This window comes from Peromyscus californicus, unplaced genomic scaffold, assembly GCF_007827085.1.
Source record: "Peromyscus californicus insignis strain IS unplaced genomic scaffold, ASM782708v3 Scaffold_5__1_contigs__length_169319896, whole genome shotgun sequence".
Classification (NCBI taxonomy): domain Eukaryota; kingdom Metazoa; phylum Chordata; class Mammalia; order Rodentia; family Cricetidae; genus Peromyscus; species Peromyscus californicus.
The window spans coordinates 60,859,458-61,003,636 of NW_026294573.1; the positions used below are offsets into that span (position 1 = coordinate 60,859,458).

General features: G+C 36.7%; 2 protein-coding genes across 2 annotated transcripts; one reads left to right on the top strand and one right to left on the bottom strand.

Annotated features, from left to right (window-relative positions):
- Positions 1-19,327: 19,327 nt before the first annotated feature.
- LOC128096997 (protein SET-like) lies at positions 19,328-20,604 on the top strand. The gene is given in 3 exon segments (XM_052717205.1): positions 19,328-19,549; positions 19,632-19,764; positions 19,767-20,604. Coding segments are annotated over 3 exon segments (1,140 nt in total). The 3' UTR covers positions 20,552-20,604.
- Positions 20,605-33,309: 12,705 nt separating this feature from the next.
- On the bottom strand, positions 33,310-109,133 carry LOC128096998 (phospholipase A2-like). Its single transcript, XM_052717206.1, has 2 exons — positions 108,935-109,133; positions 33,310-33,716 (listed from the first exon to the last, which is right to left on the bottom strand). The coding sequence occupies exons 1-2, from the start codon at positions 109,131-109,133 to the stop codon at positions 33,310-33,312; spliced, it is 606 nt and encodes a 201-aa protein (XP_052573166.1).
- Between the last annotated feature and the right edge of the window lie 35,046 nt (positions 109,134-144,179).

Below are 144,179 nucleotides of genomic sequence, written 5' to 3' on the forward strand. Positions count from 1 at the left end.
CTGGTAAACTAGATTGTTTAATAAATTAATAAACTCAGTTTATGGGGCCATAATGACTCATGCTTTATTATTCATCACCCCATTGATTTACCAACTTAGGACAAAATAATAGTTAAATATATTTACATGTAAGTAGGATACCTGAAATATAGGAGGCTAGCCTCAAATTTTAAGGTATATTCTAAGGAAAATTAAGCATCTCTATACTAGGAAAGCTCTTTCTAATACTTTTTAGATCATAATAATTATTAATTATGATGTCAATAGTAGTTATAAAATTCAACAATTTCAGCACTCTCTCTGAAGATCTTAAGAAATATAATTTAGTTATTTTTAATATTATAAATACTATAGTTCTATGACTTAGTTATTGTTCCAGACAGTAAAAAGTAATTACTTTTGTCAAACTGCATAAACGTAATATTCAGTGTTTCCCTAAATTATACATATTTACAGATTTTTGAAATGAATGATTTCGTGTATTTTATTCTGTAAACATAAATGTATGTAAATGAAATGAGTACCATTATAAAGTTATAATAAATTATAATAGGCCAAATTTCATAAATACCATAAGAAAATGACTTTTATTGATGAATATAATACAACTAACATCTACAATTCAAAAGATAGTTACAATTAATAATTTGTGCAGAGGCTGAACAGTCTTCCCAATCAACATAAACAAGCAGACTGAACAGCAACTCCCACAAAATCAGCCCTTCGTTTCCATAGGCCTTTCCTGACCCCTGACCCCTGACCCCTGACTCCTGACCCCTGGCTATGGGTTCTTTTAAGGGAAGTGCAAGGGAAGCAGTGGCATGGTCACCTGGTTTTCTGATCTGTGTTGCTACCGCAAACCGTTGACTATATTGAACAAATAGATTAAAAACCACATTTGTACTCAGGGTAAGCCACGATGGAGTCCATTACCTGAGGAGCAATATGAATAGAATCAGGAATTTTTAACCACTGATCAGCTTTCATTTGATTCCTGTAAACAGGAGCACTGCCAACTTGATAGAAATGAAGATTTAAAACAAACAAACAAACAAACAGATGAATCTTTCCCAAAGAAAAACAGAAAATATCAAGATTAAAAGTATCAGGGAGGGCAAGAGAAACAGAGACCACACAAAGGCATCTATTAGTAGTTTAAAAGGTCACACATTTGAAATCAGCTCACTGTATTTGGAGTTTCATGTGAATGTGAACAGCATTATTTTTAAATACAAGAGGGAATCACAGCATAGGTAAGTTCCCAAGTGCATGTGAGGACCGAGGAATGTTCAGAGCTGAGTAAATGATGGCCATTACCAAAGGCTGATCACTTTCACATCTTCTTTCAACAGAACAATTAATCCAAGATCCAAAGACAATTTGCTGTGGCTATATCTGGTGTACTTGACCTCCAACCTTGAAATCACAAAAAAAGGTACAAGGATTTCTGTAACGGATGGTAGTGTCCACTGAGATTAAATCAGTGAAATCCACAAGGGTGTAGGGAAAGATCCTCAATTTACCAACATTGATATTTACAGATGTTAACTTTTAGCATGGTGTTTTCATTTCTTTTCTCGTTTCTGTGATTAAGACAAATAAACATACAGAATCTCTGACTTAAGTGACTCACAAGAGAAAGTGTTGATTTTGGCTTTCAGCGGAGATTACAATCTCTTAGAGTAGGGGAATAACAAGCAGCAGGAACTGGAGGGAGCTTGTTCCACCACATTCACAAAGAAAAAGTGAGAAACAAATGCTACTGCTGAGCTTCTCTACATTTTTTTAATTTTTTTTTATTTTACATACCAACCACATTTGCCCCTCCCTCCCCTCCTCCCGCTTTACTCCCACCCCCTCACTCCACCTCCCATCCACTCCTCAGAGAGGGCAAGGGCTCTCATGGGGAGTCAACAAAGTCAGGCACATCAGGTTGAAGCAGGATCAAGGCCGTCCCCTCTGCATCAAGGCTGAGCAAGGTATCCCACCATAGGGAATGGGCTACATCTTACATTACCCAGGATCCCTGCCCTTGAAGCAGTACTGTCCACAAGGCAAAAGTCTTCTTACATCAGTCAACAACATCAGGATCATCCTTACTGCCATATCCAGAGTCCAGACTCCCATAGGACTTTAGATTCTGTCATATTAACAGTTAAATTCATTATCACATGTGGAAGTACAACAATTTATTGCCAAGTCTTCCTGGAAATCAGCACCATGAAAGGAAGTGTGCACTAATAATTAAAAAAAAAGAGAGAGAGAGAGAGAAAGAAAAAGTAAAAAGAATGAGAGTGTAGGTCCAAGAAATAAATAAACAACAACAACAACAAAAAACCAAATATGACTAAGGTGCTGTTATATTCATAAAATAATTAGTAATAAAACAATTAAACAATGAGATTATTGGAAAATAAAATATGGAGGGCAAAAATAGTAGTCAACACTAAGACTTTCATAGGCCGAAAATTATGGTCTAAAGATAGAATTGAAGATTGAATCTTAGTCATGTGGAATCAATATAATACCACAGTTCAGGACAAAAGAAAAGAGTGTGATCTGGGGGTAATGGTTCACACCTTTAATCCCAGTACTCAGGAAGCACAGACAGGTGACTTTTTGTAAGTTTGAGGCTAGTCTGGACTACACAGAATGTTATAGGCCAGCCAGAACTACACAGGAGATCCTGACTCAAAAAATACTAACCACAGAATTTGAACAACATGTCTATCTAGCAAGAATTATGGCAAAGAAAATAAAGGAAATGGAGAAAAAGAAAAAATAGATAATTTTTCTTAGCTAAACAATGACATAAACTCGGATAAGAAAGATACACTAAATTCTTGGGGGATGGGGATATTGCTGAAGTCTTTAACCCATAAAATACAAAGAACAACAGTGAGTAAAGGAATCTGCAAAATTTATACTTAAATAGATATAAAAGCTTAGCAGCATGGTGGTTAGCCAAAAGATAATCAATAAAATTTATATTGATATGAATAGAAGCATATTGAGAATATAATAAAAAACAGAATTTGAAACTGCAGAAAATTTCAACAAAATATGGAATATTGGAAGAAAGAGAAAGTGACAGCTTGTAAAAAGTATTTTTATTTGGAAGGGGATATTATAGTTGCAGATTAATTCTCCATGTTGATAGAAAAATATGGTTAAATATTAAATAAATGTTTGACATTGTGTTACATAAATCATTGTGGAGTCATCATATTATCACTGCATCACCTACTTAGAGACTTTTTCCCTTTCTCATGAGGAAGAAGTAGCTCTGCCTTTTGGAGTTACTTATTGCTCTCTTCAGCTGAACTTGGTCCTGACTGGCATATTTTATCTTCTCTTTAGTGGAAAAGTAGGTCCTTCAGTGTTTTCCATATTACTTGAGATTTTAGATTGATTACCTAGTACCAAGCGGTCAGCCCTGAGATCATGTACAAACAGTTAATGGATTCTTTAATAACATATAAATGTTTTTCTCCTGCGGTCCTCTAATTATTCTATATATTGTCTTCACAGAACAATAACTGTAGCTAAACATTTTATCTATAAATACTTAAAGGTTTTCATTCACATCAGTTTATTGCATATGGCATTCCACTCTTTTTGTATTTAGTGTCAATTAAGGAGGGCTTACTTTCTCTTTTACTAAAGTTACCTAATTTTTTTTTTTGCTATAATTTGTCTATAAGTGGGTTTTAGGCATCGATCCTACTTTGAACCCAGGAGTCATTTTACATCCAAGTTTTATGCCTTTTAAAATATAGTATTTCTTTTCTTTGTAGAAATTATGTGTGTGTTTGGGGTAATCAATCTGCTTTAAATTTTTTGAACTTTAAGTTTCAATAAGTGAATATGTATGGTCAAACCTCTAGCACACGGTTACAACTGACTTTGGCATTCAAATAACCTAAGGTGATTTGGCAATGACTGACTCTTTGAGAGTTAAGGAAAACAATGGAAATATGTGGAGATTCTTTTAGTTCCAGGCTGGCATCTTTTGTATTAAGAGAAATGCAAAGCTGAACTAAGAGGAATAACACTTTTATGATTGTTAGTTCTGTTATCATTCACGCAAAATATTATTCCATTCCATTTGAAAGCATAACCATATGTTGCTAGAGTTTTTCTGGTCCTGCCTGGCCCACGGTCAGGACAAATCTTTCTCACCCACCAGACCCAAAGCTGCTCAGACCCAACCGAGTAAACACACAAAGACTTACATTGCTTACAAACTGTATGACTACAGCAGGCTTCTTGTTATCTAGTTTTTCTATCTTAAATTAACACATTTCTATTAATCTATAAGTTGCCACATGGCTCGTGGCTTACCAGTACCTTATATCTCACTTGTCACGGCAGGCAGCTGGCAGCGTCTCTCTGACCCAGCCTTCCACTTCCCAGAATTCTTCTCCTGCTTGTACTTCCTCCTGCCTGGCTACTGGCCAAGCAGTGTTTTATTTATTAACCAATCAGAGCAACACATCTGGCATACAGAACATCCCACAGCAACCATAATTAGAATATATTAATTCAACCTGATGACTATGTAGAAACCTTCCATTTTAAGTTTCTTAAATATAAAGGACTAACTTCTTGATGATGAATAGCACAATATTACATTTTGTGTGAAAAGTTTAAGTCCTTTGCATTTTGAATTCCAGGAGGCAACTTAGGAAGAGGGTTATATTTATTGACAGTGATACACAGGGAGTCTACAAAATCAGAGAAGCTCAAAGTATTTGGTTTCTAACACTTTAATATTGTGTGATTTTGACTTATTTCTCCCACTGAGGTATCACAAGCCTAAGCTAAGTAAAATAAGAGGCTTTTAAAGCTATCAAACCTTTGAAGATTCAGAACCTTCTGAAAATACAAGTTTCTCAAGACTTGTTCTCAAAGAGAAACAAGCAGCAGACATTGGTGGGAGAGGGGGAAAACTGTCTGAATGAGCTGCCTACAAGTTGAGCAAAGAGCTGCAGAGATGCAACCTCCAGGAGCAGACGCTGTGATGGTGGTACCTTTGAGCCATCCGTGTTCTATAAGGAAGACCTTATTCATGCTTCTGTGTTTAACGCCAATAAACTCATTTGTCCACCAAACTAGACTTGGATGAAATTTTATTTCTTTGACTGGTATTGGTGTTCTTTGTAGGGTAAGTATCTGTTTGTATATATCTCCCCAGGAAAAGCTACAGAATACGTACAAAAGGGTGTGTTGGTCATTTTTTTTTGAATTTTTATTATGGGTCACTCACTGTTGTCAAGTTCTATGTAAAAGTAGTGATGGAACCATAGATCCTATCCTACAACATTTCACCAATGTGGGGAGATGTCTTGAATGTTTTCTTTCAGGTTGCCTGTGAAAGTGTTTCTCAAATCCAGTTCCCTCTACATGTTTCATTTATATGTTGACTCTTCAGGCATTTCATGACTTGTTCTTAATAAATTATTATCCAGGATTTAGAAAGTGAAGAAACATGAGTTGGGTATTAAAGTTACACATTTTTTGCTAAAGAGATTGAACATTTGTGTGTAAAATTACCATTACAATGACTCAGTGTATTGCAGTAGAGATAGGACAATGGAGGTGGTTTTGATGGCTGCATTTACTGGCTTACTCATCACAATTCATCTAAAATAAGATGATTCATTTTGAGGACATTAGAAATTAACAGTAGGAGTTCGGAAAAGCCTGTACAGGTATAACTATAAAAAATGTATTCAGCATCTTAAGTATATGAACAACTTCTTCCAATATTTCTTCCCCAAATGGCTTATCACATCATAATAAGAAAAAAAGGATGACAAAATAATATTTTAAGTAGATAAATTTAGAAAAGGAAATATTATTGAACTAATCACAGAAAATAATTTCAGTATACATACAATTAAAATAGTATAGCTCTAAAAGATAATTTAGATTGAAAAAGAAAACCAAATAATCTGATGAAAAGAAATTGACAGTTATCTGAAGCAGAGACGAGATGAAAAATAAGTGAACAAAAGTGTAAAGTAGCAGGAGAAGTTGTTCAAAAAGAGGCTGGCAGTAACAGTCAAATGAGTAAAACTAACAATGGACAAATACAAATGTGGGAAGGAGCCCTTGGTGTTTATTAAATTGTTTATAAATAGCAATGTGTAATTCTTTTCTCAAACCTAATTACCCATGACAGGTTTTATTTAGGAAAAATATAACAAAGGACAACAACTCATTTACTCTTTTGTTTTTTATTTTAAAATCATCAAACATTTATAAATCAGCTTAGTTTTCCACACAAATATGAAATGTTCCAAATATTTTGAAAGTTGCATAACATTACACACACTTTTTGTCTTTTAACCTTGTGTGTATGTCTGTATATATATATATAAAATGTGTATATATATAATATATATATATATATATATTATATATATATTTGCCTCAGAGAGACTTTTGAGAACATTTGAAACAGAATGAAGAGGACGGCCTGCCTTAGGACTCTGCTCAGCACCCCCCCACCTCAGAAATCTAAGATCGAAGGGTGAAATAGCTTTACAAAGCACACTTCTACTTTTGCTACAATGTTACTACTATTTAATATAAGTAACTTTGGCTTTTATTGTGGATTATGCAATTGTGCATAACTGCTATAACAGGCTATGTGTTATTCTGTAAGTTGCAACACTAAATTTTAAAGTTGTTTTGCTTTATCATTAATTGCTTATATATTTAAAATAGTTGATTTAACTGACAGTTTCCATTTTGATGTATGAACACATTGTTTACCATCTCCCTAATGGTGAGTATTTAAATTATTTAGACAAGTCACAAAATAAGTAATATACATATGTACATTCATATATAGATGTATAAATGCATACACATATATTGAAGAATATATTTTATACTTTTGTGTGTATCCTGCTGGTCATATCCTGACAGTGAAGTTATTAGAAGGTACTTGCAAATGTAGACTTACTAGATTATGTTGATTTTTTTCCCTTTAACTCATCATCAGACTTTTACAGAACATTGTTGCCAACTCAAACTCCCTGCTAATAGTGCAAATGCTTCCAGTTCTCAATATCTCCACTTGCATTTGGTATTACTAGTATTTTATATCAATCAGGTAGATAGGAGAATGTAAAATATTATTTACAATCATCTTTCCCGAAATTATAAAGAGGTTGAATATTTTTTCATATGTCTGTGATCCTTTAAATTTCATTCTCTGAGATGTGGTCAAAACTTTTCCCAATTTTTAAACTGGGTTTCTTGCAATACTAATGTAAAAGTACTTTTAATGCTATATAAATATTAATATTTTATTAGTTCATATTACTACATGTGCATTCAACCTAGTATGTTTGTCAGTTTTTTCGTACTTTGTCAATATTTATATATAATGACTCTCAATATTATTTATAGTATAGATTTAAAATGTAGAAAAATTTTAACTCAATGTTATTGTTATAAAAATTCTTTCATACCTTTAAAATTTCAGTTTTAATATTTATATATCAATTGCAATTGTTTTGTGCCTATTCACATTGGAATTTTTTTCCATTTGGAAAGGGAAACTCTTAATTCATTCTCACTGCAGTATATTTACTCAGAAGTATATTTTTCTGAAAATAACTTAGCTTCCTAGCTCAGGTTAGAGTAGCTTTTACATAGTATGCTTTATCCAAACTTCTAAGGGTTTATTTACTTAGATTACTTACATCTAATGTGATACTCAATATGCTTGAATTTAAAGCTCTAGTTTTGATATTTGTTTTCTATTGGGTCCATCTGTTTGGTTCTTTACCCTGACATTTTTTTCTATTCATTGTTTCAGACAACTTTTCACTCTTCAACAGATGCCACCCTCAAACTTGTGACATTCTCCCTTCCTCAGCTTTGGAGTGCCTTGATTTCAGACATGAACCACCATGTCTGCCTTAAGTTTGGTATTTTTTTTTTTCTTTATGGTACGATGGTGAAATATTTCACTGCAGCTAGGTGGAAATGAACTATTTTCCACCTCAATTACTCTTTGGCTAAAAAAGGCTACATTTTAATCTATTTTACTCCTGGATTATAACACCCTCCCCCAATAAATCTGAAAACAAATCCTTGGGCAAAGGCACAGAATTTCTCAATTTCTCTGTAGATATCACATGCAGGCTCCCTCTATGCAGAATTTCCTTATTTGTATATTTTCTCCTAAATTCTTACTAGCAACAACCTGATCTAGAAATGACTTATCACTTCAGTGAAACTGATGTTTTCATACTTCTTCTCCCTTGAACTATATCCTAGAAGTTGTCTTTAGGCATGAGCCAGTACCATGAACAATTTTCCTTTCCTTTGGTTCCACAGTTCTTTTCTGTTTAATTACCAAATGACTGAAAATATTATTTGGATTATTATATAGTTGTTCCATATATTTTATTTGTATAGTTGTTTCACATAGTTAGATATTTCATACTTTATACAATATATTATTGCTCAGGCAAGAGAGTCAATAGTGTCCTGTTTCAAGTTTGTGGAAAACAGAAGTTAAACCTCCCTCACTATAATGTATATAATTTTCTCAATGATTTGAAGGGTGTCTTTCTGTGCCTGTCAGCATCTGTGTGTGTTACAAGTGTCTGATTTAATTTGTTTATTTTTTTATTCAATAACTTTAGGGGGTTTTGTAGATATTTTTGGTTGTTTCTTTTTTGAAAATCTTCTCATAACCAATAAATATGCAGATCTTCTGGTTTCTTTTATTTGCCTTCCTGTTTTGTATTTTATCTATGTGTATGATTAATTACAAAAAAATCTTTGTGAATTGCTTGAGAGGTTTTTTTCAATATATATCCATCAAATCTAACATAATTTGTTGAAAACTTTCTCTTGGCATTGCAGTACACCATAAAAAATGTAATTGAATGCATTTTGCCTTCTTTTCTTATGTCTATTTTTTGTATCTAAAATACACTATTTTAAGTTTAATAGATACTTAACTTGGTAATACGTTCCCCCAAAGTTGAGAATTCACTTGCTATCTGACATGTATAAACCTACATTGAAATTATAGATAATTCTTCAAAAGTTGACTTCTCAATATTGTTGAATAGTATTAACAGTGTATAAATGACACATATATTCTTTTATTTATGGCTGTTTAAAGTTAGTGTAGCATTATTTTTAGACTAGTTGTTCTGTTCCTTAAAAAAAACACAATCATATTTTAAAGCTTGGTTATAATCAAGTTAAATTTAATATTACAGTTTTGAAATTATATTTTCTACTTCTTTTTTAAATGTTGAAAAAGTATACAGTGTTCTGTTTGCATGTATCCCTGCAGGCCAGAAGAGGGAGTCAGATCTCATTACAGATGGTTGTGAGCCACCACATGGGTGCTGGGAATTGAACTCAGGACCTCTGGAAGAACAGTCAGTGTTCTTAACCTCTGAGCCATCTCTCCAGCCTATGCTGAGATACTTTGCTCAGCCTTGGTGCAGGGAGGAGGGGACTGGACCTACCTCAACTGAATCTACCAGGCGGGGCTGACTCCCCAGGAGAGACCTTGCCTTGGAGGAGGGGGGAATGGGGTGTGGATTGGGGGGAAGACTGGGGGGTGGGAGGAGGGAGGACGGGAATTCGTGGCTGATATGTAAAATTAAATTAATTATAAAATAAAAATATTTATTAAAAATGTTGAAAAGGTAATGTATACTTGCCATGGTTGTAAACAGCAGCATTCTGGAAAATCCCATACCTCTGCTAGAGATTGTCAACAGTGATTCTTCATGGGCAAATAAATTCTTTGAATATAGACTTGGATACAAGTCCTGTGGTTTGTTTACAAATTAATTACATGTTAAGCATATTGCTTCTTTAAAAAATGCAAAACAATTTTGGCATCTTGATATTAGAATTCCTGTATTGTCTTTATTTCTACATAATTTCTCTTCATTATGAAGTTTAACTGTATTATCACGTGTTTTCTTACAGAAGGACATTACATAATTTTCATTTCACATCGGAATTTATTCTTACATCACTGCGGATGCAGTAGGACATTTTCACAGCTGTTATGGCATCAGAGGTCACAGTTTCGTGATGTTTCGGAAGAGTGGCTTCTCATAATTCTTCAACTGCTTACTTCTAATTAATCCACAGATAAATAGATAGAATAAACTTAAATCTCTCAACAGATTTGTTTACAGTGGTTATTTAAATCTTTGTTTTGAGTAAATTGTCTCCTCTACTCCCACTAAAATCTAACTGTTTTATTTAACTGCTTACTTCCATTTTTGTTTCTTTAATTCTCCACCCATTTTGATATGTTTCAGTTTGGTTTTGAGAGCTCTTACTTCTTCCATTCAGATTATTGAATACTTCTCTGTAATTTGGATAAACAGGGGTCATCATTGTACTGCATAGACCACTAAGGTGGTCCTTGGGTTTTCATCAGTCTCCGTGTGGCCTGACTGAATCCTGGGTTTTCTATATTTTCTCCAACTGAATATTTTTTTTTTTGGAATTTAAAGTCAGATAAACAATTTAAGCTGGAGCCTATAAAGTAAAATTTTCCAGCTTTCTGTTTGTACTGAGAGGGAAGTATAACTTGATGGATTGTCTTTATTATTCTGAAATTAGTAAATCCAGAATATACTTATTGCACTCAAGGTAAATCACTTATGAATAATTTAAGTAATAGCTATAAAAGTAGAGGAAGAAATGCATTTTAGTAAAATATTACTTAATAAAACATATTGATCTAATTTGGTCAGTTTTATCAAAAAATAAAAAAAATCCTTCATTTAAAAAATTTAGGTTTTTCATTGACATTAAATAAACATTTTCATTAAGACAACTATTGTTTCAATACATACATCGAGCCATTAGATAGTTTGTTATAACTCTTTCTATTGTATGAACAGAAGTTGTTGAATTATATACTTTGCATTTGATACAGAGGACTCAAACAGGAAATTCTTTTTTTAAATAAATACTTTATTAGAAGATTTTCTATTCATTTTATATATCAACCACAGATTCCCCTGTCCTCCCTCCCCCCCAACCCACCCCCTATTCCCACCTCCTCCAAGGCAAGGTCTCCCATGGGGATTCAGGAGAGCCTGGTACATTTAGTTGAGGCAGGTCCAAGCCCCTCCTTCCTGCACCAAGGCTGCCCAAAGTGTCCCACCATAGGCACTAGGTTCCCAAATGCCAGCTCATGCACTGGGGACAGGTTCTGATCCCACTGCCTGGGGGCCCCCAATACAGTTCAAGCCAAACAACTCTCTTGACTATCCAGAGGGCCCAGTACAGTACCGTGGGGGCTCCTCAGCTATTGGCCACAGTTCATACATTTCCACTAGTTTGGCTAGTTGTCTCTGTACTTTTTCCAGTCATGGTCTCAATAACCCTTATTCACAGAATCCCTGGCAATGGTGGAGAGGGTACCTGAGCTGGTATACTCTGTGATAGGATGACTGAATACCCTGACTGTCATCATGGAGCCCTCATCCAGTGACTGATGGAGACAGATGCAGAGATCCATGGCCGGGTCCCAGGCAAACAGGAAATTCTTAAGATAACTATGGTCCACAACTTTTATTTTAAATAGGTAATTTTCAGTTTTTGCTCATCTTCATTAGGGATACTTGAAGTTCTCAAAGTTAAAATTCTAGAATATTAAGCTTTGAGCTCCTTGTTAGCTTAGAAAATACATGCACTCACCTGCTAGACTTCTGTATTGATGGAAAATCTAAACCGAGACTTTACCAAGAATCCTCAGGAACAGTGTTGTAGAGAAAACGACTTTCCACAGAAAGTCAGGCAAAGAATCCAAATGCAAGGTCAGAATAGGTTCAGCTCACACTCAGGTCATGATCAGATATCAAAAGGCAATAGCAAGCACACCTTACATTTCCTCTTTCTCACATTTTATCTTCCACCAAACAACTGCTTAAGGTACATTGTGAAGTCTTCTCTTTGAGATTGGGAGGCATGATTAAGGGAAAAAAATATGTATGTGCTGAATCATTATTACACACACACACACACACACACACACACACACACACACACACACACAAACAAGAAAACACAAACACACACAATTGTAGAGTAGTGTTTGTTATGTTATTTAATAAGCTTGGTCATTATAACAAGCAGATTTAGAGTCAAAACATCTGCATCAAGTTTGAGATCCTGTTTTTCTCACCAGCTTTCAGGACATACAGATTTTTATAGTCCAAAAATATTTTAAAGCAAATATAATATATAAATATTTTTGAACTTATTAAGTTTCAAAGCTGTAAAGGATTAGACAGTATAGCCTGAAATTCCTAAATTAAACTTTCCTTTCAGTCAATACTAATTGCATAACAGAATAGAATAAATAGAAAGTAGGACACTAACAACAAGACATGAAAGTCTTCTGTAATGAGATTATGAGTCCACATAACAACAGTGACTCAGAACAGAATCTTGCCCTTAACATGCTCTTGCTAATTACTGTATTAATCAAACAACTGACTAAGTTCCCATCAGAAAATATTACTTCTTTATGAAATCTCTTAAAGTAATTATCTTGCAATGCAGTAAATTCAGTCTTTCAGTAGGGGACTGAACATTAATGTTCAAAAAGGGAATGACTCCAAACTTAATTATGATTCAGACTTCTATGACTATTGATACTGGTTATGGTTTGCAAAACAGATGAAAAATATTATCAAACAAATTGTCTATGAACCAAAAAAGTTAGAGAATGGATTCAACAAAAGCTTATGAAATTAACTATATCATTGACTTGTTAAGCATTACCTTTTGTTGCTTTGTAGATACCTTTGATCCCTATAGTTGCCTATTATGTTAGCTATTCAACATTTACTATAATTTGAGTCCAGAAGACCAGGTGAACCCACTTGTAAGGAAAGCAATAGACTAAAAAATTTTCCACTTAGATTTCTAACCATAGACACATGCTTTGTTTAAATAATAGGTTGAGTGTGCATAGGCCATTAATAGTCATTAATATGCAAAGCAGTTCTTGAATTTCACTAGTAGGCTTGAATTTCACAAATTGCATTTTATGTCAGTGAGTCAAGATTATTCTCCACTTATATGGTAACGCCTGTGATTAAGACACAAAGACTGATAAAGTAGCATTTTGTTCTTGGTATGAAGACACAATGGAAAAGAGAAGGTATAGATTTGCCAACTGCCCTCTCTTGATGGGGATGTTAGCATATTTTCATAACTTACACACACTAAACTCTGGAAATGATTTTCAGAGTAAGTCTTAGACTACTAAAATGTTACTATGCAGGTTCAATTCTGAAAGAAGTTGGTGTGATGATTAATATGAATGTCAACTTGACTGCATCTGGATTCAACTAAAGCACAAACTACTGAAGCATTCCTATGAGGATTTTTCTTGACCAGGTTATTTGAAGAAGGAAGACCCATCCTAAATGTGGTAGTACCTTATGGTCCCAGGCCAGATTAAAGACATGGAAGAAGAAACCTGCCTTTTTCCTGATAGCCCTTCATCTTGCTGGCAAGTTCAACTTCATCCATCTTGTTGCTGAGGAATTCCTTCACTGATGGTAGAGCAACTTCTTCAGATTTTCAGTGCAGACTGAAAAACAGCTCTTCAGGAATCATTCAGGCCACTAGGGCCAGATTGGGACTGCTGAGACATCCAGCCTGGGGACTGAACAAACGACCTGGCTCTGACACTCCAGTGTGAGACATCCATTGTTGGGCCACCTGGATTGCATCCTGTAAACCAATGAAACAGATTCCCTTTAAATAAATTTATTCTACAAGTTCTGTTCCTTTAGAGATCCCTGACTAACAGTTGGACACCTAAGATAACACTGTTTTCATCATTTCTCCTTACTATAACAAAGTGAAAGCGCTCAGGAAATATAAACATTCAAGCTGACAAATGGATGCTAGGTTGTTCTAAATCAAGAGTCAACCATATTGTAACTGTGTGGTCACGACACAGGTGTGTGGGTTGACGTGGATCCGTGGAATGAAGATTCAGAGGCATCTTAAGAATGAATCTAGCCTTTCATGGCTGCAGGGGGGGGGGGTCCAGCCTTGAAGGACTGAAGCACTATCCCTTTGCGTAGGGCAGTTTTATTTCTCTCCAATACAATTTAGTCAGTTATGATCAAAACAACCTGAAAAGGGCTCCCAACAATACAATGTCAAGTGCAAATTCCTTGATTTGTCAGGTACCATGGTTTTCCAGTTTTCCTGAATCAAGTTTTGCATAGGCCATTGTATCCTTGGGAAACTCCAAGACAAGATTCACATGGAGGGCAACAAGGGAAACAAAAGGTGTCTGCGAAACAAAAGACTGATTAAGGCTAGGTGCTACTCTCTGGAGCCAGGCCAGGTGCAGCTCAGCAGGAATGCCACCACAGATGCCCCTTTTATTTAAAAAAAAATCAACTATCTTGTAGGTTATGCAGCCTTACAGCAAATATAGCCTTTTTCCCCATCTATTTGTCTTACAATCTGACGCAAGTATACCAAAAACATTTTAAAGCCAATAAAGTTACTATTGCTAAAACAAGGACAACAACCTGCTAGGATAAGAAATCTGTTAAAGTGATTCGTAGGGCTGAATGAGGCTATAGTATCTGCTAGATTTTCCATAATATCCATTCCTGTCATATCAGGTAACTTTTTGGTAAAAGTTTCTTTGATTTCTTTCTGTTCAAAAACGATTTGAGAAGAATTAGGGTGACCCAGCAAATGCATTCTAACCTTTTTCCAATCATACTTGATTTCATTAAATCTTAAGGGTGTGATACAATAACAAGAAACATTCCGATCACATTTTAATTTTATCTGCTCCTTCAAAATCTCTAACTGATCACCTAACAATACAACAACTTGCCTTAGTTTGGCTAGTTCATTTACTATTTCACTATCAATTTTATTTGTTCAGTCCAAAGTTCTTCTGAATGTCTATACTGGTCTCTAATGAATTTATCGGTTTGGATTTCTTTACGAAGTGCCACTCCAGCTGTTGCTGCCGTAGCTGTCAATGCAATGATTCCCATAATAACTGTAACCACCGGTCCAGCCATACAACGTGTTCTTTTTAATATTCTTTCAGCGAGCTTCTGTACCAGGATCACCACAGGAGAGTCTTGCCATGGCCTCGACAACTTCACTGGTATCCAGATTACTGGCCTTGCTGTAAGAATATATAAACTTTCAAAGGTTAAATTTAAAAAATAATAGAATTAACACAGGTATGAAGGGTACACTGTTCACAAGTGTTGCTGTAATTATTTGGGTGCCATTGTACCGACCCCTTTAATAGCAAGTAAGGTAATGGTTCACATGCCATAATAGGATGGCTTTGATTTTGTCTAAAAGACAGAGTATACTTATCATCTTTAATGTTTAATTTTCCTTTCCATGCCTTAAGAGGGTGGAAGGCACTTGCCAGTTTCCACAAGTTAGTCTGAATTGAATTGTCAAATTGTAGGAGAGGACTTGCCATTCCAACTCAATGCCACTGAGTAGGTTCATTAATAGAAGCACTGATTTCCATAGTTCTATTTATATTATACCATTTTCATCTTAACTCTGAGTGAGAATATTTTCCAGAGGGGAGCCATAAGGGCTCTAATCAATGTCATCTCCATTGGAGATATTAATTAGCACTTGGGTTTCTCACTCTTATACTGTTACCAATGTACCCAGTCAGATTCCTTGTTGGTAACCCTCATCTCACAGAACGGTAGATTTATAGAACGAATAGCATTAATCTCTTGTCCTTTAAAACCAGATGCATGAAGCATATAAAACCTATTATGATAATCTTGGGTTGTATTGACTATACTTGAGAGGTAATTTTTAGGCATTGAATTCCATTTCCCAATCAAATAGGAATTCCTTGTACTCCAACAGTGTAACTGTCAATCACTTTACCCTCCTCCATGGGCTGAGCAGGACCTCTGCTGTCATAAGGATTAGGTAGCCAAGAAGATTCATTAACTACTGTAGGAATATTTCTATCTCCCCAACTGACTACTATGTTAATTGGAGGATTGGGAATATAAACCCAATAATTATGATCCATCCCTTTTACCTGCACCATTACCAGGGAAAGCATGGCAAGAAAAAAGTTTGTAGCATTCAGAGGCTTGTGAGTCATGCGAAGTATCATCTCTCCTTTGTCACACAAACTCTTAAGCTGTCCCCAGGTTGGAAGGATTAGTTGTTGCAAAGGTCTCCTGTGGAAACATAAGCATAACCTCAGCCCTAACTTAACACTTTCCCTGGGCTATTTAGATGCTAAAATATTTATAATGCATGGCTGACTCAATTCAGCAACTTTTTCCATAACAATTTTGTTTCTGTTTCATTAGCGTTTAAAAATTTTTTAAATTGGTAGGGCATTATTCGGTCTATCTCTAGGGGGTCCTCATATCCCCCTTCTGTTTAACAAGCATCTCTTTATAAGGTCTAATCTATCCATATAAGCATTTTGCAATTTACGTTCTACCAAAGCTAATTGTTTTTCAGCCTCAGCTGTAAACTGTCTTGGGCTGTTTAAATCTGAGTCACCTTGCAAAATTTGAAACAAATTAGTTAATTTTTGAGTAGACAATTCAGTTGTAGGCCGCAACCAGTTAATACCATCCAATAATTTTTGAAAATCATTAAGAGCATATAGTCGATTTCTCTTAATCCATATCTTTTGCAGCTGAATTTTCAGTTTACTTAATTTATAGCCTAAATAGCTAAGAGAATCTCCCCCTTTGTATTTTTTTTTTTTAGGAGAAATTTGTAATCCGCAACAGGGTAAATTTTTTTTGTACTACATTAAACATTTTTTCTAAGGTATATTTATCAGAAACAGCCCATAAAATATCATCCACATAATGATAAATAATAGACTGAAGAAATTGTTTGTGTATCATTTTTAGTGGCTGATTTACAAAATATTGACATAAAGTTGGGCTACTGGCAGTGGCCCCTACTCTAAATTTGGATAGCCAATTTCTATTCTACCTTGTCTTTGTACAACCTGTATAGTCTGTAACCTATCCTTTTAATTTTCCAATGCTCTTTTCTATTAAACATTAATTTAAACACCCCAATTTAATCATCAATTTACAAGCTGTTTCTGAAATTGTAGGAATATTAATTTGAGCTCATCATTGTTGTAACAAATCCCTGTCCCATAAATTTATGACTGTATCAGCCATATATATTTAATCTACTCTATACTCTGTTTTACTTGAGATAAGGTTCAAATTCCTACAAATTGAGTGGAGACTTCTTGTAGAGGCCAGTTGGGATCTCAGGATTCTTGTGAAATCAAACATATATCCAGCATCAGAATCCAATAATACTTTAATCTCAATCCCATTTAATTTTATTTTTAATTTAGGCTGTTTATCATTGATAAGTTTGTCAAAACACCTTTTTTTCCTGTACTTTCAAAGCCTCCAGTTCTACATATAGGCACTATTTTGCCTTTTAAAAAAGGAAGCAATAATAACTGAGTAATTTTACTACCAGTTTCTATTTCCATGGTCCTTTTTACGTATGTCATCTATAAACGCATTAAATACAATCTCTATAGGATTTTAAGAGGTAACGTAACTTTAGGTAATACTCTGGATTATATTTATAAAAATCTTTTTAAAAAGGATCCTTTTTTATAGATCCCAAGTAAAACATTAATGTAAATCGCAATTATTAACAATGTGGATCAAACAATTTATCTGTTTTTTTTTTACTGGAAAAATAATTTTGTAACCTCTATATCAGTAAGAGATTATTTTTTATGGGTTTTTATCTTAGCAACAACATTATTTAATAAGCTGACCACCCAATCCACTTCAGGTGTTATATTTCTATAGAATTAAACTAAGAATTTCTAGAAAGCAACTTAAAGGGCAGAGCCAAATTTTCAGTAATGATCAACAGACAACAGTATACCCAATATATAGTTCAAAATTATGAACCCTATTTCTTTAGTTTATCTACCATGAAAATCAAACATTCATCCAAACATTATTAGACAATCAAAAAGAGAACATCCTTTATACATTGAATGATTAATATCTCTAGAAATTTAAACAGCATTGCCTCAGCATTCCATGTCTTGACTGTAACCCTTCTTTACCAGAAGTTGGGTGTAGCAAGAATCTTAAAGGTACTTATTAATAAAATCACACCTGAGGCCAGTTATTGGGGTGAATGCTGGAAGATCAGAGAAGCAGAACAAGCCACAGCTACCTCACCTCGCCAGTTCCTCAGTTGATCCTGTTTCCTCAGAATGGAAGCCTCTGAGTTCTTATCCAAATGAATCTCAGCTGAACTGTTGTTCAAAAGCCTAAAAGCTTACCAGCCAAAAGCTTCTAGTTTCTGGTCTTCAAGCCTTATATACCTTTCTACTTTCTGCCATCACTCCCTGGGATTAAGGGCTCACTTCCTGGGATTAAAGGCTCTTGTTACCATGCCTGGCTGTTTCCATTATGGCTTTGAACTCACAGAGATCCAGATGGATCTCTGCCTTCATAATGCTAGGATTAAAGGTGTGAGTGCCACCATTTTCTGGCCTCTGTATCTAGTGGATGTTCTGTTCTCTGACCCCAGATAAGTTTATTAGGGTGCACAATATTTTGGGGAACACAATATCACCACAGTTGGGCCTTTTAAAACTTCCTCTTTCTCCCATGAAGGGACTACTAATGAGTTATTTCCACCATAAGGGAAAAACAGAAAACATTTCTCACGATGGGATCTTTAATATTGAGTTATTCCTGCTCTGAGGAAAAAATAAAAAACATTTAAGCCAAAATTAAGCAAACAGACAACAGAATTTTAAGCTCTGGGCGGCTGTCAGCTAGCAACAGTGAGCCCACCTGTTGGTTCTTTATAATTCAGATACTGACACTCTGTGCTTGCAGGCAGAAAGAGTTTTAGCTATCTTGAAATTTTTATATTGGAAAGAGCCTTTTCTTCCTCTATTACTAATGGGAAGAGGCTTTCTTATTTTTCTTTTTTCTTTTATGGGGCCTTATAATCTTTAGGTCTAGTTTTAATATTTTTCTCCTTTTTACCGGGAAAATCCTTTTTTTCTTGATAAAAATTTCTTCCTTTTCTATCAGGAAATTTCCTTTCCGTCCCTCTTCTCTATTGGGAAAGGTCTTTTTCCTTGATTTATTTCCTGTATCAGGAGCCATTGTATTTCTATCTTTAAAAATTGTGTAGTTACCGCTTTTTATTTTGACAAGGATTTAGCAACTGTACATTTTGTTGCTCCTGAGATGGGGAGTTTAAATTCCCCATGGCCCTGCTGATCCTGGAGTCCTCTTACCCTGAGAGCGCTCCCTCCAGTTCTAAAGATGACCTGCTCCTCTGTCCTTCTTCAGTAGATCCTTTTCCTTCTTCAAGCCACATGTTGGGTGCCAAACGTAACTGTGTGGTCACGACACGACACGGGTATGTGGGATCACGGATCCGTGGAATGAAGATTCAGAGGCATCTTAAGAATGAATCGAGAGTTCCTGCGAGTTCCTTCCTGCTGTGAGCATTGGGCCTCTGGCCTCTGACTCCTGGCCTCTTCCATTGTGCCATGGCCCCGAAAACAGCAATCTGCGCTCCTGCCTCAGTCCAAGAAACCCAAATCGGCTCCTGCCTGGAAGCTGGAGGACAAGTCGGCCTCTCCCGGCCTGTGGAAGGGAGAAAAAGAACAGCAAGAAGCAATTGAACACATTGACGAAGTACAAATGAAATAGACAGACTTTGTGAACAAGTCAGTGAGGAAATTTTGAAAGTAGAACAAAAATATAACAAACTCTGCCAACCATTTTTTCAGAAGAGGTCAGAATTGATCGCCCAAATCCCAAATTTTTGGGTAACCACATTTGTTAACCATCCACAAGTGTCTGCACTGCTTGGGGAGGAAGATGAAGAGGCTCTGCATTACTTGGCCAGAGTTGAAGTGATAGAATTTGAAGACATTAAATCCGGTTACAGAATAGATTCTTATTTCGATGGAAATCCTTACTTTGAAAATAAAGTTCTCTCCAAAGAATTTCATCTGAATGAGAGTGGCGACCCATCTTCAAAGTCCACTGAAATCAAATGGAAATCTGGAAAGGATTTGACAAAACCCTCAAGTCAAACAAAGAATAAAGCCAGCAGGAAGAGGCAGCATGAAGAGCCAGAGAGCTTCTTCACCTGGTTCACTGACCATTCTGATGCAGGTACAGATGAGTTAGGAGAGGTCATCAAAGACGATATTTGGTCAAACCCCTTGCAGTCCTATTTGGTTCCTGATATAGATGACGAAGAAGGAGAGGCAGAGGATGATGAAGAAGAAGAAGAAGAAGAAGAAGAAGAAGAAGAAGAAGAAGAAGAAGAAGAAGAAGAAGAAGAAGAAGAAGAAGAAGAAGAAGAAGAAGAAGGCTTGGAAGATATTGATGAGGAAGGGGATGAAGATGAAGGTGAAGAAGATGAAGATAATGAAGGGGAGGAAGGAGAGGAAGATGAAGGTGAGGATGACTAGCACAGAAGACTGATGGATTCCAACCCTCTTTTTTATTTTCTTTTTATATTTTAATTTTCTCCAGTCCCTGGTGTAAGGATTATGTCCTTAATTACGCCACTAGCCTGCGACGGCGTCCCAGCTCTCTTCTTTTCCGCATTCTCTCCTTCCATACTCTCCCCCCTCCGTGCAGTCTCTCTCTCTCTCTCTCTCTCTCTCTCTCTCTCTCTCTCTCTCTCTCTCTCTCTCTCACCCTCTCTCTCCCAATAAAGCTCTAGAAAGGTAACCATGGCTCATGACTCTTCTTGTCACCAATACACCCAGCACTCTCCTCCAGCACTCTCCTCGGTCAGCATGGCGGCCGTGGCGCCAGCCAGCTGCTTAATCAACACCTGGGAGCAAGTTGCAGTCATTTCCCTCCCCCTTCCAAACCCTCCTGTGCTCAGTAGCCCTGGTTTTGAGGTCTCTTCTCAACACCATAGTTCTCAACCTATTTGGGGGGAAATATCTTGAACAAAATACAACAGGAAAAGAATCTCCACTATTCTGTTCTAATTTCATTTTTTATCCTTTGTTGTCTCAAACTGTGGACTCAACACCACTACTGTGCTCTGTGGGAAAAAAGAAAAACCCTTCAGCCCCCTTGGCTCTGCTGGAGGCTGGGGGGTGCTAGGCCCCTGTGTAGTAGTACATAGACTTCTAGCTTTTTTCCTTTCTCTGTATATTGGGCTCAGAGATTACACTGTGTCTCTATGTGAATATAGACAGTTAGCATTTACCAACGTGTATCTATATACTTTCTCTTGTTTAATAAAAAGAAAAAAAAGAGAGGTATAGAAGGTCAGCAAGGGTGGGTTGAGGTGTCTGGTGAGAGGGTAAGTGGGCATCGTGACAACATGGCTTCTCCTTTGGCATGTTTGATTGTGATGTTTAACGGACATCCTTGCAGTTTAAGATGACACTTTTAAATAAAATTCTCTCCTAACGATGACTTGAGCCCTGCCACTCAATGGGAGAATCAGCAGAACCTGTAGGGTTTTATTTGGAGTTGACATTCTCTGTTGTCACTTTATTTTTAATTTTTAAACTTTTATTTTTTTGGTTTTCACTGGAAGGAAAAATGCTCATTTTTAATGTTGAAGTGTACAAGTTGCTTTGTTACAATAAAACCAATGTGTACACAAAAAAATAAATAAATAAAAATAAAAAGAGTGAATCTAGCCTTTAATGACTGCAGGAGGGTTCAGCCTTGAAGGACTGAAGCACTATCCCTTAGCCTAGGGCAGTTTTATTTCTCTCCAATACAGTTTAGCCAGTTAATTCCCTATGCTCAAAACAACCTGAAAGGGGCTCCCAACAATACAATGCCAAGTGCAAATTCCTTGGTTTGTCAGGTACCTCGATTTTCCAGGTTTCCTAAATCAAGTTTTGCATAGGCCATTGTATCCTTGGGAAACTCCAAGACAAGATTCACATGGAGGGCAACAAAGGAAACCAAAGGTGTCTGCTACACAAAAGACTGATTAGGGCTAGGTGCTACTCTCTGGAGCCAGGCCAGGTGCAGCTCAGCAGGAATGCCACCATGCCATATAATTTGCTTTTCTTTTTTTTTTTTTTTTTTAAAGATTTATTTATTTATTATGTATACAGTGTTCTGTTTGTATGTATGTCTGCACACCAGAAGAGGGCACCAGATTTCATTATAGATGGTTGTGAGCCACCACGTGGTTGCTGGGAGTTGAACTCGGGACCTCTGGAAGAGCAGCAGTCAGTGCTCTTAACCTCTGCGCCACCTCTCCAGCCCTTGCTTTTCTTAAAATTTGACAATAACATAATTTTGGTATGCACGAATATTGGGAAGACAATACTATCATTTATTTATTTTTAGATTGCAGGAATTAAACAATGGTATTTTTTAAATTTTGAGGCAGTATCCATGTGCTCCCATGAGCTCAGGTCAGCTGTCTCTGTGGGTTCCCAGGTCATGATTGCACAATTAGGGTGAAATTGAAATATTTTTAAGTTTTAAGAGAATTGTGTATATTATTCATTACATTCCTAAAATTAGCCAAAGGACTGGTTGCAATGATACATCAGCTTTTTCCCTGGTGAGTTTTGTTTTGTTGGAAATAGATGAGTGACCTAATGTACCTGCTCACTGTCTCCCAGATGGTGCCAGGACACTGACATGCATCTCATGAGAGTTCTAAACCATGGATGTGAAAAGCTAGCACCCTTCTTACACTGGCAGCATTCATTAATTTTAATAGGGTAGAGACTCATTTACATTACTTAAAACTCTAGTAATATTCAATTGATGGGCTTTTAATGTTCTGTTTAGTCAAAGCTGGAAAGATGTAAGACAGAAATTAAATGGTGAACTCTACATTTATATATCATGTGATAATGCTTTCTTTGTCACTGTTCTGTTTGTCAGAAAAGATTTTGGCTTTTCAGCAACTGGCCTTAGAAATAATAAGACAAATATCAATTTTTACTTTGGGATAACAAAATTAATATTCCTTTCAAATAAAAATATTTTAAAGATAATACACTTACTTTAAATGATTAATTAGTATTTTTGTCAAATGTCTTTGTTTTCAGTACAGTATAGATGTTTGTATACCTGATCATGTGCCTGTTGGATTAGTGTGTGAATGTGTGTGCAAGTATATACATAGTGTGTAGAGACCAGAAGCTGATGTCAGATAACCTGTTTTATCACGTTCCATTTTATACAGAGTGGTAGGGTCTCTCACTGAACTCAGAGTGGACCAATTCTGACAGTCTAGCTAACCAGCTTGCTCCAGCAATTCCATGTTTCATTTTCTTTAGTGCTGGATTACAAGCTGGTCACTTGTGTGTGCTAGGGATCTGAACTGTGCCCCTCAAACCTGCAGGACAGCTTCCCGCAGAGCCATTTGAGCAGCCACTATTTTGTCATGTTTCTATGTGCATTGAATTAAATGTATCTGGAAATGTAAAGCCCACTTGCTGAAATGCTTGCTTAGCAAGCACCAAGTCCTGGGTTAGAATTGAAATACCTCACAAGCCTAGCTTGTTGTACATGACTGTAATCGCAACACTTGGGAGATGGTAGGAGGAGGATAAGAAGTTCAAGGTCATCATTAATACAAAGCAAGTTTAAGACCAGTTTGGGATGCATGAATCATTGCTTTCAAAGCAGAAAACCAAGAATCTTGCACATTAAATTGATTATAATATAAAGTAATGGTGCAAGATATATGTTTTTCCCACATTCCTGGCAATAATTATAGCAAAGGCAGTCGTGAATTTTAGAAAGTGTATGGGGAAATATATAGGGGAGTTGTAAGGCAGAAAGAGAGGGCTGGAAATAATGCAATACAGTGTTCACTATAAAAATCTCAAACAATTTAAATTTAAAAATAAATAAGTATTAAGAAGTCTTAATTCTTGATACTCAGTATGTTGAGACACATATCCTCTATAGGGCTCTGTATCCTATAACAGACAAACTCACCTGTGCTTCATCGGTTCTGTATTTACAAAAACAAGTACCTTTATTCATTGAGACAGAGCCACTCAACAAATCTAGAGCTCACCATTTCTTCTAGACTGACTGGCTAGTGATCTACATGCTTCTACTCAAACACCAGTCCCAGAGTCAAAAGCACATCCTGACATATCTGACTTGAAACATGGATGATGTGGATCAAACTCAGGTCCTCATGCTTGCACAATGAGCCCTTTACCAATTGCCAAATCAGTCTAGTCCTGCTCACTGGTTTATAAACTGCCAAATGGCTTTCAAAGACACTGATTGGAAGTTGCTGTAAAATGCTTGCCTGATAATTTCAACACCTGTTTGATACTGGATTTGGCATCTACTGATTTCCTTTCCATCTTTTTTGATATCATTTTATGCTGATTTTGGATTTCATCACTATTTCATGTAATTTCTGAATTCTGTGACATTATTATAAACAATATTAATGTTTTTGAATTAGCATATAATTCAATGCACTGGACTTAAATGTAGACCTTCCTACCTAGCTTAGGATTCACTTCAATTCTATAATGCTTACCAGCAAGTTGTTTCAGTTTTATTTGCAATCATAAGAATAGAATAAGATTGCTCAAAACTGTAAAACAATTTTTGCAAGACTTGATAGGTTGGCTGAATGGCAACAACATTCTAGTCAAAGGGAAAGTTGCAAGAGATGTTCATTCTTATTCCTAGAATTAAATGTTTTCTGATATTTTAAAGTGTTTGTACTACAGATACATATTATCTTTTTTTTTCGAGAAAGGGGATACATATTATCTTGAGCATCTAAAAATTCATTTTATTTGGGAAATAATTTTATTAAACTTAAATTTTCTTTGTGTGTGCATAAGTGAGTGTGCATTTGTGCAGGTGAGATGACTACTTGTGGAAGTCAGTTCACTCCTACCACCATGTGGCAATGGGGATCAAACTCTTATCAGGCTTGACGACAAGCACTCATACCTGCGGAACCATAGTGCTCTATTCTCTCTAAGACAAAACTGCCTTTGTTGCTCTTTGTCCCTTATCAGAAGCAAGAGAAACAGAGAAGTGGTTCCTCTTATTGTTGTGTTCCTGGGCTTTCCTTTACACCCTTTCCCTCCGCTGCAGTTTCTCTCAAAGGAATTAGAGCTCACACTTTAGGTTCACCTGGGACAAAGCAGCCAGCATTTGGGAAACTCCCAAATTTTGCATTAGATAAATATCAAAATAATGATACAATATTTCAAGAAAATTCAATTAAATTTATAGTAAATTTAGTAAGCCTAAGTATTAGATTTGACAAGACAACAAAGTAATAAGAAAGTGTCATCAGTTTAATTGCATTTATAAACATAAAACCTTTTATTATGTACAAAATGTATCAGATACAGTAAAACTTATGCAGGCAACTAAATTAATTAGATAACTTTACATTTAAAAATGCAAACTTTCTAGTCATGTAAATAGTTTTAATAGTTTGATCCTCTGGCATCATCATCATCATCTTTATTATTATTATCATCCCCATTATCACTAATACAGTTCTAGTATTATTTTTTTCATTCCCATTTATTATCAGTAATGCCCAAGTCTACACAGAATAGCTTTCATTGTGAACAATGACAGAGGATACATCTTAACACAGTCAGTCATAGGATGATTTGAGGACCTTTAGTCATGGTTCTTTAGTGCTAGCATGGCTCATGACTTTCTTTATATTTTTGTCAACAGATCTTAATGCCAACTTCTTGCCAGTGAGACTAGATTCTCCAGCTGTTATGTCTTGTGTGTGCAATTCTCTGTTCTTGTTTGTCTAAGAAACATTTCAACCTCTAACTTTAATAACATTGCCTGGATTCTCGCTTCTTTCCCTGCTTCTGGCTGATTCCAAGTGTTTTGCTTTTAGAAATTCAATACTTCCCAATTTAAGTATACCTCCATTGTTTCCCAAGAAACCAGTTGTACAGTCACTGCTGATGAAATAGACTGTAGTAAATGCCCACTGTGTGACCAACAGTGAGATAAATGATAAATACATAGGGAAAGTCCTCAGTTTTTGCCGCCAGCTGACAAGTAACAGATCCCTGCTTCCCACAAGTTTTGTCTGGAAATAGGTTTCATTTTACTAGTTGCCAAGTATTTAAGATTCTATCTACTAACAAACTGGTTTTTCTTTACTATATCCTAGCAGTAATTGTCTTCAGTGTCAATCACTCCACCCTGAATCACTAAATACAAGGTATTGTTATTACTATAATTATTGCTATTATTGCCATTGCATGTCATTTCTGAATGCAGAGGGGAATTCTGAAGAAGGAATATTTTGAAAAGAACGGTACTGACACTTTCACTAAAAGGAAATGAATTATGCTAAATGTGAGTCAGAAATTTGAGTCACACAAAAAGGAACAAATGTGTGTACCTTGTGAGAGTTTTTCTTGCTGGTAATTATAGTATCATTCCCTTTTCCTAGATGTTTCAGAATCAGAAGGCTTACAAGATGAGCTCATGCAGTCCTTTAGATATATCTTCCTTTCCTTTTTGGTAGACTTACACTTTCTGAGGCTAGGTAAATAGAAGAGATTGGGGTAAATGATAGGCAGTCATGCACAAACCTTACCCCAGACCTCTCACTGCCCAGTAACTGAAGAGAAAGTCCTCTGAGGTTCTAATGTTTTGTCATTGAACAAGGTGCACTCTCTCCAGGAATGCCATCTTCAACTATGACCCTCATCTTGATGCTAAGGATGCATAAGCACTGGAGTGAGGAAGTACATGTGTGAAAATAACATATTAACTTCTAGGTGTTTTTAGGAACATTTCGTGGTTCGCCCGATACTAATTATAATAAGATTTCAAATGTGTTAAGTTAACATTTCATGAAGTCCTTTTCATATGCCAGCCTCACCAGATCTTATTTTTGCTTCCTGCATATTTTCAGGCACTGAGATAAGTAGTTCATATTGCTTCTTTTCCTTTTATAACTTTTTAAAATATGTGTGCACTCAACATTATTTCTTAACTGGATCTGAATCTCTGCCCTTCACTCAGATATTTTAATTGTACCATTTCCAATACATTTAAAATACAAATAACATATGAAATGTGTCAGTCTTCACATTGAATTTATAAATAAGTCTGGTCACAGTCAAATAATTTCACACATTGCCCAGCATGAGCGTCAATTTAAAATATGAGGCTCATAAATAAAATGAAAACTGTTACCCAGCAGATCTGAAAACAGTTATTATGGTGGAGTTAATCTTTGCACCAGCTCATGGTCTTTCAGTGCAGTGCTCTGACTGAGAACCCCTGAATACCACAGGTCCTGTATAATAAATCTTGCTATGCTATCTCATTTGAAAATTTAAATCAGGAAAGCATCATCATCTACTTGAATTGAATTTAACCTTGTGGAAAAGAAGATAATTGTATATTTGCAAAGGATGTCAAAATAGCATGAGATGGTGTGTTTTCATTGAAAAATAAGCAAAGTCTTCTGAATACCCAATGAATATCAAGCACATAATCACAGTGTACTCAGAGGTCAAGAAGCAGTTCTAGCAGGTTATGGGTGTTGAACTAGACTATTGACACCTGGTCATTCACTGCACAGAGACTATGAAACATGAGTAGAAAGAGAATGTTCCAACAGATGTTTAGGTTACAAAGAGGTCTGCAGGTGAAGTACAAATTTTCAAGAATAAAACATTTCTAGATCCTGTTAAGGAAATGTGGAAAGTGGATTTAATTACCATAGTGAGGTTTGCATAGCTTGTGGGAGAATGATTTTTTATATGCTTGGAGTAGTGGCTTATGTGTCAACCCTTAGTCATACTAGCACAGTGACTTTATATATTAATATTATTTATCAAAATCTTACATTTTGTGGGTCTCATATTTATTTCTATAGTAAAAGCTAGATTTTATAACATATACCAATAACGAATTTCTCACTTGTGTTTTCTTCAATGATCTCTACAGACAGAATTTACATCTCTTTATATGCACACTATGTTTATATGTGTATGTGTTGGTTTTTAATTTAGCACACAATGTAAGGGATTTCACTGTGGCACTTTCAAACATATATTTCATTCTGATTCCTAATCTCCCATTATTTTATTTCCCCACTCTTGTGGGTTCTCTTTCTTCTCCCGAGTAGTCTCCCTACTTTTTCATGTCACTTATTCCACCCTCTCTGTCCCCCCATCTCTCTCCCTCAAGATTCTCCTCTTCTTTCACGGTCCCCTTTCTACTTTCATGCCCCCCCCCCTGCCGCCACCACATGTGCACACACACTCACATGTACTCACCCACACATGTGAGCAAACACACACAAATACACACACATGCACATGAGAGTGCACTCCACTTTTTGTTTGCTTGGTAATATATGATTGTTTCTATTTCAAATTTACAACCAAATCATAGCTTCTTTAGCAACACCAAAAGCTTCTCTGATGTTGACAACAATGGCAATATTTTGGCATTGGTATTTTCCATTGGTTTTGTTGATAGCTGCATTCTTATCTCCTAATTAGATATGTATATAGTTACTATTTTCCTAAATTATTGAAATTTATCCGATTTATTTCTTAAAATTCATAAATTGCTAATTTTGCCTAAATGTTATAATTGCTTTTTAATATATCCAATTGTCTCCCTTTTTCTGCATTCTGACTGCTTCCATGATTCATGTCCTTTTTAGTCTTGTTATAACAATTGAATGATTTAACTCTCATGAAGCACTTAGTATTACATTTAAATATTACTATTTTTTTATTATATTTTCCTTTTTTTTAACTTTTCTTTTCGTCATTTACTCTGTGTGCATTGAATTCAACATCCCACCCTGAGCTTATCACCATCTGTCACACATTGAAAATTCTCATGTGACAGATATGAGCCATTTTGCACCAGTTTTGTCAATTTCTCTCAATGACAATGTCAAATATCTTTATCATTGTCAATTTGGAGCTGTGGAAATACTAACTAGTTTGCCTGAGGTTGGTTGATCATGAAGTAACATAGTTACAATTCTGATCCAGGTCTATTGTCCTCATGAGCTCTGATCTTGACTGGAAACATGGTACCTCACATTCATTTTGCCTTTCCTCTGCAGGTGTGTGTGTGTGTGTGTGGGGGGGGGGGCATCTTGAATTTGTTTTATGCTTTAGTGACCTAGGTTTTATCAGAGATGTCTTTACTATCCAAATACATTCACATTTATTCTATAAATGTATTTTTTTTCATTTTATGGATGCAGTATTCCTTTTTTTCTTTACAAAGAATGGGTGGAAGCTATTCTGAAATATTCCTTTCCAACACTAGTTTTCTTTACTGTTGTCTCTACATTTTCATATTATTTAACTATTGGTGAAATTATTAAGGCCACTCCACATAGTTAAAAGGGAGAGTTATTTAGTGGCGTAACTTACAAATGAAGGGATAAGTAGGTTGCAGAGTCTGGGAAAGACGTAGTGCAGTCCAGCGGTGTTCTCTGGAGAACTCTGCTCGGTCTACCTCCAGCGTCCAGGATCCAGGAAACAAGAGAGATGGCGCATCCAGATCTCGGGTCTTCAGGGTCCTCTCTTGGGCCCGCCTTGTAGGCCTGACAGTTACCGAAGCCTCAATGGGGGTTGAAACTTCCAGATCAAAGCTGGAATGGCTACCCACTACATTTAACTTGTTCATTAGTGCTGTGTTTTGCTCCTCCTAGTTCTTTGGGAAACAGGTCGTGGACAACAAGGTCCTACACTAGAGAATCTACAGTCTTATTTGCAGTTGTACATCAGACAATAAAAATTCTTCATGATAATGGAGATACTTTTGAAAGTACATATGAAACTGGTGCTGTAATTAGTGGAGGAGGCTGAATGTAGGATCACAGAGTTATGATGACACAATCTCCAACCATTCACAGAATATCTCTCCCTTGGAAGGCAATGATCAACAGAAGCATTTTATCTGGACTCATTGCTGTGGCTGTGACTAAATCCAGGACTTTAGTCCTTTGTTTCTTCATACTTAATTTCAAATTTGTCTTTTCCCCATAGTTGAGATTAGAGAAAGATGCTCTCTAGAATCCCTGAGATTGAGGGATACGTGAATACTTACATGCTTAAACCTGTCCTGTCAAATCTGAGTATGACAGAGATCCTAAAAGCAATGATGCTCTCAGTATAGGGTTGAATTCCTGGCCTTAAAAATCACACAAATAATTCAATAATTGTGCAAACAAGACCTGCATAATAACCATAACAGTGGACATGCCAAAATAGATGGGGAAATTCCACAAGGTCCCACCCCTAGATGAAGAATCTAGACAGTCAATGACCTCTGAGAGAGGGAGACATACTTTTCTCCAAGAATGAGCCTAAGTGGTCAGTTCTAAACATATGCATATATGAGAAACACTAAATAGATTTAGTAAATTGTGTGTATGTATGTAGTAATAATAATTAAAAAAGAATAAGTCATGAATTAGAAAGGGAATCAGAAAAGATATGGGTGGAGAAGGAGCAGGGAGTAGGAGGAATGGAAATGTTGTAAATAATACTCATGTATGAAATTCTCAAAAATGTAGTTGAAAATAATCATGAGATTAAATAATTTTAAACAGAAAAAATAATTTGATAAAATCAAAGCTTTTTAGACAGGGTTTTACTATGTAACCCTGGCTGGCCTGAAGTTTGTTATGAGGAGGAGGCTGGTCTAGAACTCAGAGATCTGCTTTTCTCTGCCAAAAAAGTGCTAGGATTAACAGAATGAACTACCATACCAGGCAGAAAATTTTAAGTCCAAGTGAGTTCCCATACACTGAAACCTGAAAATAAAATCTTCAAAATCCTGGTATAAATTCAAATATTTTGTTTCTGGTAATATTTTTTCAAAAGTTTATGAAGTAAATGACAACTATGCAAATTCCTTTCCCTCTTCTACCTTCTAGTAAGTCTTAAATTTATTTTTGATCAAACATTGGGGGATATGAAAATACAGTGTTCCATATCTAAAGAGTAACCTGCCCATCTGTTAATGGCAACCACTTAGAAACACAGCAAAGGCTGACTTCATGCACAGGAATTCTTTTCACTTAGTGTGATTTTTCAGTAACCCAGAAGAGAAAAACCAGAGAGAGCTGGCTGAGAGAGTTGTTAACCTTCATGCCATATTCATTTATCACCTACACAATAGAAAGTAATTAAGACCTGCAGTCTAAAGGCAGGTGACCTATCAGAATATTAAGGGTGTCTTCAAGTAGGTACTTTGTTATGTGAACATGTAATTACATTGTGTCTTAAGACATTGTCTGAGTATCTTGCCTGATAAGTTGTGGGAATATATAACTCTATTTTAGTGTGATTCCCATGTTTTGAAAAGTAAGTATGCATTTCTGCTTTGTGCTCATTAATACCTTCACTATAAACCAAAAGGCTTCATTAAATCCTCTTGATTGTAGGAAATGTACCTGTGATATGTGTGTATATACCATTAACAGCGATTTTATTAAGAAAGTAACTTACAATGACCCAATGTAAAAGAATGGAAGCAAAATTCAATAGTATGTTTTAAATTTTATATTTTAATTAAAAGACAAAATAGTGATATACTCATTAATGATTAAGGGCCATATATAGAGTTGTGTATGGCTGTTAACACCTAAAATTTTAGGGTACTGAATAAGAAGAGAGCTATGCTGGGGTGCAGACATCTTGAGCTTTCATCCTACCATTGATGCTAATGACCTTTTGCAGTCCAAAACAACAACTTACAATTAATAAGTTTTCAGACTCAAGAGATTTGTTCATTTCCAATTGTGAAAGGCAAGATGACTCATCCAGCATCATAAAAAAGAATACATCCTATAACTATAAAAACATGTGCTCTATATGTTCAAGGAAACAAAAAAAATAGTCATCACAGTATCCCATTAAGTTCAATTAAAATGTCTGATACATTTTTGATGACTCTTTTAACTAAAGCATGGTAACAAATATATCTAATATTTTAAGTTGAAAAACAAAATAAAATCTCGCTGAGTTTATCTTAGGCTATGGCATTGGGCATTTATTCTTACATAATATTTGGCTGATTTCATTTGTATTTGTAATATCTTCATTGAGTGTATGCTTTGTAATTTCCAACATTCAAGTGAAAGAATTGTATGATAAATATTCAAATACTACTTATATTCTCCAAGTAATTTTTACCATGCTTATCATATTACATGGTTATTCACTTATTCATCTCCTAGTACTTCTCTGTCAGTGAGCCAAAGTAAGATTCAGACATCAATGTATACTGCCCTTACGTACTTCTGCATTTATGTTATTAAGTACATTTTAATATTTGCTTAAGGTTACTTGTAATTTCTCTTTCAGGTTAAATTCTTTTAGACAAAAGAATGAACAATTTTAGCATATAGTATTTGGTGATGTTCACTGACAAATGTGCACACACCTTTACCCCAGTACAGAATATTTTGCTGGGACTGGCCCAGTAACATCCTTCAAAGGCTGTCCTAGTTAATCCCTGTTTTTACTCTAAGTGCAAAAGCAAGTGCTGCTTCACATTTTCTAACTATAGATTGTTTCTCTGTTCTAGAATTTTATGAAAATGAAGTCACATGACATATACTTTTGTATAAAACACCGTTCACTATGCATAGTTTTTTAAATTTTCTCATTTGCTGTGTACATCAATATTTTATCATCTTTTATTATTGGATTATATCACATATGAATGAACTCAATGTATTTATCTAGCTATTCTGCTTTTCTTGGACAGCTGGACGATTCCCATATTGAACTATGATGAGTAAAGTCAGCATGACCATTTTTTACAAATCTTTCTGTGGCATATGCTTTCATTATTCTAATCTAAATCTTTGAAAGAATTTCTGGGTTATGCAATAATTTGCATGTTTCAATTTAAAATAAATTTCCAGACCTTTTCCACCAAAGAAATTGCTCAATTTTATACTTGCAGTGACAATATATAAAAATACAGTTAACCAATGTCCTTACCTATATTCATTCTTGTAAGGCTATAATTTTTGCCTTTCTAGGTGATGTGTCTTTTGTTGTGATAACTATTTATACTTCCTTCACAAACAATAAAGTTGACTGTATTATTTGGTTTCCAGTCTTACTTTGGGAAATGCTTCTCTATTTTTCTTTCAATCTTTGCTTTATTAGAAGGCACAGTGTGTAGTGAACACAACCAGGCAGGCAGAGATGGTGTACCAGCAACTGAGGTGACAAGTCTAACAGAGTTTCTTGGGGTTAAGGTCTTTGTACTGCTTTTTGTATGGAACCTTGGAGAAGCAGATGGTGGCCTGGCAGTCACAGTTGCAGATGAAGTCCTTACAGGCTTTGTTTTTGTCGCTGCAGGTGATCTCATTCCCAGAGCAGGAGCAGGAGTAGGAGCTGGTGTAGGGGTTGTCTAAGAGTAATGTACAGTTTTCCAGGTCATAGACCTGAGCATAGCAGTTGTCACTAGTCCGGCAGCACTTGTCTAAGTCTTTCACCCAGTTGTTCAAGCTGACAAAGGTACAGTAGCAGCCATAGATGTTATACTCCTGCAAGAAATGACTCCTTGGCATGGTGCCCTTGACTACAATGACAAGCTGCCACACAGCCTGAGGGCTGATGCTGTGTACAGTAGTGCCTGCTACAAAAATACACAGCACACTCCATCAATCCCATGTGGCTTTAACAAGGGTCTGATGCCTGCCTGCTAGCTTCTTCCTTGACTCCTACCAGCTTCAGGAGAGCAGTGTATAAAGCAGTGTGTGTGTGTGTGTGTGTGTGTGTGTGTGTGTGTGTGTGTATGTGTGTGTGTTTGCCCACACAAGGGTTCACACGCACGCACTTGGGAGCACTCATAAGTCATGTTACACATGAGGAGATCAGAGGACAGCTTTAGGGTGTTGGTTTTCTCCCTCTACTATGTAGGTCTTGGAGACCAAACTCAAGTCACCAGGCTGAGCAGGAAGGTGTCTACTTATTTGAGACAGGGAGTTGCCCTGCAACCCAGGATAGCCTCCAGCTCTGTAGCAACCCTCTGGCCTCAGCCTCTTGGGTGGTAGGATTATAAATGAACACCACTGCAGGGAGCTGGGCTGACTACCAGGATTAAGTTCTATAAAGATTGCCTTTTGTCTTGCTTGCCTTCTCATATCTCACTGTCAGGACAATAGCTGCCATACTGTGAGCTGAGCTGTGGTCCCTGTGTTGAGGAGCTGAGAACACTCTCCAGTCAGCAGCAAGGGACGAACTGACTTCTTAGTTCAATAACACAACAACCTAACCATCTCTTGAGTTTGAAAGCTGTCCCAACCCTACTCAAACCTAGGTGAAACCCTAGCCTTAGGCAGCAGTGGGATGCATCACAGTTCTATCTGAGGCCTTGAGCCAGAGAAGCAGCCAACACATACTTATTGTTTTACACTGGTACAATTGGACAGAATCTGTTGTATGTCCACACAAAGCTCATATACAAGGCTAACGGTCAGATCATCACTGTAATGTCAACATTTGAAATAACAAACTGTTCATCAGCTGAGGCATAGATAAATAACCCAGTCTGCAGTAGGATACTTGGTAGTCATGAAAATGAAAGAGAAGCAAGGAACAGTGGAACACACACTGTGTAATCCCAGAAATGTGGAGGCTGTTTCTCCTTTACCTGTTTTATTTTATTTTATATTCTCTCTAATTCATGGTCTCTTTTTTGATTAATTGTTGCTGCATATATATATATATATATATATATATATATATATATATATATATATATATATATATATATATATTCCTACTAAGATCTGCTCAGTCTGTAAATGTTACTTGTATATATGTTTTCAGGGTGATTATTTTGTATTGGATGACCAATTGGTGTGATATTCCTCGAGGAAGACTATTTCTCTCATTCCCATCATTTTTCATTTGCTTATAGTTGATTTGATATGGTTGAAACCTCATAGGCTTTTCCCTGTTCATTCTTGAATGCCTGATGGTATTATGCTTGTTCATCTCACTTTCGGGCAGTTATTTTGGTGAGAATTTATGGGTGTAGCTTCTGAAATTCCTATGAGACACAGTCTCAGAGCAAACTCTCCGATATTCTGGCTCTTACAATCTTTCCACCACCCTAATATGCAATGATCCTTGAGCCTTAGGTGCAAGAATGTTTTGTAGATACAGCCATTGGGACTCAGCTCCACAACTCTGCATTTTGATTGGTTGTATTTCTCTATAATGATCTCTTTCTGTTGCAAAGAGTATTATCCTTAAATAAGGGTGAAGATTACAGTTTTCTGTGAGTGTAAGGACAGCTATCCAAACTGTTTTTCGGATTATGCTGGCTTACTTAAGTAGTGATTGTAGGTTCTCTTCCAATATTCATGACTTCACTGGAACTCAACAGTTAGCTAGGGTGCAAGTGTTAGGTGTAGTTTTTTGTTGAGCAGATGTTACATCTGACTAGAGAGTTGTTGGTTACCACTAAGGTATACATGCCACTACTGCACTTTTATGGTTATTCTGCCATGCTGGTCAATGTCACGATTCATAGACTTCATAGCTTGGAAGGACTGTTGGTTGCCTCCTTCCTTTGGAAGCTTGCATAGTGTCTTTTGTCACCATAAAAGCTAGTCCTCATGGAGGAAGCACTAAGATTGGTTCCAGCTCCGGGATCTCTGGTTCTTGTGTCTGAATTCCATGGTGTCTTCATCTATAGCGACCTAACCTCCACTTCTGGGGGCAACCAAGGTCAACATAGGGTATACGTATGTTTTTGGAGTGTCTTAGATAATTCTGGCCAATAACTGAAAAGATGGCTTCTCATATATACTATTGAGTTTTTGTTAGGTGGCATTTGGCTCTTGGAGGAAGTATTGTTATCCCAGATAAGAAATGTTCATTAAAACTATATTGTACACTTATATACAGAATTAAATGTGTATATTTAGTTATTCATTTTTTAAAAAATTTATTTATTTATTTTAAAAAAGTTTTTTGTTTTCATTTTACATTCTGGTTCCCTTTCCCTCCTCTTTCCCACATCCCACCATCCCACCCCCTGTCCATTCATTAGAGAGGGTCAAGACTCCCTTGGGAAGCCAACATAGTCTGGCATACTAAGTTGAGGCAAGACCGAGCCCCTCCCTACTGTGTCATGGCTGAGAGCAAGTTATCCCCTGCTAGGGAATGTGTTCCAAAAATCCTTTTCATGCACCAGGATAAGTCTTGGTCCCACTGCCAGGGTCTCCCCAAACAGATCTAGTCACAGAACTGTCACCCACATTCAGAGGGCCTCATTTGTTCCCATTCATGTTCCCCAGCTGACAGGCCAGAGTCCATGAACTCCCATCAGCTTGGATCAGTTGTCTCTATGGTTTCACCCATCATGATCTTGACCTCACTTGCTCCAGTGATTTCTCCTCCCTCTTTTCAACTGAAGTTTAGGAGCTCAGCCCAGTGCTTGGTTGTGGATCACTGCATCTGCTTCCATCAATTATAGGATGTAGGTTCTATGATGACAACTAGGGTAGTCATTTATCTAACTATAGGGGAAAGTAAGTTCAGGCACTCTCTCCATTATTGCTAGGAGTCTTAGCTGGTGTAGTTCTTATGGATTCCTGGGGATTTTTCTAGTGCCAGGTTTCTCCCTAATACCCTAATGGTTGCTTCTACCAAGGTATCTCTTTCATTGTTCTCCCTTTCCATCCCTCCCTCCACTAGACCATCTCAGTCCTTCCTGTTCCCATCCTCCATCTTTTCCCTTCTACCCAGCCTCCCAGTTTACCCAGGAGATCTTAACTATTTTCCCTTCCTGGGGTCCTCCATATGTGTCCCTCTTAGGGTCTTCCCTTTTACCTAGCTTCTCAGAATTGTCTGTTATAATTAACTTTTTTGTTCAGCATTATTAGAATAGCAAAAAAGTTAATGCCTAACATATCTGATGTTATCAAGGCTGTAGAACAACTTGAGCTCTCATGGTTTACTAACAAGAGTATAAATTATTATTATCATTTTGGAAACTGCTTGAAAGTATCTGTTTAAACTGGGCATGCTTATAATCTCATGACCAAACACTTCTTGTTTTGGATTTATATATGTGTATTTAGATACAGAATTATACATATTATAATTTTTCTTTGTAAATAGTTAATTGCATGATGCCTTATGGCTTTTTCAGACATCCTTGGTGTTATTTTATCCTTCTCTCTCTTCTATATTTACCCCCTTCCCTTCTTAAAGAGGCTCCATTTCCTATGTCTCCTATCAGATCACTTGAATCTAGTTATTCCCCTTTATCCTCTTCCCACCTTATTCTGAATTTACCTCTGTCCCTGCTTAAAGAGTCCTCCCATCCCATTTATCCTATGAGATCACTTGTGTCCTGATATATATATATCCCTTTACCCTCCTCTCACTTTCATCTGTATTTACCTCCCTTTCAGTCCATAAAGGTCCCCTCCATTTTCTTGATCAAATCACTTGTATCTAGCTATTCTATCGTCTTTGGCTCCCCAGCTCTTCTGTTATTACAATGGTCCTGTTTCATTTTCCTGGTTTCTGCAGTTACTCTAAGCTTTATACTCACATCTAAAGATTTGGAGCTAAAAGCTTCTCATGAGAGAGAACATGTTACTGTCTTTCTATGTCTGGCTCACCTCACTCAATATGGTCTTTTCTAGTTCCATCTATTTTCCTGCAAAGTTTTGATTTCACTTTTTTTTGGAGCTGAATTGGGTTCCAGAATGTATATGCATTGTGTCTTAATTATCCATTTGTTGGCCATAGGACATTTAGGTCATTTCTGTTTCCTACCTATTGTTTATAGAGCAGCCATGACTATGGCTATGTCTTTGACCCATTGGAATTAGTTTCATGAAAATTGATAGATATGCATCTAATTTCATTTTCTCTAAGTTGACATACATTTTACCAAGCACCATTTGTTAAAGATGCCTTCTGTTTTCCAGCTTCTGTTTTTAGATCTTCTCAATGGCCGATTTTTTTCTTTTTGTCATTAAATAATATTTGATTACATAGATACGTCACAATTGTCTGCTGGCAGATACTTAGATTGTTTCTAAATCTTGGCTATTATGAATAATGCTACAAATAACATGAGAGTGCAAATATTTCTTTGAGATTCTTATTTCACTTCCATTGGAAGTATCAAACAGTGGGATTGCTAGATCACCCAGAAAGTCTATTTTTAAAATTTTTGGAGTCCATACTCTTTTTCTACAATAGTTGCACAATTTATACCATAAAAACAAACGTGGATTTTCTTTACTTTGTAACCTTGCCATTATGTATCAATTTTTATGACAGTTAACCAACCAGTATAGACAGTACAACATTGTGATTTTTGTTTGCATTTCTCTAAGTATATGTGTGTACATGCACATACACACACATACACACACGTGCACACACAAAATATGTAAGTCTTCTATACAGGCTTATCCAAGGCATTTGCTCATTTACTGGGTTTTCATTATTTTGACTATGAGATCTCTGAGTTCCTCTTATATTTTGAATATTAAGTCTATTTTAGATGTGTAATTAAAACTTTTCCTCTTATCTCTTTGGTTGCCATTTATCTCTATAATTATTTTTTCCATTCTGCAAAAGCTTTTTCATATTTCCTCACTTGTTTATTTTTCAGTTTTGCTTGTGTTTCCAGAGTAATATGTAAATCATTGTCAAAAACAATGTCAAGAAAGTATTTTCACTTTGCTTTATTTTAGAAAATTGTCAACCAGAAAATTTATGCCTGAAAATCTGTCCTTTAGCTCTGAAGAGAATATAAAGACATACTAAAACAAATAAGAGCTGAAAGAGTTCATTATCACTATATCTATCATGGAAGAACTGTAAGAAAGGTGTTTAAGTTGAATGAAAGGATACACGATAACAACCTGAAAATGTCAAAGTATAGAACGTTCCAGTAAGGACAGAGTCAAAAACAATATGCCTTCTTCTTAACCACACAAACAACATAGACTATGTAATAATTCCCAAATTAGTCTTAATGTTTAAAAAAAATGGGTATATTTTAAATATGTATAAGACCATGAATCAATAACAGGAGGATTTGTTTTAATTCCCCAAATAATGGGAAATAAATAATGTGCTTCTGAGGAAAGAAAGCAGTCAACACAAATTCAAAAACTATCTTCATGTTTTCATCCAGGCTCAGTTCATTAATGGAATTGGTTGCTACTGAAAACTATCTAAAGGTGAAGGAAAAATGAAAACAGTATGGAATACAGTAAAGGGTTCAAAGAGGAAAGCTGGTGCCTTAGACTCAAATACTTATGTTCTCTTTATTTTTCATATCTTTTCTAGTGTATCCTGAATAAAATGAATAGTAGTGAGAAAAACATGTTTCTTTTGTACATATTCTTAGAGGAAAATATTTAGTATTTAATTGTTAAGCATGGTACTAGCATTCAGTTACTTAAAAACCTTGTCCATTTTTGATTGTTTAGGTTTTTTTATATATGGATGAATGAGACATATTTTACTCACAGAATATTTGAAATATGGACATGATTTCATTGGGCTATAAATCGTGAGAACAATTTCTCAGCCTTGTTTTTTCTATGACCTTACATAGCTAGAAAGAAATAAATAGCCCAAAAGTACTCCTTACATGCTGTATGAGAACTCGCTTTGGGAGAATTTATTTGTCTTTCCAGCTCCAGCCTATAAGAGTATTGAAAAACCTCTGAGTAATTAATTATTTGTTGTTAGCAAAAGCTTTATTTGAATTCACTTGTTAGTCCTACATGAATTTTATATTTATTGAAGAGGTGAACAGGCTAGGAGCACGGACTGACCATGGTTTGTAACATGAGAATGGAACAATACTATGTGTCTAACTAAAGAAACAAGACCAACTAACTCCCCAAACCATAAAAGCAACAGCACTGCTTTCAAACATAAGCAGTTAATTAGTGATAAGTTTCCTTCAGTAATTATCTCTTTCAAAGCAGCCAAAGTCATCAGATATACATTTCTGCAAGGCTGAAGTATAGATAAGTCTTTACCATTCCTGTTTTGGAAAGCCTGCCAGCCCTTGCATTCCATGCTTCCTACAACTCTATAGACAAGTAGCTGTTTGCTTTGTTGATGGACTGTACTCAGCAAGAAATACATTTATTTGTTTGTTTATTTTTTCTCTAGGTGAGCAATTTATTCCATTTCTAAAGGAGTTTGGAATATAGTAGATACATGGATTAGTGTCTGATTAACTCATGAAATATTTAGATATGCAAGGCTTTTTGTATGACCTGTGGTTAACAATATAGAGAACTACGCAGTCACTTCATAACTACATTATCACTGGCTGAATGCCCATTGCATTTACACTTCAGAGAACACAAATGAAAGCTTCAGTCTGTACACCAGTCTCAGGTAGTTCAATAGACATGATTATTGGAAGAGTTCTGCTAGAAGGGTAAAGAAAGTTAGGTAAAAAGAACTGGGAATGCATATTAGTCAAGGTTATGTAGAGGAGAAGTGATAGATTTAATACAGATCATGAGATGGGATTTATTAGATTAGTTTATGTGATGTGGGCTGGGAAGTCCAACAATGGCAGTCTGCATGCTGGAGTGACTACAAACTGAAGCTTGGATGCTTCAGCAGTCTCAATCTGGTGCTGAAGACTTGAAAGTTTTCTGGTGAGTCATCGGTCTTCCATATACATAAGAAAGCTGAAGAAGCTATGTAGATGAATTTCTAAATGGTCTTATTAAATAAAAAAAACACAGATCCAAATATAGGGGTGAAAGTCTTGGAGATCAGGGAAATAGTGAGAGTCACCAACCTTACCTCTCCAGCTCTGCAGCTCCCAAAAGTGAGTTACTTCCTATCTACCACCGCCTTCATTGCCTTGCTGTTCTGCCTTCTCATTGGCTCTTAGCCCAGCTACCTTACTTCCTTGTCACTACCTGTCCGTACAGACCTCCAGGTCTCTATGGTTGGTACTGGGATTAAAGGCTTGTGTCACCATGCTTGGCTGTTCCCTAGTGTGTCTTTGAACACACAGAGATCCTGCCTGCCGAGTGATTGGATTGAGGGAGTGTGCTACCACTGCCTGACTTTTGTGTTTACTTAAAATGGCTTGCTATTTCTTCTGATCTCCAGGCAAAGAGATTTATTTATTAATACACAAATAAAATATCACCACATTTCAGCACAAATAAAATATCATCACAAAGCTGGGTTATAATACCAGCAAAGATGGCAAGAGCAGTGACAGCTGTTATAGTACAGAGGCACTTGTAAACAAAGTGTGAAGGGTGGTAGGCAAAAAAGCATAACCACTTTTCCTTGAGGGACCCACCCAACTTTGGGAAAGGGCCTGATCCTCTTAGTATTTCTTGAATTCTCCAAAGGTGTGTTTCATAGTTAATTCCAGATCCAATCAAATTGTCAATCAAAATTAACTGTCGAATTGACAAGTAGATACAATCAGACCCCCTTCATTCTGGAGCTCCAAATCCAGACAACATGTCAAACAAAGTGTAACTATTCCATATAACACCAAAAATGTACTATTTTTCCCCCACAATAAGAGGCAAAATCTCTTGAGGCATGTTTGGTTTTTTTAATATTTTGCAACTTAAATTTATCATTTAACTACACTTTACTACTCATGTCATTTCAATTGATGTTATCATTTGATTCAATTGATGGTAAAGAAAAGAAAAAAGCAAGGATAATTATTTGCAGTATATATGTATAATATACATAAATGTGTTACTAACAACTAAGAGGGAAACATCTGTTGGAAATTGAAATTCTCATTTCTATACCTAGTTTTGAGATCTTAGCTAGTATTATAACTACCTCCCCTATAGTATCCATATTTCCTCGATCCTTAACAAGAACCTCAAAAGGTCTGGGTTCTTTACCTGGAAAAATGACCCATATCTTCATCCCTGAAGGGTGTGAGTCATTTATTATCCATTCTGAGTTGAGATTTTATAATTTACCATCCTCTAATGTGCATATGTGTGGTGGTTTGAAAGAAAATGGCCCCCGAAAGGAGTGGTAAAATTAGGAGTCATGGCCTTGTTGAAGGAAGTGTGTCACTGTGCGGTGGGCTTTGAGGTCTCTTTTGCTCAAGCTTTCCTCAGTGTAACTGGCAGTCGACTTCCTGTTGCCTGCCTGTAAAGATGTAAAGACTCTAAGCTCCAGTACCAGCTCTGTCTGCCTGCCAATCACCATGCTCCCCACCGTGATGATAGCAGACTGAATCTCTAAAACTCTAAGTGAGCCCCCTCAATTAAACGTTTCCCTTTGTAAGAGTTGCCGTGGTCACAGTGTCTTTTCACAACAATAAAACCCCTAAGACAATACACTTTACCACCAGCTTCAGAGTTGTTATTTCATGATGCTCACTGAGAACAGTCAACATGGCATCATCAAAATAATGATTTTGATTTCTTGAGGAAGAGGCAGGAAATCAAGATCCCCATGAGCTAAGTTATTGCACAGAGCTGGAGATTCAATAGCACCTTGAAGTAGAGCAGTAAAGATTTACTGTTAGCCTTGCCATCTGAAAGCAAATTGCTTCTGGTGGTCCTGATGGAAAAGTATGGAGAAAAAGAATTTGCTATATAAATAACTGCATATCACGTACAAGAAAACGTGATTAGCAATATTCAACTTTAATTCATCATCCATCCTCCTCTGCACAGAATAATTAGAACTAAAGAGAGATATGATGAGAATCATCATCTCTCCATCTCTATAACTTTCAAGTTCTTGAAGGTGTCACTGAAGGATGGGTTGTGAAAGCAACCATGCCCTCTAACATCTGTGAGGACCAAATGTGCACATGGTGTACATACACACACAGAGCAAAATACTCATAAAATAGTCTAAAAATAAAAAATTCAAAAAAGAAATAAGCAAATTCTTTTACAAGGATAAAATAATCCTTACATGTGATTTTCAAATACTTAAGATTTACTTGAAATAAAACCTTTATTACTTTCAGATTTTATGTAGGTAAATTGACAAGAAAACAATACTTTAGATTTTAATGTGTTGTTTGTAGAAAAGAAAGAAAAAGAAGACAGAACAAAAACTGTATTTAATCTATTTTATATCACTACAACAAAATACAGAAGCAGGCTAAATTTGCAAGGACAGGACAAGAGGCATCTTTAATTCAGTTTTATAGGTTCAAAGGCATGACAGTATCATTATCATTTCTGTATAGTGAAGACCACATGTCAGATGGCAGGATGGCATGCAAGAGTGTAAGACTGCATTCTTTTACAAGAAGCTAGAAAGAAACCCTGGGATCAATTCTAAAGAGCAGAATTGAATGGTAGGGGCAACATCCTAATTAGTAAGCATCTTCCAATAGGCCCCACTGAATAGGTTCAGTTACCTTTCACATAACAATACTCAGAACCAAGATACAAGAACATGAATACCTGGGAAATAAATTGTGCCAAAACCATAGTAGTATGTGTCTCTTTTTTTGTTGTTATTGTTATTGCTGATATCAAATACCTGACAAGGAACAAGTAAGGGCAGAGAAGTTTATCTTAGTTCACAGTTTTAGGGATTTGACAACATGATGCCTGGTGTCATTTTAAGTGGTAGTGTAAGTCTGAGACATGAACAAACAAAATCTGCAGATCAAGAAGCAGAAATCTTATTCCAGAACTGGGGCATCTATAAAACTTTATCCCTGATCCTATGGCCCTACAACTGGCTGCTACTTCTGCTATATTAAAGGTTCCATTACTTCACCAAACAGTTCCACTACAGGGGGACCACAATTCAAACACACAAATCTTGAGGAGACATTTCACATTCAATTTACAGCATTCTACCTGTATCTCATATAGGCTTATGACCTTCTCACAAAACAAAATGAATTCATTCTAACCTCAAATAACTCCATAACTTTAGAGCTCTCAAACAATTCAAAGTCAAAAACCTAATACCTCTTCTAGGAGTTAAGGCACTCTCTTAACTGTGAACTCCTATATAATCAAATATGAGTTACACTTCCAAAATACAATGACATAGGCTAAATATTTCTATTCTAAAAGGGAAGAATGAGAGCAAAGAAAGGAATGTTCAGACAAGGACTAAAATACAGCAGGGCAAACATCAAGCCCTGAAGTTTTCAATATCATGATGCCATTATTTGGGCTAGAGCATGTTTGGGTAGCCCTACTAATAGTGCTCTGTTGCTAATGCCATATTAATCTTACTCTAGGACAGCTCTACTTGATGTCTGAGTTTTTTTCTCAGTTAACAACATTTCTATTATTGTTGATGTTTTGAAGTCTGCATTGTAGACAGCCCATTAAGGAGTTTCAAATATGAAACCTAGTCTATATGTTTTCTGACCTCAGTAGACTTATGAAACTTTGGGGCAGATGTACGTTCTCACGTCACTCTTGTATCCTGAGTGTCTGCATAAATAGCATAAAGCTACCACAACCTGAGTATTTGCAGGAATAAATCATAAATCACATCCAGATCATAGTATTGTGTACATATGTATACTCATTTGTGGTAGTTTGAATGAAAATGACCACCCCCACAGGCCAGGAGTGGCAATATTAGGAGATGCAGCCTTCTTGGAGTATATTTGGCCTTGCTGAAAGAAGTGTGTCACTGGGGATGGGCTTTGGGGTTTCAAATGCCCAAGCCAGGCCCAGTGTCTCTCTCTCTTCCTGCTTCCTGCTGATCCAGATGTAGATCTTGTAGTGGTATTTGCTCTTCCGCCCATGACCTTAAAGTTTAGACTAAGGATTCTTCTTTGGAAAAGAAAAAAGGGGAATGGATAAGATAGGATATTAAGGTATATTATTATATCTACTTGTAAACTAATTTAGCAAACTATCAGCCTTAGATTACTTTACTAGTATGGATTCTTGTATATTGATACAAATGTAAACTATTTTTCTATTTCTGTTTCAGGTAATTTGTATATTGAAACTATATTTGTCATATTGTACATATGCTCCTACTTCTTTTTAAAATATTTTGTATATTGTTACATATGTAAAATTATATTTATCATACTGTGTGTATGTTCTACCTCTATTTAGGAAATTTTGTATATTGATACATATTAAGGATATTGTTGTCATATTGCACTATACATTTCTACTTCTGACTAAAATATTGTGTATATTGTTACAAATTTGAGGTCATTGTCCTTATACTGTACATCTGTTTACAGATTGTTTATTCTTATGATGTGAAACCTTAATCTTTCAGTTATTTAGGTTGATAAGAATTACAGGTCTATAGTCACCCATGTTTGTCATATTTATAGTCATGTTAGTTAGGTTTTTTAGATATATAAAAATAGATTTCAGATGGATAGGCAATCTTCAAACACTTAATAGACCTAGAGAATATGGCATTCAAATGTTTTAATAATCTAGAATTCTGTTGACATGAGACATGTATGGTGATATTTTATTTGTACTGAAATGTGATTTTATTTGTATGTTAATAAATAAAGTTGCCTGGGGGTCAGAGCTAATAGCAAGCCATAGGAGAAGTCTGGCAGTGGTAGCACACGCCCTAATCCTGATCACATGACAGGCAGATCTCTGTGTGTTCAAGGATACCATCAGCATGGAAACACACACCTTTAATCTCAATACCAACCATAGAAGACCTGGAGGTCTGTATAGATGGGCAGTGACGAGGAAGTCATGTGGTTGGGTTTACAACCAATGAGAAGGCAGAATAGAAAGTCAATAAAAAGGATAAACACACAGGAAGTAGGTCTCTTGCAGAGGGAAGGACAGGAGTGGCAGTGAAGGGTAAGGTTTTTAGTGCTTAGCTGTTACTCTGACCTCTTGGGCTTTCATCTCTGCATTGGTTCTGTGTTTCTTATTTAACAAGACTGTTACATCTACAGACATGATTGCTCCTAGCAGCACCAATCTACTGTCATGAGGATGTTGGACATTGAAGACACACCATATGGACTTTCTTCTTGGCAGAAAATGGCCTGTTGGGCAAAGAACTGCCCTTGCATCAGCTTCGGACAGTAAGCATGCTGTCCTTTCCCGACAATCAGAACACAAGGAAAAGCAACTTCTGAATCTTGCCAAGACAGGGTAAGATGGTCTTTCAGATTTCCTGCTTCTGAAATTGGTCTTTCAGATACTCTAGGCCTATAGCCATAAATGAATATTCCAGCATTGCAGAGAAACATTAGGTGACTGTCCAGGCAGCCAGTGGTTTCTGTCATTTCTTGCATTTCTTGGAAGCTGCTTGCTTGCACTTCCTATTTACTCAGGTAATATTTTCCTTCTCAGGTCTTTGATGGGATAGATAGTCACAATCACAATCCTCTTGTGTCTTAGCTAAGAGCATATTAGGTACTAGATTCAGATTCTTCAGGATAGTACCGCTTTTGGAGTAATCTCTGTAATTTGCCATTTACCTATGTTCTGGACATTTAGTATGTTTCATACTTGATGTTCTAGTCAGTTGTAGTTCTATTTTTCTTTATGTCATTACCCTTTATTTCTCCTGGACAATACTTGATAATCGTTCTTATTGTATATAGTTTGTGTTAGGTTTAGAACCTTCTTATTTAGACAAAAAGGGGAAATGTAGTGGTATTTGCTCTGCCCATTACCTTGGGCTATCCAGCCTGAAAGAAGAGGTGCTTCTTACCTGCCTATGTGACTTCTTGACTTCTTACCAGTGTACTTGACTTCTTGCCTGAGTATGTGACATCTTCAAAGGGAAGAGGGAGGGGTCACGCTACTCTTCTTGGCATGATTGGACACCGGATGGCCAGGTGCATTTGCTCCCAGGCAGAACAGAGGATGACTTTAGATGTTTACTTGTTTCTGTATTCATGAGTGTATTTCCCTAATTTGTATCTTAATAAATCCCAATTACTCATTAAACAGACTCACATGGATTGATCTTAACAAGGTCTCTTGGCTCCTTCTCTAGCACCATGTCTGCCTGCATGCAGCTATGCTTCCTACCCTGATGACAATGGACTAAACCTCTGAACTATAAGCCAGCCTCAATTCAATGTTTTCCTTTATAAGAGGTGGCATGGTCATGGTGTCTCTTCTCAGCAATAAAAACCCTAATTAAGATACCATTTCTTAACATTTCTTATTGCTGAAAACAAGAATCTGATTTTAAGTTGAGATGTAGCCTAACTGCCTTTTAACACTGCTCCAGAGCCTCTAGATTTCTAGATATATCAATCTGGGAAAACATTTTCCAAGAAGATTAATTTTGAACAAGGTCAGTTATTCTCAGTCCAGGCTCCCTCTCTTCAAATGAATCATTGTGTTGTTTTTTTTTTAATTTTAAGAAAAATTTCTACTCATTCTACATATCAACCACAGTTTCCCCTCCCATCCCTCCTCTTGCTCCCCCCCCACACAAGCCACCTTCCATCCCCTCCTCCAAAAGGGTAAAGGCTCCCGTGGGAAGTCAGCAAAGCCTAGAACATTCAGCTGAGGCAGGACCAAGCCCCTCTCCCCTGCATCAAGGCTGAGCAAGACATCCCACTATAGGGAATGGGCTCCAGAGAGCCAGCTCATGCACTTGGAATGGATCCTGAACCCACTGCCAGGGGCCCTTCAAACAGACCAACCAACACAACTGTCTTCTGAATACAGAGGGCTTAGTCTTGTCCCATTCAAGTTCCACAGCTATCAGTCTAAAGTTTGTGATTTCATATAAGCTTGGTTCTTTTCTCTCTGTAAATTTCCCCATCATGATCTTGACCCCCATTACTCATGTAATCTGACTTCCCTCCCTTCAACTGGACTCCTGGAGCTCCACCTGGTGCTTGGCTGTGGATCTCTGTATCTGCTTTCATCAGTTACTGGATGAAGGCTCTATGATGACACTTATAGTATTCACCATTCTTATTACAGGGAAAGGCCAGTTCAGGCATCCTTTCCACTATTGGTAGTAGTCTAAGCTGGGGTCATCCTTGTGGATTCTTGGGAATTTCCCAGCACCAATATGTGGGATATTATCCTCAAGTCATCTGGCTTACTGCTCAAGATCAATGTGTACCATTTCTCCTTAAATATAATCTCTTTAACAACTGCAGATATACTGTACATTGTGGATCCTTTGTATGACTGTAACCACATTTCATACTCCTTTCTTCACCAAACTGCATATTTTCACATCTTTCTTCTTCATGTGGTATTTTGACTATCACTATATAGTTCACTAAATGCAGTTAACAATAACTATACCACAGCCTGAGTATTATGTTGTCATAAATTTTTCAATGAAACAACTTATTCCATTGCTTTTCAAGTCAGCCTTATCCAAATTTTCAGAAAATGGTCAGAATTGAATGGAAAAAAAATGAGTATATGACTGTTCCAAGGGATGGTTGAGGAGATTTGTTGTAGACATGAGGGAAAGCATAGCCAGAAGCATCTGGAAGCTCCAGACTGAAATCAGCCAACAGACTGAACAGGGCCATAAGAAGAGAAAAAGAGAGAAGAGATGGGAGCTTAGAGGCCAGGAGGGAGAGAGGAGACCAAGATACCATGTAGGCAAAATGGCTGAGTTATACAGGAGTTGGAGAAGCTCGGGGAAGATAAGTGGAGCTTAAGGGCTGGAGAGGTTTAGGGAAGGGGGAGGAGCATGCCAGCCAGGATGATGGTATAACAGGTACTTGTGAGTAGGAAGTGAAGCGGGCTAGAGGCTAGCATAGACCTTGATATGCTGATAGGTACCACAGTCATAGGTAGGATAATGGAAGAGCCATGTGTGTATCCCATTTGCCAAAGATAAGGAGAATGATTATAGACAAATTTCTAAGTGGTCTTATTAAATAAAAAAAAACATGGAGCCAAATATAGGGGTGAAATCCTTAGAGATCAGGGAAATAGGAATAACCACCAGCTAATCTTACCTCACCACACCGCAGCTTCCAAGCAGCACAACTTCCTGTCTACCCAGGTTTTTATTGCCTTGCTGTTCTGCCCTCTCATTGGCTCTTAGCCCAGCTACCTCACTTTCTTGTCACTGCCTGTCTGTACAGACCTCCTGGTCTCTAGGTTGGTACTAGGATTAAAGACGTGTGTCACCACGCTTTACTCTGTTCCCTAGAATGGCCTTGAACACACAGAGACCCTGGCTGCCAAGTGATCAGATTAAGGGCATTTGCTACCACTGCCTGACTTTTGTTAAAATGTTAAAATGGTTTGCTATTTTCTCTGATCTCCAGGCAAACTTTATTTATTAACATACAAATAAAACATCACCACATTTCAGCACAAATAAAATATCACCACAAATGATTCCTCTTAACAAGTAGGAATTATCTTCTTAAATCCCTGAGGAAATGCTGGCCTATGTCTAAATGACAGGCTCTGGCAAAGGAATTTCTTGGGATCTAACAAGAATAAACTCATATTCTTCATCAGAACGGCCTTGAGTTCCACTTTCAAAAATTCTTTACCCTCTTTCTTAAATCTAGAGCCCAACCTCTACTCTCTGCATACCTATTGCCATTCTGTCTTCTGATCTTCTGCTCTAATAGCCCATTCAGCTATGTAACTCTAGAACACCTCTGTTCTTCAGCTTCATACCTTCACATTCTTCAAACCAATTCCAAAGGGTTGTGAATTAAAGGGTGTGGTTTACTGAAACTACCATCCAACTCCCAATTGTCTGTACTAATTACCTTACTAATTACCTTTTTTATCATTGATGCCAAATGTGTGACAGTGAACAGCTTAAAGAAAGAAGATATTATCTTAACTCACAGTTTCATGGCAGATCAGCATGGTTCCTGGGGTTCATCAGGTATAGCAAGAGGAATCTCAGTGAATCAGAAAGCTGAGATCTTAGAACAAATGGGGATGATTACAACCCTCTGGTCCTGAGCCTATAGACTTCAATCTGATCTCTAGACCCCATGTCCAAAGGGTCCTACAACTTCTAAAACAGAACCATCAGTTGTTAATAAAGTATTCGAACCAAGGGCACTGGGGGAAGGGGCCATTTCATATATAATCATAATACCCTCTTATATTCCATAAATGCTTTTTGTTTAATATATAAAATTGGCCCTTCACATCTGTTTTTGCATCTACCAATTCAACCAAATATGGTTTGAAAATATTACATAAATAAATAAAGAAAGAGAGAAAGAGAGAAATAGATGAAATTGAATTGACTGACTACTCACTACTTCTTTGTGATTAGTTACCTTGCACTCACAGCAGTACCTCCCTCTGCCACCCAAGTGCTAGAATTACAAACAGGAGGCACTATGCCTGTGAATTATTCCCTAATAAATATAGAGTAATAACTATTTACATAGTATTTATATTGAATTAGATGTGACAAGTAATCCAGGGATGATTTAGGGCACACAGAAAGATGTGCATTAGTATATGCAAATACTATGCTATTTTATATGAGGGAATTGAGCATCCAAAGATTCAGGTATCTACAGGGGTTTGTAGAACTGATCTCCATGGATACTTGGGGAAGACTGTAACTGTTGATGCATTTACCTATAAATGAAACAGCTAATAACTGCTGTGTTTGTCTGTTAGGGAATTGAGTGATTATTGACCTTTTCTTCTTCCTCTATATTTAGAGAAGAACATGCTTTAATTTTACCCAACAAATCTCAGGTTGTAAACTGCAGAGATTCTCGAATGAGGATAGGTATAATGAAGGCAAGAAAGAGGAATGTTATAGAAGGATATTGTACCAGAGTTTTTATTTATTTTGTTATTTATACAAGCAAGGAAAGATCAGTTGGTGATCAAAAAATGGACTCCCTGTTCTGTGAGGAGCTTGGGAAAACCCATATTTCAGTCAGGGATCTTAGGTGCAGCCTATAAGGTATCTTGTAACATGTGTAAACGTGAACAGAATTTATTAGATGATATTAGACATTTACTACATTCTTTGCACATGCTGTATCAGAGAATTACTTCTCAAAGCCACTAAATCCACTGGATAAGATAATCACTACCAAATGTAATAGCATGGACACTGAGTATTGGCACCACAGTTCGACACAGTGGATACTTGCATACCAATTTCCTCTGAATTGGAACATTTCCTTCAAGAAATGACAGGGGTCATGAAACCAAGGAATTAAACAACTTTCACATACCTAAGAAAACTGCAAGTTAAAAGACTCACAGAGGCCCCTCTCCAAGTTCATAGAAGCAATAAACAATGTTACATACTATACACTGACCAGCTTATTTGCCAAGAGGAGATTCTTGAATTACCTGAAAGGTAGTGCAGAGAATTCCAAGATTGCAGATTTTGTGAGTCATCAACAATAATAGGGTGGGTTATTTGATGGTGCAGCAGCTTTTGAGTCATCCCTGCTCCTATAGGTAACCCATCACCCACACTCTCTAGTTCACCAATTCGGACTTTGGTGCAAATTTAATTTTCCTCTGTCATGGTTAGTATACAGGTGAGGTGTCTCCTCGGAAACGTATCACAAACATTGAGCATAAAATCATAAACAACACAACCTACAGAAGAACTACTGACATTGTAAGAGTTTGTTAACATCTTTTAAATATTGTCCATTTTGTTGTTTCTAATTAGAAAAATTCAAGTCAAAACATATTATGACTTGAGGACAAGAACAGCGAAACCAAGAGTTACAGAGCTTCTGGATTGAGAGAGTAGAACACATAATTGGAAAACTGCCACCCAAAAAAGGCTGTCTAAGATGATCTGAGCAAATACTCATCAATAATGATAAGCATGATACATATTTGTACCCACGTATTTTCTGGAATGAACACCTGTTTCTTTTCTACAACAAGTGACTGGCATATGCAAGTGTCTTTCTGTCTTTCTGTAATCACAATTTTGAAAATTGCTCTAGATCCTTGCGAGCAACATAGGTGTTCTCACAAAACCATGTGTTCTGCATATATTTTTCATTGGAAATTATGTCTGACATCCATTTTAATTGGAATTATAGGTTAGTATACTTCTTTTCTAGATTTCTCAATCCCTAGTTTATTTGTGGAATTACAGCGAACTGGTGAGTTTGCTATGTCGTTTCTATAGTTGTGCTAAAATAGATGTCTTGAATTACCAGATCCTTCCTTTCTAAGTTTATGGAGAATAAAATAAAGTTAATCTCAAAGCATCTTTTCCCTTCCTTTCCCTTTTCTGTTCTTTTTCTTTTTCTTTTTTTATTGCATTTTCAATGGGATTAGAGATGATCACATTGTTAGACTAGTGGGAGACAAATAAATATTTATTAGTGGCAGGAGATAAAATGGGCAATTGGCTCCGTGGATTTAGTCACATCTTTTTCTTCTCTTTAAATAGATGTGATAAAACGAGATAATTGTACAAATCTGCACAATGGAACAGAGATTTATGGCTATAAGGAAATAATACCTTGAAATCCTTATGTTTGCATTTTTACTCAGAGGTTAGGAACTAAAAGGAATGGCCATAAAGCTTCCACCTGGGCAGCAAGGGATTATCTTCATGGAAAATGTGAAAATGTTTTATTTTTATAAGAAAATGATGTAGTCACTGGATGAAAGAGGAGAGTTATTTACTAATCTTTATGAGTATTTATTAACAACAGACCATGTTTGTAAAAGGCTCAGCACTTAAAGTGTCAGGAATAATAGAAGAATTACTCTAATACATTATACATTAGACATAAATAAATATACCAGAGCTAAAAAAAACTAAGTATCAAAGCTAATTAATCAACAGATTATCTGAAAAAAAAAAAAACCATGTACTTTACTGATGAAATCATTGGATCCAAGGTTGGCTCATTTCCCCCTGGCTTATAGAAATTTTAAATGGAGAACAGAATAATAGTAATTAATCTCACTGCAAGTAAGTAATTCAAATTTTATAAGAAAGTAAAGGTGACCAATTTGCAAAGAAAACTATTGAAAGAATTTGTCATATATCAAAACAAACTCACATCAAGTCCCCAAATCATATTATTATTATTAATACTTTGTATTCTTTACAAATTTCATGTGTGTACATGATGCCTTCTTGTTATTCTCCCCTACTTCTTTAATTTCCTTCACATTATTGCCTGGCTCCCTTCTTCCCTACAAAGCTTTTCCATATTCATGACTTTTTTATTTAGATTCCCGTAGAAGTTAAATACGATCATCTGTGTGCCATGGGTTTGGTATTATCCATTAGTATCTGGTAAACTTAACAATGAGTACACATGGATACTGTGGTACTATTTTATCTGTGTTCCCCAATAAAGTTTATCTGAGGATCAGAGGAAAAAGCCAGCCACTATATTAAACATAGAAGTCAGCCAAATGATAGCTCACGCCTTTAATCTTATCACTCAGGAGGCAGTGATCTGTCTGGATCTCTGTGAGTGCAAGGCCACGTTGGGAACACAGCCAGGGGTGGTGGCACATGCCTTAAATTCCAACACTAGTTAACCATAAAGGTCTGGAGGTCTGTACAGACAGACAGGAAGTGATGTAGCTGGGGGGAGGGGTGGAAAGGAAATGAAATGGCAGAACAGAAAGGCATATAGGTGTGGGTATACAGGAAGTAGGTCTTTTTGGTGGAGGATCTCTAAATGGTAAGAATGTGGCAGGCTTCTTTTTGCTTTTCTGATCTCTCAGCTTTTTACCTCAATATATAGATCAGGGTTTTTTATTAATAAGACCATTTAGCACTTTATCTTACAGGATACAATGCCTCCTCCTCATCCAGAATCTATTAGTTGCCAATAGTTAGACAATAAATGGCAGCAACTGTGAGTTCCTTCTCTGCCAATAGCTAGCCACCAGGCAGCTTTATCTGTATTGGCTCAGTGCCAAGAGGAACAAATGATGTCAGTCCACAATTGCTATAGACTAAAGTCACAAAATCTTAAAATTATTGCTTAAGAAACATAAAAGTCTCAATATTCCTTGCTCATAGAATCCCTCCTCTCTCTCATTGACTGGACTCCTGGAGCTTGGCCTGGGACCCCACAGTGGATCTCTGCATCTTCTTCCATAAGTCATTGGATGAGGGTTCTATGATGACAATTAGGGAATTCAGCCATTCGATCACCAGAGTAAGCCAGCTCAGGCACCCTCTCGACTGGTGCCAGTAGTCTATGGTGGAGTCATCCTTGTGGATTCCTGTGAACCTCCCTAGCACTCTGCTTCTCCCTATTTCCATGGTGTCTTCATTTATCATGGTATCTCTTTCATTGCTCTCCCACTCTGTTCCTGATCCAGCTGGGACCTCCCGCTCCCCTAAGCTCTCATCCCCCATCCCTTGCCCTCCATTGCCCGGCCCCCCACCCCGGCCCCAGTTTGCTCATGTAGATCTCATCCATTTCTCCATCACTGGGCAATCCATGTGTCCTTCCTAGGGCCCAGTTGATGAGAGAGAGAAAGGATTCTATGAGCAAGGGATATGGAAATCACGGCTGGAAAATGTACAGAGACAACTAGCCAAACTAGTGGAAACGCATGAACTGTAGACCAATAGCTGAGGAGTCCCCATGGTACTGGACTAGGCCCTTTGGATAAGCAAGACAATTGTTTAGCTTGAACTGTGTAGGGGGCTCCCAGGCAGTGGGATCGGGACCTGTCCCTAGTGCATGAACTGGCTTTTTGGAGCTTAGTCTCTATGATGAAACAATTTGCACAGCCTTGGTACAGGGAGGAGGGGCTTGGGCCTGCCTCAACTGAATGTACCAGGCTCTGCTGACTCCCCATAGGAGACCTTGCCTTGGAGGAGGTGGGAATGGGGAGTGAGAGGAGGGAGGACAGGGGAATCTGTTTTTGGCATGTAAAATGAATAGAAAATCTCTTAATAAAAAAAGGAATTATACTATTAAAAAAAAGAAAAAGAAAAGTAAATTCTCCTTGATATGGAGGAGAAAATTAAACATTGATGTAGAGGAATAGAATTTAAGAGCCGGATAAGGAGGCTTGATTCTCCATATATACTTCTTAAAGAAACAAATAATGTACTATAACCATGAAACACATTTTAATCTACTGAAATTGTTATGGGATGTGATAAATTATTGCTTTCATTAGAAGACAGCCAATCCTCTACTTGTATATGTTGAATTCATATATATATATATGACATATACATATATACATTCATTTTTCATAGCTTAATGTTATACCTACGATAAAAATAAATCTATCTATACCAAGTGGGAAATATTTGTTATTGTGTTGCACTAACAATGCAAAATTTTGTTGCCTTCCTTATAAAAATCACTAAAATGATATTAGATAATTTTTATATAACCACTATTTATTGAAAGTTAATCAATTTTAACAACAGCTAGAAAATTAAAATATGGACATCAACCCCAAAGTGCATATTTTTTTGTTTACTAGACTATAGACTATTTTAAAAGATTGATATTTCAGTTTATTGTGATCTAGGACATAGTGACCAATATACTGGCCTATTTTCAGCATACTTGGCCCATTCATATATTTAAAAGAAGACAGACTTATCTGAGGAGTAGTCACTCAAGACATCTGACATTCCCAGGCCTTCAAATCCTCCCAGGAAAATAGATAATACGGCACTTGAAAGAACAACTCGTATTGTAGAAATCCATCACTCAGCATTCTCATTAATTCATTTAAGCATTTATTTAGCATATAGTATATGCAAAATACCATCTAGAATCTAGGAGAGGGAGGACTGGAAAGATTGTTGAGTGGGTAACACTTGCTGCTATTGCAAAGGACCTGAGTTTAGTTAATAGCATCTTCACTGGTGACTCATCACTGTCTATAAGTCCATGTCCAGGAGATATGACTCACTCTTCCAGCTTCCAAAGGCACCAGCACACATATATTCATATATACATACATATGTAAATATAAAATAAAATAAATAATAGAACCAAACAGGACTGAAGAAAAAAATGTCAATGTAATGATGTTTAACAATATTCTGCTATACTCATGGATTGGTGACTAGCCCAGTTGTCCTCAGAGAGACTTCACCTAGCAACTGATAGAAACAAATGTAGACCCACTGCCAACATTAGCTGGACCTGTGGAAAAAGGGGAGAAAGGATTGTAGGATCCAGAGGGGTCAAGGACATCACAAGAAAACCCACAGAATCAACTAACCTGGTCTTATAGAGGCTCTCAGAGACTGAACCAATAATCAGGGAGGTTGCATGCGACTGACCTGGATCCTCTGCATATATGTTACAGTTGTGTAGCTTACTATTTTTGTAGGACTCCTAATATGGGATCAGAGGCTGTCTCTAACTATTTTGCTGGCTTTTGGAACCCTACTGGTCATACTGGGTTGTCATGTCTAGCCTTAATATATGAGGAGGTGCTTAGTCTTATAGCAATGTGATATGCCATGTTTTGCTGATATCCATGGGAGGCTTGCCCTTTCCAGAACAGAAAGAGAGGAGGAGTGGATTATGGGTTGGGGACAGAAGTCAGGTGGGGAGAGGGACTGGGAGTAGAGGAGGGAGGGGAAACTTTGGCTGGGCTGTTAAATAAATAAATAAATAAATAAATAAATAGTAAATAAATAATTTTTTAGAATCTAGAAGATACAGCAATGAATAAAAGGATATAATTTTGTCCTAATAGAGGGTAAATTATGAGAAAAACACTTGTAAAAAAAACCTATGAACTGTTTACAGTTAGTAATGATATTCTTTCAAAATTTTATATTTAACTTACATGTTTTAAAAGTAACAGTGTTGTGAAATAGAATATTTGTTTAACTGTGTAAAGATGTGTTGCATTTGTTTGTATTGCAGAATAATTATTTAACTATACAAAGAAGTGTTGCTTTTGTTTATACTGCATTTGGTCAACTATGTAAAATATGTTGCTGCTTTATCTTGCCTGCCTAAGGCACCTGATTAGTTTAATAAAAAGCTGAACAGCCAATAGCTAGGCAGAGGAAGGATAGGTGGGGCTGGCAGGCAGAAAGAAAAGGGGAGCCAGCCAGCCAGTCAGGGCCTAGCCAGTCAGGGCCTAGCCAGCCAGAAGCAAGTCAGCCAGACAGTAAGCAGAAAAACAGAATGGACAGTTTGTAGATTAGGTAAACAAGTCTCAGGGCAGCATATAGATTAATAGAAATGAGTTATTTTAAGTTTAAAAACAAGCTAGCTAGAAACAAGCCTAAGCTAAGGCCAAGCTGCTATGGGATAATGCTTTTGTACACTGGATTAATAAAATGCTGATTGGCCAGGCAAGATGTGTAGGCAGGGCAAGCAGACTAAAGGAATGCTAGGAAGAAGAAGAGCAGAGTCAGGAGTCACCAGCCAGACCCAGAAGAAGCAAGTTGTGAAGGCAGAACTGAAAAAAGGTACTAAGCCACATGACTAAACATAAATAAGAATTATGGGTTAATTTAAGTGAAAGAACTAGTCAGTAATAAGCTTGTGATAATGGCCATACAGTTCATAAATAATATAAGCCTCTGTGTGTTTACTTGGGTCCGAGTGGCTGCAGGACTGGCAGGTGAGAAAGATTTGTCCTGACCGCAGGCCAGGTGGGACACAGGAAAACTTCAGCTACATCAAGCATTCATAATCAAAAGTAAGTCTCTGTGTCATGATTTGGGAGTTGGAAGTCCAAGAAAGCCTGCTACATTGCACCCAACATGGGGCCAGAATTCCCACATAGGGCCTGAGAAAGCTAGAAAAAAGCAAAGAGAGAGAGATAGAGAGAAAGAGAGAGAGAGAGAGAGAGAGAGAGAGAGAGAGAGAGAGAGAGAGAGAGAGAGAGAAGCACACAGAGATAGATAGATGATAGATAGATAGATAGATAGATAGATAGATAGATAAATAGGAAAAAACAAATATGGCTCCTATAAGAGGCTGCTCTGTACAGTGAGCACTTGAGCAGCCAGTGTGTTAAGTAGAAACAACTAAGTAAAAATATCTGCCATAGTACAAGCATAATTTCCTAGAGCTGTGGCAGTTAAATGCAGCTCTTGCCCAGGCCCATGGGGCATAAAGCTTGGCTCTCATGGACCCAATTGGGCAGACCCAGCCACTAGTGAAAAGCCACATGGTAAGTTTAATGTTTGGCTCACATAGTTGAGAATGCTACAGGTGCACAATAAAGAGGGTTCAGACAGAAAAAAAACCCTCTAAATTGTTTATAGTGTAGAAATATGTGTGTAGATGCTTAAGAAAGAAAAGAAATGAGTATAGACAGTCATAGGAAAAAGTAGTTTAAAAAATAATAAAGTAAATTCTTTAAAAAGAGAGTAAAGTAATATAATGGAAAAAGCCATGAAACAATGGGAAGTACACAGGGTTTGGATCCTGTATGGTATAGTGTTGATTTTGAATTTTTTGAATATTGATGAGTAAACAACAGATGCTGAGAGACATTGGTGCTGCGGGATGTCTTTCTGTATGCTGTGAATATGTGTTGCTCTGATTGGTTGATAAATAAAGCTGTATTGGACTATGACAAGGCAGCTTAGAGGCAGGCAGGAAATCTAAGTAGATATATGAAGAGAAGAAAGGAGATGAGAGGGAGATGTCAGCCATAGCCAAAGGAGCAGCAAGGTGCCAGCAAACTGGTAATACCATGGCCATGTGGCAATTGATAGATTAATAGAAATGGGTTGAGTTATAAGAGCTAGCTAGCAAGAAGCCTGCTATAGGCCATACAATTGGTAATCAATAAAAGCTTCTGGATGATTATTTTATAAGCAACAGCTGAACTGTGGAGTTGGGTAAGCCAGGAGAAACATGGGACTGTGGGGCCACCAGGACTGGAGAAGCCTTCTAGCTACACATTGGATTGTAAAAGGGACTGCTGAATTAACCAGCCCAAATACTTTCGGGATGTCTTAACTTTAAAATGGAATTCAGAAAATGTATTGTGTTGGGGGAGAGGTTATGCTTTTTTTTTCCCCACAGGAAATGAAAGGCTGTGGATACCTTCAAGGTTAATAGAGATTAGTTTTGATAGGGGAGACTTCCAGAAAATCTTGGCTACAGACATAAAGAAATAACTAAGAAAAACTACAAGAGAGGGTCCCCTGGAGATGCTGTCACTCCCAGACAATAGGAAGCTGTCTAGAGAATACGAAACCCACATTACCAAGAGATGGGGTGGGTGGTTTTTTGATCATTCAGTGTGTTATGTATGCTTGTCATCATTTAGTGGGGATATAGGAATATAGGATGAAAAGGCAACTATTAACTTCAAATATTTTACATTGGTATTGATTTTGATATATTGATACAAATTTAAAGTTACTTTTTTTATACTGTATGTATGTTTCTACTCCTGTTTGGAGTATTGTGCTTATGCAGATCATTTTATAATGTAATGTATAATTAAGAAATGAGGTCAGTAGTTTGTCATTATAGCAACCAAACTTGTAGTCGTATTGGGTATGTTTTCAAAGTTAAAAAGATATATTTTAGATAGATGGATAATCTTCAAACACTCCAGAGACCTGCAGAATATGACATTTAAGACGTTTAATAATCTAAGGCTTTTCATGACAATGAGACCTGTCTGCTCCTGGCAGTACCAATCTACCTCATAAAAAGATGATGGGCATCAAAGAACCTCCATATGGAGTCTGCTTTCAGTGTGGCAAGGTTAGTCATTTGGGCAAGACACTGTTACTGCCTTGACTGCTGACAGTATACAGTCCAAACTGGACATGCAGGACACAAACAAAAGCAACTGCTGAACTTTGCAAAGACAAGGTGGAATAGTCCTTCAAAATCCCTGCTTCACAGAAAAGTCTATTAGATATCCTAGCACTATAGACTGGAAGATGGATGCTACAAGTTACAGAGGAAACTCGGATGACTGTCTAGGTAGCCAGATGTCTCTGTCATTTCTATAGTTTTGGAAGTGGCTTGAACTCACTTCCTATTTACTCAGCTAATATTATATCCTTTGGGGGTCTTTGATGGAGTTGAAGACGAGATAGTTATAGTTACAGTTTTCATTAGTTATGATAGAAGGTAAATGAGATATAAAACTTTGGACTCATCAAGATAGGATAAATAATGGAGTATATTCTCTGAATTTGCCAAATACAATGGACTGGATATTGTAAATATAATTCTTACTTGATAGTTGCTCTTCTTGTATATAGTTTTACTATGTTAAAGTTAAAACCTTTTCTTTTTATTTAGACAAGAACAGGGAAATGTTATGGAATAGATTATTTGTTTAACTATGTAAAGATGTACTACTCTTTTACCTTGCTTGCTTAAGGCATCTGATTGGTCTAGTAAAAAGCTAAATGGCCAATTGCTAGGCAGAGGAGTGATAGGCAGGGCTGGCAGGCAGAGAGAAAATGGGAGTCAGCCAGCCAATTGGGGGCCAGTCAGCCTGACATGGAGGAAGCAGGAAAGCAGGATGGACAGTATGTAGCTTATGTAAATAAGCCTCAGGACAGTACATAGATTAGTAGAAATGGGTTAATTTAAGTTAAAGCTAGCTAGAAACAAGCCTAAGCTAAGGCTGAGCATTCATAATTAATAATAAGTCTCCATGTCATGGTTTGGGAGTTGGCTGTCCACGAAAGCCTGCCAGAAAACAGTATTTTTACTTGCATCTTGAATTTTACTATCATAATTTTCATGATAATAACAATACAATTTAAAAAGTCATGCAAATGTGTTGAGAGTCTATGGAAATTAGTTTGTACTTTGCATTCCTGTTCTATGTATCAATTTGATATCTGCTTCTACATCAGTGGTTCTCAACATGTAGTTTGAGACACTTTTTGAGGTTCAAATGACCCTTTCACATAGGTTTCCTAAGACCATCAGAAAACATAGATATTTGCATTATGGTTCACAATAGCAGCAAAATTACTATTATGAAGTAGCAACAAAAGTAATTTTATAGTTGGGGGTCATCACAACACGAGGAACTATATTAAATGGTTGCAGCATTAGGGAGGTTGAGAACCACTCTAAGTGATACCATCATAACACTGAAATATACCTTATTTCTATTACTAACTAGAAAGAATCAGTACTGTGCTAGCCACTGTGCATGGATGTAAGTCCCCTTTCCATTTTTCTGTTTCTGACATTTATTCATAAAATAACACACAAACCAATCTCCCTGACAGTTCATCCTACTTAGTGTATCTTGAAGAGCATCTTTAATGCTTAACTCTAGTTATGTTGTTTTCTAACCTAGAAAATATCAAAGCTCTTTTATTCCCTTTTAAATATAGTTCAAAACTCTTAGGTTGGTGAAGAAGTTCAGCCTATCTGAAAGCCATGGTGTATTAGCATCTTTCACTATCTCTGTGGGAAACCAGGAGTATGACCCTATAAGTACAAAAAGGCAAAATCTCACATTACTTCCTGACTTATAGGTAGAAACTTTTAGAGAAGTTATATTTCTTCAGAGGCTCTGTTAGCAAAGTGAGTCCACAGTTGTTTCATTTCAGAACCCTTTCAACAAACAGTTACTCAGTACACTTATTTATTTGGAATGTATCTATCAATATTTACAGAAGTAGATGTCAAAGTTTAAAATCTTTACTTATTATTTAGTTAAATTATCAATATAAAATCCACTATCTGTTGACACAAAAGCATTTTGTATAAAATTTAATTTATTTTCAAAATAGAACACTAAATGTTCTACTGTGGAGAGTGTCTCACTGTGCAGCACTGGCTGGCCTGGACATTGTTGTGCAGATCAGACCAGCCTTGAATTTGTGGCAGTCCTCTTCCTGCCTCTGCTTACCATCTTCCTTTATCTGCTACCCAAGTGCTGAGATTATAGATGTATGTCACTGTGTAGCTCATTTTGCATTTTCTTAAGCCTACAAAATGGTTATGTTAACAATCCAAAGAGTGACTATGATTGTTCTTATGTTTGTTTTCATGTGTATTAAGAAAGAACTGACTTCAGTAGATATATGTAATGTGAAAGGGGGATAAATATTCTGAAAAACAGTTCAGGTAATTGTGACTTTATTCATTAATGCATCTTCAAAACTCAGTATTAGTTAGTTGTTTGTCGTACTGATAGAAATATGGAATCTGAAGCATTGCCAATAGACTTTTTAGCCTCTTAACATTCACAGAAACTGAGATTCTCTTATATAAGCAAAATCACTATTATTGGGAACATAAACCTCACCTAATAAATTGCCTGAAAGGAGTTTTTGAACCATGTGGGAAATAAGACATAATCAATGTATTCATTCTTTAGAGCAATTCCTACTATATGCTTTGATTTCAAAAGTGGTAGGCCCACCCACCCACCCATCCTGCATGACCTGCACAGCTTACAAAGCCTCATCAAGCTTTCCTTTTCTAATCATAGCAACAATTGATAATAGCAACAATAGCATCAATTTCAAAAGTTGCCTTACTTAAATGATGAAATAATGAATGTGAAATGCTTGATACGGGCTTGGTCTATTTTTTTTTTAATTTCAAAATAGTAAATTGATATTTACAAGCTCTTAATATGTACCAGGAGTCAACAATCATAGAGTTCAAGAGACTGCTCACTTCTTAAGAGCACTGGTTGCTCTTAAGGCGGTCTGGATTCAGTTCCCAATCCTCATATGGCAGTTTATTATTGTCTATAGCTTCAGTTCAGTGGATCTGACACCTTTTTCTGGCTTCTATATGGGCAAAAGAAACTCATGTGGCACACACACACATACATACAGACAAATACTCATACAGATACACTAAAAATAAATATTTAAAACAATAATTAAATAATGAAAAAATTGAATGATTATATAAATGAACATGTGCCTATGATATGAATTTTTGGTAAAAGGTTTCTAACTTTGTGGCTAGGAACCCTTGAGATCCAGGATACTTTAGGTCTCATAAATGTTCAAGTTAGCCTGTGTTGTTACAATGAAAAATCATAGTAGGATAGTATGCTTGCAGGAAATATTTAGCTTCAAATAGAAGCAAATGAAACAAAGTATGTTTATACAGTCATAAGAGAAACATAACCAAGAAAATGAATTTTTCAACTGAATTGATTGCAATAGAACTGAGTTGGACAGCATTTGCTTTGTTTGAGAAAAAACATTTTTCTATCTTTTCATTAGCACATGCACTGAATAGTCCCATGTGATTAGCAAAATCATCTTGAAACACTGGCATGTGTTGGCCACAGATGCAAATTTAAATGGCATCTCTAAATTCCCACCCCTCATCTCATTTAAGAGGCAATGTTGCTGTACTTGGACTCCAGTCCTTCTAATCAGGCAGCACATTTCCTGTCACTTCCAACACCTGGCTGAATCCCATGTGCCAACTGTGCCCAGTGCAATGTTATGTCTGAAAGTAATTATTTCTATCACCCACGTAAGAGCAGGAGATATGAGATTCATTATGTGCTTACCTTTACCCAGACTTCTTTTCACCTTAAAGGCTTGTATTGTTTGGCCTAAAAAATATCACCTGAGTCCCCACAAGAGAAATTATGAAATTCAGGTGAGACGTACCTACCAGATTAAAAAAAAAAAAATAAATAAAACCTCACTGCTGTCTTTTACTATTTTTAAAGTGGTAATTTTTTTTGACAAAAAAATGTCTTGTGATCCATAAGTTAATCATGAACACTGATTTTTATTAGACTTGATCTGTTTTGTTTGCGCATGCATTTGTGTGTGTGAATTTTCTTTCCTATATATATTTTAGTTCCTCTAATAATATATAACAATAATATGTAAGTGAAAAACTATCATAGATACAATATTTTTGGAATTCTTATAATTGTATGAACTTAAGCCCCTCCTACATACTGCCTTCATAATGATCAAAGACCTACTTTTGGCTCTTTCTCTCGTGTTGTAGGTTCTAATGAAATCATCTCCTTTTTCTGGATGCCAGAGTATTCAGATTCTAATGTCTTTAGAGTTTTCTGGCATTCAATCAATGTGTGCAGGGAATGTGTTGTATCATATTTAGCAGACTTTGTTCTCAGAGGAAATGATTAGCTACTGAGTGTATAGTTGCTCAGTACATTTAAACACAGATTTCCTCTGTAACATCTGTCTATTCTTTGAGCATGTAACTGGAAAGTACAGATGCAGAAAGAAGGGACTGTGTCCTAAATAGTTTTTTTTTTATCTGATCTGCATATATTTTGAATGATTCAGCTTTTCCTGTTTTTACATTTTTTGTATATTATTTGAAGCTTTGTGTTAATATAAGTAAAATAGATATGATGATTAGTTCAAGTAAAAAAAAATTCATGTCTGAGAACATTAAGGTTTTCCTTGATAAAATTCTTCAGAAAATGCTTAGTGTCTCCAATTAAATTAACCTATTTAAATGAATTTTAGTCCTATATAAACAAATACAATATATAATATACAGTGTATAACATATTAAGACAATATGGTCACATTATTATGTGAAATTTAAAAATAATTCAATTTTACTTAGTAATAGTAAATTTTATGTTTATCAATAAGTTGAAATTCTAGTGAAGCAAACATCAGTGTCTTATAACCTAGTGTTCCATCTCATTTCTAACCTGGTGTCTTCTGCATCCCTTAGCTCCAAGACCACTCATCCAAAAATGCTTTCATCTGGATTCATTTTGAGGAACTAAAATGCCCTCCTGTTTGTAGGAGACCTGTAATAGGGGAACTCTGCTGTTAACCACACAGGGAGAAGCCATTTTTTTTTTACATTATCTACTGTCTTCCTTGACCATTAGAATTCTATATTCAGGAACAGGAAGGGGAATGACATAATAATAAGTGGTATCAGCAGATTTTCCCCTCAGGAATCATACCCTAGGAGACCTGGCAGTGAGAGGTCCATCCATTTAAAGCAATTATTCATCTTTCATGTATAATGTAGGAATGCCTGTATCATGAAAATTCTTCTTACTGTTTATAAAATAACAGCATAAAGGTAGAATTGCTTTGTTCTTATGCATTATTCTGAATTGTTTAACTTTGGTAGAATACACAAATTCAATGTATCAAAAATGGGGCTAGAGATGTGGCTCAGTGGGTAGGAGCAGTGGCTGCTCCTCCAGAGGACCAGCATTTCATTTGCAGCTCCCACAACCATCTCTAACTCCTTTATGAGGGTATCTGATGACCTCTACTGGCCTCCATGGGAACCATGCATGCACATGGTTAATTTGAGAGATCACACCAGTCCTCAAATTATACTCAAGACAAAGTATGAATATATATGAGGCAAATCTGGTACAATGCAAGGAGATAAAGAGAAATTCATCTATTTGTGGTTGGCAACTTTGGCCCACTCTAACCCGTAGCTGACAGAACAAACAGAAGCTTAGCAAGCACACAGGTGAATTGGTTAGAATAATCAGTCAACAGGATCTCATTGACATTTGTTGACCACCTCATTTAAAAATAGCATATTGCATATTTCTCAAACTTATGTGGAACATTTACCAAATAGAATATAACCAATGTTATTAAAAACAACCTACCAAAAATTAAATAATAGAAATTACACAAAATATGCTCTCAGATAACCATAGAATTAAACTAGAAGTTATTTCCAGAAAGAGAACTATATGAAGATGTAATATTTGAAGTTAAACAACACTTCCAAACAACATCTTTCCAAATTGTCTTTGTTTTCTTCATGTTTAGAACTTTTTAGCTATCTATATATTCTAGACACCAATCTTCTGTTAGATGTATAGCTTACAAAGATATTCTCTCATTCTATGAATTGCCTCTTTACTTGATTGACAGTTCTTTTGTTGTACAGAAGCTTTTTAATTTCATGAGGTTTCATTTTCAATTGTTGCTCTTATTTCTTGTACTTGTGGAGACTTATCCAGGAAGTCTGTAGGTATGCCCATAAGTTACAGTGTATTCTCTATCCTTTCTGCTATCAGTTAAAGGTTATCAGGTCTTATGTTGAAGTCTTTGGTCCTTTTGGAAATCAGTTTTGTACAGAGTGTGAGATAAGGGTCCAGCTTTATTTATGTAGGTATTTTTTGCATGTTGAAAACCTAGTTTCTTAGTATCATTTGTTGAGATACTGCCTTTTTCCAATGTCTATTTTTTGTGTCATTGTAAAAAATCAGGCAGCTATAGTTGTGTAGTAAGTTCGTGTGTGTGTGTGTGTGTGTGTGTGTGTGTGTGTGTGTGTGTGTGTGCCACTATCATGTCGCTTTTTATTACTGGATTTATGGTATAATTTGCAATATGGTGATATTCCTACAGTATTCTTTTTGTTTAAGTTTGCTCAGGCTATCTTTTGTCTGTTGTGCTACCATATAAATTTTAAGATTTCTTTTTATGTCTAAGAATGGGCTTGTAATTTTGACTGGGATTGCAATGAATCAATGGCATACAACTATGTCCTTTTATCTATCTTTGTCTCCATTTTATCTTTTAAATTTATGTTCTATTTATCAATTCACTTATGTATCAACATCTACTTACCATTTCTTCATTAAACTCACATAATTGTAATATTAATCTATGCATATCTTACCCTATCCTTTTATGTTTTCTAAGATGTGAAATTATTTGTTCCTAGACATGTATCCCCACAGTCCATAAAGCATTCAGATAACTTACATGGAAATACAGAAAGGTGACCAGATATTACATGAAAACTGCCATTTTAGAAGTGTTTCATTTGTCCTATGTACTGGCTAGTCTTATGTCAACCTGACACAAGCTAGAGTCATCTGAAAGGAGGGAATCTCAATTGAGAAAATGCTTCCATTAGATTCAATTGTAAGTCATTTTTAAAATCAGTAATTGATATGGCAGGACTCAGACCATTGTGGGTGGTGTCATCCTGGGTTGGCGGTCCTGGTGTCTGTAAGAAAGCAGGTTGAGCAAGCCATAATGTGCAAGTCAGTGAGCAGCATTCTTTTATGGCCTCTGTATCAGTTCCTCTCTCCAGGTTCCTGCCGTATTTGACTTTTTGTGTGACTTCCTTCCACAATGAGCATCAATGTGGAGGTGTAAACCAAATAAACCCTTTCATCTCCAATTTGCTTTTTGTTCATGGTCTTCATTACAGCAATAAAAACCCTAACTAAAATACCCTGGCTCACTTAAACAAAGTTATAGTGAAGTTCCTATTGATGATTTTAAGGAGTGTTCATTCCTATTCAGTCAGTTGTTCTATTTGGAAATAAGTAGGAAGAGTACGGTTCATTTTTACTCTGACATCAAATTTTGAATAAAATCCACATAATATAAGTTTTAGATCTTTGATTGGAAAACTGGTCCCTGAATGACTAGGATAATAACTAGGATAATGACTCCCTGGATTATAGGGTTCTAGAAAGTTAAATCCCTCTCTCTCTCTCTCTCTCTCTCTCTCACACACACACACACACACACAATGTTGTCAGATCAACACGAAACCTGCACAGTCAAATATGTCTCCACTCATCTGAAATGAAGCTTAACCAAGTCCTAAACTCAGAAATTCACTTCTACCATTTTTTGCTGTAAGAAGCTTGAAAAAAAAAAACTCCCAACAAAGGCTTGTTTTGATGTGGTAGATATTCTTCTTTTTGACAAGTTATGTGATACCATTGCGGGGCATTTACCCACCAACTCCACAGTTCCCCAGAATTGTCTTGAGTGTGAGCAGCAGGAAATAGTAGATAGAAGGATTTAGGTTGTGGAGATAAACAGACAGAAAATACAGGATAGTCTTGAGAGGGTCTGGAACCTATTCCAACGGGCCCTGACTGTCTCTGCCTCAGGGTATTTATAGAGACGCCAAGGGATGAAACAAAAGACCCCCCCCCCCCCCAGCACAGCCAACTGCAGACCATCTCAGACACCTGCACTCAGGCCCGTGGTCCTAATCATCCTCTCTATATGGACCTGCTGGGTAAACCCACAAGGAACCTGAAAACAGGCTCCCACATACCATCACAGATGTCATTGTCATAAAAACTGTATAAAAGCAAGCATCTAAATAATACTTGTGATGTCTTTCAGGAAAAGAGTACGTATTTTATCTTTTAAGAGTATTCTAGATTCATGAACATATTTGAATTTTTATACAGGTTTAAGTATCCTGCGACATGTCCAATCATACTTTAGCTGACTTTGTGACTAATCAAGAAAACAACTGTCAATAGTGCAAATGTTGGTTATATGACCCTAAACTATGATTCATTTTTAGGATATTGGATGCTTACAGGGAAAGAAGAGATGGTGTACTTAAAATATTAGTGTAGTGATCTAAGTATTATTTTATTAGTGAGATATCCAGTTAGATAGCCAACATTAAGATACAAATTAATTCTGAAATATACTTGCTATGCTTGTAGTGCAGAACATTAAGCATTATTTTAAAAGATGACATTTTAAGAGTGTTGAAGGAGTTATTTTGTGATTACATAAAAAGAAAAAGGTGCAAAATGAAGTTAGTTTATTGGTAATCTCACTCCCAAAAAGGAAATCTTCAAAATTAGCCAATCATAGCTTGCATTTTATCATATAAAAACTTCTTAATAAAAAAGAACACTTCAAGATTACCTTTTTGACTTGTGCATTAATAGAAACTTTGGGAGGTTCAAAGAAAACATTAGTTGTAGCAACGGCCACTGAAAGTCAATTCAATATTTTAACAGGGTGAATGACACGGGTTCCAAGAACATCAGAATGGAAGCTGATCATGATCATTGCCTACTGAATTACCAAGAAATGACAGTTAGTCTATCCACAGGGGCTAAGTCACTCATGACTGGAATGGATCCATCCAAGTGATAAAAATCTGTGTGGCCAAGGCAAAGACCATACAGAGCACATCTACTGTAATGTTTATATGCTCTTGGTGGTGGAGTAACTGAGAGCAATGTGTATTTTGCAAATATCTTCTGTGAATCACTTCTAGTTCCTGCAGTTTTATCTCAACCAATCATCATATCATACCTGATATTAGAATCCCTTTTCTCTTGCTAGTCAAAATGTTTTATATATTTTTTTGTCATTTTATAAATTTTCTGCTTTGGGAGTAATTTTACTGTCATTTTGTGATAAGTTTAAAATGTCATGAAACCTTAGGAAAGCATAGTACTACCTCTGACAGTATCATTTAAATGTACAATTTCTTCATATAACATGTAAAGGAAAGAGAAAAATGCAATAAAATAAATAAAATTTTGATAGCAAATATACAAGCTACTGAGCACATACTTATATACTTCCTTGTGGCATCTTCTATGACATAGAATCATACTGGAAAATGAAACACAAGGGGACATGAAACTATTATGTAGTACAACTGTTATTTTTCATGTTAACAGAATTTGTTTTCAGCCGTATCCAGTAAAAACTCTGATGTATAAAACAACACTGTTAATGGATCTGTCATCCTCTGTCTTTCCTTTTCACTTTACATGTACTTCTTGCAAGTCACTGAAGGGCTTGACTTCCCATTTATCTCTTCATGACATCCACAACCACTGTATTCATTGGGCATCTCCACACATTACTGTGAGTATTGTATCTTTCAACTCACCCAATACCTAAGAATTTCCTAAATCTCACACAACTGTTAAGGACTTGAGGAATTCTCCAGGAGAGAGAACAGATTCTTTGCTCTCAAGTAAGCCACTAAAAAAGAAATCAAACATGTAAATTAAGAGCTTTTGATGAATAAATAATTCATAGAATGTAAATTAATTAACCAAATTCCCAGTAAAGCTTAGTATAGCATTCTAGACTCAACCAGCGTTTTAGCAATCGAAGTGCAATCATTTGGCCTGGCTCTTTATGATTCTCATATATGAAATGGCTGTGCATGCTGAAGGCTACGATTTAAGAGAATATAACCCCCCAAACCAGGTGTTTTAGCACTCTCTTCCCAAAGACTTAAACAACTATTTCTTCATAAATACTCTGACCATTGTGTTTAATAGTGTTGACATTTACATGAATGGATTGCTGTGTAGTTGTTGAACATGTACTGGGATGATTCCATAATCCTGTTTTAATTAGATGGATGTTGCGAGCATATAAAAATCACAAGCTGCACTCCCTGTGGTGATGCCATACTGGCAAGGAATCAATCACCACGGCTCTGGTTGCCATAGAAACTGATAGCTCCTGCACCACCATCTAAGTGGCAAATGATTGGTAGTGTACTCATAACACAGGGAGAGCAATGAGTTTTTCTATCCTGTCCAGCAGCTGTGCCAGAGAGTTAATTAAAAGCAGAGAACATGAAATAAATCTAAATCTGTGAAGAAATGAAATGTACAGTACAAATTGAATTCCCGTGTCGGACAGAAATTAATATGCAGCGCAAACCACAGAGCTGCCTGAACAAGCAGCAGCTGGGAATCATGGGAAATGTTGCCTTCGAGGCAGTTAGAGCTCAAAAGTGGAGAGGGCATCTCCTTATCTTATTACCTAAACAAGCACTTTGCTCAGCATTTGTGTTGACTGATGCATGCAAATTGCAGGCTCAAATGTTAAGAGTTCCTATTTCCAAGCAGGAAGGACAAAGCTTAACTAAGATTTAATTAACAAACTGTTAGCAACTGCAGTTTATCAGCTGTGAGCACAATGTAAGTAAATGTTGCTACTCCTCTTGTACTAGAATTCACCAGACAACCTCTGTGAAAGTCAATGTGTTTTTATTGATAAGCCATGAATTCAGAATTCGTATTTCAAATATCCCAAGCCAAGGAGCAAATACCTGAAATGCTTTCTCAAAAAATAAGAGAGGCTGTACATAGGAATAAATATACATATGTTTTTCTTTCCATAGAATGTGCTGCAACAGATCAGGCATGAAATATTTAACTAGAGAGAACCAAGTTTCAGTCCACTTCCATTCTATAATTCGGTTTTATCAACTGGAAAGGTGTTTGGGCAACTTGTTCTCTGTGTGAAGTCAACCACTTCCATAGTGTACAACTGCATCTCTGCACCTGCCAGATATTCATAAGTTTTAGGAATTGAAAGCAAGAAAACATCTTAAATCATGCAATTCACACCCCAATCCAACCACCCCCCCAAAAGGCACAATTTGTTCTTTAGAGAGTGAGCGTGACTAACAAAGCAGCAAATATTCTGATAGAATTTTAGCCTTTATATCATAAGCAATTAATGTTCTTAAAATGAGCCATTAGAACTTTCCTAGCAATGCACATTTTTCATATGGCTAGCTCTCTATCTCTGATGTCAATTGGTAAAGCTTCCTTAGGAAGAATTTACATGATGCTTCCAATAATCTACTTTTACTACATTCTCCAATGTCACAAAACAAACCAAACATTTTTTATAGATTTGCTTATGATGATTTACGTGAATGAATCCAGTTTTCAGATTCAGTTAACACCTGCATGGTTTGAAAATGCCATGTGGTTGCTTGAGTGATGCCTTGGGCGTTAAGAGCACTTACTGCTGTGGAAAAAGGACCAGAGTTCAGATTCCAGCACTTATGTCATGTGGCTCACAACTGCTTGTAATTTCAATTCCATGGGACTTAATGCCCTTTCTGGCCTATGTACAAACCAGCACTCATGTATGCAGACCTACACAAGGACATGCATACAGACACACAATTAAAGAGGAAAAAATATTTTTTTATATAAAAGAAAATATCACATGAATGTTCATGACTTACAGGATGTAATTCTGAAGTGTCCATTTCAAGAGGAGTCCTATATGTGTTGTAAACTATAAATAAGCTTCTAGTGGCTGGTAGAATTAGTGTTCTTGAAAAAGAAAAGGCTTCAACTTGCTATAAGGTGGGAAGGATGAGTAAAAGCGTTACTGAGCCAAGAGAGGTGTCTCTGGCAATCCTCTTCTGATGACTCTGTTTTAATTTTAAATAAATGTAAGCTAATTTTGTTCTACTATCATTATCTATAAGCAGAAACATTACTAGGAAAACTATCCTATAAGCTCACCTAAGTAAATATCTGAAGGTATGAAACTTTGAAGAAATATATTTATACTTGGCGGCAGTGTCACACAACTTTAATCCCAGCACTCAGGAGGCAGAGCCAGGCAGATCTCTGTGAGTTCAAGGCCAGCCTGGTCTACAGAGCGAGATCCAGGACAGGCACCAAAATTACACAGAGAAATCTTGCCTGAAAAAAAGAAATATATTTATAAATAGTAAAATGTGATGTGACAATTTGACAATTTGTATACTTATATATAAGGGTTGCAATTAACCTGCAAAATATATTTAAACATTTTCAGAAAGGGAAAGTTCAGAATTTCACAATTAAAACTTTTCAAAAATGTTTAAATTTGCAAACATATGAGCTTTTATAATATACACTGTATATGGTTAGATTATTATTTCTGGTATTACAGTCATATGTGAGATGTCAAGGGTCATGAGACATCAATATCTATGGTGAATAGTAACGTGGATAGTATCTTGAAAGTGCTTCATTTATTTCCCTTCTATACTCTTCATGTTGGACTCTAGCCAATCTCTTTGGATCATCATTTTATTCTTGTGTGAGAGGAAAAGGGACTAAATGTACATGACAGTTCACAGATACTCTGTATTTAAAATGCTGAACTTCTTTTTCTTTGCCAAATGTGTATAACTGAGGACCGAGGACCAAGTTTCTAAAATATGGTTCTGAAACATATGTATTTACAGTAAACCAACGAGAAACACACATATGAGAGAGAATCAGAGACAGAGAGATAGAGAGAGAAGAGAAGGGGGTGCTGTTCTAGGACTCTGACTCAGTGCTTGAACATCAGAAGATGAAATAATTTTCACAAGTGAATAAAAGGCATAGATTCACTATCAAAAGCAAAATTCAACTCCAACAAATTCGGACATCCTTTGATGTCTTGACTACTTTACCTGCAGAGATTTATAGAGAAGCTCCACAATTTGTGTAAGAAATATATAGATCTTGTCACTATCTTTTATTGTTGTTGTGTGAAGACCTATACCTTTATATCTAAGTATCAGAAAAAGCTTTGTTTCTCTGAAAAGTTAAATGCATGCCTTTGTAATGCAAAGTTAAAGTACAACAATTCAAGTATTAGTTTCCATTGTGACACCAAGGCAATCTGTGTTCTATACAAATTGAAGCACAAGACCATTTCAAATGCCTTATAAAATGCTTGTAGAAAGAATTTTGCAACTTTCACCTTATTATTACATCATAATTATAAATAATGGGAAGCTATATGTTTATATGGTGGGGATGTGAAATGCCATCTCATATATGAGATTCTTTCATACTGACTCAAAACAAAAATTAAATAGAAGTATGGGAGAGATCAACATGTTTTCCTTGAAATATAGAGGCAAAAGTCAACTTTAACTTTACCTAGCTGAGGATACCTCAAGGAGAGGAGACTGGAAAGATCATTATACTTACATGGAGCTGTAGGGAGACATGTTACTCCAGGTTGTTGGATTACATTTTACATGAAAGTGGATCCTGGACCATATGTAGAACATATTCAGGAGACAAAGAATATGGGACTTGGAAGCAGGCCAGAAGATCATTGAGAGATCATACTAGAGTAACATATATTTCTCAGATGGAAGAGTAAATATATTCCTTATAATATGTGTGTCATAGCCATGAAAGGGTTCTGAGATTCACTAAATACCCAGTGGAATGAATCATTTGAAACAGGTATAAGATTCATAAAACCTGAGACAAAATTTTACTTTGGGTTAAGCAGGAAATTGCTTGTCCTTTCTCTTTTTCTAGCACAGTGGTTCTTAACTTGTGGCTTGCAACCCCTTTGTGGATCAAACAACCATTTCACAGCTTTCACCTAGGACCATCGGAAAACACAGATATTTACATTACAACTCATAACAGTAGCAAAATTACAGTTCTGAAGTAGCAAAGAAAATACTTTTAACGTTTGAGTTACCTCAACATGAAAAACTGCATTAAAAGACCACAGCATTAAGAAGGGTGAGAACTATTGCTCTAGCATCTTTCTGCTGTTCCTGATGACAGCATCACCTCTAATATATGAAAGAGCCAAGAAATACAATAACAGCAACAATAATAATAATAGTAATAATAGCATAATAAATAGGTAGATTTAGCTATGGAATAAAGTAGTAATAGTTAAAGATTCTGAATTATATTTTTAATAGGATGAATAAAAGGCTAGAATTAAATTCAGAATTCTGGAGATTCCTATAATGCAATGCTAGAAATTATTATCACTTAGAAAAGATGGGCTCCTAAACCCTTGGTAGTTTGTTTTTCTTCTCTTCCAACCTAAATTTTTTTTGGATAGTTGAAAAAAATCTCACAGATTAGCATATGTGTAAATAAGCCAAACACTTATGTTTCATAGACATTGGTATGATCAGCTATTTCTTAGTCATCCCCTAACCAACAGGTGTTCACAGAAGCATAGTATCCAACTCTCAGAAGGATAAACTTCAGAGAAAGTCAATATGTAGACCGTGAGCAAAGAATGGCAAAGTCTTAAAGATTCCAATAGCAAAGCTGGAGGACATCGAAATCAGAAAATGTTTTATCTCTCTATAAAATTCTCTTTCTCATATAAGAGGGAAGGACTAGAAGACAATCACCTGGGGTTAATGTAGTCAGGAAAAGCAAAAACTTTCATGCCCGGATAGAATGATATGGAAGTATTAGACACCATCATCAGTATGATAGAGATAAAAATGAGCAACAACAGCACACAGTGGAGAAAGAGAGCAGAAGGCATATGTGTCCTCTTTCCACAACACAGGGTTGGCTGCTGACTTGGATTCATGAGGACCACTGCCATAACTTTGAAAAAATTTCACAACTTGCTTATGTTAGGTATTTCCAACACTAGACATTTACATGCATGACCAGAGGACCTTTAACACCCTGGCAGTGTTTCAAAATTGATGAAATTCACTCCAATTTTTATTAATTGTGAAAGAACACATCTCACAGGAAAACAAAGTAAGCCAAACAAAGCAATATGTTGCTTACAAGCATTTCACAAGCCTGTTTATTCAATATGTTTACCTTTGTTACTGCAGCAATGAAAATATTTTCGCTCAGCATGTCCATGCCCCATCTCTTTCTTTTACTCACTCCTTCTCTGTCTCTTTTGAATGTCAGTTTAGACATCTGTATTAGTTTATTTGATATATGCAATCTTGCTGATTTCATTTTACTTTGTGGTGATCCGATGAAGTCCTGAGTGATTGTGTATATTTGATGTGATCACAACTATGTTAAGAACTCCAATCTGCACACCATAGGGACAGAAAGACCTAACCTAGGTCAGGCTCACGGGAATGGCAAGCCTTCCTGTGGTCTCAGTATGAATGTCAACAGTGTATGTGGAAAGGATCAAACACAACTGTCTTCTCCCAGAAGATTGAAACCTGAGGCTGCTCCCCTACAGAAATAAGCTTTATGTAATAAACCATATCCTCATTCAGCTGTGCATAATAAAGCTGCTTCTTTGCTCTTCTGTATATAATGGATCTGCTGAGTTTCCAGGCCATTGAAAAGTCTCCAGAAGCCTATCTGCTCCAGTTATTTCATACATGTGTCTGTGGTTTCTACATTTCTGGTGGCCCCAGTCAGGTCAATTCCAATGCCGTACAGGACACAGCACTATTTACTCCCCTTTCTCTGATATTTCCATCCATATGATCCTAATCCTGAGTCTATTACTATTTATATTTTATGGACGGTATATGTGTTTTCATAAGCTAAGCAAACCATTTGTGAATAATCCTGCATAAGTCACATATATGTGAAATTGCATGGTATCCACTAAGATGGATACAACACAAGCTGGAAATGAAGTCTACAAACAACTAGAACTAGACGGGCATGGAAGCCACCCACCAGGCATTGTCAGGCTTATGGTGCCATCTAACAAGGCCCTGTATCTCTTGGTTGTATCAGTAGAAATATGAATTGTGATCAGCATGTCAAAATGTTTATTCATTTAACAAATGGTTGTTGAGTGATTCTTATGTTTTTGTCACTGTGTGAATGAGGTGGATGTAGTTACCCAAAAGCTGAGAAGGAAGGATGACAGTGGTATCACTGCCCAACTTGTGACCTGTGTATTACATGAAATGACCCCACTGTGGGTTTTGGGCTTTGCTCTAGCCACCTTGAAATTCATAACCATTCTTGTACAAGAACACCCCACAATTTCCATTTGATATTTTGACCCACAATTTATGCACTTAGTTCTGGGCAGTAGGCTTTCTATTTGCAATCTTTGCCTATCTACAGATTTTCCCCAAGCACTCTGCATGTTTCATCTGGATCTCGCATTTAGATGTTTTTGAGACTGAACGGATTTAGCCTTCTTTGTTAAGACACAATGTGGGCCTATTATCTCATCCCTCTCAGAAATAAAAAAAGAACAGTTTGAAAATGTACACAAACCCTCTCCTGTGTCAGCAAGACTGCAGTGTGACTTATTCAAATGATTAGTGTATAATGTGCTTCTGTTTGAGGAGAACAAGTTCTGTGTGAGAAAGAACTGTGCAAACTGAGGAAATTGTAAAGGTTGTTTTAGCAATCTGCAGAGATGGTGCTGTGCATTGTTCTTGCTGTCCCTTTCTGACTTCTGCAGGGTAGTGCTTTCTACCTGGATCCTTGAACACTGAAAATTGAAACCATAGGGAACATGAAATCCTCCTTTCCATTTTTCAGGCATTCAGTTTTAACTAATGCATACTAGGAACATATATGACTTTTTGTCTTGTTGCCTATCTATGTATTTGTTGCTTCTGTTTAGGTGGTGAAATTTATCTTTATATACTCAGTAGATTGACTTCATGCAGAGATTGTGACCTGAAAATTATTTTCTGAGAGATCAAATGATCTTTCATGTTCAGGCACTCAAATGTGTACTTCATATATGCTGTTTTATGGCATTAGGAATTATTTAGTCCTTCTTACTCTGTAAACTTGTTTAAAGAGATGGTTGTATTCTGTTTTATGGCTTTTCGATGAAAATGTTCTTAGAGATGCAATTCTGTGGTATTAAGATCTTTCAGGTACTTTAGGAACCATACTCTTCAGTATAGAGTTTTAAAGCCACCTTAGATACAGACAGTCTCACCCCAGGATTAAAGTTCCCTGAAAGCAGAGCTGAGATGGATGCAAATAGCACAAAAGGGATCAACAAATGTGAAGGGCATAAAGTAGAAACTGGGTTGGTGAAGGAGTCAGCCTGTAACATAAGTTTATTAAATTATCAGTCAACTTAGTAGAGCTTTTAAGAGTATCTCCATCTGGTTGAAATACTGTGTTTTGTTCTCTCTGTCCTTTTATGACATTTGCTGGTAATGCAGATGTTACTACAGCAGGCTGCTTTGAGAAAGAATTCCCTTCATCAAAGTAGTAGACCAAACAAGGGAAAGTCAAAGGTTACCTCCTCATGCCCTACTTGTAGCTACATAATTCCTTATTTTAAATGAGGTGAGACATCTCTCCACATTCATCCTAGAGAATTTTCATTTGAATGCCTCCCAAATAACTTCTTAGGTTAAATAACTAGAATAATTAATTACATTCTTAGAAGGATAAAATTTCATGCATATAGTGACAGGTCTTCAAAATAGGAGTTTCTTGTGAAGAAGTCAGAACATAATTAAATTCCATAAAACTTTATGAGCATACTTTCATGTAATATTTCCTGCTGTAGTTATAGAACTTTTAAACATTATGTTGTTCATTTATGAGCGGGTGTTAACTTAATGTGTCTATTGCTCTGTCATTATTCTCAGAATTTTGGTTCTGAGTAATTTCTGCTAGAACTTACAGGTTTGGGGCAACTTTTTTTGCAACTGATTGTTTCAAATAGAATTATGTTGGCTAGGCATAAGGAAGAAAGAGATACCATGATAGAGGGAGACATCATGGGGATAGCTAGAAATTGGGTGCTAAGAAAGTCCACAGGAATCCACAAGTATGACTCCAGTTTAGATTATCAGCAATAGTGGAGAGGGTGCCTGAACTGACTTACCCCAGTAATCAGATTAGTGAACACCCTAACTGTCTTCATAGAGCCTTCATCCAGTAAGTGATGGAAACAGATGTAGAGATCCACAGCCAGGCACCAGGCTGAGCTCTGGGAGTCCTGCCAAAGAGAGGGAAGAGGGATTCTATGGGCAAGGAGCATCAATATCATGATGGGGAAATATACAGAGACAACCAAACCAAGCTAGTAAAAACTTATGAACTTCGGATCAACAGCTGTGGATCCTCCATGGGACTGAACTAGGCCCTCTGCATAATCTAGATAGTTGTGTAGCTTGATCTGTTTGAGAGGCTCCCTGGCAGTGAGATCAGGATCCATCCTGGTGCATGAGCTGGCTTTTTGGTGCCTACTACCTATGGTGGGATACCTTGCACAGCCTTGAGGCAGGGGGAAGGGGCTTAGACCTGCCTCAACTGAATGTACCAGGCAGGCTCTGCTAACTCCCCATAGAAGGTCTTACCTTGTTGGAGGGGAGAATGGGGGGTGGTTTGGGGGCAGGGGAGAGGCTGGAGGGGCAGGGGAAAGGAAGAGAGGGGGATCTGTGGTTGGTATCTAAAATGAATTAAAAAATCTTTAATGAAAAAGGAGGCAAAATACTTGATTATCAGGTGTATTGCTTCTATTATTCTATTATTTTATGCTATTTTATATTTTCCATAATGCATTATTTTCTATACTTAATTTTCAAAATATTTTGTTTGGTGTTTATGTAAAACTTCCAAACTATTTAAAAAAGATTTATTTATTTACTTTATAATGTGTATGAGTGGTTTTTGCATGTATGTATGTATACCACATTCATGCTTGATGCTCATGGTGGCCAGAGAGGGCATCCAATTTCCTAGAACAGAAGATACACTTGTTTATGAGCTGTTATGTGGGTTCTATGTATGGACCTGGCTCCTTGACAAGAGCAGCAAGTATTTCTAACCCCTAAGCCATCCCTCCAGCCACCAAACCTCAAAGATCCTTAACATAAATTTTTTAAATCCACAACTGGAGCTAGCCTTTGTACTTAAAAACAACTTCTGTATATATAGTAGTTACTGATACATCTTAGAAGGTAAACAAATATCTGTGAAATGACAAAAAAAAAGGAAAAATGAATGAATGTGAGTTATCAGTTGGTAACAGGCTGGGACTTCTTCAGTAACGTATGAAATAAGCACAAAATGGTGTTACATTACAAAACTGATTATTTAAAAATAACCTCAAAATTATCCAGCACTCTAAAAGAAGAAGGTATCACAACATAGGGAACCCTGCCAAAAACCATTCTGGAAATAACCCTTAGGTAACACCTCCACCCTCATTACCCAAGAACCTGAAGTCCTCTTCTAGGTAGCACCACCTAATCAGGGTGTGACCATAGTCCCTGTAAACCAACAACCTGTAAAACCCCATGAGCCTTCCACAGATTTCTGTTGATGTTCAGCAAGAATATCTTAGGTCTACAGAAAGTTTGCTTGTGTGCCCAGAAGCTGCACATAGTCTTACCAAAGCTGAGACCACAACTGACACCCCAATTTTCACATCAACACTGAGTGACACCAGGACAGAATCCCAAGCACCACTCAGCTGATCCTTAACCTGAAAAGTTGGGGTAACAGTAAACAATGATCCAAATAACCATTCAGTAAAGGTGGGACAGACACCTATATCAAGAAACACTACCAACAACCTAATTCCAGATGCATAGGCCCCACTGCAAAAACACAGCTTGAATAACAACAAAAATACTCCCAAAATTATATAGGAGACCAAAAGAGTTTATGAGCCATAGGGGATAGAGGACACTAAGAAAAAAACGACTTCTAAGCATAGAAGTAGTGATGCACATATGAACTCACAGAGACTCACACAATATTCATAGGACCTGCATGGGTCTTTACCAGATGGGGTTCTAGATCTGGAAGAAGTGGACACATAACCCCATCCTTAACCCAAAAGCTGTCTCCAATTGGTAACCACTCACAAATGAAAAATTAGTTTTCCCACATCTCCAGGGAGGCTAGCTAACAGGGAAAGACCCTAGGAGGGACACATGGGTGACCCTGTAAAGGAGAAGTGGATGAGATCTACATGAGCGGACTGGGTGTGGATGAGAACATAGGGAAATGGGAGGGTCAAGCTGGAACAGGGACAGAGTGGGAGGAAGATACCATGATAGATGATGACATCATGGGAATAGGAAGAGGCAGGGTGCTGGGGAGGCTCCCAGGAATCCACAAGGATAACCCCACCTTGGTCTGCTGGCAGTGGTCCAGAGGGTGCCTGGACCGGTCTACTCTGATGACCAGCCTAGCAATAACCTAGCTGTCATCATAGAGCCTTTGTCCAGTGACTGATGGAGTCAGATACAGAGATCCACGGCCAGGCACCAGGCTGAGCTCCAGGAATCCAACGGATGAGAGAGAGGAGAGATTCTGCAGGCGAGGGACGTCAAGATCATGATGAGAGGACGTGCAGAGATGACTAGTGGAAGCCCATGAACTGTGCACTGGTGGCTGTGGAGCCCCCATGGGACTGGACTAGGCCCTCTGGATATGGAAGACGGTTGTTTGGCTCGAACTGTTTGGGAGGCACCCAGGCAGGGGGATCGGGATCTATCCCTGGTCTATGGGCAGGCTTCTGGGAATCCGGTGCCTGTGGTGTGACGCCTTACATAGCCTTGGTGCAGTGGGAAGGGGCTTGGACCTGCCTAGGCTCAGTGTGCTGGGCTCTGCTGACTCCCCATGGGAGACCTTGATTTGGGGGATGTGGGGATGCGGAGTGGCTTGGGAAAGAGGACTGGGGGGTGGGAGGAGGGAGAAGGGGGGATCTGTGGACAGTATGTGGAGTGAGTAGGAAATTTCTTAATAAAGAAAAATGAAAAAAAAGGACTGTGCACGAATCATAGTACAAATACAACAATAACAACAAAAAAGAAAGAATGAAAGAAAAATTAGTTTTTTCCAAGGTGGTGTCAGTGGGGAGACAAACCATTCTTAAGGGCAGGCTTCATGTCCAGCTGTAGATGGATCTACTGTTATTATTTCTTGCCATCTAATCTTTCTGCCTATTATTTCTTCTGTTTGTTTTAGAGTTTGCAGGTGAGCTGTTAAGTTATTGATATAAAATCTCTCCATTTTTTAATGTAGAAACTCAGTGCTATGAACTTGCCTCTTAGAACTATCTTTATTGTGTACCATAGGTTTAAGTATGTGTTTTCATTGCCAATCAGTTCTAAAAGGTTGTTTTAATTTATCTAAAAAGCTTTTCATTTCTTTCTTGACCCATTTTTTATTCAGTTGATTTGTTTAGTTTCCATGAATTTGTAAGCTTTCTGTTATTTCTGCTGTTTACATCCAGCTTTAATCCATTGTGTAAGATGGAATGCATGGTGTTGTTTCCATTTCCTGGTATCTATTGAGACTTGCTTTGTGTTCAAGCATGTGGTCAATTTTCAAAAAGTTCCATGAGATGCTGAGAAATGGGGAGGATATTGGAGGAGTTGGGCGAAGCGAAAACATAATTAGAATATATTACATAAAATCTATTTTCAATTAAAAACACTATCATTTCATAAAACTGGAGTATTTAAAAGAAATGGATTAATTTCTAGATGTATGATCTTTCAAAGTTAACAAAATGAAGTAGACAATTTATTCAAATGCTAACAACAAAGAAGATAAAAATAGTAATTAAAAATATCTCAACTGAAATAGTCCAAAGGAAGATGGGTTCAGTGTAAATTTAACTTAACCTTCAAAGCACTAACACAAATAAATATTCCATGCTATTTCCACAAAATATGAAAGAAACACTTCCAATTTTTTTAATGACACCAATATTATATTGATACCAAAACCAGACATAAAACCAAGAAAAAAGAAAATCAGTAAGCCAATCTGATACACTTAGAACCAATTTTTCAGTGAAATATTTGCAAACCATATTCAAGAACACATCAAAACTATTATCCACCATCTTCAAGTCTACTTCCTCTCAGGGAAGCAGGGATGTTTCAACAGACAAATAAAAAAATAATAATCCACCACTTAAACAGACAGAAGGAAAGAAAAAACATGATCATCTCATTAGGTGCAGAAAAGGCATTTGGCAAAATCCAATATCCCTTCATGATAAAACTGCTAGAGAATCTAGGACAATATAGGGAAAATCAACATTGTAAATGGAATGTAGTACAAAACCACAGACAGTATCATGGTAAAGACTAAAATCTCAAAGCCTGTCCACCAAAATCAAAATTACACTGTGAGTAATCCACAATCTGATTTACATTAAAAAAAAAAAAAACCTGCTGCGTGAGCACTTCTGCCTGATGAAATTAATCTTTCACAGCTCAAGGTCTCATCTATTCAGTGAGTGAGTGGAGGTAGGTGTAAGGCATGCTGCTGGTTTCTAAGCGGTAGATGCCATCACTCTCATTTATATTCATGCCAGGGGGTGGGGCACAAGCTTTTAATCTCAGTACTCGGGAGGCAGAGACAGGCTGATCTCTGTGAGTTCGAGGTCAGCCTGGTCTACAAAACAAGTTCCAGGACAGCTAGGGCTACACAGAGAAACCCTGTCTCGAAAAATCCAGAAGAAAAAAGAAATTCTCAAATTATCAATCAAAGAGAAAACAAAAAAAGAAGGCACTTACACAATCCATACATCTAACAAAGTGTGACAAACATTTGGAACACATTAAGTTTATACTTAATATGATTCATAAATATGTTTCTGTAAGAGCTCATTTTGGCAACATCTAGGGACTTGTTAATGAAGGCATAGACTTCCAAGTAATAATAGTAGTAGTAGTGATGATGATAATGATGACGATGATAATATTGTGAAGGTGATACAAACTCCTTCCTCAGTAGTCCAATCATATCTGGGATAGTAGACTTGATGCCTTGATGAATGAAAAACCAGTGTCAAAGCCTAAAGTGCCAATGCAACTTCTCTGTTTCAGCGGAGAATTGCAGAGGAAATAAAAATTATTCAGACAAAATGAAATAGGTAAATATACATAAAAGCAATTTTCATTAAAATGATAGAATAAGATAAATTTTACCCATTTTGAAGGTAGATATAGAAGTATTAAATGAGCTACAATGAGGTACACATATTAAAATAATATATTAAGGAGTATTATGGAGTTTTTATTGCATAATTCAGTGAAAAGCCATAAACTTAAATAAATGTAAATTCAATGTATATGTCTCTTTTGCTTCATGTAACCAGAAGGCATACAGCAAAATATTACTAGTGCTATTAATTTGCTTTTATTTTCATGTTTTTCATATTAATTATGTTTACACATAATGTTTTTCCTGTCTCTATTAATAATTTGATGAGGATGCTTTTCTGTAGATGAATTGCTAACATATTGTTATCTCCTACCTGGAATCAAAACTAACACCACTCATAACTTAGAAAAATAAAAATTCTGCTTGGAAATTAAATACTATGTAGTAGTTTTTGTTTTCTTCTTTCTCTATTTCCTAAATAATTTTATTGATTTGGCCCGTTCTACTTTTAAAAAGTCCATGATTCATCTACTTAAGTAAATTACAAGTGCTTGTAAGGATGAAGAGAAAGGGGAACAGTTATTCATAGCTAGTGAGTGTGCAAACTTGTACAGAAACTATGGAAAGCAATGTAGAGTTTCCTTAGAAGATGAAAATCAATCTACCTCAAGATCCAGCTATACCACACTAGGGCATATATTAAAAAACTAGAATTTTACTAGGGAGATGTTTGCTTATGCCTTTTCATTGCTGCTCTATCCATAACAGCCAGAAACTGGAAATATGTTAGATAGCCATCAGGTGATAAACTGACAATGAAAATATGTCATATTTACACAATGAAATATTATTTGGCTGGTAAGAATATTGTAAATAGATAAAACTAGCAAAAAAAACAGTCTGAATGAGGTTATGCAAACACAAAAAGACAAATATATGTTTTCTCTTACACATAGTTGATAGTTTTAAGCTTTTGATATTTGTGCTATAATTCAGATAATTAAGGAGGATGGGTAACTCGTAAGAGACCAAAGGGGAGTTAAAGTTCTCCAAGAAAGAGGAAATAGAATAGAGCATCATTAATTGATAAAGTGCCAACTAGAACAGGAGGATTAAACAGAGAAAAGAATGGGAGAGAAAGGTAAAGGAGGGAATATGGGGAGGATCAACTTATATTAAAGGTCTTTTGAAAAATCTTATAGAAACATGCTATTGTAGAAGTTTCCACATATACACACATATATATATATACATACATATATGCTTGCAGCATGAAATTCTCAAACAATCAAAAAGAAACCCGTGTGTGTGTGTGTGTGTGTGTGTGTGTGTGTGTGTGTGTGTGTGTGTGTGTGTAAGGAATCTAAATAGAATCATCATGTAATGGTGAAGACAATGCCCCAACAAAATATCTTTTGCAACTAAATAAAACCTCCAGTGCCCAGAATGGATTATATCTTGATGATTATATCTTATTGAGTCACTGGCCAAACGTATCCTATGAAATCCTTAAATATCAGAGGCTATGGCCAAAGCTATTAATTGCTCTCTACAACCTGATGTTAAGGTCCTATTTCTGTAAAAAAAAAATGCTTTTTATGTCATTGAACACAGAGAAAGTGAGCGTGTACCCAGCTAGAAGATTCACCCTGTGGAGGAGCATTCATGGTATTGGCAGGTACTGTGAACAATATGGGAGAAAGGTAGTTATCATTATCACCAGGTGACCTACAGTGGTGACCTGCCTGCAAGATATGCTAGTATAATAATAGCATAAATATTATGGGAGTAACCAATCCCTTTATGATTGGCCTGCTTGGTGCATGAGAAGGAACCCATACCTGACATTGGTAATGAGGACAATTAATCTGAGCCTGCATAGGTCATGGACCTAGGTAAAAACCTGCTACTATTATTATGCTAAAGGTATATATTAATATAATATAATAATATGATATAACATAATATAATAACATATTTCTACACTCATAGATCAGTGTCTCACTCGATCCTAACCAGAGAAGCTTCTGGCAGTGGATGGAAATGAATACAGAGACCCACAGCTAGACAATGTGTAGGGAGTGAGATTTGGAGCACTCAGTCTTAAATGGAATCTCTTTATCAAACTCCTGCACTAGAAGCACTCATATTTTGAAGAGTCGGAGGTGAGGTATAACCCAAGGAAACAATGATCTTCCATATACAATAGGATATAGGTACATATGAACTCACAGAACCTGTGACAGTTCCTAGAACTTTCACAGATTTAAGCCAGATAGGGTCAGGGCACTTAGAAGAGGAAGTAGACACAGGGTTCAACCTTAAGCAAGAAACTATTGGTAATTGATAAAGTACTGGCAAAGGAAAATTAGTTTTATCCAACAGAGTCTCATTGGATGTATCAACCACACTTCAGGCCAGACCAATGCCCAGTAGTATCTGGCCAACACAAAACAGATGCCAGAACTGTTTGCTTTTTCCTGTGTTTGTTTTGAGTTTGTTTGGGTGGGGGTGTTTTGTTTTGTCATTCTTGTGTTAGTGGTTTATTTTTGTTTTAGGAGTTTTTGTTTATTTGGGTTTTTAAATGTATATATATACATATATAATATGTTAAAATATATTATATTATATTATAACAAAATATAAATATACAATAAAAATAAAAGAGAGAAAGAGGCAGTGGAGATAATGAAGGTCTGTGGGTAAGGAGGTAGGAAGGACCTATGAAGATCATGGATGACAAAAGAATTTAATCAAAATATATTGATCAAAAATAGTTTTTAAGCTAGGCGGTGGTGGCACATGCTTTTAATCCCAGTACTTGGGAAGTAGAGGCAGAAGGATCTCTGTAAATTCAGGGACAGCCTGGTCTACAGAATGAGTTCCAGGACAGCCATGGCTGTTATGCAGAGAAACCCTGTCTGAAAAAAGCAAAACCAAAACCAAAATGAAACAAAAAAAATCAACATTTTTTTTTAAATAAACAGTAACAGAAAAGTCAAAATAAGATTATTGTGTGTGATGGAGAAAAATCCACTGATAAAAGCCTCATTACATTTGCCTTTCAGGTGAAGGTTCTTCTTGTTGAGAGATACATTGCTGGGAAATAACGCTTTTGTACACTGGTTTAACAAAATGCTGATTGGCCAATAGCCAGGCAGGAAGTATAGGCAGGATAAGCAGACAAGGAAAATTCTGGGAAAAGGAAGATTGAGTCAGGAGACATCAGCCCTCTGTCCAGGGAGCAGCATGTAATGGCACACAGGTAAAGCCACAGAATACGTGGCAACATATAGATTAACAAAAATGGGCTGAGTTTAAATGTAAAAGGTGGTCAGTAATTAACCTGAGCTAATGGCTAAGCAGTTATAATTAATATAAGCCTCTGTATATTTACTTGGGTCTGAGCAGCTGCAGACCAGATGAGACACAGGAAAACTTCAGCTACAATACATCTTCATAACATATGTGTTCTAAGAATTCTTGGTTTATTCCTAGATATTTTCTTTTAGGCTAGTATGAATGGGAGTGTGACTATGACATCCTCTGTGTGTTTGTTGTTGGTGTATAGAAGTGTTATTGACTTGTGCAAGTAGACTCTGTATTCTGCCACTTTGCTGAATTTGTTTATCAGTTCTAGTTTTCTGGTATAATTTTGGGGATCTCTGATGTGTATATAGTATCATGTTATCTGCAAAAAAGGAGTGGTTTGACTTCTTTGCTGTGATAAAAACACCGGAGAAAAGAACATCTTCAACAAATGGTGCTGGGAAAACTGTATGTCCACAGCCGAAGAATGAAATTAGACCCATATCCACCACCTTGCACAAAAATCAAATCCAAATGGATCAAAAACAAAAACTCAAAACTGAAACATTGAAACTGGGAGAAGAAAACCTAGGTTGTATTCTACATAATATACACGTGGGAAGGGACACTCTGAATAGAAATCCATTTGACCAAGAATTAAGGGTAACAATTTAATATTTTAAAAAATATATTACTTTTAAGAATTACAGAAAGAATATATGAAATTGAGAGGGGGAGTTGATGGGGAATCCTGGGGGAGCTGAAAGGAAGGAATGAGAGATAGATATGACAAAGAATCATCATGTCTACATAAGAGATTTTCAAAGAATAAATGAAAGTTTGAAACAAAATGGTTTCCTCATAGTAATTAACAAAACTTACCTAGGACAGTGGGTGCATGACTATCAAGACATTCCTTTCTGAGGTATATTTATAGCTTAGACAACTTGAAGTGAGGAAGAAAAGAAACAATGGAGATGGGAGTAATACAGAGAAGGCAATTTTCTCTTAAAATTAAAATTTAATAATTAAAATTCAAATTTATGAGCTATTAAATTATAGACTTATACTTTAAAACATGGCTCAAAATTTTAATCGTTATCTATTTTCCTTTTTCCTTATTTTTGAGATTATAGTTACTTCCGTTTCTTCCTTCCCTTCCCTCATTCTAAACACTCCCATATAACCATCCTTGCTAATATTCAAATTCGTGGTCATTTTTTCATTTATTGTTGTTCCATGTGTATGTAGTGTGTATATACATATATAATTCTTAATTATGTCTGTCTCAGTCTGCATAATATTACTGATCTCTATATTTTCAGGGTTGACTATTTGGTAGTGGGTAATCAATTGATATGCTGCTCCTCCCCGGGGAAGACCATTTCTCCTTCTCTCAGCATTCCTTAGTAGTTCTTTGTGTAGGATTGAGTCCTTGTGGGTCTTCCTGATTAACTTTGGTATATCCCCTGCGTTGTTGTTGTCTTTGTTCCACTCAGTTTTAGGCTATCGGTGAGATTTTTATGGGTGTAGCTTCTGACATTCCTAGAAGACAGCCTGATCCTCTGAATTTTACAATCTTTCTTCCTCCTCTTCTGCAATGATCTCTGGGGCCTTAGATGTTAGAGATGTAATGTAGATGTATCCCCTGGGACTGGGCTCCATAATTCTACATTTTCATTGGTTGTGGTTTTCTGTAATGGACTCCATCTGTTACAAAGAGAAGTTTTCCTGAAGAAGGGTGAGGACTACACATATCTGAAGATTTAGAATTAGGAGTCTCTGATGAGAAAGAACATGCAATATTTGTCTGGGTCACCTGATTCAATATGATCTTTTCTAATTCCATTTAACTACGAAGTTCATGATTTCAGTTTTCTTTACAGCTGAATAGTATTTTGTAGCGTATGCATACTACATTTTCATTATCCACTTTTCTGGTATAGGCCATTTAGGTTGTTTTCATTTCCCAGCTATTGTAAATGGAGCAGCAATGAAGAGAACTGAGCAAGTGTCTTTGGAATAGGACACTGAGTCCTTTGGACATAGGCCTAGAAGTGGCATAGCTAGTCAATATGTTAGGTTTATTTTTCAATTTTGTGAGAATTCTCCACACTGATTTCCACAGTGGCTGCAATACTTTGCAATCTCACAAACAGTCAATTAGGGTTCCTTTTTCCTCATACCTCCTTCAGCATTTTTTCAGTTATCTTCTTGATCTTTGCCATTCTACCTTGGGTAAGATGTAATCTCAAAGTTCTTTTGATTTGCATTTCCCTTAGTTACTAGAGATCAAGAACATGTTTTAGATATTTTTTTTTTTGGCCATTTTCTTCTTCTTTTGAGAACTCTGTTCAGGTTCCAGGCCCATTTTTCCAAAGAAAGGGTCATTTTTTAAATTGTTCGTTTCTTTGTTTGTTTTAATTCTTTACATATTCTGTATATTAATCTTCTCAGAGATGTATGCATGTAGTCTTCTTTTCCATTCTCATTCTGTGGGCTTCCTCCTGTCAACTGATTGCTTCTTTAGCTACACTGAAGCCTTTTAGTTTAGTGAAGTCTATTCATGTGATGGATAACATTTTATTGATTTATGAATATGGAACCATCCACAAATCTCTGGAATAAAACCAACTTATTTGTGATAAATGATCTTTGTGTTATGAACTTGGATTTAGTTTGCCAGTGTTTTATTGATAACCTTTGAATTTATGCTGACTGGGATAACTGACCTGAAATTTTACTTTGTTGTATGTTTATCTGGTTTTGCTATTGTTGCAACACTGAATTCATAAAATGAAGCCCTCCTTACTTTTCTATTTTATGAAATAATTTAAGCAGTATTGCTGATAGTTCTCCTTTGAAGTTCTGGTAGAATTCTGCAGTGTATCCATCTTGTCCTGGGCATTGGTAAGCTTAGAATCTTTATTACTGCCTCAATCTTAGTGCTGGATCTTTAAAAAAAAACAAAAAACCTATGTATTTTATTTATATGGTTTAATTTTTGAAATGTTGCACCTAGGAACTTGTCCATGCTAGATTTCCCCAGTTTAGCTGAATAAAAGTTTTTAAAATATATACTTGTGATTTTCTGAATTTCATTGATATTTGTTGTATTTTCTCCTTTTCCATTTCTAATATTATTAATTTTCATCTTTTTCCTGTTTCTTTTGATGAAATTGGCTAAGGGGTTGTCAGTCTTATCTATCTTGTCCAAAAGTCAGGTCTTCAATTCATTGATTTTCTTTTTAAGTTTTTGTTCTATTTTTATCAATTTCAGCCTTAGTTTTAATTATCTCTGTCTTCTGTGTATGAATTTGGTTTGTTATTGTTTTATCCATGGCCTTCAAGTTCATCATTAAGTTATTAACTTGAGAGCTCTCTTTTTTTTTGTTGTGGCCATATATTGCTATAAACTTTCCTCTTAGGACTGTCTTCATAGAGCTATGTAGAATTTGGTTTGCTTTGCTTTTATTTCATCCCATCTAGGAATTCTCAAATTTCATTCTTGTTTTCTTCTTTGACTAAATTACCACTCAGTAGTGTATTGTTTAGTCACTATGAATTTGTGTGATTTCTATAGTTTCTGTTCCTGCTGATATTTAGATTTAGAGCATGAGGTCAGACAGAAAGCAAGGCTATGCTGGCTAGTTCTTATGACAACTCAATACAAGCTATGGTTATCTGGAATAAAAATGTTATTGAATGAATTAGTCAAGAAATATCTTCATAGGACTGGGCTGTAGGTAAATCAATAGAGCATTTTTGTCATTGATGATTGATGCGTGTGTGTCTGTAGGAGGCTGGTGCCACCCTGTCAAGTAGTCCTGGATAATATAAAAAAGCAGCAGAATAAGCCATAGCCAACAAGTTAGTAACATTCTTCTATGGCTTCTGCTGTCAGGTTCCTCACTTGAGTTCTTATCTTGACTTCTCTTAATGATAGACAGCTATTTGCAAAGGGAAACAAACCCTTTACTCATGAAATTTCTTTTGGTCAAAACAGTAGAAACATTAACGAAGATAAAACATGCAATTTCAATTCCCATATACACAGACGGACTTTCTATGCATCCTAATATGTGGTCAATTTTGGAGAAACTTCTATGGGCTGCTGGTTAGAATGTGTAATTTTTAGTCTTTGGGTGGAATATTCTGTGCATATTTGTTAGGTTCATGTTTTACTGTGTTTTCATGGGAGAATTCTGTTTACTGGCTTGCTTTCCAGTTGCTTGCTCAGGTACTTTCTTATACAATCCAGGACGACGTGCCCAATGGTGGCACCGTCCATAATGGGTTGGGCCTCCTCTCATCAATCATCAGTTGAGAAAATGTCCCATGGATATGCCCCCAAGACAAACCGATGAAAACAGTTCCTCAGTTGAGGTTTCCTCTTCTTGGTGACTCTAGTTTGTGCAAAGATTAACCAGTACAAGGGATACTGGGTGTGCTCACCTGTCACTCTCCACCTTGTTCCTCTGAAGCAGAGTCCATCCCTGAAACTGGAGCTTATGGTTTTTTTTTTTTTTGTTTGTTTGTTTTGTTTTGTTTTTGACTAGACTGATGAACAGTCAGCCCAGTGATCCCCTGGTTTCTGCCCCTACCCCACAGCACTAGGGTCAAAGGTACACATGCCCAGTGTATCTACACATATGCTGGGATTCAGTCTCATGTCCTCACATTTGCTCAGCAAGCACTCTTAGCCTCTGAGCCATATCTCCATCTTCAGACATACTATTTTTTTCTTTTATTGAAAATAGACTTTTTTCTCACATAATGTATTCTGATCATAGCTTCCCCTCCCTTTTCTCTCAATTACTCTTCACCTTGTCTGATATCCAGATATACTCCCTTACTATATCTTATTAGAAAAAAAGCCTTCTAAGGAATAATAATAAAATGAAATATACTGGTATAAAGCAAAAATTAACACACTGGAATTAGACAAAACAAACAAACAGAAGGAAAAGAGCCCAAGAGAAAAAACAAACAAACAAAACAGAGACTCACTCATGGTACACTTAGGAATCCCATAAAAACACTAAACTGGAACCATAATATATAAGCAAAGGACCCATGAATACTCTGTGCATGCTGCCTCAGTCTCTGTGAGTTCCTATTCCTAAGTGATTTGATCATGTTGATTTAGAGGGCCTTGTTTTCTTGTTGTCCTCCATCTCTTCTGGCTCTTATAATTTTTTGTCCCCTCTACCACAGTGTTCCCTCAACTCTGAGCAGAACATTTGATGGAGACATCCCTTTTAGAGGTAAGTGTTCCAAGGTCTCTCACTCTCTGCATAATGCCTGGCTGTGGGTCTTTGTACTTGTTCCCATCTGCTGCAGGAGGAAGCTTCTCTGATGATGTCTGAGCAAGACACTGATCTATCAGCATAGAAGAATATTATTAGAAGTCATATGGAGAGCAATCTATAGTCTTGGCAACAGCCTCTGTTGTTTGAAGATTTCCATGGGACCCCTTTAGCCAACAACAACTCAATTAGATGTAACCCAATTCTAGTACTGGAATCTCCATTTTGATCACAAGAGATGGCCAGTTGAAACTCTCTCTCCCCTAATATTTGCCAATTTCATTTAGATCACCTTCACATATGTATATATTTTAGCAAGCTATTAATATAGAGTCAAGCTTAATGTTCCCACATTACCCCTTAAATGGGCCTGAATATTAGCTGTCTCTCCCATGTTTCTTCCCTCGTCTCTCTCTTCTCTGCATTTCCTCATTTGATCCTCCAGTTCCACCCCCATCCATCTATAACTATCTAATTCCCTTTCCCAACAAGATCAGTCCCCCTTAGTCCCTTACTCTGTACCTAGCCAGTGGTTCTACTGAGTGAAGCTTTGTCATCATTGACTTAACAACTATTATCCACATATAAGTGAACATATACCTTATTTCTGGGTCTGGGATACCACACTCAGGAAGATTGTTTTAGATCCATCCATTTGCCTACAAATTTCATGAAGTCATTTTTTTAACAGCTAAGTAATACCCCATTGTGTTAATGTAGTACATTTTCTTTATCCATTCTTCTGTGGAGGAACTTCTAGGTTTTTTCTAATTCTGGCTATTATGAATAGAGCAGCAATGAACATGGTTGGCCAATTTCTCTGGAGCGGGTCTCTGGATATATGCTCAAGAATAGTATGGCTGGATCTTGAGGTAGATATTTCCATCTTCCTGAGGAATCACAACACTGATTTTCAAAGTAGCTATATAAGTTTTTCCCGTGCTTCACATTATTGCCAGAACAAGCTGTCACTTGCTTTTTTTAAATCTGAATCTTGTAAGATGAAACTTAAATGATCAAATTTTGATTTGCATTTCCCTGATAGCTAAGGATGTTGAACATTTCTTGTTTCTTATCCATTGAGTTTTCTCTTTTGAGATTTCTGTTTAGATCGGTACCTAGTTTTTAATTGAATTATTTGTTTAATACCTAGTTTTTTGAGTTCTTTATATATTCTGGATATTATCCCTCTGTGGATGTGTAGTTGGTAAAACTTGTCTCTCATTCTGTAGGCTGCCTCTTTGTCCAAATGACGGTGTCCCTTTCCACCACAGGCTTATCAGTTTCATGAGGTCCCATTTATAAATTGTTGATCTTAGTGCCTGCATTAATGGTGTTTTGTTCAAAAAGGTCTAGGCTAGTCTCCATTTTCTCTTCTGTCAGATTCAGTGTATCTGGTTTTATGTTGAGGTGTTTGATCCATTTAGGATTGAGTTTTGTTCAGGGAGATATAAATGTATCTATTTGGATTCTTCTACAGGTTGCTGTCTAGTTTGACCAGCACCATTTGTTAAATATGCTATCTTTTTTTTCTGATATGTTATTTCTGGTTTCTTTATAAAAAATTCAGGTGTGTGGATTTATGTCTGGGTTTTTCACTTGTTTTATGATGTCATTTAACTCCAATGTTTCTCTGCTTATTTTTTCACCACATGACCTATCTTTTGGTGAGATGGGGATATTTAAGTTACTCACCAACTCTGTGTTGAGGTTAACCTGTGGTTTTATATCTAGTAGAATTTTTAAATGAAAGAGTTTGTTCCTGTGTTTCATGCATAGATGTTTAGAATTGGAATATCATCTTATTATATTGTTCCTCTAATTAATATGAAATGACTTCCCTGATCTATTCTGACTAGATTTAATTTGAAGTGTAGCTTGTCAGATATTAGATTAGTTATGTATGCTTGTTTCTCAGATCAGTGTTTTAAGAATACCTCTGTTCATCCTCTTACTCTAAATCTGTGCCTATCATTGATGATAGGGTGTATTTCTTGGATGAAGTAAGAAAGATAGATCTTGTTTTCTAATCCAATCACAGCTGGTCTGTGTGTTTTTAATGTGAATTTAGAACATTAATTTAATTTCTGCCATTTTACTGATTTTGGAGTGTTTTCTTATATGCTTTTTGATTAACTGTCTTGGTACAATTTATTTATTCCCTGTGACTTATTGGAAGTGTTTATCTCTTCAGACTAAAGTATTTCTTCCACTATCCTCTGTATAATGGTCTTAGTGGCTACAAATTCTTTTAATCTGTTGTTATCATGGAAGTTCTTCTTTCTCTTTAAATTTTAACTGATTATTTTGCTTTTTAATTTTATTTTTGAGATTATATAATCAACAGTATTCCTCCTCTACTTTTCCTCCCTTTAAATTATCCAATATACAATCTCTCATGACTTTATTTCAAATCTGTGACCTCTTTTATCACTAATTGTTATTACATGCATGTACATATACATGTGGACTTTGAACTCAAAACAGAAGAAAAAAAGAAAGAGCACAAGAAACACATATAAACTCAGAGATACATATGTTGGTGCATACAAGAATACCCCAAAACCCCAAAACTAGAAGCCATGACATATACACAAAGTACCTACAGGATTAAACCCCCCCCCAAAAAAAAACCCAACAAAGGTCCTGACAAAACATTATTAGACATATAAGAACCTCCAAAGATGCTATTGATTTTATTTTGTTTGCCATATACTGCTCAGCATCGAGCCTACCATTCATTTCCCCAAGACACCCTTGAAAAAAACTATTGTTTTCATTTGCAAGTGGTTACCAATTGGAGTTAACTTTGGGGTTAGGGTATGGAGGTGTTTCCACCTCTTGCATCTAAAGGACCACATCTGTAGCAAACTTGTGCAAGTCCTGTGCATGTTACCACAGTCTCTGAGTTCATACATGCATTGATCATGCTGTGTTTAGAAGGCCTTCTTTCTTTGGTGTCCTCCATCTCTAGCAGCTCTTACATGCTGTCAGCTTCCTCTCCTCCTCCTCCTCCTCCTCCTCCTCCTCCTCCTCCTCCTCCTCCTCCTCCTCTTCTTTCTGTTTCTCCTTCTCCTTCTCCTTCCTCTTCCTCTTCTTCCTCTTTTCCTCCTTTCCCTCCTTTTTCTCCTTCTCCTCCTTCTCCCCTTCTTCTTCCTTCTCTTCCTCCTCCTCTTCCTCCTCTTCCTCCTTCTTTTTCAGCAAGGTTCCCTGATCACTGAGAGGAGGGATTTCTAGAAAACACCCCAATTAGGGCTGAGTGTTCCAAGGTCTCTCACTCTCTACACATTTTCTGACTGTGAGTCTCTGTATTTGTTCCCAAATTCTGCAGGAGGAAGCTTCTTTGATGATGGCTGAACAAGGCACTGATCTATGAGTATAACAAAATGTCAATAGGAATCATTTACTGCTTCATTCCTTTTGCAGAACAGAAATATTGGGTTTCCCCAAGGTCCTTGGCCTATCTAGTCTGGGGTTCTTGACCACTCAAGAAGTTGCAGGTATGGGTTTCATCTCATAGAGTGGGACTAAATCAAATCAAATATTGGTTGGCTCATCCCACAGGTGTCTTGCCACCATTGCACCAGCATATCTTGAAGGCAGGACAGCATTGTAGATTGAAGGGTTTATAAGCTGTGTGTTATTTACCTTTCTCCTTTGGTAGCATGCAAAATGATATCATCAACACTAGTTTACAGAGGTGAAGGCGCTAGGTAGGTACCATCTGGACTTTTCTATTTTCAATGAGTTGTATAAGTGTTGTCTTCAGCATTACCATCAGTTTGTGGGAAACAAACAATAGCCTTGGCAATAACCTTGGTTGTCCAATTTGATTAGATGTAACGCATTCCCAACGCTGGAAACTCCATTGTGTGACAAAAGATGTGTAATTGGAGCTCTGCCCCTCCTGTTATTTGGCAAGTTCATCCAGATAACCTTTATATATGTTTACATTTTAGAAAGCTTCTACTGTATTAGGTTTTCATATGACCCCTCAAATGGTCTTTAGTTGTAGATGTCCCCCCTTCTCTCCCTCTTCCTGTTTGATCCTCCAATTCCAGCCCCTTCCATCATCTATAACTATCTATTTTATTCCCCTTTCCTAATGAGATCTATCTGCTCTCCTCACCCTGGTCTGTATACCTAACCTCTCTGGTTATATGGGTTTCGACTAGCTTATCAAATATTTAACAGCTAGCACACACATATAAGTGAATATATACCATATTTGTCTTTATAAGTCTGGGCTGCCTCACTCAGGATAATTTTTTCTAATTCTAACCACTTAACTGAGAATTTTGTACTTTCGTTTTCTCTACCAGCTAAATAGGATTCAATTGTATAAATGGATCACATTTTCTTTATATATTCTTCTGTTTGGGACATTTAGATTGTTTTCAATTCCTGGCTATTATGAGTAGAGCAGGAATGAACATGACTGACCAAGTGTAAAGTAGGATGAAGTGCCCCCCTGGGTATATACCAAAGATTTGTATAGCTGGACCCTGAGATAGTTCAATCTCCATCTTTCTGAGGAACTGGCACATGATTTGCATAGTTACTACACAAGTGTGCACTCTCAGCAGCAATGATTGAGTGTCTGTCTGTCTTATTTCTTATCCTTGCCAACACTAGCTGTCATTTGTTTTATTGATCTTGGCCACTCTGACTTCTGTGAGATGAAATCTCAAGGTAGTTTGATTTACATTTCCTTGATGGCTAAGGATGTTAAACATTTCTTTAAGTGTTTCTCAGTTTCATAAGTATTTCTAGCATCATTATATATAAGTTATCATTATATATAAGTTCTGTCCCATGAAAATATAGCATGTTTAACTCAACCACTGTTGCTTTAAGAGATATCTGAGCAACTAACTTCAGAGTTTAAAGAGAAATAGTTTGATTTTTCAGTCTTTATACTGAAGTGGTTGAAGTTGAGAAAGTCACTTGTCTTTGCCTTGATTACTTGTCATTAAGGTAGCAAACTCCATTCTCCATGTTTATTCCTTAGCACAAATAATACATTATTATATATAAGTAAGCATTGAAAATTTAAAAATTGTTCTAAGAATTGCATAAAAGTGTTAAATATCTGTAGCTAAATAATAAATTAAGAGAATTATATGTTTCTAGGTTTCATGTATGTAATAAAAAAGACTATCCAACTTAGGAAAGGTACCACAGTGGAGATTAGGTTAGTGTTCAGTGAAGATGTATACAATACTTTGAAATGGTTTCAGTTTTCTTATCAACTTATACCACAGTTGGGAATACCCAAAAGATGCTCAATCATAGTACAAGGACACTTGCTCAACTATGTTCATAGCAGCTCTATTCATAATAGCCAGAAACTGGAAATAACCTAGATATCCCTCAATGAAAGATTGGATAAAGAATTGGAAAAATGACACCATGAAATTTGCAGGCAAATGGATGGAACTAGAAAATCATCATCCTAAGCAAGGCAACCCAGACCCTTCTCAAACATGATATGTATTCACTTATAAGTGGATATTAGTTTTTAATTAAGGGATAATCACACCACAATCCACATACCTGGAGAAGTTATATAAAGAAGAAAGATCTGGGGTGGGCACATAGATCTCCCTGGCAAGGGGAAAGTTGTGGGTGTACTTGCAGTGGTTTGGGATGGGAACATGAGGGATCAGGTAGCAGATGGAGGGATGGAGGGAGAGAGTACAGGAAGAGATAACTGGAGTAAGTGTGCATCTAGGGGGCATTAGTAAAGCAGTGCAGTGGAAATTTCCTGGAGCTTATAAGGGTAACCCTATCAAGGATTCATAGTACTGGAGGATGTGGAGCCTGAATCAGCCATATTCTACAACCAGGCTAGGCTTTCAGTGATGGGACTGGGCCACCAACCCAGACACAAAACCTTTGACCTACCACCGGTCCTGCCTCAAAGAAGCACGGGAGCAATGGTGACTCAGCTTGTGCAAGTGTGCAATTAATGACTGGTCTAACTTGAGGTCCAAGCCACAAGAGGGGGCACATATTCAACACTGCCTGGAAAATCGGGATCCAGAAGCTGGTGAAATGATTCCTAATGATATTCTGCTATACTCATAGATTGCCTCGCCCAATCATCATCAGAGAGACTTCCTCCACCAGTTGATGGGAGCAGATAGAGACCCACAGACAAACATTAGTTGGAGTTCTGAGAACCCTGAAAAAGAGCGGGGGTGGGGGGGAAAGGGGGGGTTGGGGGTGGGGGGAGGATTGTAGGAGACAGGGTTCAAGGACACCGGGAGAACAGGGCTCACAGAATCAACAAAGCAGGGCTCCTAGGGGCTCACAGAGACTTAAGCAGCAACCATGGTGCCTGCATTGTTCTGTGCTAGATCCTCTGCATTCATGCTGTGGTTGTTTAGCATGAATTTTGTTGTTGTTGTTGTTGTTGGACTCCTGAATAGTGGAAGTGGGGGTGTCTCTGACTTTTTTGCCTGCTTGTGAGACCCTTTTCCTTCTACCGGGTTGCCTCATCTAGGCTAGATTTGAGGGTTTATGCCTAGTCTTATTGTATCTTGTTATGCCATATTCCATTAACACCACTGGGAGGACTGCTCTTTTCCGAAGAGAAACTGAGGAGCATTCGCTCTCAGGGAGAAGTGAGGTTGGGGAGGACTGAGAGGGGAGGCTGCAGTTGGGATGTATTGTACGAGAGAAGAATGAAGAAAGAAAAAAAAAACCAAGAGAATCAAATTTAAGAGTTTGGGAACAGAAGTGTGAGTGATAGTTGAAAAGTGTTCTATGAACATGGTTCAACTTCCCGAGGGTTAGAGATCTGCTCCCCGGTAGTGTGTGCCAATAAACATGGCCCTGCCTGTTTAAGGTTAAAAAAACGGGGATGAGGTGTCCCATCATTCTTACAAGATAAGTCTGTAATGCTTACACATAGCCTTGGAAAGAGGATTACAAGATAAGTCTGTAGTGCTTACACATAGCCTTGGAAAGAGGATGTTTTCAATATGTTGAGGGGAAATCCTTGCAGGTCCTACCTACTAGAGTTTGAAGAAATCATCTGTCACTTTAAACTGAGTGTGCTGATGCTGTTTTTTAAAATATGTTTTTATTCTTGAGAATTTCATACAGGTATATAATGAAATATGATCATATGTTTCCTCTCCAAATTCTCCCATACCATTCCACCCAACTTCAGGTCTGTTTTTTATTTATTTTTGCTTGTTTGTTTGTTTGTTTTATTTTCTGTTGTTGCTGTTGTTGTTTTTATAATCCACTTAATTTAATTAGTTTCCCCCTGTGTTTATGGCGTTGGACTGTTCACTGGAACATGGGAATCCTCTCATTGGCCAAATCAAGTCTCTTGGAGGCCTAGTCTGTTCTGAAGGGAAATGGAGAGGGAGAGGATCTGGGGGAGAGGGAAAGTGGGAAGGCAGCTGGGAGAAGTGGAGGGAGGGGAAACTATGGTTAGGATGTATTGAATGAGAGAAGAATCCATTTTCACTAATAATAATGTTGATGATTATGATGATGATAGCAATAACAAAGAATGATGCTCCTTTCTCCAGAATCTATCAACTACTAATAGATTCTCATTAAAAATGGGGACTTGTAGCAAGAATATTAAAGGTACTTATTAATAAAAACAAATCTGAGGCCAGTTATTGGGGTGAATGCTGGAAGATCAGAGAAGCAGAACAAGCCATAGCTTCCTCACCTCAACAGTTCCTCAGCTGATCCTATTTCCTCAGACTGGAAGATTCTGTATCCTCATCCCAATGGCTCTCAGCTGAACTGCTGCTCAATGCCTAAATGCTTAACCAGCCAAATACTTCTAGTTTCTGGTCCTCACGCCTAATATATCTTTCTGCTTTCTGCCTAACTTCCTGGGATTAAAGGCTTACTTTCTGGGATTAAAGTTGTGAGTCACCATGCATGGCTGTTTCCAATGTGGCCTTGAACTCACAGAGATCCAGAGGGATTTCTGCCTCTGGAATGCTAGGATTAAAGGTGTGTGCTACCACTGCCTATCCTCTATATTTAATATTGTGGCTGTCCTGTTCTCTGACCCCAGATAAGTTTATTAATGTGAACAGTATTTTGGGGAACACAATACCACCACAGGGACTAGACAATAACCCATCTATGCTAAACTTTTGGTTGACTTTATCCTGGGATTGTCTTGTTCTGTTATCCCCAGATACGCTGAGTTCATAATTACAACAGCTGTGTAAAATCCAAAAGACAGCATTTCATAGACTTCCCTCTACCCACAATCTCTTACATCTTTTCTCTTTCCTCTTCTTTCATCTTTCTTCTTTACCTATTGTTCTGTGATATCCCTTGAACCTTGGTTGGGTTAATATATATGTCTCATGTAGGACTGAGCACTCAGTCTATTATTCTTAGCACTATGACTAGCTATTCATCTATTCATAAAAGGTTGCCTACTATGAAAAGAAGTTTCTCTGACCAAGGTTGAAACAAATCCCATTCTGTGGTTATAAATATAAATTTAGAAGGTATGTTGATAGCATGAACACTCAGTAAAATAACAATAGCAAGATTGACACTAGGACCTATGACCTCACTAGCCATGGGCTTTTAACCAGGACCAGACATAGACTTCGCTCCCATGGAGCAGGCCAAATACCCAACCAGAAAGGGTTTAGTTACTCTGCAAAAGTCATGCCATTATTGAACCTGTCAGTATAAGTTATCTGGAAAGTCGGTATTGTACCATGGTGGGTAAGCACAATGATATCCTTTCTTCTTCAGCAGCTGACATATATCATATTCAGGCATTATGACATCTAGCCACCAGGGAGGTACTTTCTGGTCAGTATGAGGTTATCTACTCTATTCCTTGTAGCCAAAGTGTTTGATGTCTTCGACAGTATGATTTTACCACGTCATTATAGATGTATCCAAGGACAATTGAAGTATCTTATGCTGTCGCAGAGAACTCTGAAGCTTCCCTGACCAATAATTCATAGAAAGGTATCGAATCATGCCTTACACTGCAATTTTCATTTAATAGCCCATCTATTCTGGGGATGACATTGTCTATCTATGCAGTGTAATTCAGTTATAACTCAAACAAAACAGAGCAAAACTACTTTATTCCTGTCTTTTCTGTGAGTGATATATTGTAAGATTTCCAGTGGCTACAAGAAACCAGAGATACTAGAGTTTTCATTATATATGAAATTTTCTTCTATTTTCACAGAATTATGAAAAGGTTGAATTAATAAACTATATATTGCAATAGATTATCAAAAGAGTAGTAAAAATAAAGCAATGGAACTGAGATAAGCATAGAGATATCATGACACTTGTAGGCAAGTATCTGATGCTATGTAAATAGGTGAGAGTATTTGTTTGACAGGCTGTGTATGAAGTGAGATAGTCCATATTTCATTGTGAGACCAGAAGAATATGCAATCTAAGGCTCAAATAATATTTTTATTTCCTGGAATTTTCCATTTAATATTTTTGGTGCACTGTTGAACATGGATAAATGAGTTGTCAAGTGAGCAGACTATTGCATTAATAAGTTGAATCCCTCCTTTCTCTGCTTGATAATGCATATCTTCCTATTACAATAAGGAATATTAAACCAAGAAGAAACCTTAATAGATTGATGGTTGTCCTTTATCTCAAAGTAATCACACCTCATGTCTTAAGCAACAGGTCAATGTACTCCTCTTAGTCATGGATAGAACAATCTTATGTTGATAGCCAAATTTTCTCTGAGAAGAACTTGAGCTTCATGGAAGGTCACTTCTGAAACTTCAAAATGCTTTTCTTACATTTCCATCACTTTGCATTTTTATCAGTTTTCCCTTAGAGTGGCTCAAATCATTTTACCAAATGATCTTGCCAGATGAGGTGAGTCAATCATCTTTGGAAAATTCATTAAATCAGAGGCCACCAGGGTACCATTTGTTCACTGAAGTACTCTTCACACAGGCTCAAGGGGTTAATGTGCTTACTAAAGTGCTCACAAAATAGTTTATTCACTCAGAAAAAAACTCTCTCCCTAACTCATTCGTTCTCTTACCATGCTTGCAAAGCAAGTATGTTAAAAAGATTTGAATACTGATCCAATAGAAAAATATTACAAGTTATTCAAGGTGATATTTTATTATATTGAATTCTATATCTGAAAAGATACTGTCAGGGATCAGTAGAAAGATGGTGAAATGAAGAAAGATGGATTCAAGTTTTGACCAAGGTCAGCTTCAGCCTATTGATGACTATTAGATGTGAGCACAGGGATATAAAGAGACCAAGGGCTTAAAGTATTTCATAGCAAGTGTGAAAATTATATGTAGATAAGCACATCAATTCCTTTTTTCATGAAATAGAGAAAAATATTATATACCTCACAATTTACTTCTGTAAAATGGTAAAGAATGCAGGTACTGGTAAGAATCAGAGTTTTTAGTTGAATACAGATTCTATACAAATTTTTGTATCACCGTGCATAATTACTTTGTGCATCTAAGTACACATACTCTTGACTATAAAATTAGATATAGCATTGCTTCATTGAAATGGTTATTGTGTAAATTTGATGCTAATACAGAAAGTGTACTACTATGCCTATCATATACAGAGGGATAACTATGCCCAGAAAAAATTATACATAAGAATGTACTGATTTTACACATATATATATATATATATATATATATATATATACATTGTATACATATGTATATTTAAATTTTTACATCACGATAAAATATTGCTCCTCTTTTGCTTAACAAACTATCTCTGAGCCAGGCCGTGGTGGCGCACGCCTTTAATCCCAGCACTCAGGCGGCAGAGCCAGACGGATCTCTGAGAGTTCAAGGCCAGCTTGGTCTACAGAGCAAGATCCAGGACAAGCACCAAAACTGCATGGAGAAGCCCTGTCTTGAAAAACAAAAAACAAAAACAAAAAAAAAACAAAGCTATTGCTAAAATCATATGTGTTCACTCATAATAAAACTAAAAGATATATAAAACACTCACAACATGGGCAAAAGAGCTGATAACCAAGGGGCATTAGTTAATTTGGTTGTTCTTTAATTAGGAAGCCTTAGATAAAGAGATAAAATAAAACCATTGGCCAAATCTCCACTGAGTTTTATATATAAGCTTTAATTTTATATGATAATTACAGTTACATTCCTTTATAAGGCAACAAAATTATTCGGACATATAAATAGAATGCAAGCACTTCTTGTGGTAAATGAGCTCTGTGAGCCTCCTAATAAGTCCAGATTTCTAGTTCTTGGTGTCTCCTTTTTTCCTTTGAATGTGGTTAGGAACTGTGACTTGCTTCTAGCAATAAATTGCAAAGGTTAAGGGAGTTTGGAGATACAATAAAAGTCTATAATCAGTTGATTTTGAATTAATCAACAGGAAGATGATTAGGACTAGTCTCCCAATGAGATAAGAAATTGCCATTGCTGGGTTTGAAGAAATAAGCTTGTACTGTATATTGTAAGAAAACCTATGGTGAAGGCCAGGAGATATTAATTGTAGACAGCATCTTCATTAGGAGTGGAATTCCATGATCCATTTCCCATCTCAGTTTTGTGACCCTGTCTAACTTGAACTTATGCAGGCCTTGTGTGTGCTATTATATTCTCTGTGAGAACACATGTGCATCAGTCTTGTTGTAGGTCGAAGACCCTATTTATCTGGAGTCATCCACCATTCTAATCCTTATATTCTTTCTGCCTCCTCTTCTCCATAAATGTCTCAGACTTGAGGGGAGGGTTTTGAGAAGATATCTTAAATAGAACTGAATACTCTAAAGTCCCTCATGCTCTTCACATTGTCCATTGTGGGTCTCTGCGTTAATTCCATCTTATGCAATAAAAAGCATTTCTGATGAGGGCTGAGAAAGGCATTCATCTATTGGTAGAGAAGTATATCATCAGGAGTCATCACAATACTATGTTCTTGTGGTAGAATATTAGTAGTAGATTTTCCATAGACCCAGGAGCTACGTAGTCTCAGAATCTTGCTCCTCTTAGCAATCTCATGTATGAGTTCCATTTCATGAAGAGAGTGTTAAATCCAATTTTTTAAAAAGTAGTTACTACAAATCTTGTGCCTCTATTGTGCTATCATATCCTGCAAACAGTTCACTGTTGTAGGTCACAGATTTTATAGTTGTGTGATATTGGTGATTATCTTTCTACTCTAGTATCATACAGAGTACCTTTCAATACCATGAAAGCTAGTCAACAAGGGTGAAGTTTCTACTTAGCCATCAGCTTGATTTCTCCACGTTCAGTTACAAAAGTACTATATTCTACAATAGGGCCTTATAAGCACATTGGAGAGAACAATTAATAGCCCTGGCTATGGCCTACAGTTTTTGGAGGTTTCCATGGGACTCCTTCGGCCAACGACTCAACAAATGTAACCTATTCTTGACTCTGAAGACTTTATTTGGGTCATAATGTGTCTTCTTGGGGCATTTTGTCACCAATTACATCATAACTTCACTTAGATTCATTTCATATAGGTATATATTTTAGGAAATTTCTATAGTAGGTTTCCATACTGATTGTCAAAAGGAATTTAGTGTTAGTTGGCCCTCCCTGTGTTCAGTACTTTACCTTGCTCTCCCTCACCTATTTTTGATCTTCTTATTCTATTTTCCCCTATATCTCTCCATAAGTCTATATTCTATTTCCCCTTTCTTAAGAGATCCCCTTTGTCTCTTACTAGGTATCTAACCTCTGTGGGTATTCAAATTGTAGCGTGCATATTGAAAGCTTAAAAACTAATATCTGCATATAAGTAAAAACATACAATATTTGTATTTTTGTGGCTGGGTTTACTTACTCATGATAACTTTTTTCAAATTTTATCAATTTAACTGCAAATTTCATAATTTCATTTTTCTAAACAGATGAATAATATTCCACTGTGTAAATGTACCACATTTTCATTATTTATTCACAAACGGATGGATCTCTATATTGTTCTAATTTCTGTCTATAATAATAGTGAAATAATGAACATGCTTGAGCAAGCATCTTTGTAGTAGAATGTATAATCCTTTGAGTATTTGTCCAAGAGTGTTATAGCTGGATATTAAGGTGGTTCAATTCTCAGGTTCCTGAAAAACCAATGCTCTGGTTTCCACAGTGATTGTATAAGTGTGTGCCTGTACAATCAATGAATAAGTACTACACTCTTCCTTCATCCTCACCAACATGGGCTTTCTTTTTATTTAATTATTGATTTTGAACATTCTGACTGGTATAAATGAAATATCAAGTTAGTGTACCAGGAATCTTAACAGGTTTTATTAATAAAAACAAACCTGGAGCCAGGTATGGCGTGAATGCTGAAAGATCAGAGAGACAGAACAGGCCACAGCTAACCTCACCTGGCCAACTTCTCAGCTGATCCTGTTTCCTCAGACTGGAAACTTCTGTGTCCTCATCTAAATGGATCTCAGCTGAACTGCTGCTAAAAACTAAAAGCTTAACCAGACTCTAGTTCCTCATCCTCGCACCTTATATACATGTTTGCTCCATCATCACTTCCTGGGATTAAAGGCATGTGTCACCATGCCTGGCTGTTTCCAGTGTGGCCTTGAACTCACAGAGATCCAAACAGATCTCTGCCTCTGGAATGCTAGGATTAAAGACATGTGCTACCACTGACTATGTTTAATATTGTGGCTGTTCTGTTCTCTGACCCCCCAGATAAGTTTATTGGGATGCACAATATATCAATCACAAGTTAGTTTTAATTTTATATTTCTTTAATAGTTAAAGGATGTTGAACATTTCTTTAAATATTTCTTAGTCATTTATATTTCATCTTTATAGAACTTTCTGATTAATTCTGTACCCCATTTTTTAAATTCAGTTCCTTTGGTTCTTAAAGATAACACTTTGTAGTTCTTTTTATAATCTAGAGACTAGCTCTCTATCAAATGTATAATTTGCTAAGATCTTTACCCATCCAGTAGGCTTCAGTTTTGCCAGAGTAATTTGTTCTTTGCCACACAGAAGCTTCTCAGTTTCATGATGTCTCATTTATTAGTTTTTGGTCTTAATGCCTGTTCCATTGGTGTCCTATTCAAAAAGCCCTTTCCTGTGCCTATGAATCCAAGTCTATTCCCCACATCCTCTTCTATCATACTCAGTGTATATGGATTTATTTTGGGGTCGATGATCCAACTGTGGTTGAATTTTGTAGAGGGTGATAGATATAGATCTATTTTCATTCCTCTACAGGCAACCGTCCAGTCTCACCAACCCTTTTGCTGAAGATATATTTTCTCCAATGGGTATTTTTGGCTTCTTTTTAAAAATCAGATGTTTGTAGATATGTGGAATTATGTCTGGTTCTTCAGTTTGATGCTTTTCATTAAGGTGTCTCTTTTCATGCCAATATCATACAGTTTTTATTGCTCTATAAATACAACTTGAAATCTGGAATGGTGGATCTTTTGGCAATTCTTTTATTACTCAGGGCTATTTTTAACCACCTTTTTGTTTGGGTTTTTTTGTGTATCTTTATGAAGATAAAGATTTTTTTTTCAAATTCTGTGAAGAAGTATATTAGAATTTTGATAGAGATTGCACTGAATCTGTAGATTGTTTTTGGTAGAATGATCAGAACCACAATATTAATCCTACTGAGCAATAAGCAAGGGGATTATTCTATCTTCTGATATCTCCTTCAATTTTTTTTTCAATGTCATAAATTTTTATTTTACAAGTCATTCACTTGCTTGGTCAACATGATTCCAAGTTAATTTTGAGGCTATTGTGAAAGTTATTACTTCCCTGATTTCTTTCACAGTTTATTTTGACACTTGTATACAGGAAGATTACTGATATTTGTGTATTAATTTTGTATCCTGCTACTTTGCTTAAAGTGTTTGTCAGCTGTAGAAATTTTCTAATGGAGTTTAAGGGGTCTTTTATCTATAAAATTACATCAACTGAAAATAAAGATACTTTGACTTCTTACTTCCCTGTTTGTATCCCCTTGATCTTCTTCAGTTGTGTTACTGATCTAGCTAAGACCTTAAGAACTATGTTGAGTAGCTATGGAGAAAGTCACATCCTTGTCTTGTTCCTGAATTTAGTGGAAATTATTCAAATTTCTATTAATAATGGTGATTGAGGTCCTGCTACAAATTATATTTATTTGTTTATCTCTCCAGGACTTTTAACATGAAGAAATTGGAGTTGTCTTTTCTGCATCAAATAAGTTGACCATGCGTGTTCCTGATCATGCTGAGTCTGCCTGAGCACCTAGCAACAGTCACTGTCAGAGTTCCTAATCATGCCCAGGCAATGAGGGATGACCACACACACTGGGCACTGGGAGGAGGGTATATAAGGCCCACCCTGTTATTGAATAAAAGAGTTCATTATTTGCTTTCCTTGGCTACTGGTCTGAGCCAATTTCCTCAACCCTATGGACTTGTCCTATTACACATGTGGTTTCTGTCCTTTAATCTGTTTATGAAATATATTATGTTTATTTATTTATGTATGTTGAAATCTCTGTGCATCTCTGAGATGAAGCCAACTTGATCATGGACTTTGAAATATATCTTCAGTTTCTACTTTGTGAAATAATTTGAGGATTTTGACATTAATTATTTGAAAGTCTGGCAGAATTCTGTACTGAATCCATCTGGTCCTTGGCATTTTTTGGGTAGGAGATTTTGAATTATTGTTTCCATTTCACTAGGAGTTATGAGTCTGCTTAAGTTACTTATTTGACCTGGATTTAACTTTGCTAGGTCATATATGTCAAGAAATCAATCCATTAATTTTAGGTTTTCCAGTTTTGTGGAAGAGATTTTTAAAGTACATTCTCCTGATTCTCTGAAAGTCCTCAGTTTCTGATGTAGTGTCCATATTTTGAACTTTTAATTTCAATAATTTTGATTTTTCTGTAACCATAGATTAAAGCTGGTATCAACTATCTCTGTTGAGACTTGTTCTGTGTCCTAATAAGTTGTCAATTTTAGAGAAAGTTTCATGAACTGCTAAAAAGAATATGTGTTCTTTTGTGTTTGGATGAAATATTCTGCAGGTGTCTGCTAGGTCCTTTTTGATTTATGATGCTGTCTATCTTCACTGTTTCTCTTTTATATAGATAACCAAGTCCATTGTTCCTAGTGGGGTACTGAAGTCACCTGCTACCACTGTGTGTTGGTCAATATGTAATTTAACTAGAATAGTGTTTCTTTGCATTTGGTACATAAGTGTTTAGAATTGTAGTATCTTCTTGGTGAATTTATCCTTTAATGAGTATAGTCAATGTCAGTAAAACAGATGCACCTGCTTGCTTCCTGGGTCCATTTCTTGGAATATCTTTTTCCTGCAGTGATTTTTATCCTCCTTGAGGATAAAAGTGCATTTTTTTGGATGCAACAGAAAGATGTACCCTGATTTATAATCTAATTAGTTAGTTTGTATATTTTTATTGGGAGAATTTAGGCCATTAATATTTATAGTTATTAAGAAGCAATGTTCGTTAATTCCTGTTATTTTGTTGTGGTGGTGTGGGTGTTTTACCCCTCTTTTGATATATTGTTTTGAGATTATCCATTTCTTGTGTCCTCTTGGGTGTAGATAACCTCTTCAGACTGATGGTTTTCTTCTAATGCCTTTTTTTAGAGCTGGATTGGTAGTTATAAATTGCTTAAATTTAGTTTCTGGTGGAACATTTTTCTTTCACTGTTACTTGTGATTGATAGTTTTGTTGAGTATAGTAGTTTGGAATGGCATTTTAGGTCTCTCAGTGCTGGTAAAATAACCATCCTGGCACTTCTGTCTTTCAGAGTCTCCACTGAAAAGTCAAGTGTTGCAATTCTAATTGCCTGCCTTTATTTTGTCTTCGCCATTTATCCCTTGAAGCTTTAAATATCCCTTCTTTGTTTTGTACATTTAGTATTTTGATTATTATGTGTTGTGTGCAGTTTCTTTTCTAGTCCTATTTAGTGTTCTGCATGCTTCTTGTATCTTGTTGGACACCTCCTTCTTTAGATTAGAAACTTTCTCCATGATTTTGTCAACAATATTTCCTGTGCCTTTGACTTTGGCTGCTTCTCTTTCATCTATATTTATTATGCATAGCCTTTGTGTTTTCACAGTGACCCAAATTACCTGGATATTTTGTGCCTAGATTTTTTTAAAGATTATAATATTTTCTTTGACTAAGGTATTCATTTCTTCTATATTATCTTCAAGACCTGAAATTCTCTCTTCCACTTTATTAATTCTATTTGTTAGCCTTACCTCTGAGATTTTGTTTGAGTTTCTGAGTCTTCTTTTCCAGTTTTAGGTCAGTTTGGGTATTCTTTAGTGATTCTAATTCTTTGTTAATTTGTACTTTCATGTCTTGAAATGTTTTCTTCATTTCATTCAATTTTGTATCTTCACTGTCTTCATTAAGGCCTGTATTTATATCCTCTTTAAAGTCCTTGAATCTATTCATAATGGCTATTTGTAAATCATTGTCCTATGATTCAGCATTTTTGGGTCTTATTGCAGTGAAGTGGCTGGCTTCTAGAGGAAGCATATTATTTTGGCTATTCATGTTTTTCTTTTTGTTCTGGGATGTAGGCATCTGGAGATATGCTACTTGAGGTGTTTCCTGGTATATATATATGGTTTTGTTTTGTTGGGTGGGTAATTTGTTCTTTGATTGCGGTTACCTGCTCTGGAACCTAGGCAAGTGTGACTGTGGAGTTCCTGGTAGAGAGTGTTTCTGAGGGTCAGTGGGTGACATGAAATAATAAAGATGGGCTGGGAACAAAAGCTGAGAGGTGCAATGGGAAAGAGACAGGATGTTCACACCAAAAGTTGGAGTCCTCAGGGAAAGAAGGAAGGAGGGGCTCCGACAGACAGGCTGCATCAGGACTAAGAATAAATCTGGAGAGGTAGGAATGGAGGCTAAGTAGGATAGAGAAAATCATCTACCTGAGTCTCATTGCAGTTTGGCAACTAGGAGTCCCTGGTTTTTATTTTGTTTGTTTGGTTGGTTGGTTGGTTGGTTGGTTGGTTTTTCTAAGTGTTCTACATGTTGTCTGCTGACACAAAGAAATAGCAAAGGATTAGAAGAGAAGCAGAGAATGTTAATAGGTAACCTTGGGTATGCTCTATTCTTTATCATACTATAAGCATGTGCCACAAATTGGAGGCAGGAGACTTTTCAATATGGTATGGGAGATAGACTATGGTGGGAGTCAGTTCTCCAGGCAGAAAAAAATGTCCATTTGATCTAAGTATATAAAGAAGTCCAAAGCTGTTTAAGTTTTATACATTAAAAACTACCATCAATAGATCCCATGAATGCTGTTATCCTTTAGGTATAAAATCTCTACCAAAGGTCATAGGTTAAACCTTTGTTCCCCAGTGATTAGATCTAATCATTGAGGCATGATTGAATCATGAGAGTTCTGACCTAATCAGTGATAACATTTTCATTATTTGATGACATTACTGATAATTGGTAGAAATACTAGGAATAAATAGAGGAAATGTGTGCCTATGTGGGGTGCTATATTTTCAAAGATTGTACCTATATTCCTCTGACTCACTCCTTTCTCTCTTGGCTATTATGAGGTAAACACATATCTGCTCCACCAAGCCTTCTGCCATTATTTTCTCTCTTACCATGGCCCGAGAAGTAATGATGATGACCAACTAGAAACCAAAACTTCTGAAATCATGAGGCAAAATAATATCTTTCCTCCATTAGATGGAGGAAAGTTTTTTTCAGTTTTTATCACAGCAATGGAGACTCTGGCTAGCACAGTGACTGCTTTTCACTCTATGTCTTCCTAGTCTTTGTCTCCACAAAGACTTTACAGGAATCTGCACATGAATTCTCTTAATCTACTGGTGAGACCCATTGTCATTCTTTAGTTCATCTTCCTTTCCTCATGCCCCAAATCAGAATTAACCAGCACCATTCTTGGTTTTTCTGAACCTGCTGACAAGTCATTGCTTCCTCATCTCTTTTACTACCATTCTGAACTACAAGAAGGTTAATACAACACTCAGTGCTACCCATTTAAGAAACTACAGTGAATATGTTATATCTCAATTTCCTGAGATAATTTCCAACATTGAACATTTCACGTGGAAAAATGTTTCTGGAGAATCTCTTAAAAGTTTTGGACAACACCAAAAATCCACTGATTTCAATAGATCAGAAGTTATTTTAAAATATAAACCAGAAGTATACTGAGTCCATGATGCAACAAAATGCTTTTTAAAAATCAAATTCTTTATAATTCATAGGAGCAGATATTTCTATTTTCTGTGCAGAATCTAAACCAAATCTACAGTGTGTAGCTCAGCAATGGAAAATTCCAGGATATGTGTTTAAACTGTGTTTTGATCAGTAACTATTTTTAATGATATTTTTCCTTACCTGAGCAACCCAGAGGCTGGGCAAATGTAACCTGAGTCCTGTGGTTCTTTTAAAAATGCAGCCCAATCCTCATTCTTCTCTCTCTCTGCTTCTCACACCACTAACTCAGTACCCATGTTCAACATCACTTCAAGGGTGTGATTGGCTTCATGTCTGTGCTTGGATTCTGTTTAAAGAAGAAGCTAAATTGGAATAAGTTTATCACTCTTGGCTAAGATTTTTAACAAAATTTAAAATTGAAGAGAATCTCCTTGCCCCCAGTCACATCTAAAATAATACAGAGTACATCAGCTGGGTACTTGATCTTCAAAGAGAACCATAGGCCTGGATAAAACTTGCTATCCCTGAAAGCATTGTCATCTTAAGCTTTCAGACTTACAGCTTCATGGGTACCCAGGGTACTTTTGATACTTTTTTTTTGGTGTTTCCTAAAAATTAAACTTTCTGTTTTATATGTTTTTAGTAACATAACAATAATTATGATTAAATCAAATAGAGGAAAAACAAATGATAGAAGGTACATAATCCTGAAAATATCCTAAAATTAGTATGCTCTAATGTGTTGAAAAACAGTTCCTCAGATCATAAAGATTAACCATCAAATAGCCTTAAGAAGTAGAGAAAGTAGAGAGCACCACAAGACTCCTTAACCAAACTGGCTATGAAACAGAAGGTATGATCAGTTGAAAGACCATTTTATTACTTCTATCTCTACATGCAAGCTTTTGATGACATACATCTTGTATTTAACCAAGTCTTTATATGATTTGAATATAGTATTTTATCTTCTGATAGGCCATGGTATGTTTTAAGGGAGTTGGATGAATGATGTACAAGTATTCTCTAAGTGCAGAAATGAGAAACTACTATAAAAGAAAAGGATGAGATGGAATAAAATCTTGGTATATTTGTGAACTTACATCTGTTTCAGAATAGAGAATATATAAAATGGAGGCAAAGATAAATCACCCAGAGATGCAGGAGGGGATCAGGGACAATGATCCTGTTACACAGTTACTCAGTTTAATTTGGCTTATTAAATATGGAGATTTATGGACAATAAAGGCAGTATATAGAAGACAGAACCCCAAGACCCAGGAAAATAACGTGATATTGAGACAGCCCATAAAGAAACAGGCAATGAAGCAAATAGATAGCAACCCAGGAAAGAACTGTGAGGGAATCAAAGGATACAATAACACAAAGGAACACTGATAATAGTGTTCAAAGTGAAGTTTTGAATAGGTGAAGTCTTCTATTTTAGGGCATTAAATTAGGTACAGAAATGAAAGTAGGGCATCCTTTTGGATCCTAACATGTGGACTTTGAAGATGTTCCTCATATGTTCATTTGCTAGGCTACATTGTTCTGTAGATAGTTCATGACTTCTGAATCCTGAATATATCACAGATATTTTATCTATTTCTGTTCTGTTTGTGGAACTAAGTGCTAAGTAACCTAATACCACATACTGTACACAATATTTTGAATTTGATCTAAATTTACATAAAACCGTTTGACACAATTCATGGCACAAATTAGGTGTACAATAAATACGAATTTTTCCTTTGTGTAGCAATTCTACTTGATATGTTTGCCTTTTAAAGAATATTTTCAAAAGTTTTGTACTGAGAAAGAATTCAACAAGACGAGCAGAAAGTTATAATTTGCCATAGAGAATAAAAAAAGCTCAAGATTGAATTGAAGTGAAAGCCACTTGTGGTAAAGCATGAGGTAATTGAGCAGCATTAATTTCTAAGACAAGTGAGAAGGACTTCAGAAGGATGGCAGTTTCCATGATAAGTATGGCCTATTGTTTTTTTGTCTGTTAGTATCTAGAAAGGTTTATATTAGTTATTCCCTTATCTTCATGTTATAGTACAATTTGATAAAAATGTCTTGCTTATGTCAGTCATGAACAACTTAAGCAATGATTTAAAATTCAAAAATATTGCATTGAAATATTCTAGAATATATTTGATAGGCTTTAATCTATATATTAATCAGAGAAACAACTTTATTGTAAAGTCATTTAATTAAAACTAAGTTTCTTAATTTTTATTTCTACTAGGTATAATGTGAGGTGTTACAACTAAAGGATGCACTTGGCATATCTGATTCTCTAAAGATTGCACATCTTAGTCACATGTTTATGTGGTAGTTTTTTTTTTTAAATAGTGAACACATGAGATACAATAATTTTAAACCAAACTATGAATCACACCAGGGCAAGGGGACAATTAACAAAGTTGTAAGACTACTTTCCATCATTTATCAGAATCACTGTGCTTTCTACCAGTTTTTTATATCATCTTGATAATTGTAAAAAATAAGGTAGAATCTTGATTTCCAGAATCAATTATTAACTTTCCTTATAATAAATCATTTTATTAAGCTGCCCAAAGCCTAGTGTCAAGAACACTTTGTCCCAGAAAATCGTTGTAGCCTTCAATGATAAATATTATTTCTCATTCTTAAGGTTCCTAAGACGACTTGACATTTGTTGAGTAGTCCCTCTCTAGAACTAACAGATAGAATGAAAATTCTTGCTACCTAGATGTGTGTTTCTTTTCTTGGCAACGTTCTTGACTTTTTTTAGTCTCTTATTTCTGATATCCAAATCAATGTCTCATGACACTGATTTTGAAACATTTATTGAATCTATATGCCGTATTTCGGTAATCTCCATGACTTATGCCAGCTTTTATCAACTATATCAGTATTTCCTCCCTCTGCCCCAATCTATCTGCAAAGTTATGATTCAAACTAGAAACCATGGCATGATGGCACTCTCTGTTTCGTTGAAGCCCTATTACCTAGGAGATTAGGTCCAAGGGTTTTTTATTTGTTATTGTTCGTAGAATTCATACAGATCTTCTATACATTGAAACTGTTCTAGTTCTGTCCTTTCTTCATGGCCACATCCTACTTCAGACTTTACTGAAACTGAAAAACTTCATGGCCTCTGGCATTTTACTTCATTTTATCTGTGATCTGAAAGTTCTACTTGCCATAACCTAATCTGATTCTTCACGTGACTGTCTCCTACAAATATGTCAAGGGTAAATTCATGTGACATTTCTTCCAGGAAGAATTCTCTGATAACCTTCTTTTACTGAGTCAAATCCCACTTCTCTGAGCTTGAAAAACTATGTTTCCTTTTACAGCAATGCTTCTTCCTAAGGTTATCTGTATAAACTCTGAGCTCCTCAAGTAAAATACACACATGCTATCAATCTTCATTGCCATTATCTTCAGTTGTGCCTGAAACACACTTATCAGTAAAGAATTCACAAAACATACTAAGTTTTCCCAAATGTATACACTATATCTACTGTGTTTGGCATTTGCCTGTGAAAGGCTTCTCTTCTACGTTCAATCTTTCTAGATAAATTTGAGAGCTCTAACCTTTGTACACATGATGGTTGAGACTTGGAAGTTTCACAGATGCTCTTGTTTGATCGTTTTCAGATAGTCTGTGCTTTCTTGTCCTTACTTACCTACATGCTTTATTAGAGAACTTAGTTCTAGAGCTATCTGGTTTCTTTGATAGCCTGTAAAGAGAGAGATGAACAAAAGCCATTCAGAAGATAAGTTAATTACTATCTCTTCCAGAATTCCAAACATTCTCTGCATTTAAATAACTTTTTCAAATTAACTTTACTGTATGAAAAAGGTAAAACTTGGTTTGTAATAATTGCCAGTATAATTTGCTAAATTTATCCCCCTACTCTGGCTTCTAATGGTGAAACATCTTTCTTTCAGAATCATCAGAAGTTACATGATAGTATCTACTTTGCTCTTGATTTGTCTCTCTTAAAACTGTCTACACATCAAATTAACAGCAAGAGCTTATGAGCAGATTCACAGTAAAAACTTTGTTTATTTAAACTCTATCAGCTCTTCATACTTAGCATAGACTATATCAATTACTAGCAAAAAGACAAGGAATACCAATAAATATTTGCTAATTGTTTTCACGTTTTATACACAAAGATTTTGATCACCTAATGTAAAATAAGCTTCATTTCAAATGCAATAGTCTGATTTCTCTAAAGAGATAGTGAAAAGAAATTAAGATAACTAGCTGTTTTTTTATTAAATCTCACAGGAAACTTCATTGTGAGAATAAATACATGGTCTTCCTTCAAGAATGAACAGAAATAGACATGCTGAAGAATTGTACAGAAAGAATAGGATAAAAGCTTATGCAAATCATTTTCATTATATTAGGATAAAGGATCCAGATACTAGTTCATATAAACACAAATACCTGGCTTTTTAACAAAAAAATCAAATATATATAAGAAAATACAGCATCTGTAACATACAGTGCTGAGAAACTTGGATTTCAAAATGCAGCAAAATAAAGCTGGATCCCTATCTCTCTCCCAACATAGACTCAATTCTAAATAGATCAATTGCCTCAACATGGACCTAATACTCTGAAAGTATCAGAAGATAAAGTAGAAAATATACTTCAACTTTAGATACAGGTATGGACTTTCTGAATATGACTCTCATAGTGCAAGAAGTCAGACCAACCTTTAACAAATAGAATCTCATGAAATAAAAAGCTTCTGTACATCAAAGAAAATGGTCCATAGAGTGAAGAGGCATCTTATAAAATAGGAGAAATCTTTACAAGATGGATATTTGTGCTGGCTAGTTTTATGGTACTTCACATAATCTAGAGTCATTTGGGAAGACAAAATCTCAATTGATAAAATATGCCCATCATATTGACCTATGAGTAAGATAGTGGAGCATTTTCTTGACTGATAATTGGTATGAGGGGACTCAGACCATTGTGGACAATCATTTCTGGGCTGGTTGTCCTGGATGGTCTAAGGAGGCAAGATGAGAAAGCCATGGAAAGAAACCCAACAATCACAATTCTGCATCAGTTTCTACCTCTAGCTTCCTGCCTTGAGTTCCTGCTTTGACCTCCCCAGATACTGGACTATAAGCTATAAGATGAAATAAATCTTTCGTCCCCAAGTTTCCTTTTGGTCTTGCTATTTTACCTCAGCAACAGAAACCCTTTATAAGACAGCATCTTATGGGGGATTTATGTCTAAACTATACAAAGAATATGCGTGTGTGTGTGTGTGTGTGTGTGTGTGTGTGTGTGTGTGTGTGTGTAAGAGGTCATGATTTTAAAAGGGAATGGAATGCATGGAGGAGTTGGATAAGAAAAAGGATTATGTAATTATAGTTTAACTAAATAAAAAATAAACAACACATTATAATGTGTTCAAAATCTTTTGCTGTCAGGGAAACACACTAAAACTACTTTAAAATGCTATTTCATCTCAGTCATAACAAGTACAAATGCTGGCATAGATGTGGAGAAAGGGACAGCCTTATAAATCATTGGCGGGACTATAAACTAGTGTAACCAGTTTGGAAATCAATATGGAGGTTTCTAAAACAAAAATAAAATAAAAAATAAAAAGCTAGAAACTAAACTACTAAGTGACCTAACTATGCCACTCTTGTGTATTACTCAGAGGACTGTACATTGTACTGTGAAGATATTTCTAGTTTCAGTGCTGTTGTAATCACGATAGCTAGGAAATGGATTCAGTCTAGGTGCCCATCTCCTAGTGAATGCTTAAGGAAAATGAGTTGTATGTACAACAATAGAACATTACTCATCTGGAAAGAAAATCAAAAATTTTAAATCAGCATATGAATGAAATAAGAAAAAGTTATTTTGAACGAGACCACCCAGTCTCAAAAAAATAAACACAGCATGACTCATATTTGGATGCTAGCTTTGAGTTTTCTTAGATATCTAACTTACAGTACATGTGCACATCACAACATTAGAAATCTGTGTAGGCAAGACAGTTGTATAGCTTGATCTGCTTAAGAAGCCCGCTGGCAGTAGGATCAGGATCCATCCCTGGTGCATGAGCTGGTTTTTTGGAGCCCACTACCTATGGTAGGACATTTTGCACAGCCTTGATGCCGAGTGAGGGGCTTGGACCTGCCTCTATTGAGTATACAAGGCTCTGCTGACTCCCCATGGGAGGCCTTACCTTTTTTAGGAGGGAATAGGGGCCTGGGGGGAAGTCAGGAGGCATAGAAGAAGGGAAGAGAGGAAGATCTGTGATTGGTATGCAAAATGAATAAAAAATTCCTTAAAAAAAAAGAAAAGAAAAGGGCCATTGGGAATGGACTTTTAAAGGAGGGGAGACAGTAAAATATAGGCAAAATGAAAGTAAGAAGAAACAATACTAAGAATAGATATGTTCAAACATGGAAGGGTAGCAGGGGTGGGGAAATTTGGCCGTTTGGGAAGGCTCAATCAAAATAAAAGTTATATGAAAAAGCTACATGGAAAGCTACAATCTTTCCATCCAAGTAAAAATTATAACACGAGGGATTAATAGAACATAGTTGGCATGAAACGAAACAGAATGCTCTGTGTTAAATATTTAAATAGGCGTGGAGCAAAGGGATAAGTGAGAACATAGAGTAAGAGATTAGTTAACCAAAACTAAATATGTATTCATTAATGTTACAGACACCCAATATTTTGTGAGCTAATTAAAACTATATAATATACAAAAAGGAGTTCTATCAGAGATATACTGAATGGGTAGAAATACTTCTCCAGAGAACATCAGTTATTTAGTGAAAAATCTATGTGCCAAGCTCTGGAACTAGTTACCTCACTATGGGTTCATATTGGTTAGAAAGGGCCCACAGGCCTACTAAACAACAAAGGTGATACCATTGCTCTAGTTTGCCTACCATACCTACATGGCTAGACTCTATTGCCGAAATTATTTACCATTTTGGTTGTAGGACATCAAGAAATAAATCAGTCTCAGCTTGACCAAGAATGGAGTGGGAGAACAATGAAAGAGATATCATGATAGAGGGAGACATCATGGGGATAGTGAGAAACGTGGTGCTAGGGAAGTTCCCAGGAATCCACAAGGATGACACCAGCTTAGACTACTAGCAATAGTAGAAAGGATGCTTGAGCTGGCCTAACCCAGTAATCAGATTGATGAATACCTTAACTGTCATCACAGAGCCTTCATCCAGTAACTGATGGAAGCAGATGCAGAGATCCATAGCCATGTACCAGGCTGAGCTCCAGAAGTCCAGTCGAAGAGAGGGAAGAGGAATTCTATAAGCAAGGGGCATCAGGATCATGATGGGAAAATATAGACACAACTGAACCAAGCTAGTGGGAACTCACAAACTTTACACTAACAACTGTGGAGCCTGCATGGGATTGGACTAGGCCCTCTGCACAAGGAGAGAGCTGTGTAGCTTGGTCTGTTTAAGGGGCCCCTGGCAGTAGAATCAGGATCTATCTCTGGTGCATGAGCTGGGTTTTTGGAGCCCATTTCCTATGGTGGGACACCTTGAACAGCCTTGATGCAGGGGGTGGGGCTTGGACCTGCCTCAACTGAATGTACCAGGCTTTGCTGACTCTCCATAGGAGGCCTTACCTTTTCGGAGGAGGGGATGGAGAGTGGGTTGGGAGGGGGGAATGAGGGGAGCAGGAGGAGGGATGAGAAGAGGATCTGTGGTTGGTATGTAAAATGAATGAAAAAATTCTTAATAAAGAAAAAGGAAAAATAAATTTAAAAAAATCAGTCTCAACTGACCAGGAAACTCTTTCCCTACTGACTTATTTTCATAGTGCAGGAAGGTGCTATGAGGCTGCAGGGGGTGGAGGGATGAGGACATCAGTGGTCTTACCTAGGGTGTCCCTTGATCACATCTACTATCTAATCCTTTAGCAAAGTGCATCATTTTTACCTATGAGAATGTCATGGATTTTAAGACTTACATTATTGATTATCTAACTTATACTGTAGTCTAACTGGTATTTATTTTTACCTAAATTGACTAGCTTGATTGGATCAGTCAACTCCTAACTGACCTTCACAATCCCACGCTCTTCCCAACCTTTTAAACCTTATTTGTATGTCAAGTTACATAACTGTCTACTAAGAATTTTTTAGTTACCTTCCATCACGTTAACAATATTATGAAGCCCTTATCATGATCACCAATTAGTATATAATCTGAGTTTGCTCTCTCTTTCCAATGCCATTTGCTTACTCTATTTCTTGATCACTTATCTCCAGCCATTCTGCCCTTCTCTCTACATCTGACAAGTACCAGATTCTCCCCAAGGCCTTTGCTCTGGCCACTTTCTTTTTCCAGAATGCTTTTTCAGAATGTAGTTCTCACATCTCTTTCCCTACTTTCACACCATTTAAAAATATTCTAAAGAGAAGTCTCGTCTTAACACTCTACATGAATTTGAACATCTCTTACCATGCAATTGATTTTTCTGCTCTGTACAATTTACCACAAGCTCTCAATCAATAACTGTGTGAGTTTGTATATAAGTCTGGATCTTCTTCACTCATTGTTAGGAGAGTAAGAGACTCAGAGAAATGAGAGTTTTACGGTGTTTCCTAAGAGAACAGAGCACCTCCACTCACAGCTTAATGAGATATTATTCTGTCTTCTTTCATTTCGCTCCTCTATTAATCATTACTTTATCTTCTATATTCACTAATACTACCTGAAACCTTTTATGATGGCTAGGGTAATCTAACATTAAAATAAATATAATGCAGTTATTTTTTATTTACCAAAATTTGGGGAAAAGTTAATGAAGTAGGGAGAGAGAGAGAGAGAGAGAGAGAGAGAGAGAGAGAGAGAGAGACTCTAAGACCCTAATTTGACTTACAAACTGTTCAACAACAGGGATACCATGTCTAGGGAAACCATGGTTATTAGAGAAGAATCTACAACCACAAAATTAACATAATTCCCAACAATAATCTATACACATTTGTCCTTAGACTCACAGATAAATGCAGGCTTCACCACTCATCAAGGAAACTTGTCCTTGGAACAGACAGGGACCATTATAGAAAACCAGAGCCAATCAAAATGCAGAGTTGTATCACCCAGACCAAGTGGATATATTTATAAAAATGTCCAGCACAACAGCAAGGCTCAGGGAGCATGGCAGAAGAGTAAGGCAGGTAGGTACATCAAGGGTCAAAGAAGCAGGGAGTTTGCTGTGAGATTGTGTCTCCTAGTAACATGAGAATCTACACCTGCAAAATCTCAGTAAAATGACCACCTGAACATCAGCTGAACAAGGATGATACTAATAAACATTCCAAAGTGGACAAGAAAATGCCCATGTGACTTCAACCCTACACAAAGAACTATAGGCAACTGAGCACAGCTGGGAGCAGGAGAATTGACCCTCCAAAAGTAGAAGCACACCAACTGTCAGCCCTGAAAGCAAGTAACACTATATGGATGTTCCAGGTTATATTTGATTATATATATGTATATGTTGCATATCTATGTATGCATGCACTAAGAATCAATGAAAAGAGAGGCCATAGATATAAAGGAAAACAGGGAAGAGTTTGGGAAGAAAAAGGGGAAGGGAGAGAAATCATAATTAAAATAAAATCTTGAAAATAAACAACAACAAAGAGAATGATAAGTGATAGATTTATCTTAGAGTTGTGAATTTAAAACAAGGTATCTATACTATTACAGATATTAAAAACTAACACAAGATTATGAGAAAGCATATGAGAGTAAAGTGGCCAATTTAATAGATAAAAACAAGCTTATTAATATTGATAGAAAACACAAAAGTCTGATTGATTCTGTATTTATTAAAGTGATTGAGTGTATGACAAAAATTACATAAATTAACAGCTTTTTCCAAAGACATTTTAACAATGAACATCTTTAACAATAACTTTACATTCAGTTGCTTTTAAAATACAGCTTTCAGAAAATCTGGAAAAAAATTACTTTTCAGATGCATTTTTGAATTTCACTCTTTCTCTTTCTCTTTCACTCTTTTTCACCCACCCACAAAAACAAACAAACATATAAACAAATAACAAACCAAAACCAAACAATCAAGATTCCTGAATGACTGTGGCATGGTTAAAAAGAAAATCCACAGGTGAATTACTCTCAATATCAAATGAAAAGTGTCTCCTGCAAAAACACTAAACATATACATTGGATATTTTATTTCAATTTTGTATACTGTTAAAATTAGGGCTTTCCCCAGTAATGCAAAGCTAGTATAATTTAGCATAGAGCTACTATAAATCATCACAGGAAGAGCATGAGAGGGATGACAGACACATCAGTCAGTAAAGTGCTTATTCTGTCACATAAAGACCTAAGTTTGATTCCACCGAACTGCATAAAACATCTATCTCTGTGTTGGGACACATGTCAGTAACCCCATTCTTGGAGGAGTGGGAGATTAGATGGAGATAGACAGATCTTAGCCAAGTTGAAGAGGTTCTTTGGGTTAAGTGAGAGATTTGTCTTGAAATAAAAATTTTCAAAAAAAAATGGAGTACCAATGAGGAGAGACACTATATCCACTACTGACCTCCACATATATCCACATGCATCCACAATACCACATACAAAGATTGAAATAAATAGTTTTGAAAAGACTATAAAAGGAAAAAAACAATTGTGTCAGTGGGGAAGGAAGAACAGTTGTTTGATTCTAGGATAAGGCTTAGTAACATTAATTCTACATCAGAAAAATTTTAATCTGTTTCCAACACGTTTAACTTTGAAAAAAAAAAAACCACCCAAACTGGGCCATGTTATTTAAAGCTATGCACCTAAGATTTACAGTCTTAGTGCTTCCTACTGTGTAACTGCAACCCATAAAACTTCGCTTGACAATATGGTGCTTTCTTAGAAAATTGGGAATCCATCTACCCCAAGATCCAGCTATACCAACCACTCTTGGGCATATACCCAAGGAATGCTCAACCACACCATAAGAGCACTTGTTCAGCTATGTTCATGTCAGCATTGTTTGTAATAGCCAGAACATGGAAACAACCTAGATGCCCTTCAACTGAAGAATGGATAAACAAAATGTGGTACATATACACAATGGAATACTACTCAGCAGAGAAAAACAATGACATCATGAGGTTTGCAGGCAAATGGATGGATCTAGAAAAAATCATCCTGAGTGAGGTAACCCAGACTCAGAAAGACAAACATGGTATGTATTCACTCATAGCAGGATACTAGATGTGGAACAAGGATGACTGGACTGATACTCACATCACCAGGGAGGCTACCTGGAAAACAGGACCCCAAGAAAGACACGGGGATCGCCCAATAACAGAGAAGTGGAATGAGATCTACATGAACAGCCTGGACATGAGTGGGGGTAGTGAAGGGCGAGGGTCGAGGGAAAGAGAGCTTGGGGGAGCGGGAGATCCCAGCTGGATCAACAACAGAGAGGGAGAACAAGTAATAGGAGACCATGGTAAATGAAGACCACATGAGAATAGGAAGAAGCAAAGTGCTAGAGAGGCCCACAGAAATCCACAAAGATACCCCCACAACAGACTGCTGGCAATGGTGGAGAGACAGACCGAACTGACCTACTCTGGTGATGGGATGGCCAAACACCCTAATGGTCGTGCTAGAAACCTCATCCAACTACTGAGGGATCTGGATGCAGAGATCCATGACTAGGCCCCAGGTGGATCTCTGGGAGTCCAATTAGCAAGAATGAGGAGGGTTTGTATGAGCGAGAATTGTTGAGACCAAGGTTGGATAAAGCACAGGGACAAATAGCCAAACGAATGGAAACACATGAACCCTCTGAGTGGGTGAGACAGTTGATTGGCCTGATCTGTTTGGGAGGCATCCAGGCAGTGGGACCAGGTCCTGTACTCATTGCATGAGTTGGCTGTTTGAAACCTGGGGCCTATGCAGGATCGCTTGGCTCGGCCTGGGAGGAGGGGACTGGACCTACCTGGACTGAGTCTACCAGGTTGATCTCAGTCTGTTGGGAAGGCTTTGCCCTGGAGGAGATGGGAATGGGGGGCGGGTTGGGGGGAAGGTGAGGGGAGCGGGAGGGGGGAGAACAAGGGAATCCGTGGCTGATATGTAGAACTGAATTGTATTGCAAAATAATAATAATAAAAAAACTTCACTTGAATTGCTAGATTTACAGTACAACATCATAGTAAGTATGCTGATTGTATAAAAATGTGATGACTTTTTAAGGTTGTCGTAGCTAGGTTTCTATGGTTACAATAAAACATCATGAAACTTATGTGGTTACGCATGGAGAAAAGTCATGGCATGAACTTGTCAGGAACCTGGAGGCAGGAACCACGAGGCCATGGAGGAATGCTACCTACCTGACTGTTGCTCAAATCTTGCTCAGCAAACTCAGAACCAGCTGCCCAGGGGTGATATTGGTCCTAGTAGGATGGACTCTACCACATCAATCATTAATCAAGAAAATGGCTTACTGTCTTGCTTATAGGCCAGTCTGGTGGGGGCATTTTCTCAGTTGAGGTTCCCTCTTCCCAAATGATCCTAACTTGAATCAAGTTGAGAAAAACAAACAACTAACAAAGAAAAAGTATTTATAAATATGCCTTTGATTCTGTTATATTTTGAATGTAGAATGCCTCCCTTAAGTTCATGTGTTTAGCCAGCCTGAAGTTGTTGAAATTTTTCTGAGAAGTTGTTGAAATTTTTCTGAGAAGTTGTAGAACATTTAGGAGATGGAGCCTAGCTGGAAAAAGGACATCTCTGAGAGTGAGTCTTGAGGGTATCTACTTCATTCCCAAGCTTTCTGCTTCCAGACCCATGGAGATATAACAAGACTTGCTGAAAGTTTTTCCATTGTAAAGCAAACCTTCCTGCATAATGGAGTGTGGTGATAACCATATAAACCTTTTCTCCTTGACATTGTTTGTACGAAGTATTTGGATATAGCTTGGTGAAAGTTACTAATACATTGTATAATCCTGTGTTAATAGGGCACTTCTCACATACATAATGATAAATGCCAAGTATTATAGGGAAGAAGCATTTTAAATGAAAAATAATGGTCTACTAGAAGGGTCACTATCAATGTTTCAAGTTTGAAATTTAGTAAGTGAGGCTTTTCTTTATCAGTTTCTTAAATTGGTTTGCCATCTAGAAGAAAGTTGAATGAAGTCAAATGAGAGTGGGTCCGTGTAAATACCATGTATTTTCTGAACTCTGATTTACTCCATCATTTTCCTTGATAAAATAAATCTGCGTGGGGTATAGTTGTTTTTAAAATGCAACATATTTCACACAAAGTCTTTATAGGGTGTAGTGGGTATACAGAGGAGAAATGATCAGGGTTTCTTTTATTCTAGGCTTTAAAACACATATATAACATAAATATCATGACTGGTAAATCTGTTATCAAAAATCTCATGACTGGTACAATCTGTTATTATTACAATAGTGTGGTTTATATCCTGTGGTCTCGAAGCAGCAAAAAATGTAGTGAGCACAGCACCTTCCACCAGGAAGTTTTCTGTGTTGGTTGCTCACAATATTCTAGTTACAACACTCACCTACTGCACTCCTTTCCATCTAGTAATTGTCTATCTTCCTTTTAATTTGTGGGAACCTTGTGGATACAGTGGGTTATGTTCTTTCTCCTGCTGCTTGTTATCTACCACTTGATAATAAATATCGATTGATAGTATAAATGAATAAATGCATTTTCTGCCTTTAATAATTACTACATTAAGATGTTTTCATTCCAGTGAAATAAAAGATAATTAGAATTCAGATCTTCATTTTTAGAAGCATATTTAGTGAAAACTTTATCCTGTCTCTTTTCTAAACAAGAAGAGAGGCAAAATAAGATCACTGTGAAAACATTGCTTATTTTCAGTTTAAGAACACGTAACATCAAAAAATTTAACAATTTAAAAATGTACTGATAATATTTAAGTGACCAACCTTATTTGAATAATTCAATAATTGAAGAATAACTTTATGAAGTTGGCTCATATAAAAAACAGATTGTTTCAAGAGCAAGAGAAAACATGATATTGTCATTTGTAATGACAGAGACTATTTAGACAGTAATTAACAAAACAGCTAGAAGAGTGTAGTACAAAAAGCATAAGGACCCAAACTGGAAAGGTGACTTGGATATGCTTCTGAAAGTTGCTATAGGAAATTTAAAAATTATGTAAAACTTTGAGTAAAAGAAAAATGCATAATTGAGTAATACTAATATGGAGACTGTCGCTTTCAGAGAGTGCAAACAAGCTCTGTTCTAAATGAGATACATTCAAGACATATAGTAACACTGAGTTGACTTAAAATTGTGAATATTACAGTGACAAGATATTTTAAAAAAAAAAATAAGAAAATTTGGCCATGTACAGACAACTAGGTATAAAAAAATAGACGTAGTACCTATTTGAGTATATTCAAATAATCAGGTAAAAGCACTCTAAGATCTTCTTTACTAATCTAACTTATAAATTTCTAAGCCTTATATTTTGGTATGATCTGGTCCTTTGTTTACTCTATATTTTATTTATTAGAAAATCTGGCATTTTTGTTTAACATTTAGAGTTTCATAATTTAAAAAAAATTATATCTTTCAATATTTTATTACTAAAATATCCTCTGTAGTTTGTAGACTCTAAACAAGTCTAGCGATTTTGTTCCTGTTGCTTGGTTGGTTGGTTTTTAGTTTGTTTCCTGTCATCTATTGTAAAATATTTTTCTTACCTAGTTGCCCTACAGAAGCAAACTTGTGGGAAAAGAAGAGGGTTGATAGTGCCCTGGCCTTTAGAACTACTTAACATAGGAAATAACTGCTGGTGTTCATCTCCCTTGTCGTCTACTCTTGAGATAACTCACAAAGGAGCCTTTTCTTTTGAGCTCTACATACCATTTTACTCCCTGCCTCCCTCTGTACTAGGCTCAACATCTTCAGTTCTTGTTATCGCTGTAAAGCATAATCAAACAAAAAGAGTATGCACACTTGTAGCTCGATGTCCGACCAACAATGGCCATCATATATCAATATATAAGAGCTTCCACTCCTCCAGTGTGCCTTTCAGGTAACCTGTTGATGAAATCTTATCAAAGAAAAGTTTCCACCACCTGTTTGAGACCTTTGTCTGGTGGTGTTTACCTAGTTCTCTAGTTTCCATGGCCCATGAATAACCACAACATAACCTCATCTGTACAAGAAGGACCATTCCTGAGCATCAATATTTGTTCTTACTTTTTTGAATTTTCAGTTTCTCTTTTCAGTCTAAGACTAATTACTTCAGTAAGATTTTTCACCAAATGTCTCTTGAATTTTAACTATTTCTGTTGAAGATTTTTTGTTGGGCATATCGTAACAATGCTTCTGGTGTTACCTTGTATCACTTGCCTATAATTCTCTTACATTTTATCTACAGTCTTACATTTTTTCTATAATTGTGGTTAATTTCTAATAGCATATCTGTGTGTTATTGTGATTAAGAAACAACTGTTTATATGAGTACAACTTGAAAAATTTATTGGAGGGTACAGAAATAATTGACCCTTACTTTTGTGTTCTACGTTTTGAATTTTTCCTTTTTTCCATAGATTATACACTCTTTGAGAGCATGATGTGAGTCTTCCTTTGAACTAGGGTACCTAGAAAATAAAAGGCATTGTCAAAAGGGGTTTGTTGAGTCCATGAATAAATATTATCATTAAATATCTTCTCCATTTTTGTGGGCTTTATAATCACCCAACCTGAAGACAAATAGTTGGATCTGATAAGCTTTGCATATTTCTTTTTCTGAGTGTCTGGTTCCATGATTTTATGCATATCTTAGTCACCAATATGCATATAAATATTTTGCTCAATATTGAGCTCAGCCCTTTGCATACTGATTCAAATGATTGTCCTTCAGCATCATGAAGGTTGTTATTTTTGCTTCAGGATGACCTTTCTGGAAACTTTACACAGCTTTTTGGGTGTAGTCTCGTATAGTTCTTCTGGTTAATCATCAGCAAATTTATTTTTTAATCACAATTCTATTATTGGTTGCATAATCAATAATGAAATGAATTTATAGTTATATAATGGTCCTTTTTAATTTAACAGACTCTTAAATAACTATAGCAGGCCAATTTGGTATTTATAGTTTGTGGCATTTTCAGGGCAACATATCTTTGCTTTCTGAATTCCTCACAGTGTAGTTTCTAAGGATGAGGTAAACATCATTTGTGGTTCAGCAGGAAGCACACCTATATAGTGCTTGAACCACTATTATTAGATGATCATTGATTATGCTTTGATTGTTTTCAAGGTCAAGGAAAAGTCTAGCTAGGATTACATTGCAAATAGAAACTCCATCCTTAGCAGAAACGTCTTTTAGTGCCTATTCTTGCTGTGGCATTGATGGACTGTGTGCTGTGGGCTCACAATGCCTCTTTGTCAGGTCATATGTTTTCTTTTATGCTCAACTGAGTGGTGCTAAAATCAATTTTTAAAATCATATTGCTATATTATCTGTCTCAAACATTTGATACTAGGTGGATAATTGTTTGCTATTTTTTTAAAAAAAAACACTTTCAGTTATACAATATGGGAGGGAAGGGAAAGTAAGACATGCTTAATCCCCTTGATATGATAAGTTATGTAGTAAATCAAATTACACACAAAAAAACTTCATATTACTGGGGGATAACTTTTATATTTGGTTAAAAAAATAATCAAAAAACAAAATAGAATAGCAATAAGGAATAACTATGCAGAACCTAACCCTAAAAATACAACCAGGTCTCTCATTTTCATCAATATTAAAATAAATAGTATATTGCAATTGAGACATATAAATCAGAAAAGGATATGAGAATGCATTTGTTATTACTACACTTGTTATTCTAATTAAAAATTTCCCCTGTGCTTTGGATGTGGTTGTTCCTCAGTGGTCCAGATGTTAATGTCTTGGTCCAGGGAGGGTCAGTACTGGGAGGTAGTAGAACTTTTAAGAGGTGGAGCCTAGAATAAGAAAAATGTCCAGTTCATTGGAAGTGCTGCCCTCTGAAAACCATGTGCTGTTCACTGCTGTAGAAGACCAATCCTGGTCTCAAAATCTCTATGGTTTCCTGTGTCATTTTGTAATCTTTCCCTTTCATATGTAGTCAGTTCTGTTTCTACTCCTCTATCATGTTGTTATATAGTCAAGGGACCCTTTAATCAAAGCCACCAGATGTGGCCCCCTAATCTCAGATTTTCAGCCTCAAAAACTGTAGCTAACTATTTCTTCTTTATACTGTCTCTAGCTGTAGTTATTTCTTAAAGAATAGCAATAGGATAAAGGGTATATTATAACCTGTGGAGGAGCTGGGAAGTAGCATGGGAAACCTTTTCACACTATTTTTACAGTATTTTACATATAATCACGTTTATAAATATCAAAAGATATAATGTGGTATTGACTATGTCATAGATTTTTCTCATTAAGGTTATGCTTTCAGTTAGGTTGTGGTGGCACACACCTTTAATCCTAGCACTAGGGAGGCAGAGGCAGGCAGATCTCTGAGTTCTAGGCCAGTCTGGTGTACAGAGCTAGTTCCAGGACAGCCAGGGTTACATAAGGAAACCCTATCTTGAAAAACAAGAGGGGGGAAAAAAAGATTGTGCTTTCAAGTTTCCTGGTCTACAACCATCTTAGTTTGTTTTCTTTTGCTGCAATAAAACACCCACTAAAAGCAAATTGAGGAGGAAAGGTTTTATCTGGCTTAAATGTCCCAATCAAAGTCTATCATTGAAGGAAACCAAGGCAGGAACTCAAGCAGAGCTGGAAACTCAAGGGAGGAGCTAAGACAGAGATCATGGAGGAACACTGCTCATTGGCTTAGACTCCAGGCTTTAGCTCATATTCCTTTCTTATATGTTACAGGACCACCTGTTCAGGAGTGACACTGCTACACTGTGCTAGGCTCTCCTAATCAATGATTAATTATGAGTTTAACTCAACAGCTTTTACGATCAAATGTTTTTCTGCAGTTAAAAATCCCAAAGACAACACAATCCAGATTCTCTGTGTAATATTCATCTTTACGTGGCTTATTTTTTATATTAATTTTACTGTCTCTTTAAAGACTTTATTTTTTAAAACTATATATGTGTTTATATAACTGTATATATCACCTTTTTTGTCTCTTTCAAGCCTATGTATATTTTATACACATTGTAAACTATTACATCTGAATCTGTCTTATTGTGAATCTATTGCTTTAAACTGCAGCAGCTGTGGCTGCTGGCTCCGCCCACCTCAGCTTCCCAACATGGCGGTGGTACGGTGGTACGTTTACCACCAGCTCTGGGAGCTATCGTGGGTCTATACTTTTATCCAAGCAGCGTGTAGCCCAAAAACCTCTTTTTTTGTTTTGTACTAGTAAAGGCTAAATCCACCACGCAGCTTAATGTGCTACTTGCAGAGGTCTCATTCCCACCATACTGCAGGTCGCGCATGCACGCTAGAAACCCACCAGTAGCTCAAATCGGCAGCTGCCGCTCATTTGAGAGGGACAATTAGGAAGCTGTTTTTAGCTCCATTTTAGAATCTTTTCTCAGGTTTTTAGGTGGAAACTCTTTGGTTTTTTTTTTTTTTTTTTTTTGGTTTTTCGAGACAGGGTTTCCCTGTGTAGCTTTGCGCCTTTCCTGGAATTCACTTGGTAGCCCAGGCTGGCCTCGAACTCACAGAGATCCGCCTGGCTCTGCCTCCCAAGTGCTGGGATTAAAGGCGTGAGCCACCACCACCCGGCATAGGTGGAAACGTTGGCCGCCATTTGTAGCTAGAGTTTTCCTGCCTGGCCCAGGGCAAATCTCTCTCACCTGTCAGTCCCACAGCCACTCAGACCCGACCAAGTAAACACAGAGACTTATATTGGTTACAAACTGTATGGCCATGGCAGACTTCTTACTAACTGTTCTTACAGCTTAAATTAATCCATTTCCATTCATCTATACCTTGCCACATGGCTCGTGCCTTACCAGCATCTTCACATGCTGTTTGTCATCGTGGTGGCTGGCAGTGTCTCTCTGACTCAGCCCTCCTCTTCCCAGCTTTATTCTCCTCCTTGTCCTGCCTATACTTCCTGCCTGGCCACTGGCCAATCAGTGATTTATTTATTGACCAATCAGAGCAACACATTTGCCATACAGAACATCCCACAGCACTCCTCCCTGAGGACTAGCATTCCTGATGCTCCAAAGCACTATTCAAGTTTGCAAAAGAGGAAGACAACCAACAGTCCTACCTAGCTATGACAGCTATGAACCAAAACAACAACCATCATAACATGATAAACCTAAGGATGCAGCAGTGGCATGCCTACCATGAGCATAACCCATAGCTCTCATTGGACTTTAAGACTTTCTGAAGAAGAGAGCAATCATATCCAGTACTAGAATTCTAGTTAAGTACTCAGAGCTAGCAAAGTCATGGATCTTAGAGGAGAACCTACAACAGTTGTGTTACTAAAATAGGGTTAATCCTTAACTGCATTCTAAGTATTTGTCCTTACACACACACACACACACACACACACACACACACACACACACACACATACACACACAGTTCTCACCCTGCACCAAGGAAACTTCCCTTTGCAACAGACAGAGGCCATTACAGAAAATCACAACCAATTAAAGTACAGAGTTGTAGAGCCACCTCAATGAATACATCTATAAAACAACTACTCCACTTAAGGCTCATGGATCATTGCAGAAGGAGAAACAGAAATAATATAAGAACCAGAAGAATAGGGAGTTTTCTGAGACCATGTCTCCCAAGAATTTCAGTAACACACCCATAAAGTCTCACTGACATGACTGTCTGAGCATGAGCTCAACAAGGCCAGCATTAGTTTTTATCACTTGTGCACCCTCTTTCCCCTCTCTTCTTATAGTCTGTACGATCCCCAAATGTTCCAGATTCCCTTCCTTCTTACAGCATCTAACTGTGTCTGCTGCCAAGTAGAACAGGCTTCTTTCATATAACCACACAAAACAGCCTCAGATCTTGTCTTCTGCTCCACAGCCCCTCACTGGGTTCACTGCTGATCTGGATGGCCACATTAGCATCCTCCTCACTCTGTTCCCTTCTGTGTTCTTTGCTTGTATTGCACTATTATGCTCTCTTATGGTTTTATTTCCCTATCTGTTTATTTATTGTAGGTCTTATTGAGCCTATGAGTGCTTGTCAATGGGAGTATCATGTAGACAAAATTCTAAACGGTCTTATTAAATAAGAAACACAAAGCCAAATACAGAGTTAAAAGCCCAAGATATCAGAGTACTAGCCTTTAGCTTACCAGTTGCTGCTGTTCTTCCCTTGAGAGAGAGAGTTTCTTCCTCTGTCCTGTCTTTTTATTGTCTTTCTGTTTTGCCTTCTCATTGGCTCTAAACCCAACCACATGACTTCCTCTTCACTGCCTGTCTATACAGACCTCCAGGTCTCTATGGTTGGTATTGAGATTAAAGGCGTGAATCACCATGCTTGGCTGTGTCCTTGAACACACAGAGACTCTGCCTGCCATGTGATCAGGATTAAGGGCGTGTGCTACCACTGCCAGACTTCTGCTTAATGGCTATGACCTCTGATCTCCAGGCAACTTTATTTATTAACATACAAATAAAATCACATTTCAGCACAAATAAAATATCACCACAGTATCATGCTTTTATTATAATAAAAAGAGATTAAGTTTTGATATAGAACTGATGGAATTTCTAAATTTCCTTAGATAATGATACATAGATCACTTGATTCAATCTTTTTTACTTCACAGTGAAGAAATTGCAAATCTAGCAATTCATTCAACTAATATATTCACATGCATATATAAACACTTTATATATGAATTTTAGAACTATTATTAATTGATAGAAAAATAAAAACCACCAAAATATTTGCTTGGGGCCAAACTCTACAAATTACTGAACATCAAAAAACAGTATATCCCAGCACTCAGGAGGCAGAGCCAGGTGGATCTCTGTGAGTTCGAGGCCAGCCTGGTCTATGAAGTGAGTTCCAGGAAAGGCGTAAAGCTACACAGAGAAACCCTGTCTCGAAAGAAAAAAACAAAACAAAACAGAAAAATAATTAAAAACACAGTGTGTCTAATCTGCTTTAGTTTATGTAAAGCACATATTAATTATTTTATTACAGAATATAATGTGAGATTTGGGTTGAATTCCAATCCTTTTCCCCATGCTATCAGCTCAATGAGAGGGAAAGGGGGAAAAAGAGAGGAGGAGGAGGAGGATGGATGGTCATCATGGACCTTGACCTGGCTGAGTAAGGGGCATAAATCTGACTGCACTGACCTCAGAGGGTGTGTACAAGGTACCCTACACAGAGTAGTGAAAGGGGAAATTCAAGTCAAGTCTCCTAGCCAATTGTAGAAATCAGTTTAGTTTGAAGTCAGTTTGAGTAACTCTCCTCAACTCTAACTGTTGTTGTATAACAGGGCTGACAGTATGATTGGAGATCTTTGGTAACAGAACTGTGTGATAGACATTTTATGGAAACACTAAGTTAATATTCTACAGTTTTATCAACTCACTCTGGAGAGTAGATTTTGTAAGAGGCAAAGTAGTTTTAAAGTTTAAGTTTATAAAACAAAAACTTTGTCTAAATTACAGATATCTTTAAGTTTAATATGCTTGATATTAGGCTCTTTCATACAGGAAGCCATATTTGTACACCTTCTTTGAGCACCCAAGTAATGTATATTTGTATGACATATTCATTTGTACTCAATTTGATATACTAGGAATGTTGCCTAAAATAGATTGTCATGTATATTTATGGAGCTAATTTACACTTTCAATTTTCCATGAAATCTGAAAATATTATAACTACAAATGGAAAGATGTATGCAATCAGAAGAATATAAAGCCCAACAAATCAGTGAAGTACCTCATTATAACAAGTGATTTTAATATTTTGCTTTGGGTACATTGTGATTGTTTTCTTTAATCAAATTAAGAAAGTAGTAGATAAGACTTTAACAAAAGCCATTGTGTTTCCCATCTTGAAATAATTTTATTCTATAATTACATTTTATTATACTATACATTTCATATCATGTAAAGGTGATGCTAGAAGCTATTTTCCCAAAAATTATTACACTTCAAAGATATTTTAAAATTTCTTTGATGTTTCCAACATTTCCTTTTGTAGTTGTGATCCTCCTGAAGTTACTCTTGGGATTATTAAATGAGCTTTCTAATCACAGTCTTACTTCTATTCTGCTCAGTTCATCTGAGTTTGTTAATGCTCCTTCATTTCTATGTTAACATGCTTTAAATAATTGTTCACTGTTCAAAGGAAAGTCACAAATTTGTCACTGAAATCCTTTGAGATTATTTTATAACTACATTTTTCTACACACAGATAATTTGAAGAAAATTATTCCAATATGTAGAACCTAGGGCCTAGAAGTATATCTGTTTGTTTGGAAATGGGCCAAAATCTAGAGGAACTGGACGAGAAGCAGGTGTCTGGAATTCAGAGCAGAGTGGCAAACCTGGCTTCCCTTTGCCCCCACCCCCCCAAAAAAAAAACATCAATTGAAAGGGGAAAAAAATAGAGGCATGGAGAAACAGACTAGAAATCCATATAAAATGTCTGTCCTACATCAGCAGTAAAGAGGAGAGAAGCTTTGGTACAGAATTGAGAGTTTTCCATACGCGGCTGGGATGGCTGGAGAATTGCAATGGCAAATCCAGATATCTTAGCAGCTGCCCAGAGTAAAACTCATTTTCTAAATAAATATATGTGACTAGTACACTGAGATTTACATTTTGTTTCCCCTCCATATTTATACATAATAACATAATAGATATGTAGTGTGAATGTAAATTCTAATTGGTCTTAATAATAAAAACCCAGAGTCTGATGTTAGGGCAAAAGCTGATAGATCAGAGAAGCAGAGCAGCCAGCCACCAGAGAGACTTCTTACCTCTAGGAATCCTCAGACTGAAAAGGGGCCAAGCTCCTGTCTTCTCCCACCTTATATTCCTCTTTCTGCCCAGGCATATCACTTCCTGTCTCTAACTCCCAAGTGCTGGGATTAAAGGTGTATGCCTCCACTGCCTGGCTCTGTTTCTTTTTTAGACTGGCTCAATCTTATGTAGTTCAGGTGGCCTTGAACTCCTGATCTTCCTGCTTCTTCCTCCCAAGTACTAGGATTAAAGGTGTGTGCCACCACTACCTGGCCTCTATGGTTAACTAGTGGCTAGCTCCACACTCTGATCTCTAGACAGTCTTTATTTGTTAGAGCACAAGCAAGATATCACCACATAGATATCCTTTACATAAAAGTGGTTACTGTGTATTAGAGATGGCCTTACATGCATTACCTCATTTCATTTCTCAAAATAAAGCTAAAAGGTATGAAGCAATGTCACCAACAGTTTATAGATTACACAGCAGAAAGGCAAATGACATTCCCAAGGTGACCCATTTAGAATATGACAATGTTTGTATTCACAGCCAGGTTTTCCTGACACAAGATCTATGCCCTGGAATATTTTATGTCTTTCTGCTGTTATTATTGTCCATCCTTAATGGCACTCAAATACAAAATCAGAAACCACCCAAATTACTTATCTATAGAGGAACAATTGCTTTTCAGAACTGGAACAACATTTACAATGTAATTTCAGTCTCAGCAAAGGAATATGAATTAATTTCACTTCTAGTTTATTGTAGAAAAGCACATAGAGGAAACAGAGCTGGCTTAGTAATATTCATTTCATTAGCTCTTATCTAACAGTTCAATGAGACAGGAGGTGTTTTCTGCCTCTAGAATTGAGGTCCCAGTGTTTTAACATTGTTTTCAATGTTTACTTCATAGATGGGGGAATATTTCATCTCTGATTCACACTCCTACCAGTTATGATCTGTTAAGAGAATCTGACCTAACCATTTCCTTGTAGTGGATTGTTTCATTTTAGTCTGTTGAGCACTAACACTGCTTTGAATGTCATTGGTTTTTATATCCTTATAATGAGCTCATTTGTTTTCCTATACAAAACTGTCCTTTTCTTGATGTACTGAGGTGATGTCTATAATAGAAAAACATAAAATAAAATGAGATTTTTGTGAGTCAAACTCATGCTTCTATTTTTTTTCAGTGATTTTGTTATCTCACTCTTTGGTTGCAGGTGGTTTTGTAGATAAACAATTGGATTAATTTAGGCACTTTAGAATGCCATACCTATTACACAATCACAAGTAAAAATATCAATAAGGTACATTATGAGGACACAGTCCCTTACATTGAATGATGTAAGCACTAAATTTAAGGAGGAAATTAAGCTTCACAAAATCAAAAAGAAAACCAAATGATTATAAACAGAGAAATAGAAGTGGAGTAAGAGCTCTACCAATTAGAGAAGTTAAAAGCAGTTTACAGGACACTGAGAGTCATTAGAAGAAGAAAACTAGATTCCTGAGAGGGGTAAAAGGAAATAATATTGTCCTGTTAATAATAGCAAAAATTGATTGTTATCCTTGCTGATTGCTTCTCTCTACTATATCATCACAGATAGCCAATCATTTACAGATTTGGAGACTGGACTCACCCTCCAAAATTAATACTTTTTCTAATCAATTAGTTGACTACACTCCTGATTTGTATTTTTCTCTGAGAAAACACCAGACAATTGCTCAAATGTACAGCAAAATGGAAGTTAAAATTTAGAAAATTAGCTTTAACAAAATATTAACATCAATGTGGTCAGATGAGGATGTGGTCACTAGAAAGAAAAGAAATTATTTTGCTTTACCAGAAGCTCACTGGAATCCCTAAGAGCATCCATGTGCTCATGCCAGGATATAGGATTGGGTTTCTGATGCTGTAATCTGAAATGGGGAAGCAGAGAAAGAAGAAAGGTAACAAACAAACAAAAATGAAAAAAAAAAACCTGTGATCATTGATATTAACTATTATCTGGCCATAAGATGAAACAGTATCTTAAGATAAAAATGAAGATGAACAGAGGAAGTGGAGTAAAGAGTTAGGGGGAGAAGGAGACAATGGAATACTGAAGGAAAATGTGGAGTCAAAGTGGAACCTTCAAAACTTCATCAACAAAGCATTGAGGCAACCTGATCAGACTGTGCAACACAATGAGATCTCATGCTTAAACAAAATTTTCAAACCAAAAGTGCAAAACAAATAAACAAGAAAAATAAAACAAAATAAAATACCAGGTTCAGTAGGTCCCACCTATAATCTCAGGCTGCGGCAAGAAATTCCAGAATTTTAGTTGAGCCTGACCTAAAGAGAGAGAGACTCACATCAAACAAAACAAAACAAACAAACAAAACAAAAACAAAAGGAGATCAATTGACAGTCTTCAGTTTCTGCATCTTCAACTCTTTTTTTTTTTTTTTTTTTTTTTTTTTTTTTGGGTTTTTCGAGACAGGGTTTCTCTGGGTAGCTTTGCGCCTTTCCTGGAACTCACTTGGTAGTCCAGGCTGGCCTCGAACTCACAGAGATCCGCCTGGCTCTGCCTCCCGAAACATCTTCAACTCTTAAGTGCAAGTCAACCACAGTAAACCCAGAGCTAAGGAGTGGAGTAGGGATGGAAAGTCCAATATAGAAAATCCCCTCACAGTAGCAATTCAGATGATATCACTGAAGTTCTGTAGCCTTGGCTAGGTGACTCAAACACTATCAGCTTTAGAAGTGTCCGTGAGGAGGAGATTAAGTAAATAATCTAGATGCTAGGCACTGCCTCAAAAGAAGATTAAATTATACCTGTCAAGGAGGTGGAATCTGCATGACCAAGCACCTGATAAGACAGAGAAATATAGATCTTGGTTTTTTACACAAGGACTCAGTTTCTAAGAGCAAAATCTATTAGCTTGAAACTGGGATCTTTAGTGAATTTCTTTGGACCAACAGTGTTCTGTTTCAGAACCTTCCACTCTCACATCAAATAAGATGGGAGTAAAATCATCTAGCCACTACTATGGAATGGATGGAATGATGCAAAGTGCAGTTTATTCCTACTTGGACTTAATGAAATCAAGGAATTCATGGCCCCTTTGCTGGAAAATTCAATAAAATCTCTAAAAGCTTGGAAGGAGAAGCATGAGCAAGACTGGATTTTAGCTCCACTAACGAAGGACTGTTGGCCAACCAAAGGAGATACTCTGAAGACATGCCCACTTTCAACCAAAGTTTTAAGTATCCAGAACTACAGTTGCGTTGTTTTTCCTGTCTGACATCATCACAACAGCTGAAGGTCTGAAGCACAGGCCTCCAGCTCATCTCCAACCCAATATTTCACTGAATATAACTTCAGCTGGCTTCTGACACCAACATAATTCTGTGTGTGTCTTGTATTGGAGTACTCTAAAGGACTGTAATTTCTCACAACTGAAAACCTAGTTCTGCAAGATGTTCTCCTTTCTCCAAACAGCTGAGAAACTTGAGTTCATTCAGGGCTTCTTTGAAACCTATAAGGACTATAGGTTTCAAAACCTATAGACAAAACCCCAGGTGATTCTCAGTCAGAATCCTGCATTCCTCAGACTGCCTATATGGAGACCAGCCAGCTAGCTGGTGTCAGCTCAGAGCCAAGAGATGGATACTTTGAGTAAAACAGTGGTGATATTTTGCATAGCCTAGCAGCCCTGAGACACCTGTGCCCAGAACATAACAACACATTCTGGAAAAGCCATAGATTTCCATTTTGGAGAGCCAATTGAGACTTTCTGAGAACCAGAAAATGATGTCTGCTGACCAGATAAATTCTCCAGCAGGCTCTCAACTGACGGAGCTCAACAATACCCCCAAGACATCCTTCACTGATTCCCAGAAGACAGCAGTCCCTGATACCAAGGAGACATTCCACAACGAAGGCAACTGGAAGAAGACCCTGAGTGGTAAAAAGACTCTTGGGACACACAGTACAGCCGTGTGTGAAAGTCAGAGGTCTTCCCTTGGTGATAATGAAGTTGCTTTCTGTGGAAGCAAGCTGGCAACTCTTGAAGGGGATTCTGTGATGTTCTTCAGTGATGACCAGGAACCAAATGAGGATTATCCAGTTGTTTCTGTGTGTGACCTTTAATGTTGACCTCAATATGCTTGTCAGTGGTAACCAGACCTCCAATTACAAGAAGATGACAAATGGGGTACGGGGGGGGGACAATTTCTCTATGAGAGTGAGATGACAGCACCCACTTGTAGTCAGGTGCTTTATCCCAATCAAATCATACCTCATCTTCTGATCTGACTCCTTGTGTGGATCAGCAGAGGACCCCAACTCCTGATAGGATATCCTGTGGAGATTAGATGATAGCTCCTGATGGATACCAGACTTTTCATGAGAATCAGATGACAGATCCCCAACACCAGATAAACCACTATGGTCAGATGACATCCTCCAATGGTGAGGATGTCTGCAGAGGTCAGATGACGATCCTGGGTGGTAAAAGCAGCCTCACTCTGTGGGTATGAAACGGCAGCCCACAGAGGTGACCAGAATCTCTTTGTGTATCCTTAGGTGACAAGTCCAGTTGGTAGCCAACCTCTCTATGACTGGCAGATGTAAACTCCTGGATTTAACACAACTCATCATGGGAGCAAGAAGACAAATTCCAGTGAAGAGGATAACCCGTTCTAGTCTCCTAAGATGACTGCCAGTTATGAAGACACTTTCTACTTTGGTGAGATGAAGACCACCTCTGTAGATAAGAGTGTCTGTCCAGGTCAGAAGAGATTACCCAATGTTGATGAAAGCCCCAGTCCTCAGAGGACTTCATCTGGTAACCAAACCCCATATGTGGGTGGATCCACATACCCTTCAAGCTCCTTTTTGGCCCAAAGTCAACCTCTGGGGAGCTTTTCAGTTCTCCCTTTAGTCCTGAGTCAGCTTCCACAAGAGAAGTCAGACCTGGAAACCCAGAGCCATGTGACCCAGAAGAAGAGTCCCAGTTTGAAGCCCTACTTGTGTCCCTATGAGAACTGTGAGAAACCTTACACAAAGTCTTTCCACCTCCAAGACCATATGAAGAAACACACTGGGGAGAAGCCTTATGTGTGCAATGAGCCTGGATGCCCATGGATATTTTCCTGCTCAGTAGCTCTCAGAAGACACCAAAGCAAGCACAGTGGGGGAGAGGCCTTACCCTTGTGCCAAGTGCAACAAGAATTTTTTCTGATTATGTTACCTCAAGCAGCACCTGAGGGTCTGTACTCAAGCTTCAACCAGTGCTGGAATCTCACTGTCCACAAATGATAACTTTCTCAATAAAATTGTATTGTTTCCTTCCTAAAACAATGTCAATAACAAAAATTTGAAAATACTGTTTGGAGATGATAACAAAATAAACATTGAGAATATTAAACTCTACCAAATGATGTAAAGCCCTATTATTTTGCATAGAGGGATCATTTTAAGTGACCCTTTCCTTGTTTGTTTGTTTGTTTGATTGTTTGTTTGTTTGTTTGTTTGTTTGTCAGATAGATCCAGGGCCTTACTATATGCTCTGGCAGTCCTGGAACTCAGAGATCAACCTGCCTCTGCCTCCTGAGTGTTGGGATTATGATCACTGTGTGAGCCACTATGTATGAGCCACTATGACTGGCTAATCTACCCTTTCTTACTGAGAGAATAAGCCCATTTCTGTAACTAAATTTGTCTTGTTTTTATTACTTTGGACAAAGATGCTACAAAAATACTTATATTAAGGTATTACTGAAAGTATAATTCTACAGTGAAACAGGCTCAATATTTCTCCAAACATCTCTCTTTGGCTTTGGCTTTTCTAATGTTTTTTTATTTATGAATACCTGGTCATGCTATATGACCAGTTGCAGAAATGAGCATTATTATTGACATGAGCATTTGTCTGCATTTTGTTAGGACTGAGTTTGAGCACATGTTTGTGTTTTCTTTCCTTCATTTTTAGGTGATGTCAATTAAGATTCTATCAATGGTTATCATATTCATTTTGAGATAATAATAGAATGTCCCTTATTAGACACTGCTATCTTTTTGAAATGTATTACACCTTTATGGTAGTAAGAGAGATAGTTCTATCATGTTTAGACATAACTATGAAATGGTAGTTGTTTCACATGACAAGTAAACATTACATAATATCATATGACTGTCATATTTACAAAAGGTATTATACTTGTGGTGGCTATTTTAGTTTATGAAAATGACTATATGTGGAATTAACTAAAAACCACAAATAGTTGGGCACACCAATGAGGAGTTTTTGATTTATTAAATCATTTGAAGTGGGAGGACCCATTTCTAATTTGGATCTATGAACTGGGAAGACACACCTTTAAACCAGATCTTTTGTGGGTGGTAGTGCCACTTCTAACATGATCTACACATTCTATTGGAAACCTATATATAGGAACTGCAAGAAGTATGTCCCACTTTGCCTCTTTGCTCTTGTTAGCAACTAATTTCATTCCTTCTGAGGTCTTAGAGCTCACTTCTTTGGCATTTCAGGAAATACTGAAGAGCAGCCAATATACCCAGCCTAGAGGACTAAAGAATTACTAGATTCCCATACCTTCCATTCATAGGCAGTCATTGTTGCAGAATCCAGACTACAGCCTGTAAGCCAGTCTAGTCAATTCTCTTTCTATATACATAGAGAGATCCATTCTATATGTTCAGCTACTCTAGAGGACCCTGCCTAATATAGTTTGGGACTGCAAGTGGGTAGATCCACTGTGTAGCTGGAGTTTTCTCCAGTCCTGCCTAGCCCCACAAACCCTGCAGCCACTTACAAAATAATCACTCAGAAGCTTATATTAATTAAAACTGTTTAGCCATTAGTTTAGGCCTACCACTGACTAGCTCTTAAATTTAAACTCAACTCATTTTTGTTAATCTCTATGTTGTCACATGTTCCATGGTTTTACCTTGTGCCATTACATGCTGCTCCTTGGACGGCAGGCTGGCATCTCCTGACTCAGCCTTCTTGTTCCAAGAATTCTCCTCTCTGCTTATCCTGCCTATACTATACTTCCTGTCTGACTACTGGCCAACCAGCATTTTATTTATCAATCAAATCAGAGCAGCACACATTCACAGCAAGATGTCACCAGCCAGACACAGAAAAAACAAGATGTAAAACCAGAATGAAAAAAAGGTACCAAGCCACATGTATAAACATAAAGAAGAATTATGGGTTAATTTAAGTATAAGAGCTAGTCAGTAATAAGCTTGAGCTAATGTTTATAGAGTTTATAAAGAATATAAGCCTCCATGTGTTTACTTGGGTCTGAGCAGCTGTGGGTCTGTGGGGCTGGGCAGGACTGGAAAAACCTCCAACTACACCACTGGGTAGAGCAGACATGTCTAAAAGCTTCAGGGTATAAAGAAGGTGTGAGTGATCAGGGGAATAGTGGGTGGAGAAGTAGAGAGGATAGAGAATCCTATTGAAACAGCCCCTTAGTACTGGCTATTCTCAGATCATCTATGTAGGAAAGTCTTCAATTTTAACTCACCAATGCTCAGCATGGATATATAGACTAGAAAATAAAGGGTGACACACACATATTTATGTTGGAGCGATTTTAATAAAGTATCAATCGACTAATTGTAGGTATGATCTCTACTCTTGGTTGTCACATTGACTACATCTAGAATTAAATAAAACCCAAATGGCAGGATACATCTGAAAAGAGATCTGGCTTAATTAAATCATTTGAAGTGAGAAGATCCACTTCTAATCTAGATCTTTGAGTTGGGAAGACATACTTTTCAATCGGCATTGTTTCCTTGGAAAGGTGCAATTTTAATCTGGGCCACACATTCTTCTGGAAGCATGAACAAAGAACATTAGAAAAGGGAGTCTCCTTCTTTGCCTGCTTGTTCTTGCTCTTGTTGAGTCCATCCCTTTCCAGGCTTTAGAGATCACTTCTTTGGTGTTTCAGTTTATACTGAAGAATAGCTAAACCATCCATCCTCATGGACTGAACAGCAACTAGAAAATTGGTCCTTCCATTCATAGGAAATCATTGTTGTATTAGGGAGACTATAACCTGTGAACCATTCTAATAAATCATATATATGTATATACATATAGACATATCAGTATATATATAATATATATATATATATATATATATTAGAGAGAGAGAGATGGACAGACAGACAGACAGATTCATTATTATTTAAATTTTTTCCTCTAGAGAACACCGACTAATACAAGGGGTAAGAAAAACAAAGGTATCATTATCAAGTATACCTGGACATGGTAAACTGTGTATCTGATAGATAATGTGAAATTCAGATATAATACACTGTGTTTTCCTTTACTTTTAATGTTTCTAAAAAGTTAAAACACTTTTTTGATACCAGAGTTTGATGGCTACTCTTAGCTGTAAATTTGATTACATCAGGAATGAACTATAATCCAAAAAAGAGGGCACACCTGTGAGAGATTTTTCTGCTTGGTTCGAAGTGGGTGAATCCATTTCTAGTTTGGACCATTGAGTCATAAACAGATGTAATTTTGATATCCAACTTGAGGCAGGAAGATAAATCCTTTTGTTCTTGATCTTGAGGCAGGAAGACACACCCCTTTAATCCAAATCTTAAATTGGGAAGACACACATTTAATGTGGGCCACACAGTTTGCCAGGAGTCTAAACAAGAAAATAGAAGAAGGAAGGTCGTGCTCTTCTTGCTTGCCTTTTCATTGTTAGCATATCCAATACTTCACTGGCATTGGAGAATATTTCTTCCAGATTCCAGCATATACAGAGAACCAGCTGAGACACCCAGCCTTGTTGGCAACAGCAACTACTAGATTCCTGGATTTTTCCATTCACAACTAGCCAATGTTGGATTAGCTAGACTGCAGCCTATAAGGCATTCCAATACATTATGGGTGTATGTGTGTATATGCATATATATGCATATAGATAGATAGATAGATAGATAGATAGATAGATAGAGACAGAGATAGAGACAGAGATAGAGATAGACTGAGACAGAGACAGAGAGAGGGATATTCATTCCACAAGTTCTGTGACTCTAGAGAACCATTACTAATACAAGGATATGTTGCATTAATAGGACTTTATAGGTATTCTTGAATTTTTGACTCCATAAATCTATCCAATGATCAGAAAATCAAATTATACTATGAGATTGATGTGAAATGTTCATGGAAAAGCCATTTTTCTAAAATTCATATGTGATATTTTTAAGTAGACTTGGACCACAGCAATGTAAACACTTCATTTATTTATGATTCTTTTTTTGTGTTCATAGGGGTAGATACCATGTACATTGAGTAGGGAGCAAGGGGGTGAGTCAACACCCTATTGTAGCATGAATCTTAAAGAGTCTTATTAATAAAAATCAAACCTGAGGCCAGTTATTGGGGTGACATGCTGGATGGTCAGAAAGACAGAACAAGCCACAGCTACCTCACCTTGCCAGATCCTCAGCTGGTCTTGTTTCCTCTCAGCCTGGAGGTCTCTGAGTCCTCATCCCAATGGCTCTCAGCTGAACTGCTCCTCGAAAGCTTGAAGCTTAACCAGCTAAAAGCTTAACCAGCCAAATGCTACTATTTTCTGGTCCTCACGCCTTATATATCTTTCTGCTTTCTGCCTCACTCCCTGGGATTAAAGGCTCACTTTCTGGGATTAAAGGCGTGAGTCACCATGCTTGGCTGTATCCTTGAACACATGGATTTCTGCCTCTGGAATGCTAGGATTAAAGGCTTGTGCTACCACTGCCTATCCTCTATGTTTAATATTGTGGGGGTTCTGTCTCTGATCCCAGATAAGTTTATTAGGGTGCACAATATTTTGGGGAACACAATACCACCTCATTTCACCTTTTTTGTCTAAAATTTAAAAAAAGCTTATAACTAATACAAGAAAAACTATCCAATAAGTATATACAATATATACAGTCAAGAATTACTTTAACGATGTTGAGTCCATTAACATTTGACAGATTCAGATAAAAACTCCATTTTATATATATATATATATATATATATATATATATATATATATATATATATATATACAATGTCCAGTCCAGTAACATTTGATAAACTCAGACAAAAAAATTTTCATTACTTATCCTATTTAAAACAAGCAGTTCCTTTTTTAAAAATTTATTTTGCAATACAATTCAGTTCTACATATCAGCCACGGATTCCCTTGTTCTCCCCCCCTCCCGTCCCCCTC

Excerpts from the sequence above, each read along its gene's own strand:
- LOC128096998 (XM_052717206.1), bottom strand. The coding sequence starts at position 109,133 with ATGAATAGATTCAAGGACTTTAAAGAGGATATAAATACAGGCCTTAAT. Across the intron at positions 33,717-108,934 it reads ACTCAAACAAAATCTCAGAG|CAGGCACTACTGTACACAGC; the intron begins GTAAGGCTAACA and ends GTATTTTTGTAG.